Source organism: Lissotriton helveticus, chromosome 9, assembly GCF_964261635.1.
Source record: "Lissotriton helveticus chromosome 9, aLisHel1.1, whole genome shotgun sequence".
Lineage (NCBI taxonomy): Eukaryota > Metazoa > Chordata > Amphibia > Caudata > Salamandridae > Lissotriton > Lissotriton helveticus.
This window is the reverse complement of record NC_136070.1, coordinates 178843504-178987682: the sequence shown is the minus strand read 5'-3', so window position 1 is coordinate 178987682 and position 144179 is coordinate 178843504. Positions and strand designations below refer to the sequence as shown.

Sequence of the window (144179 nt, the reverse complement as noted above, 5' to 3'; positions counted from 1 at the left end):
AAAAAACTGAAATCCTCTTTTTCTCGGATTGAAGGGTTTAATGTTTGAATACTATGTGGTTTGTAGAATTATGGGGGACATGTTATCAAGGTGGGTGGATAGAGAAGTAGACAATTAAATTATAGAATGTTATATAGGCAGGTTGACCACGGGGAATCTAAAAATGGATGAATATTATTTTGATCAATATTTTTTTCATAGAATGATTTAATGTATTAAGATTCGATTTGTGATTGTATGTTATTTACTTTACAGCCCTGATGATGTCCCATGGAGGACGAAACGTGTAGGCTGTTCTTGAATTAAGGCTGTTTTTCTGTTGAACTAATGATCTGGATGAATAAACATTGCATGGATTTATGAATTGATGATCACTTTGTTGGAATTTGAACTTCACAAATTCCCTTGCATTGATTTGTGGAGAAATAATTCTGGCGAATAAAGAAACTGAAAAGAAAGAATAAGACACGGACTCCAATATTTGATTGTTTATTTTTTGTGAATTAGACGCTCCTCCCATCACTAAAATATCAAGATGAGTTTGATGGATATGTGTAAACATACAGTGTTGCCTCCGCACCAGGAGGCGCAGTTTAAGCAGCTCGGGACTTTGCAGGACGGGAGCCCATCATCGCAACCAAGGGGGAGCAGGAGTATGACCCTCAGCAGACCTTGTGGCTGCCACGCCACCAACGTTGCCTGTACATCAGGAGCTCGGGCTCCTGCAGCGCGGGTCGCGTGTAGTCGCACCCCCACCAAGGGCTGGTCCGTATGCGTCCGTCCACGGCCGACTGAGGCTGCGTTTGGCCAGGCCCCTTGATTCTGCTGTTCTGCAGTGAAGAAACTGTGTGTTCCCATATCTTGTTATTTTTTTAAAATCCTGGCAGTTTCTTTTATTTTCTATATGTAGGAGAGTAGGGTCTGCTTTCCTATGGTCACCCCATTTTTTTGCTTTTTGCTTCACTGGTTTTCGACTTAATGTGGCTGTGGGCCTGCTAATCAGACCCACAGCCCTGCTGTTCTCTCTCTAAATTCAACACCATGTACTATAGGTACATCACCAATTGGGATTTTGGTCACTCTTATGAGCCCCTGTACAAGTGTACCATAGGTACCCAGGGCATAGGTGCACCCAAGGCCTACCAGGGGCTGCAGCATGTATTATGCCACCCCTGGCTGGCCATCCAAACTTACACAACTGGCTGATCACTCAGCTGGGGCAAGGTGGTGTAATCACCCCTTGCTTAGATATAGTATTCCTATATCTACCTTTACATATAGACACATATACACCTATAAGTCACTCCTATGGCAGGCCTTAACAATCCTAAAGACAGAGTGCTTGGTTTTATGTGAGATGAGGCTCTAGCATGAGCTGAGCCTGTCTGCAGCTTTCGGAACCATGTCCTTATAGCTGTTCTATGATATTCCCATACCATATACTCTTAAGTGCATTATAATCCTCGCGGTTATTGCTAACTTTGGTTTGGCTTTATCGAAATATGTCGTGTAACGTGTCATACGCTTTGGAATAATACCCCCTCGCCAGTTCTGGCGACGGGGGTAGCATTCCACCCTTCTAGAGGGAGAAGACATGTTGTTCCTACTAATCCCGGTTAAAGTTAACCAGAGCCTCAGCATCACAAAATGGATGCTGCTGCCACAGACACAAGTCTGACATTCTGCTGCTGGGAGCACTTCCAGCGAGGGAGGCTTGGACAATAGGTTTCCTGTCTCAGGGAGGTGTTAGCACCACCCCAAAAAGGCCATAGTGTATTGGGGCAGGGAGGGCTGAATGGAATGAGACACTGCCTGGGGCACACAAGGTGCTCCATGCATAGGCCAGTTCAAACCGGTGCTGGGGCACTCCAGCCCCAGCTCTGGCGCGAAACTGGACAAAGGGAAAGGGGTGTAACCACCCCCTTCCTGGGTCCCACCCGTAGGAGGGACCTAGCAGGTAATCCAGCCCCTTGATTTGGAATAAAGGTAGGAGCTGAGACTGAAACTTTGAAACAGAACTCTGGACCTTCTACCATCTACTCTACAAGAAGATACTGAAGAATCTTCCTTGTGGCCAAGGAGTGGCCACCCTGTGCAAACAGGCACCATCAAGCGCTCAACAGTTTGCTTTGTTCGACGTTCCCGCCGGAGCCCCGAGCCCAGAGCCCGACAAGACCCAGACTTCCAGACTTCCTTCAGCCCGATCCACAGCCACAGCAAAGCTGAGACCAGTGGAGACGACGCGAGACGTGGGATCGGCCATCTTGGAAAGCCAGTGAAACGCTTTCCGTGCAGCTTTTGAGGCACCCTCGAAGTTGTGCATTGGGGTTTGAGAAGCCCCAACCCCGAGCATCAATTGCACCGAAGATCACCTCTCCACACTCACCGAGTGCTGCGTGGGGCCCTTTTGCATTTTCCCGCTCGACGCGTCTGTCCAGTCACTTGCCCGCTGGTTAGTGGCCTCTGTGATGATGAAACCTTCAACTTACACCACTGGTCTGGTTGCTCCAGACTGGCCCTCGCTCCCCTGAAAAGGAGCAGCCCATCAGACCTTGCTGGTCTGATTAAGAAGCCATCTTCGATTTCTGCGTGGGTTGCATTTGCCAAGGCCTGTTGACTCCGATTCGAGAACCGACACCGCCGACAGCGAGAGCCTTTGTAGAACAGTCCACAACCAGCTCCTGGTCATCGTCGATACCCCTGGTCCACGTGGCAGCAGAGACAAGCTTCACGACATTGCCTGATTGCTTCCCGACATCGCCTGGTTCCTTCCTGGTTCCACCCTGGTCACTGGCTAGTAACCCAGACTCTTTCCCCTCTGCTTTCAGGTACTCTTCATCCTTGATCCGCCCTTGTTTCCAACCGGACTCTTCTCTCCGTGTAGCCTGCAGCATCTTTTCTCCAAGGCTCCATAGAACTCCACGACGAAACCCGACACACTTTGGGACCTATGCACCCGCGTCCTGTGGGTGAGGTAACGTGGGTACTCCGGTACTCCTGTGTAGATTGACTCTCCTAGTGTCCTAGTTTCAAGTGGTTTAATTTTAGTCCAGTCGGAAGACTCATAACTCATTAACTTTCTAACTTTACGCACCCATTGACTTCTATTAAGTTATTTGTTATACGCTTGTGCTTCTGTCCCCATAAAGAGTACAGAGGGTTGTTTTAGAAATAAATACATATATATTTTGAATATATAACCTGTGTGGTGTCCTTTCATTTGGTATTAAAGGGATTGCATATGGTAAAACAGCTGGCTTCACATGCCCTCTTGAGTTTAGCCTAAGACTGCTTTTGTCCATGCTACCACTAGGATAGCTGGTCTATAAGGTTGACTTTACAACCATCACCATAAGGGTTGTTTGTACTGGTGCAAGGTGCTCACTAGAATAGTGAACATCATATACCAGGCCAACTTCTCACACTATAGCTGGCAGCTTTACTTCTTTTGTGTGATTTGTAAACTGTGCTAGTGCCTTATGCTCCAATTTCTCTGTTCCATGAGTTTTGTATAACCTGCAGAGGGTGGAAATCTAGCTATGACATCAATAGTCTCTGAGAGATCTGCCTAGCATTTATCGCATGCTCTGAATAATGGGTAAAAGCAAATCACCGGCTGTGGCAACAGGCGGAGCTAATGCTACCACTATACTTTTTTTAGTCAGGGCAGGCAATATTATCTCCAAGGAGATAGCCCTAAATAAGAGGAGGCTATCACTAGAAACAGATAAGATTAGCCAGGATCTGTTGTCACTGGACAATCACGATATTGACATTTACAGGAATGAAAAACCCGATACTGGCCCCAGATCCTTACCTATACTGGCACCTTATACAACGATCATTAATGGTGCTAATGGCAACGATGGACAGTCAACTGTTGAATAGGACTCCGTTCCGGTTGGGCCCCCAACTAAAAGGATAAAGACTGGGTGAAGGAAGTGACTCCGCCCCAAACACAGAACAAGCCTTTATTACACTCTAATACAGATAAGGACCAATTGAAAGACCTGTTACTACTCTAGTTGGAATTCCTACTAAAAACGTTGATAGCCCAATATGCATTCGGTTGGAAGGCATTGAGGATACGTTGGAGGCTCTCTCTGTAATACAACCTAGGACTGCAAACTGTGGCATAAACCCAGTGGCTGTGGTGGGGGGGGGGGGGGCGGGCAGTAGAGCGGATGAGTTAACACATGCGTCTATACACCTGGGCCTGATCACTGAGGCCACCCATTGAAATAAGTTTTGGAATCAGAGGGAGACTCAAGAAGATGGGTCTACCCGAGCCTTTAACAATAAAGTTGATACTATTATAAAGGAGATTGATGTGATGGGGCAGCATCCTTAAAGGGGACTATACGTGTTCAGCGGATTATTATCTCACCCTCAATGCCAGGTATAGTTTGCTTGACTCCCCTAGAGTTGCCTCCGGAGTCAGAGCCTTTAGTGGCTGTCCTACTAAGAGTTCCACCTATCACCCAAGGCTCAAAGGAAACCACAGTGGAGCTTATGCACAAGGTGACTCATTGGTGTGATAGCAATGTAGTAAATGGGCATAGTCTATCCCCCACATTATCATGGCTAGAAGGGTGGGCTTGGTGGGCCACAGGGTTAAGAAAAACATGGCAGGTGATTGTGTGATAATTAATGTAAGAAATCCGTCTCATGCTAAAGCACTCATTGAGAGTACTTTCATTCAGACCTCTAAAACTTCCATTAAGGTTGTTCCCCTGCAGTACTTCTATCTAATTAAACGTTTCCACCCCACTGACCCCAGACAGTTCACCTTAAGGCCAGCTAGAATGTTCCAGGCTGATACTGGTAGGTCTGCACTTCTTCTATCGAATAGATTTGATCCCCTACAAGAAGAGGATGGTCTAGACGGAAAGGATTGACTACCTTCTGCAAGGGTTGAGCTGCCGGGCCCAAATACAGTATCACAGATGGGTAATGTTTTTACTTCTCCATCCATTGTCTTGGAATATAGCTGGTCTTAGATCTAGAGGTGATGATGTTTTATGGCAGAGGCTGATAGTGTGTTGTCAAATAATTACACTACAGGAAACGTGGGATACTATTGAACATCTTCATTTGGATGGTTTTACTTACTAGTTTAAAAGTGAAGTTCCATCTATAGCAGGTAAACCAAAGGGTAGTCTGCTTTTATAGGTCTCACTAAAACTCACCTGCTCCATTAGAATCGTAGAGACGGATCAGCCCATCTGTTAGTAATTGAGGTGTTGTTTGCTAATCGCCCCCCCTTGTTAGTAGTACATTTTTACTACTCTTATTGCAGAAGCATGAAGCATGATTCATATTATGAGACCATAATTTTAGGTGATTTTAATAGCCATCTTTGTCACTTCAGCTGTATTTCGGGAAAGGGCATAGAAGACCTAACTCAAGCCGCCCATTTTGAAGACATGGAATCAGGCCACTTAATAGAGAGATTCCTGATCGCAAATAACCTGTTCCTTTCAGGACAGCTGGGTAGGGATGCACCAGTCCCTACCTTCGTAGGCAGGGTTATCTCCAGTACTATCACCTTTATAATGGTCTCCGCTCCTCAAGTTCCTGCAGTTTACAACCTGACAGTCTTTTTGACCACTTATAGTGACCAGAACTCTCTAATTCTTAAATTGGTGTATTGTATTGAAGCCCGAAGAGGGGAGGGTAGGAGTATCCCAAACTCTGACATCTGTACAAAAGCTCAAGCCCGTAGGTTACAATGGACAAAGGTGGTGCCAAAGACTTTTTCAGATAGTCTACATATAGAGTGTGCTGAGGAGAGTGTCTGCTTTGTATGGACACAAGTTCACAGGATAGAGTGGTTTTAGATGCATTTGATATAATGACAAAATGTATATCCAAGGGACTTATAATTAAAACCAGGCCTAAATTCCGCAAGGAGGTTAGGTGGTTTGATGGTACCGGCACTAGTGGCCATAGGAATTTAATCCATGCGCTTAAGCAATGTCTTAGGGATAGCCACTGTTTAGATCTGCTAGGAGGGCCTATAATTCTGCAATCCAAAACAGGAAGAATACTATTAGGGCCCAGGCATGGAAGGCACTAGAAGAAGCATGGGTGCTACCAGACAGTACAAAGTTCTGGGAAGTGGTCAATAGACCCTTCTCTTCAGATACAGCAAACGCTAAAACAAATTGCACCAAAGCTGCCGAAAGATGGGTCTTACATTTTGAAAGGATGTATAGTGGGGATGAGGTGGGGGGACCGATATACAGTGAGACCCTGGTATAGATAGTGCCCCATTGAATTTTAATATCGAAGAGGTGCAAAATGCAATCCTTGCTACTGCTGGAGGGAAAGCACCGGGCCCGGATGGAGAGCTGGTGGATTTGTATAAAGCAGACTTCTTAACTTCCAGGATCCTGACACTGGTGTATAATGCGGCTTGTTCCTGTGATCTTCCCTCTTCTTGGCCAATGGCCACTATTATACCCATTTTTAAAAAGGGCTCGAGGGATGATCCTGCATGTTATCGACCGATTTCCCTTCTGGACTCAGCTGCAAAAATCATGGGAAAAGTAGTTCTGCATCAATTAACCACCTGGCTGGACAAGTTTAATATTGTCTCAGACCTGTAGTATGGTTTCAGAAAGGGAAAGGGTCGTTAGACCAGTGTATTAACCTCCATTTGTTGATGGGGAAGTACACCCTAGCAAAAAAGGGAACTTTGCACATGGCTTTAATACATGTACTGTCAGCCTTTGACCGCGTTAATAGACCCAAGCTATGGTAAATCCCTCTGGTGCTGGGTCTTGAGGTGGACTTAGTGGCCTTCCTACGCTCTGCCCATAATAACACCAGGGCAGCGGTGAGGTATAATGAGGATGGCTGTGTATCAGTTTCATGGGCTGTCAAGAGAAGGGGCAGGCAGGGGTGTATCCTGCCCCCGTACTGTTTACACTATATATTAAAAAGTTGAGGGACATCCTCTCGGTCAGATTATGAGGTGATGTTTGCAAGGACTGGTGTAGGATTACAAAACCTTTTAGATGCTTTTATAGATTTGATGAATTTGCTTGATCCAGCCACTAACTATTCACAATCACATACCATGACAATTGGCTCTAAGATGGCCAGGAGGTACAAGTTCTTTTGCAGGGAGGCCAAACTTACTAAAGGCCAAATGTTCCCCTATCTGACCATGCTGTTTGATGATTATGGCACATAAATAGGATGTCTAGGCAAGGGTGGTGGGGCCTACCATAGACTTTGCAAAAAGGCTGGGTACAAAACCCACCCCTGCACTGTTAAAAGTGTATGGGGAAAAATGTATTCCGAGGGCTTCCTATGGCTGTGATGTGTGGGGATACAAGGGTGTGAAAGATCTACAAGTGTTGGAAAATAGATTTTTGTGTAGACTCCTTGCTGTCCCCCAGTGTATCCCTGCTTTTATATTGCATGAAGAGCTTGGCATGGGATACATTTCTGATTATAATGCAGTTGCACCGTTAGTACAATGGATGAGAATTTGGTCCTCCCCAGTCCCCACTATGAATCAACTTGTTATAGCGAACTGTACGGCACTGGAGGGGGCACTGCGTATTCCCTGTTTAGGGTAAATAGCGGAGCAGATGAGCGGTCTGGGTTGTCCCGATCTGTGTACATACCCCAAATTTCTACATTCTATTGACATTAGGAGGATCAAATCTCCGTTTCTGGTCAGGCGACCGGAGGACAGGGATGGTCTGGAAATTGTTGAGCCTACAGTGAGAGCTTATATTACAACCAGATTAAGACTAAATCTTTACAATTGGCTACTAGCCTTTTCAGCAGGCTACTTGAAGCCAGGGGATTCAAGGCCATGTCCATGTGACAATTTTTCTCATCAGGACACTTTGCACTTCACTCTTTTTTGTGAATTTTTTGTCCCTCTGCGTAAAAAATATATTCTCGCGCTTTTGAGCCTATGTCAATTTGTCCAAGCAAGGACAGTATTATTATACCCATAGATGCTTGCCTCGCCCATGGTGTGTTTTGGAGTTTTTAGCTATTTTTAGAGTGCTATAAGAATTCAGAAAAAGTTGCCTTCTGTCTAGATTAATTTGCACTCTCGTTGGTTAAATATATAGGACTCTTTTGTATTGACTAATTTTATATGTTGAATTTTTATAGTCTGTGAGTCACATACTTATTTGTATTCTCTATTTTTATATGAATGATTGGGATGACATGTTGTTGTATATAAACGGGAAAGAAGCGCCTTCAAGGGATTTATTTAGAATACTCTGTTCTATTGCTTTTAATATATATTTTTAACTGCAAGAATTATTGATGAACTCGCCAGAGAGATATTATTCAAATGTGTTTTATCTAAGAAATATTTTTGTACCTTGTGAGGACATAGGAACCAATGAACCAATCACAAAACAATAAATATTCAAAACATGGGTGTATATATAGAAAAAAGTTTTATCTTTTTAAATTTATCAATGGTACTACACAGTTATACAAACAATGTAACAGGAGGAAAATAAATACATTTGTATAATCCTTCAATGTCACTATTGTAAACACATCTTCTCATTGTGCATTATTTTTCAGAGAGTGTAAGTGTTGACGTTGGGTCTCTATGCATTTGTGCATGAGACCATCTTCAGGACTATCATAAATGTAACAGTTGACCCCTAGTGAAACATGAAATAAATAATAATTACCATGCACGAATTTAAACTATACATTCCATTATTTACAGAAAATATTTAATACACCCGTGCAAAAAAATTATCATTTCTCAATTGAAAAAATTTCATATCAATGAAGTTAAAAGTATCTCAAGATGCATATATTATGTAACATCCTTAGAACTCATAAATAGATTTCTATCCACAAGAGCACAGACATTGATTCTAATGAGTCTGATTTTCAAAAACCATGATTTTCATAGATCTTTTCTAATTAGGCACTGTAGTTTAATCTAGAACCAAACATTATGGTATTGCATACAAATTATTTTGAGATTGATTTTTACATGAAACAAGGAGAATCTATTATTAAAAGTCGTCTTATCTTATAATCCATCAACTACAAATTCAAACAGCCACATCGTATATTTCTGAAGTCTTTTATAAAAAAAAGTATTTTATTAAAAAAAGTTATGTTGTGGAGCCAGAGCAATGGTGAATACACATATCTCACTCCTATTTTAAAATGCCTTGCAATTATTTCAGTTTACTTAAAAAACCTATTTCTTGATTCTCCAAGAATATACTGATAGCAGTTTCATTCATTATAAGAGTGATATTTTACCCATTCTTACTGATCTGGTATTATAGACTGCCTAAATAGTTACATGAGAACCACTCATATTAACTATTAGTATTTTAACCTGTTTACACATGCCCCTGGTTGTGTTGTCCATTTTACTCATTAAAATATGGACCTAGGGGGGAGTGGCCGGGCAAAATGACCGATCGGAAGTAATCTGTCTCGGCTCCCGGTCCACGCCCTGTCCTGAGGGGAGATCTAGGCAATTTCGGCGTCTTCCTCCTGAACACGGTAGCGGATTCCGACGGGGGATCATGGGAGGCAGCAGCAGAGAGCGGTGCTTGGTGCAGATCGCCCCTTCCTCGCCGCATTTTACTGGATTGTCGGCCCGGAGACGGAAAGCCTCTCAAAATGGCGGCACACCCTCAGCCCGTCCTTCGCGGCGATTCCTACTCGTTTCTCTCTGGGACTAACTCAGCTCTATCTACTCCTGAGGCACATTGAGAGGCAAGTGGGAGCGAGTTTGGCGGTGTTTTGGTGGGCCCCCCACCTACTGCTGGCTTGGAGGATCCTCATCACCATCCAGAGCGCCTGACTTCAAGATGGTGGCCATGCCGGCTACCGTGACGGCAACATTTCACGAACACTGCCACTTTTGCAAGTACCATTAGCGAAAGGGGACCCCTTGCCAGTAATTACGACTGCCTCCATCCATCTGGCACTGAATGGGGAGCCCAACCTCCACCTTAGCAAGGATTTGTGTGACATTGCTGGGCCCCAGCACCTCTCCCATAAAGCAGTCCCGCGAAGCAGACACTGCGGACTGCCTTGCAATCTGGGCCTTTCCCTTTGGTGCGTAAGAGCTGCCTCACCCCGATTGCACCACTGCATTACCGGCGGGCCCCCCACCGCTCCATACAACGGGTCCCTTGGGGCTGTGACAGACGCGCCCCCGGACCCCCAGGACTGGCTGAATTAACGAGGATGCTCTCTGGTGGTTTCCAGTTTCGATCCGGCGCGGGGAGGTGTTTGACCAGCTAGACACCGCCACAGTTTAATTTTCGTCCGGATAAGGCTTCCTGTGCTACAGACAGCTGCATCAATCTGTGGTGACGCCCTATGCCGCCTAAGAAGACGACGTCCAGGACACCGGTCAAGGTCTCTGACTTCTTCACATCCACGGAAAAGCAAGCAGCGCTGCGGGGAGACGCAAACGCCGCGGCGATGGCCCTCACGAAAGCAGAGCTCCAGGCTATGCTTAAAGACTTTAAATCGGATTTACGTAAGGACATTGGCCAACATATCAAAACCTCTATTGATAAGCTGTGCTCCGACTTGACAGAGCATCTCTCCTCTCTACAACAAGATGTGGACTCGGTTGGAACTAGGGTCCTTGATTTTGAGTCTCACCATCAGGAGCAAGAACGATTCTCAACCGAACTTCGTGAAGAAGAGAGTACGCTTCAAGATCAGCTACACCAGACGCAACTGAAGGCGGAAGACCTTGAGAATAGGGCTCGAAGGGAGAACCTTTGCATACGGGACCTTGAAGAAGGCACGGAGGAGCCGGACCTAGAGGCGTTTGTGATTGGCCTCTTCTCGGAGATCGAGTCCCAGCAGACCGTCAAGATCAAACTGGACCGAGTCTACCGAGTGGGAGCCCTGCAACAAGGAGAGAAGATGAGACTGAGGGATGTCCTGGCCAAATTTCACTTTTATAAAACCAAAGTAGCGGTACTTCAGGCAGCCCGATCTCGAGACACCGTCATGTTCCAAAACTTTTCTTGCAACATTTTCCAAGATGTCGCGCCAGCAACTTTGGCAACTTTGGCACAAAGGCAACTGTTCAGGCCTATTACTAGTGCTATGGGCCCGTTGATCATTGGAACCTGGAATGTCAAAGGACTAAACTCCCCACAGAAGCGTCAGAAAGTCTGGAAATATATTGTAGACCACCATTAAGATGTAGTTGCACTGCAGGAGATGCATTTAGCCAGGGCTGATGACTCGCTCCTTAAGCATAAGCAGTTCCCACTAATTTATAGATCTTCAGCCTCCACAAAACACAGAGGGTTGGCTCTAGTGTTTTGTGCTGCTATCCAATTCCAACCTCTGGGGGTTCACAGTGACAGGGACGGCCGATGGATCACGGTTAAGGGTTGCCTGAGGGGGAAATTGTGTACTTTTACGGCGTTATATGCACCTAATGCAGGTCAGACGTTTTTTCTGCACACGTTTCTGGGGAAACTGGTGGATTTTGCAGAGGGGTCATTAGTCCTTCTGGGCGACTTTAACTTGGTTTGGCACAAGGACCTAGACAGTACGCACCGACAACGATCAGACACAGGCTAATTCTCTGGGGAAACACAGCAACATATTCATGATTTGGGACTCCTCGACTCTTGGCGCTTGCTCTTCCCACAGGCACGTGACTACACGTTCTATTCTCATGTACATCGTACCTACTCCCGATTGGATTACATCTTCCTCAGTCAGACACTGCAGGGTGAGCTCCAGGACGCTAAGATTTTCCACCTGCCGGTCTCTGATCACAGCTTGTACACGGTTTGTCTCCAATGAAGGGGGAATGCCCCATATACCCCTAAGTGGTACTTCCCCGCGTCCATTGCCCTTGATAAGGAATCTTGTACTAAATTACGCTCTGCTATCACTGAATTCTTCAAGACTAACCGCCCGGAGGATACCTCGGAGTTCACTACCTGGGATGCTCTGAAGGTGGTTCTTCGAGGGGAATGCATAGCTCTTAATGCCGCACTCAATAAGCAACGTGCTCGAGAGCGAGAGCTCTTGGAATCTGAACTTTCTTCCATTGAACAGGCCCATAAGGCTAAACCTACGAGACAAACGTTACGCCAACTCACAGCTCTCAGGGGTAAACTATGGTCCATTTATAATAATAGGGCGGAATTCACTCTCCTCGGGGAATCGAAATCTTTAGGGGGGCATACCTCGGTGGGCCAGACCAGCGCAGCTCCAACGCTCCCCTCCGCCGCCGCAATCCCAGACCAGGGCCGCAGTGCGAGGGGGGCGAAATCGGCCCTAAAACTACACTACCCAGAAGCCCTAGCGGCGGAACACTCCGCCACACCGATTTCCTGCGCCAGGAGGCGCTTCAAAAGGACTCCAGCGTCGGTGGAGCGGGGGAATCGAAATCTTTTGGGGGGCATACCTCGGTGGGCCAGACCAGCGCAGCTCCAACGCTCCCCTCCGCCGCCGCAATCCCAGACCAGCGGCCGCAGTGCGAGGGGGGCGAAATCGGCCCTAAAGCTACACTACCCAGAAACCCTAGCGGCGGAACACGCCGCCACATGGTTTTCCTGTGCCAGGAGGCGCTTCAAAAGGACTCCAGCACCCGCGTCGCGGGATCGCGCGCGGGTCGGCGCCGGGCTAAGCCCGGGCAAAGGGCGGGCCCTCTGTGGCCATCAGGGGCCGGAGGAGGCCGGGACGGGGCACCCCCCTTTCAATCCTGATCCACGGAGGGAAGTAAATTAAAGACATAAGGTATAGATACTCTTTGACATTGCCAAGTTTATTACAAGTCTCTCCAGAGCGTCAACATAGCTGAAAATTATCCCTGCGGGTGATTTTGCACCAAACTGTTAACTTATATAAGCCTTTCCATTATGACACGCGTGGAGGATACTAGAAAGACTCCCTCCCAGAGTTACTCGCGTAAGGGGATAATGGACTACTTCAGTAAGAAGGTAACTCTCCCCAATACACCTGTACTAGAGAGAATAGAACGATCCCCCGACATGGATTGCCCTTCCAGTATTTGCTCCCTTGTTCAGACCCCTGAAGCAGCATCAGATTTATCACTACTGGAGGAACTAAATAAATTATGCAAATCCTCCTACGCCCCTCTGGAATCAGGATATGTGCAAATTAGTGCCCCTATTTGCACCATAGCAACCATTAGTCCCCAGTCCTGTAGTCAACTTCATCTAACAGAAAGCCCCCAGGGTACTCCCCTTCTTGTATGCCCAAAGATAAATCCCAAATCAATAGCATCACCACAGGTCTCCTCTACCAAAAGGAAGAGAGTTGGGGTTAAACAAATGGGGAGCCTGGCAAAACAACAAAAACTAAACTCAAACCCCCCACTGCCCAACACTCCTAGTACTGTTAGCTCCGCCAGCATCGCACCTATTCAGGCCTCTTTACTGGCCTCAATTGAAAATATGCTGAAAACATTAATATCTCCCCTGATTGAAAAAATAAACAGCCTAGGTGATAGGCTCACGGGTGTCGAGGAAGCGATTAAGGCCAACTCGCTACTCATAAAAACCCTGACAGGACCCTCTGAGCTACAGTGCCTAGCCTCCACTGAAATGCCTAAATCCACCATACAAAGTAAGACTACCCACAAACAATTAGTAACCCTACAAAAGACAACTCTGAACTCCTCGAAAGCAGGCCCAACAGCACGGAGCCCGTACCCTAGAGCAGGGCCGATCAAAACATCGATAACACATAAAAGGTTAGCGGCAAACAGTGAGAACATCCTGTTTAAAACCAATCTCCTACACCTGCCCCCGGAGGCCGCTCCCTTTGTGTGTGTCCTCGCAGGAGTACCAGAACTCACTAAGGGGAACCACGAAAGACAACAGGACCTAAAAAATAAGGTCACGTTTTGGTTAACTAAGAACAGACCTCTGCCATCCAACATCGATGGTACCATACTAAGTGTAAGAAGGGTGGGCTGGTTAGGACCCCTACGAAAAAACATTGCAGGTGATTTGGTTCTTGTAAAATTCAGGAGCAAATATGTTGCCCCATACTTTCAATCATGGCAGCCACAAATAGGAGATGGTCCTATATCCACCTGGACCATAAGTGATTTCTACCCTAGAACATTATATGTCTCGCCCTCGTGTCAAAAAGTACAGAGCAATTATCTGACGGGCAGAAGTGGTTTTGTTGCGAGTGGCCACTTCACCCCCACTTTTAATCAACTTGAGCCACTCCTGGGTCTAACTCTGAAGGATTAAAATGTATGGACAGAGACATTATTTTAAAAAAGCAACGAATTAAATTCTATCTCTGTAGTAATAATTGTTTTTTAACACTTTGTTTTTCTCACAGTCTGTGACTATGGAATTACCCTTTTATCGAATTTCTGTTTATTTTACTGTGAATGTAATTCTACGTGTCATGCTTTTATGGTTATACTTCTAACCGAATAAAGTATTTTGAACTAGAACTAGAACACTCTCCTCAAGCTGCAGCATCTATCTTACACTCAGGGCAACTAAGTGGATAAGCATCTAGCAAGGCAGTTGAGGGATAAACCAGAGAAGGAGTATATAGGAGGCATCTTGGGCCCCTCGGGTGAATTGATGCACAGAGATGAAGATAAAGCTGCTCTCTTTGGGTCTCAGGGGACTCTTTAGCCGAGGAAGCCCAACAAGACTACTTCCAATCCCTACCTTTACACCAGGTCTCTGAGGCGTGGAATGACCTGCTTACTGTCCCTATCACCTTAGACGACGTCACAGCGGCCATCCAATCCTTGAAACCTAATAAAGCCCCTGGCCCTGATGGGTTTACAGCTCTCTTTTACAGAACATTTTCCCCCGATCTTGCTCCCTATCTTGTGACACTTTTTAATAAAATGGCAGAGGAGGGCGTTACTTCCGGCTCCATGGCGGAGGCTGTGATACCAGTCATCCCCAAACCGGGGAAAGACCCTCAAAGTTGCGCATCTTACACGCCAATAGCTCTGTTAAATCTTGATGCTAAACGGTACTCCTCCATACTTGCTAAAAGACTAAATTACCTCATGCCCGCTCTTATCCACCGGACCAGTCCGGTTTCATTAAGGGGCGCCAAACACATGACAATATCCGTAGAACCATGCACTTAATTGAGAAAGCCAACAAGCGTAAAATTCCGGCGATACTAGTTGGTTTGGACGCCGAGAAGGCCTTTGATAGGGTCGACTGGGCTTTCCTATTTAGCACACTCACGGCGTTGGGTTTTGCTCCCAAATTTCTTAACATGATACGGGCTAATTACCGTCTCCCAAATTCCCGAGTCGTGGTCAATGAAGCACAATCCCCTACCTTCCCACACTTGAGAGGCATGCTTCAGGGTTGCCCCCTCTCCCCTTTACTTTTTGCTCTCAGCATTGAACCACTAGCCCTCGCAATACGGAACAGGCCAGACATTCATGGGGGAATCCCATAAAATGTCTTTGTTTGCTGATGACGTGCTTTTATACCTATCAGAACCTGAAACTTCCCTTCCAGGCTTGCAGTTTGAATTCACACGATAGGAATTAGTATCAGGGTTTAAAATCAATCCAGGTAAATCATGTATTCTCAACCTCACCCTGTCATCTGAGGCAGCCCTCCACCTTCATAACCTTACACCATTGGCATGGGCTACCGCATCTATACAGTACGTGGGGGTTCAATTGACTCCGAACCTTGAGGGACTTTACGTTGCCAATTTCCCTCCTATTCTTGCCCGTATCCAGGCAGAGCTTGTTAAGTGGAAGCCCCTTTTTCTCTCTTGGCTCGGCCGTATACATGCCATAAAGATGACTCTCCTACCTAAGCTGCTTTATTTATTCCAAGCCTTAACTATCGAGCTGGAGCACGGCTTCTTTCGGAGAGTGAAATCGATGATTCTACGCTTTATCTGGCAAGGCGGGAGGGCCCGTTTCTCTTACTCTTTGCTGCACCGTACCCGCGCTGATGGGGGAGTTGGCTTGCCCGATTTTCTTTTATACTACAAAGCGGCCCAATTGAGAGTTTTGGTTGAATGGTCCCAATTAGAATCTGAAAAACACTGGCTACATATGGATCGTAGTGTGACTGGACGGACTATTTGGGATTTAATATGGCGCCCACGTAAGGACAGACCCCCAAACACATGCATTAGCACCCCTACACACACCACTTTCCGGCGATGACAGATGGACCTCCGTCCCTTCTCCGTTCACTCCGATCCATTTCAATCCAGCCTTTCCCCCAGCACAACACAAGGGACCCTTCGAGGCATGGAAGAAAGGGGGATGCCTTGCCTTGACTCACTTATTCCACAACTACTACCCCTTCACCGTTGACCACTGTAAAAGGAAGTATGCATTAGAGGATACAGAACGGTACCATTACACACAACTGATGCACTGGGCGCTTTCCCCCTCGGTTAGGGATGCGGCTACTTGACCCCTTACTAAATTTGAGACCTTCCTCACCAAATCCTCTTCTATGAAGGGGATGATTTCGTTCATTTATAGCTTTCTGCTTACAACACTTCTCTCCCCGCGCCCTAGATATATGTCTATGTGGGAAGACATGATCCAACGTCCGATCCTTGATGAGGAGTCGACTCATCTTTGGTCGGATATCACGTGCTTTAATCATTCTGTGGATCTGAGAGAGGCGCATCTCAAGACCATGATGGACTGGTATTTACATCCTTCCAAACTCAAATTGATCTTCCCAACTTCCTCAGATAGATGCTGGAGGGGATGTGGTCTACTAGGAGACTTCTGACACATGTGGTGGGACTGCCCGGCTTTCGGCCCATACTGGGAAGAAATTTTAGCACATATAAAAGACATGCTCGGGTATCCCATCCCTACCACTATAGAGGGAGTCCTTCTGGGTATTCGGGATCCTTCCCTTGATCACCAGACTCGAGCTGACAAAAAGATCATGTGGCTCTGCATCGGAGCAGCTAAGGTCACCCTGGCAGCTGCCTGGAAAAGGAAAGAGGCCCGGCTATTTCCCTCTGGCACTCACGGCTCTGGAGACTTCTCAGTCTTGAACGTATGGCCGATATCTTCAGAGATAACTTTAAGAATTTCGAGTACCAGTGGGGGCCCCTAGTTACCTTTCTCTCCCATGGGCTTCCATCTGCGGTCTGTCCCTCTACCGTCAGAGCCCTCCATCTTTTTCAAGTCTGATGAACATGTCAGTGACACTTAATCCCATTCTTGTAGCTGTACGGGTTGGGAGGGGGAGGGTAACAAGGGGGGAAGGGGTTCTGGGAGGGAGGGGGGTTTGTAAATTTGGGGTATGTGTTCCACGTTGGGACAAGTTTTGTTCTGCTCTGTTTACTTCGCCTAAGGCTTTCCAACTGGACTTCTTGAGAGACGGGCCGCAGATATCTGTGGCGCACGCTATCGCCCTGCTCAGAAGTAGAGTCAAGTTGCTTGGTCACAAACGGCCTTATAGGTTGATTGAACGGAGCAGCTCCGGTATGTTAAGCAGCTGTATCCCTCATTTCTTATTGTGCAGAGGAGCTGGTCTAGTTTGTCTTATGCAGTTTGGCTAAATGTCAAATCTCCTTGCTGGAACTCGTTGATCCCCTGCGTGGGACTACAGAGCTATTGTGTTTTCATTTGTGGAATGCATGGTACAAATTTCTAATAAAAATATCTTTGACAAAAAAAAATATAGAACTAATCACAAAGTTTAATCACTCTGCCGACCTCAGGGAGGCACACCTTAAAACGATGATGGATTGGTACCTTTACCCTTCCAAACTTCGCAAAATCTCTTCTGGGTCCTCAGATAGGTGCTGGAGGGGTTGTGGTTTTCTGGGAGATTTCCATCTTATATGGTGGGACTGCTATCACATCAGGCCGTTCTGGGAAGAGATCCTTGCTCATATCAAAGACATGCTGGGCTATCCTATACCAACTAACATGGCTGAGGTGCTGCTGGGACTCTGGGACCCCTCATTAGAACATCAGACACGGGCGGATAAAAAAATCATGTGGCTATGTATTGGGGCTGCTAAGATCATGCTAGTGGCGGCGTGGAAAAAGAGAGAAATTCTGTCTCTCTCCCTCTGGTACTCCAGATTATGGAGGCTTCATAGAGCGGATATCGGAAATTTTTAGGGATGACTTTAAAAACTTTGAATTCTCTTGGGGTCCCCTGGTCACCTTCCTCTCTTGAGGTCTCCCGTCCGCTGACTGCCCCGTCTCTGTTAGGGCGCTTCATCTTTTCCAGTTGTAAAGTGCAACCCACCAAACAATCTGTAGCTTGCACCTTTCATTTTTCCTTTTATTTTTCTACTTGCTTTTAGGCCGCCACCTTGGAGGGGGAGGGAGGGAAGGGTTGGTTGTTTCTTTTTTGGTTTAGTACTCAATGGTTGGGAGCCATTATCCATCGGCTCTGGTACGTCCTGTATAACCCCATCGACATAGATGGCCCTAAATTACAGCTGCCTCACAGCCTGATGGGAAATTCATAGCATTCTTTGCCATTTTAAACTAAGAGCCCTGCGCCCAATTCTTTTAGAAGCTGTTCCCTCTAAATGTGCACTCCAATTGGGGAAGCCGGGGTTTGTTTCCCGTGATGTTCATGACTCTTAATGCCGTCAAGTTCTGCTATCATTCATAGTCATTCATGTATGACGACTAAGATGGTGTTTTGATTTGTTGTACTTTGCAAAGAATTTCTAATAAAAAGAAGTTTGACAAAATATGGACCTATACTTTCTGTTACAGCGAATGTGATGTAATCAAAAAGGAAATAAATACCTGAATGGCGTTTCCAAAGATTCAAGAATTATAGAATACAATTGATACGTATTTTTCTTTGTCCATATGTGTATTAGTCATATATTTAATCTCCTTACCTACTTTGTTTAAAATGAATAATCGACAAAAGATGTTTTGAGTTGTTATTGTTTTGTGATTAGTTCATTGGTTCTTATGTCCTCACAAGGAACAAAAATATTTCCTAGATAAAAGACATTTGAATAATATCTCTCTGGCGAGTTTATCAATAATCCTTGCAGTTAAAAATATATATCAAAAGCAATAGAACAGAGTATTCTAAATAAATCCTTGAAGGCGCTTTTTACCCGTTTATTTGATTTGCCCAAGCCCTCAAGGGTAGATGGGGTTTCCCATTATATTCAATTGTTTATAGCGCAGACAGTTGCTATTGTGGGCTACTTTCTCAAGTAGTTGTTCTACGGATTTGTATGGCCTTAAAGTCTTTTTGTTGTCTGAACCGGAGACATTATCTTATATGGATGAATACATTTTAAAAATAGCAAGTGGGCCCTCATTACTTGGGAACAGGGGGCCTGTAACACAATTACTGTATGAATCAGACTTGAATGAATTAGAACGACTCAAAAAGAAACTAGTGTGCAAACAGCTTCACGCAAAATTTCTAACAGACTGTTTGAATGCCAATATTATTCCTACAGGCCTTCAAATACAAAACATCCTGATAATCTTTTTGTAGATGACGAAGAGTTAAAAATTGGTTTCAGTTTTTCAGCCAACAAATGCTGGCACACCTGGATGGTGCTGAGCATTGAAACAGCCCTAAGACAAATAAAATCATTGACTAAAGAGATTGAAAACTTAGAGAAAAAGATTCTGGGTGATAACATCATTACTAATAGTAAATATCTCCTTGATAAAGTTCAACAAACCATCAAAGAATTTGAGGAGTTTAATGCTCATAAAAAGACTAAAAAACTCCAAAGTAACATCAGGAGATATAAAAAAGAAAAAATGTAGCCTTATTTTAATAAAGATTTCTATTTGTCTCAAGGTTCCAACCAACCAATGAGAAAGAGGACCACCTTTTCTTACACCAATTCAGACACAGGAAGTGATTGTTCAGCTGACACTTCATACAGACAATACGATCAACAGCCCGCAATGTCCCATTAAGCTTTTTTAGGCCAGGAACGAAGAGGATCCGGTCCTCCTTGGAGACAGCGGGGAGGCAAGAGGGGTTGGTATCACAACCAACACACCCCTGGTTTCCGCCAAACTCGCAATCCGTATTATGAATGGTAGAACCAGATCAAACTATCCCCATATTCAACCTGTCCATGCCTGCCAAGCATCACGCATTGGGTGTGACACTCACGCATTTCAGTGTGGTGTTCCGCATCACCGCACTGAAAAGCATTGTCACGCATTAATGCCACACTACTCTAGCTACCCAGGGTGCCAGCGCACGCTGCAGGCACGTGTGCACCTGTGCCCCGGCTCTCAGTGCTTTCCTGAACGTGCTGCCATCAGCTGCTATATAGTTAATTGTTTGTCCGCTCTCAATTCGAGTTGCTGAGAGTGACTGCTACAATGTTGCGCTGTTCTCCTGGCTCCATATTTCCTGCGGCGCCGCGGCTTTGACACTAATAGCCGCCGGGGCCTTCTCTCATGGATTGCTACACCATGGGGGGGCCGGGATAGTATGTGACCGTAGTGCCGCCCTCCTCACGTCCGGGGGATGAGAAAGGTGGGCCAGAAACCAAAGCAGCGGGGATTCAAACTGAGTTGAGGCAATGCTGACTGCGATGTGATGCGCAGCCCCGCAGTAACCCCCCCCCCACTCCCCCCTGCGTTCACGTTGCCAGAAGACCGGCAGGGACTCTCACCGACAGGACTGTGGACTCTGAGGGCCGCCCTCGCCGCGCATCAGAGGCATCAATCATGATCGCAGGCGCAAATTAGAGCGGATGGACCAGGTTGACGACGCAGATACAGTGAGTAGACTCATCTCGTCATTAATTTAAGTGTTAATTGGGCACAGTCCGTCCATAGCTGCCAAGGTTTCAGATTGCCATGTGTGACATTTTCATAATTTCAGTGTTTTTATGAGTGACATTTCAACGAGTATGAGTGACACTTTCTGGGGAGCAAAACAAAGCAATGAAGACTAGAGAAACATATCAAAATGACAAATTACAACCATTTACTCAATGAGAAACCATATACTAGTTACTCAGTGCACCCCTGCTTCCTTTGTTGCAGGAGTGAAATGTCGGGCAGGCATTACTGCACTGTGTGAAATGTACATCAGTGAAGTTTAAATGGGAGCATCTGAAGGCTGTAAAAGGCCCCTATGCAGTGAGGTACTGTGCACACTCCAACTGAGACAAGGAGGCAGAAAGAGATGGATTAACTGACACTGGGGCAGGCTTGAGAGATTAAGACACAGGGGTATAAAGACATGGGCAGACTACAACTTAATGCAGAAACGGGGTAGAAAGGCAGAGGGGATTCGCCCATCAAAACATAGGGACACATAAATTGGGCGCTCCGTTAGCTGAACTGCTGCTGACTCTTGTGCCTCGCACCACCCGCCTGACTCTTGTGCCTCGCACCAGCCGGGCTGCTGCACAGTGGGGCCTATCTTATGGCCGTTGCTCGGGCGCCGCCAGGATAGACTTAGATTGACAGGCCGCAGCCTGGAGTAACGCGGACGCCGGCAGCAAACAAAATTGATTGCCGCGAGGGCTGCTCGAGTCCGCCTGAGCCGGCAGTCTGCTGCAGAGAGTCGCCGATGTCAGTAATGCAGCGCTGCCTGGCTGAAGATCCATCAAGAACAGTTGGTAAGTAGACTAGTAACCACTTGCCACCCACCGAATGTCTGTCAGTGTATGTTAATGATATAATTGCCAATAAGCGCGCTATCATAATCAGGCACATCAGTAGATCCACGCCACCTAACTGTTCATTATGTTGTTGGGACTCCAGCCTCTCACAGTGCAGTTGGGCCGGCCGGGTCACGCCAGTCACTGACACTTGCATTACAGAGAGGGGCCGGCCCGAGTCCTGAGATTGATGCCGGTAGCGTGGGTGGGGTGACATTGGCTTGCACACTGTATTTTCTTTTTCTATTGTCCGCTCGCAACACTAGGCACCAGTGTGTTGTTGCGGTTGTTGGGGCCTCACACCTCCTGTTGGGGCCGCGTCCCAAACGTGGGAGAGAGGCCTAGCCTGGAGTGATACTAAGCTGCCCAATTTATGTGTCCCTATGTTTTGATGGGCGAGTCCCCTCTGCCTTTCTACCCCGTTTCTGCATTAAGTTGTAGTCTGCCCATGTCTTTATACCCCTGTGTCTTAATCTCTCAAGCCTGCCCCAGTGTCAGTTAATCCATCTCTTTCTGCCTCCTTGTCTCAGTTGGAGTGTGCACAGTACCTCACTGCATAGGGGCCTTTTACAGCCTTCAGATGCTCCCATTTAAACTTCACTGATGTACATTGCACACAGTGCAGTAATACCTGCCCGGCATTTCACTCCTGCAACAAAGGAAGCAGGGGTTCACTGAGTAACTAGTATATGGTTTCTCATTGAGTAAATGGTTGTTATTTGTCATTTTGATATGTTTCTCTAGTCTTCATTGCTTTGTTTTGCTCCCCAGAAAGTGTCACTCATACTCGTTGAAATGTCACTGATAAAAACACTGAAATTATGAAAATGTCAAACATGGCAATCTGAAACCTTGGCAGCTATGCCTGTCCTCTCATATTCTCTCTGAACACGAAGTGGCAGTCCTCTCAGCAGGATTAAAGTTTGTACCCACCTACAAGAACGATTTGTTTCAGATCAAATTAGAAATGTACAGGTTTTTTAGATCAATTAGACAAAAAAATTACTTTGCTAATAACATTTCACCAGCAATAAATGGAGGTGCAGGCTTAAAAAAACCGTCCACTTTTTATCCTATGAACACGATGATAAGAAATGAAATAATAACATTTGAAAATGCAATATTGACAGAAATTGAGAATCTCTTCAAGGAAAAAATACATTTCAAATCCAATTTCTCGAAAGACCATAAATCTGCACTGTGGAATCTACAATCTCTCGCCAATGCGCTTATAAAACCAGCTGATAAGGGTGGGGGGATTGTTCTTTGGGAAAAGGAAAAATACAACCAGGAAATCTTGAATCAACTATCGGTGATTGCTCATTATAAAAGATTGACAACTAACCGTACAGCCAGACTTACCAAGGAAATCGCTGCTTTGAGCAAACTAGGTTTTGAAGGAGGCTGGCTTGATGAGAAAGAGGCAGCATACCTTATTAACAAGGCACCGACAGCACCGGAGATTTATATGCTACCAAAGGTACCTAAAGACACCATTGTGTCAGGTTGTAATTCTATAATTAAACCCCTGGCACAATATGCAGATCATTTTATATGAGCATTTGCGATTAACCAACCCACATACATTTAAGACACTATGGTGGTTATTAACCGGATAGAAGGTCAGGACTTTGATCCCACCATTGAATTTCTTCTCTCCATGGATATAGAAAGTTTGTACACTAATATTCCCCAATTAGAGGTTCTCTCTATTCTCAACACTCTGTTGGAATCGAGACCACACAGGGTACCAAGTGATGTTATTGTGGAATGTGTGCAAATCTCTCTATATGAGAATGTCTTTTTGTTTAAAAGCGATTTTTACCAGCAACAGAAAGGAGTCGCTATGGGGGCAGTTTAAACTCCAGACATTGCTAAAATTTATGTTTCAGCTTTTGAAAATAAATATATTCTCCAAGCGTCAAATCCCTACTCAGCCAATATCACACAATGGCTGAGATATATAGACAATGTTTTTCTTATGTGGCGAGGTTCTAAAGAACTATTACAGGCTTTCCATGTGTGGCTAAATGCAATAAGTCCACATCTGCAGTTCACGCTTGATATTAAAATCAAGAATGATGCAACTTACCATCTATATACCACGCTATATACCAAACCGACACCCAGAAATACGTTATTAAATGACAAAAGTCACCATCCACAGGCACCAAAAGACGGATTGCCATTTGGAAAGTTCTTACGTTTGCGAAGGAATTGTACCGTTAATGAGGACTATTTCTTTGAGGCGAAGAAATTAAAAGATTAACTCAAAGAACGGGGCTATCCATCTAAATTACTAAAAAGATCTATGAAACGAGCATGGTATAATGGTCGAGAAGCTCTGTTAACTGTCAAGGATCGCCCAAAGGACCTCCAATTGGTTTGTGTATCAACATTTGGCACCCATACAAATTCCATTAAAAAGATTGCCACTAAGCATTGGAGTCTACTAAAGGGTGTCTCGGGACTTGAGCAAAACCCCATGTTCTCTTTTAAAAGAGGTACAAACTGACACCTTTAATAGGTCATCACAGATGTAATATGTGTTTGGCCTGCAATACCACCCAAAGGGTTAAAACATGTGTGATTAATGATATTTTGATTACATTAAACATGTTCTCCAATTGTAACACATCTAATGTAATTTATTGTATTCAATGCCCGTGTGGGTTACATTATATTGGCAAAACAATGCAGGCCGTGAAAAAGCGCATCCTACAACATCAGTCATGTATCAGGTGTGGTGTAGATAATTCCCCACTGGTAGACCATTACCGAAGAACCGGACATTCAGAAAAAGATATGCGTTGGTGGGTAATTGAAGTAGTGAAACCCACAAGGAGACAAAATAATGTAGCGCAAACATTGTCAATAAAAGAAGGCAGATGTATCTGTCGCACGGATCTGGTTAATAGAGGCCTCAACTCCGCGTCAGAATGGCATGCGTTAGCATGTCTTAAGTGAAATGTGTGTCAGAAATTTCAACTGAGATCCTTACGTATGATTACAAGAGACAACATCAGTCTAAAATATATAAAACACCTTTGGTACAATGGGTACTTTATTTCCTTTTGGGGATAAATAACGATGAGAGATGAAACAAACTGATAATTCATTATGTACTATAAGTCAGTTTAGATAACAGCTATTCTTATAAGTATTATATGTTAATATATGTTGGTGTTAGCAAAGTTCATGAAAAGACATCAGACTGTTAAGAAAAGTCACAAAAATGTAATGATTTTTAGTCTGTTATAAGCTTTATGATATCTATCTGAATGTATAACATTGAGTACCTTTGTCTGATCTAATGATTGAAAAGCTGTACATTCTTAAAATCACAAGCTAAGTTTTGTGTAGAATAAAACTCATAATCATAGTTGTGATTGATATGAAACAATTTAGTAATTTTTAAATTGACGGATCATGCATATATAAATAATCGGTTGTACACACGATCTGATTGATGTAAATATATGAGTCATTTCTAAGATTATTTTCTTTAATAAAATGCATTTGTTTAAAAAATGTTGGGTATCCGTAGCGATATAAATGATATACATTGCATGGATCAATTTAAACATATAATGTATTCACAGTTAATTTTTAAATGTATTCAATTTGAAATGTAGATGTTAATACTATATGATTATTTTGAATGATTTCAGTACGTGTATATTTAATGTGTTTTTTAAATGGCTTTAATCATTGTATAACTCACGTTTGAATCCCATTATAAGATGAGAAAAATAATACATATTTGTACTATACACAAGTAACATATACTAAAAGTAGTTTAAAATGATTTCTATCGTCAAGTATAAAAGTGGAGAATATAATTCACGCTAAATTGCCCCATAACTTAACAAGAATAGACACTCTGTATATAAACAGTATTTTATCAATTGTAAAAAGGGTGTTCAAGATGGCCGCCACATTGAGATTCATTACTAAGGAGACGCATGAGGCTAGTCCCCTTTTGAGCTCCAAACAAAGTATAAATGCAAGCGCAAACCGGCAGTCGGGTTGATACTAATCCAACTGCTGAGTCCCGAATTTTCGCTGCGTTACAAAACTTAACAGGTATGACTTAGAAAAGATAGGGCCATTTATATTTAACGGCTGGTTCCATATTAACTTAAACTTAATATTGACTCAAATTACATGTAATTTTTTTAGAATACATTTCTTAAATTGAGAAGTTGCTGGGGACTGGAAATTCAATTACACCATCCAAAAAGCACCAGAGTTCACTTACCTGCATCTTTTAACGATTATTCATTTTAAACAAAGTAGGTAAGGAGATTAAATATATGACTAATACACATATGGACAAGGATAAATAAATTCAAACTGATGTATTGTCTTTTTATTAATAAAGTTACAGAACGACGATCGATTTAACATACACGTATCAATTGTATTCTATAATTCTTGATTCTTTGGAAACACCATTCAGGTATTTGTTTCCTTTTTGATTAAGTCACATTTGCTATAACAGAAAGAATCGGTCCATATTTAAATGAGAAAAATGGACAACAGAACCAGGGGCATGTGTAAACATGTTAATGAATGACACTTTTTGTGCATTGCTATCTGTATATTCTTGGAGAATCAAGAAATAGGTTTTCTAAGTAATCCGAAATAATGGTAAGGCATTTTAAGATGGGAGTGAGATATGTGTATTCACCATTGCTCTGACTCCACAACATAACTTTTTTTATAAAAGACCTTATTTATAAAAGACTTCAGAAATATAAGATGTGGCTGTTTGAATTTATAGTTGATGGATTATAAGATAAGACGATTTTTAATAATATATTCTCTTTGTTTCATGTACAAATCAGTCTCAAAATAATTTGTATGCAAACCATGATCTTTGGTTCTAGATTAAACTACAGTGCCTAATTAGAAAAGATCTATGAAAATCATGGTTTTGGTAAAATTAAACCCATTAGAATCAATGTCTGTGCTCTTGTGGATAGAAATCTATTTATGAGTTCTTTGGATGTTACATAATATATGCATCTTGAGATACTCTTAACTTCATTGATGTGAAATTTTGTCCCTTGAGGAATTATAATTTTTTTGCCCAGGTCTATTAATTATTTTCTGTAAATAATGGAATGTATAGTTTAAATTCACGCATGGTAATTATTATTTATTTCATGTTTCACTAAGGGTCACCTGTTAAATTTATGATAGTCCTGAAGAAGGTCTCATGGAGAAATGCATAGAGACTGAAACATCAACACTTACACTCTCTTCTGCAAAATAATGTACAATGAGAAGAAGTGTTTACAATAGAGACATTGAAGGATTAGGCACCTAGAAGTAAAAGAACCATGTATCAGTTTCCACGTTTTGCTATACTTTATATTGTTATTGTCACATGGGTTACAGAGAAACCAAATAAAATCCCAAAGGATTGGGGTACACCAACCCTCAACTGTAGCTGTGTCAGTGTTAGTTGCGTGGGAAAACTTCAGCAAACTTTGAACAAGTAGCTGAAATGAAACAAACTAAGTTTAGGTCATATATCAGTTTTACATAATTAGCTATGCATTGTGATGTTATTGCTCAAAAAGGGGTCACTCAGTGAAAAAATTAACAGAGGTTTGGGGTACAGGGACCCACAACTATAGATGTGTCAGTCTGAGTTGCAGGAGAACACCTCATCAAACTGTGGATAAGTTGCTATAATGAGACACTTTAGGTTGAAACTCTGTACACATGTCTGCCATTGCTTACTGGGTCCCAGTTAGCCCAAATGCACATACCCGAGGATTGGAGTACAAAGACCACAATCGTAGATGTGGCAGTCCTGGCTGGGTGGGAGAACCTCTGCAACCTTTGAGTAAAAAACTGCAATGAAACAAACTATGTTTAAATTTAGACTAAAGTACGATGAGTGTTTGGGTAAAAAAACAAGAAAAGTAAAACGTTTTCTGGGAAGAAGAAAGACTACCTTTCCTTCAGTGGCTTTGTGCTCGCAAAACAGAATCTGCTATTGTTATTTGTAGGTGGAAGTAGGATATAGTATTTGTTTTTTTCTGTCAGGGAACTTATTAGTGAGCTCAATTGTGACACAGTGGATATTTAAATTGTCAATTATGCAACAATGGCACATTTAGTTAACTTATGCACAATACAGGAAAGGAACCTCGTGTTCCACTTACAAATTAACACACCCACTGATTCAACAATTAACCGTGAAAGGGTATATAAATGATTTGTATGTAAGACACTTGCACCCATCACTTTAATGAAAATACATGTAACACACAACCAGAATACACTTGGAGCAAGACCATATATTATACAGTGTATTCACATGAAGAAGGCAAGTTGCAGTCAGGTCCATAGATTCTTAATGTTCGTATGTAGGCTGCCTGCCTCCGATAGTCGAGGGTGTTCAAGCCAGAGTGATCGTTCTGCACTTGTCCATCCAGAACAGAGTATTAGGTCAAATTGGGACCCAGTTAGCAATGACAGATATTTGTATGGAGTTTAAACCTAGTTTGTCCCATTTCAGCTACTTGCCCAGTATTGATCACTGAACTGATGTATCTTTGTATATCTCCTGCAGTACACTCCATTTACATGGCAGTACCGTGCAGAGGTCTGACAAAATAAATATTTTCTATCTACTGCAAAAGTAAAATGACACGCAGTGTACTAGTGGGTGCCAAACAACCCACATATTCCCACTTTTAGCATTTCTTTTGCAGAAGCAGGAGATAGTTAATCTCTGGATGAATTGGATGGACGCATAACTACTGAATCATTTTCAGTATGGAGCTCTTTTTGCTTTTTCTTGAATATATCTATTGGTTTATTCTGATAGAATGTTTCAAAACATATTTAAAAACTGAGCTATTATTTTGATAGAAGAAGTAATCGATACCCTAGCTGTGCCAGAAAGACATCACATCTGAGTCCCTTAGTAGGCTCACATTTTTTAAAGAAATTGCCCATTCACTCTTTGTGTTTCAGTCTAAAATTAAACCTAGTTTGTTTCATTTGAGTTTTGTACTCAAAGGTTGCAGAGGTTCTCCCAAGGAACTAGGACTGCCACATCTACGGGTGTGGTCTTTGTAATCCAATCCTCAGGTATGTGTATTTGGTTTACTTGGGACCCAGTTAGCAATCACAGAAATTAGCATAGCGTTTCAACCTAAATTGTCTCATTACAGCTACTTGATCAACGTTTGCTGAGGTATTTCCATGCAACTCAGACTGTCACATTTATAGTTGTGGGTCCCTGTACCCCAAACCTCTGGAATGTTTATTTTGTCTCCCAGTGACCACTTTTTAGCAGTGACATCACAATTCATAGCTAATTACGTAAAACTGATATATGACCTGAACCTAGTTTGCGTCATTGCAGCTGCTTGTTTACAGTTTGCTGAGTTGCAGTTTTCCCACTAAAAACACTGACACAGCCACGGTTGAGGGTCTGGGTACTCCAATGCTCCGATATGTTATTTTGGTTTCCCTGTGACAATAACAGTATATAGCAAACTGTGGAAACGGATATATCGTTCTTTTACTTCTAGGTTGTCTCCTGTTCTTATCTTTGTCCTGATGATGACCCTGGTGTTAGTAATTGTGCCAAGGGGTCGAAACAGCAACACCAACATAGGTGGCCTAATTTTTAATTATTATTGAGGTCTTTGACACTCATAGTGTGGATGCAATATATAACAACATATCATCCCAATCAGTCACATGTACATATATTTGTGTTTAGAACAAGGGCACTTCCTAGCACATTATTCTCTTTTCACTGTACCTTCGCCTTGTAGGAGCACCTTGTGTTTTTTGCCTAATGTAAATAATGTGTCATATTGTTATGAACTGTCTCTGTACTACTTGATGAGGCTGGCAAAAATAAATGTATTTATTGTATAACGAAATAAACTTGTAGGAAGGTTTTTTTAATGATATTATTGCAGAGGAAGTCAAACGCTACACTTCCCCCATAAGGACCACTGTTTTAAACATAATTGTCTGGCCCTGGTCTCTGGGTTACTGGGTTGTCCTATTGTTTGAATATATTAAATATGATATTGGAAACATACTGAGTGAAACAAAACACAACACATTATAATAATGCAGTTAGTTTTATTGGCATCAATTCATGTCCTTAATAATGCACATGTTTTATGTTCTCACCATTTTTGTGTTAAAATGAAAAAAATCCTTTTACTTTCAATATTTGTTTTAACCTCCCAGTGACCCCTGCTCCAACCTTTAGGATTTCATGGGGCTTGCTGCAACGTATTCGACGTGGACACCCCAAATTTCAATGGATTTTACTTTTTCCAAAGGTTTCATTGGACTTTGATACTGAAAGTAAAATTTGTCATCAACATACACTTTATAAGAATCTTGCAGGCACTCAATGTCAATCTGAAAACAGAAAAAGGAGAACAGTATATTACTCAGCTGGTACAACCAGCACAAATTTCTGTTATTTTCACTTGGATACTCAGCCGTATCTACTGGTAAATAATCCAGACATGACCCCCACGTCCACTTTACTTCAACCCAGTCCTCAATACTGAGAATGCAGAAAGCAGATAACAAAATCATGAGAAAACATACATACGAAGCCAGTAAAAGTGAATTGGATAGTCTAGCACAGTTCAGAGAACTTTATTCTAATTCAAGATACATGCAATGTATAATGTGAAACAAATATGGGCCTAAGTGGAAGTTGCTACCAAACATCCGTTAGAGATGGACACTCCCTTAACTTCCACTGAGGAGGTTTCAATGTCCCTCCTTGAACAGCCCTAACTAGAAATGGAAGAGTCTTCTCAGAAGTAGCACATGCTGAAACCATTTCTGAACAGATTCAACCAGTAATCTGTTTACTTTCTCTCTGGGAGAAGAGTGTCCTGGCCAGAGGAAAATATGTCTATCCACAAAACCCCCACTGTCTCTTGATCTCCAGAATGGCCTTCAGGCTAAGACAGAAGTCTATTTAGGATATATACACCTGCCTCAGGGTCTTCCATTTATGACCGTGAGAGATCGGATGTTTTCATCAAAAAGAAAGACTAGTCTAGTTAACAAGTAATGTACCAGAAGAAGCAAAGACAAAGGCTCGGTGCACTCATTCTGTTGATGTATGAATTTGTCATGTTGTTGTTCATCTGAACTAGAAGGATTGGTCCCATGATCTAAGGAATGCTTTTCTCTCCACAGTGCACATAGGACTTTGCTATAGGCAGAGAACTACAGACCTAGGACTGAGGCAGTCCCCATTGCTACACCTCATCCCTTGCTGCAGGCATCCATTGTCGTGACCACAAGAATCAGAGGCCAAGGTTTGACCCTCCACCGACATGGGCTTTTACCAACAACCAGCAGTGCAATTATCAAGGAGGGCGTTACTGAAATGAAAAGATTGTAGTTCTGAGATGTGAGTTCTTAATTCTCCTTCATAGACTGGACTAGAAGCTAGAGATTGAATCTGAGCCGGAGCACCACAAAAAGACAGGCTGCCATATCTCTCTGAGAATGTAGCCATTGATGGACCAGATCTCTCCCCTGCTGCTAAAGAGCCCTCAGATGAACTCACCCTAGCAAATTTTCAATGCCCTGTAAATGAGACACAAATGTGGAATTGGTATCAGAGGGGTTCCAATGAACTGTTGATAGTGAACTAACATCTACTAGAATCCCATCCCATTAACACCGATGCCAGAGGAAATGTGCCTCTTGGAAAAGTTGATGAACAGGCAGCTACCTCAGATTAGTACACCTGCAGACCTCTGGAGGTTTGAGCTAAAAGAACATTGATATTCATCCAAGACTGAGGTTTTGGTGTTTGAGAACAATCCCTCATTCTGGACAGATAGTTGGTGGCCTGTCCAACTTGGTCCTCTAGCTAAACCAAAGTATAACACCAAAAACGTAGGAGTCATCTTTGATATGAAGCTGTCTTTTGAAGCGCAAACCCACTCAGTCACCTCAGCTTGCTTTTTAATCTTCAAAATTTTGAGGAAGAGTCTTCCTTCAGTACCTATGAATTTAAGAAAAACTGAGGTATCTTTGCTGATATCATCTAGATTAGACTACTGCAATGCCATTTTTACCAGCGCCCCCAAGTTCAGCATTCAAAAGCTGCAGACTGCTCAAAACACAGCAGCAAGAGTACTCCTAGGAATCTCTAAATTCGACTCTGCCTCCACAGCTTTATTCCATCTGCACTGTTTGCCGGTAGCCAAACGGGATCCAGTTTAAATCACTCTGAATTGCCTTTAAATCACTTAACAAATTGGGGCCAACACAGCTGGCAAATTTTCTTAAGCCATATATTTCAGCATGATCCCTTAGGTCAGCCGAACTTGGAAACCCAATTGTTCCTAGAGTTAGCAGGGCTAGGTGGGGTGGCAGGAGCTTCACTACTACAACAACTAAACTGTGGAACTCTTTGCCAACCTCGCTTAAAAAAGAGCCTAGCCTGTTAAAATTTAGAAAGGGCTTAAAAACATGGCGTTTTAAGGCATAATTCTCATATTTAGTCCAGTCTGATCTGTATGTGCTAAGGGCAGCGCCTAGACACCCTAGGGTATTTGTTGTGCTTTATAAATTCTTCATCATCATCATAGCTTGGAATCTTCCACTGCTTGGTTCACCATTTTCCCTTATATCTGACCAAAAAGTTCTACCCAAATAAAAGAAGCTTGAGTAACTAAATCGTCTCAGAATCCCCCGTTCCATGCTTTCATCCGGTTATTTCAGCAGCAAGCCACAGCTTCTACTGCAGTGAGCATCACCTCATCATCTGATGGCACCTCAGATGCCAGTTGAAGTTACTTCTCCATTAATTCTAAAATAGGACCACAATTGTTATCCTAGTACACATAAATGATTAGAGACTGGGAGTGTCAAAGAATAGATTGAGTAGTATCAGCTGAACCCCAGCTCTAACAAAAACATGGCTAAAGACGACGGAATCCACTTCAAACAATTCACAACCTTTTGTATCAATTGGATCAGACTCAGTAACACCCTCCAATGCCACACTGGGGAAAAAGCAGTTCGTTTACAGAAAAGCACTCTGCGCAGCCCATCAGGGCAGATACCTCCAGTCAGCCCTTTTGAACTACAAACAATTGGCTCTGTTTATTTCTCTACAATCATAGAACAAAAAAGCTTGATCAGGAGAGGGAGACCAGAATAATAGATAGGCTAGTAACACCTAAGGCATAAGCGCCCTCCTTAAGACACAGGTTGTCTTAAATGTGCACCAGCAGCTCTCTCCACACATTTTCCAAAGCCAAGTTGACTTTCACATTCCCTTCAACTTTATTAGTCAGTGGATCAACATCTCCCGCCCCTCTGAGGCATTAAGGGGAGAGTGGGTAAATGAGGGAAAGGAGACAAAACTGGTTAGAGATAATCAAAATCTGCCTGTGATCATCTGAAGGTGCTTGGACTGCGTGTTCCATTAGGGACTGAAGCTGCACTGAAGTGATAGAGAACAAATCAAAAGCCCCAGAAAGAAACAAAGGCAGAAAGCCTTCAATAGAGGGAATTATCTGTAACACCATAAGGAATACACAATGGGAAGAGCAAGAGCTTCTGTTCGAAAGCGCCCTCTTAGAGTAGCTGTGTTTGGAATAATTTACTACAGAATCCTCAGATGAGCCAGTGAAATGTTTGGAATTTAACCTGGAATAATCCATCTGATGCAACAGTAGGATGGCCTCTTTGAAAAACACCTGTGTGTATGTAAGTGGAAATCTGGAAACGACAGACACTGAGAAATCAGTCACACAGCAGAAAAGTGGAGTACAGCAAACAACACCAGAAGGAGAATAGACCTACTAAATACAAATCTGTGGCTCCAAATAAATGTAAATGTAAATGTCGAGGTATTTGTCAAATGTCAAGCGCACTGCCACCAAGCAGTTTCCTGGAGCTATTACTCATTCCGCTGTGGAACCCTTCCTGGCTTTCCCTGTGAAGGGTCCTCTCCTGGGCACCCCCAGGCATCCTAGCGCTGTTGGGGCCGGTGTGGAGGTTAAGCAAGATATTGCCCATGATTAGAATAGGCACCAAGGCCGGAATTGTCAGGCCCAAGGAAATTGAGCCCAAGACCCGCCGAGGCAGGAATTGAACCCTGGTCCCGGGCCAGAACTCTGCATCAGGGTCTGCCGCTCTAACCATTGAGCAACACTCATCCACTGAAAATGTCTGCACCCTCATCCAAGTAGTTCTGCTGCAGCTGAGACTTACCACAACACTGTTAATGCCATCTGTATCTTTGTAAAGACCTTCTCACACAGAGGGCACAGACACAAAAACAGGAGGTATGATTAGAAGTTCCCTTTTATTGCTGTGCTCTCTGTGGAGTGGAGTTAAATATATCTTTCTGCTTATTAACACACATGTACAAGATGCAGTAAACATTATCATTGATGAATATGGCAAGAAGAGTGGTTAAGGGGCCAATGTAGCTATTTATGAACAATTAATTTATTTTTTGCCAATAAACCCACCAACACCAAAACAGCCATAGTTACACATTGAACTACACGTGCTTCTGTACAGTAAGCCAAAACATAATGCTGCTATTCCAACAAACATTGTAAATTGTTAGTACGTTTAAAACATTGCATCAACTAACAGAAAGCCATGAAGCTCTTTACAAGGATACAGCTTTTTTAGGTTTCACCAGACAGCATTAGCTGTCTGTAGTTGAATTGTTTGTGTTTTTTTAGTGCAACAATAAATAGAATGGGATTTAGGTCAGCCCTTTGTCTATGATTGGGAAGTGTTATTGTCTATCTCATAACGATGTTACGGATTAGTTAACTTTTCTGTCTATTCTTGTTTTTGCCTCAACCTGGAGCATCACTTCTTTATCATAGTTCAATTGAGTTGTGTGCTTCACTGCCAGCACTAGGAAACTATTCCTTCATTTGCCTTCTAGTACGAAAGAACAAGACTTTCCTTTCTCTCACGCACGTGTCAATTCACCATCCCCCGACCCTCAACTTGCCTGTTGTTTCACTGGCCAACTTCACTCAATTGTTTTTTAATAACTATTTTTTTTTTTTGATTGTGTGACAACTTGACAGCTGAAAAATGCTACCATGTTGCTCGCTTTTTCACTTCCTAATTATTTGTTTATAATATTTTTTAAAAATATTTCTGCAAAGGCCTTCCAGTTGCACACCGCCACCAGGCTACTAGCTTGCTTTTCTTTGTGAAGGGGTGCATTCATACCTTTTTTAAATATACTATTCTAAAATGGTGATCGGCCATCTTGGAATATAATCGCAGTTAGAAAATGCCAAAATGGCTTGACTGTTTCCAGATGCATGCATACACATAATTCAGGGGCCATCTTTTAAAAAAATTATTAGGAAAGCTACTAAAAACTGGCTGCTCACGCATGTGCTTGTATCATCACATTGCACCAGCAGTCATCTTGGAATTCTTTTTTTCGTACAATAAAATAGGAACAATTCCTTCCATTGGAATGCACTGGTGGCTATTTTGGAATTGTGGTTTCTTTTGTCAGTCCTAATGAAAACACATATTTGCATAGGCAGTAGTTCGGGAATCACCTTTTAAAGGTAAGACCTATTTGCAGTGCCAAACCTTTATGTACCTTCTAAACACATACAATGTTTTTGCTTAAAGGTGGTTTTCATCTATGAGACAAAAACACTGGTATTTTTAATGCTGTATTTCGACCCCAATCCTTCCTGATCGGGTGCAATAAAGGCCGCTGGCACACTCTGCGAAATTGAGTAGATTTTGGTTGACTGGGCTGTTAGTCATGGTCAAGCAAAAGCCATGAACCCAGGCAGAATGTACCTCAAAAGTCACTAAATTAAACTTTGTTTAACCCTGGTTAGCTTGGCACAAAAAGCAGTCAGACTAATCTTAGAGGCAATGTGTAAAGTATTAATGCTGCTCACACACAGTAACAAAGTGAAATCTCGCCACAAGAAAAATCTCACACCAATTTGGAAAAAAAGATTAAATATTAAAATATTATTTGACACCAAAAGCCCACTCAGTAGAACTGGAGTTATGAACTTTTAAAGTTTTGAGTAAATTTTAGCTCCTAAAAGATCAAAGCGGGAACTGCGGACATCAGATCGCACAAGACTGGGTAAATGTAAAAAATATGGGCGAATGTGATAGAGCTGAGGTCGGATAAAAAAAGTGGGTTCACCCGGTCAGTGCTTACCTTCGGACTTAAAAGAATTTTCAAGAAAAATGTGCTGCTCAGGTAAAGTTCAGCAGGTCAAGGCTGCAGGCGGTGTCAGACGGGGGGCTCTGGGGTTGTAGTCGGGATGCTGCTAGAGAAGTCATTGTGAAAATTTCTCTGTTTGAGTGTAGTCACTTTTATGGAAGTCAAAAATCTCCAATGGGACGCAGCAGGAGGCTGTAGCCAGTGCAGTTCCAGGAGGCCGGGTACCCATTTGGAGGAGGACTGCTGAACAGCATTTGCTGCTCCAGAGAAGAATCTACTGGAAGCAGCTGCAAAGTCAGGCTGACCGACGATGCACCTTTGGCAAATTGACAAGCAGGTTAATCCTGGTTTTCACACAACTCTCAGAGCAGTTTTAGCTGACGAGTGGGTCTGAGGGCTCCATTGTTATACCTGGTGCCTCCTCAATAAGTTTCTAGAGGTTTTTCTTTGAAGTGCTTAAAATTTACTGACTCACTTGCAATGGTTCCAGGATGGCTGCAGGAACAATGCAGTCGTGACACGCCCTTTGTGTGAGGGTAGAGCACAGCCAATTCAGTTCCAAGTGGGGCTGTGTCCAGCTCTGCCCCCCCCCCCCATCCTGCTACAGATGGCTCAATCCGGCACGCCTAATCCCTCTATTGTGTGACTGTCAGGGAGGAATTCATAAAGTCTAACTGCCAGTTACACCCAGTCATGTGACCCATGGGAGGCTGCGGGCACCAAATGGCTAAGGGCAGGAAAATGGCTACTTTCTAAAAGTGACGTTCTCAAAATTGAAATTTAAAATCCAATTTTTCCATTAAACAGGGTTTATAATTGAGCATCCTAGGTTCAAAACATTACTAGCTTTCTGCTCCCAATTAGGAATTACAGCTTAATCTATGTAATAAGAAATCCCCAATTATATCCTATGGGAAGTGTAGATCTCATAGTAGTGAAAAATAAATTTAGGAGTTTTTCACTACCAGGACATGTATAAGTGTCCAGTCTTTTAATCACACAGCACCCTGACCATTTGGATGCTAGGGTCTACCTTAGGGGTAACCTATATGTAATAAATAGGGAGCTTATGGCTTGGCAAGTGGATTTAAATGCCATGTCAACATGACAGTTTACAACTGCATTCAGGCTGAAACGTATTGTAAGGTAAACAGTCCAGGAGACCAGGTAGGATAAATTGTAGAAGGTTTATTGGAGAGCCAAAGTAAGCAGTAATGATCCTGCCTCAGCAACCACCCTTGCTACAATAAACCGAATCTGGAACCACATTGATTCTACTATGTGATTCCAGGTTCCAACTCATCCCCACACGAGACAGAAGCAACAGTGAATATAACAAAACGGCAGGCTGGGACATGTATTAAAGTGCTACTTAAGTAAGTGGCACAATAAGTGCAGCAGGCCCACTAGTAGCCTTTCATTTACAGGCCCTGTGTATATGTTATATCACTCTACAAGGGACTTACAAGTAAATTAAATATGCCAATTAGGTATAAGCCAATGTAACCATGTTTAAGGAGAGTGAGCATAACCACTTTAGCACTTGTTAGAAGTAGTTATGAGAAATAATCATGGATGAATGGAGAATTGGTCTTAAAAAGCTCTTCTGAGGATGGAAATATAAATGACAAAATAGAGTAAAGTGCATAGTCATCACAAGGGCATTTTGGCAAAGGTGTACGCCAATTGACTTCCTTGGGGAAGGCACCTAATAAGTAAAGAAGGTTAAAAAGCAGCTTGGTAAGCAAAAACTTACTATTTGTATCAGAAATTGACATCAAATAAAATTCACATTCCAGCTATGTTTTAATAGCGTTATAGTTGACTCTACTACTTAGTTTATCAAAGTTTGCCTGGTGGAGCCTGCGCTGTCTTTCCCTAAATGCTGCTTTCACCACAGCCATTGCAGTAGGCCTAATATCTTTTGGGTTGGAGTACCGATCTACAAGACCCAGATCCGAAAGCCCCACGTTGAGCGGTCAACCTAATCCTATGCTGGGGACATGGCTTGGACAGCCATCATGGCAGCTGCAATCTAATAGAGCTCCGACCTGAACCCTATTGAGTTGCCTATAATCCGGATCGGTAGCTGCCATATTGCTTCCTCCTTTCACTGAACCAGCACTGTGACCATTGGGGCACCGCCCATGCACCCGAGACCCTCAGAGAAATGCCCGATCCTAGCCGGAGTGGCGGGGCCTGCAGCACTGCTGAGATGCAGGGGGTAGTGGCACATTGTCAGCAATATCACCACCTCATTGGGCCCTTGAATGACAGACAACCGCCCACCTGGATCTCTGCACCTGCGGCGTAGGTGAGGGGTCCCGGTGGACACGGGACTGGTGTGTCGATCCTGGCGGCAGTTGTGCTGCAGAGGTGAGAATAGGGCCTGTGAACCAGTGAGGCCTCCAGTCTCCTTTACCTTCTGCACTGGGGCATGCTGCAGGGAGGTAGCAGCGGCCCTACACACTTGCCCACAGCGGCTTCACCCCTGGGGCTAGGGATGCTGCTTCTGTGGTGCCGCGGCTCCTGCTGCCTGGGCCGGCTTGACTCTGCATGAGGCCCTGCTGCCGCTCTCTTTGCGGCTTTGCAGCGCTTGACTGGTACCCCGCCCAGGAGGTGGATGGCAGATCAGACCCACTGCAGTTCGAATAAAGGTGCGCAGGATGCCCAGCGGAAGTGGCCTGGGAGGCTTCCCCCTGACCCCCCCATGGCATCTGTGGATGGCGACCTGTGGGAGGGGAGCTGGGCCTTGCCGCTAGCCCTTTGACTTGTTTTGCTTCATGCTGTGCCTGGAACTGGGAGATGGATACTTGCCCTGCCCTGCTTTCTTCAGTCTCGTGGCATGAGGTGTGGACAATTTGGTACTCCTGATTACTTCGGCGGGGTACTTACCCGAGCCCCTCCTGTGCTGACCATCTGGTGTATGCCACTACCAGCTGATGTTGCTCAAGGCTCCCTCACACCTCACCGAGCTTCCAGATCTCTGCCTTGTGGTTCCCATCCTCGGCTGGGATCTGCCCTACCATGACTTTGGGTGTGAGAGTGTCCAAGTGGCCCTTTCTCCACTGCACTTCTGTACCTACCCTGAAGATCTGTTGGCTGCACTATACCCACCTACCATACCCCAGATCATTGTTCTGCCATGTGGTGAGCTTCACTCTTGCACCATTGTTGTTTTCCTGGGCCCTAGTGTCCTGCTCTAAGGTGGTGACCCCTGGTTTGCCTGCGGGGGCCCTGTGGAGATGCTTGAGCCCTGATCACCTTCAGCATCATCTGCTGCAGAGGAGAGTGGGCTTTCCACCCAGCGGACTGGATGCTCATGCTGCTGCATTTTTGTGGTAAGCGGCTGGTCCTTCTTCAGTGCGGAGTTCCGGCAATCCCACAGCGATGAGAAAAGATAGAGCTACTCAATCCGCTACATCACAAACTTGAATGGGCCAATACACTATTGGCCCCGCCAATAGTGGACCAGCAGGACAGCCCAGAGAGCACAAATCCACTTTTTCACCCAATTGCATCTCCTCTATCCTTCAAGCTATCCAAACCTCACAGGCTGCGGTGGAGATGAAAATTGGAGAGGTGCATATGGGCGTGGTATTACTACGTCAGGATCTACAGAATGACACTGCACTCATAACAGAAACTGAATCGAGCACAGTTGAAGATGACGTCTCCACTCTCAAGGTCCAGGTCTCGACCCTGCTCTCTCGGACAGTGGAGCTCCATCAATACGCAGAAGATGCAGAAAAATGCTTCTGACAAAAAACATGCGCCTAATCGGTGTACCGGAGGGAATGGAGGGCAAGCTTTGCCCTAGCAGCCGCGCAAAGATGAAAATCGCCTCCACGGCTCTTCAAGACTGGATGACCCTATCAGAGAATAGGCTGTGCCAAGATACATTTTGGTGCAACGGACTTCCTAGAAATCTTGACCTTTTTCATTTCTGTGCCACCCAGGTAAAATGTTTGCGTTTTAAAATTTTTTGGACCAATACTCTTTGCGAAGGACTTGCTGAGATTGGTACGTACATCGGTCTCCCCCATAAAAACATAAAAGTGGTCTAAAAGGCATTGCAAACCATTTGCTGTTCTTGAAATAAGCACAGCATTATCAGCATATAATAAAACAGGCAGGGCCATTGACTTCACATTTGGGAGATCTTTCCCAGCTCTGCACAGGCTCCGTTCAAGGTCATTAATGTAAATGAGAAACAATAAGGGGGCCATCAAGAATCATTGTCTGATTTCCATTGTGGATTTAATTTCAGGAGAGAGTTCACCGTCCGTACCAAACATGACCCTAATTAGACGATCCCAGTGCTTTGTAGCAGGCCAAATATGGCTGGGTCGATTCCCATCCTTGCCACTATCCCTCAGAGCTTAGATCCATTGACTGTGTCAAAGGCTGAAGAGAGGGCCTTAAATGCTAGGTGAATGGATCTTTTCTTCGCATTAACGTACTTGCCAATGACCAACTGGAGATTCAAGCATTGCTTGACTGTCCCCAGAACTGGCCGAAACCCGTAGTGGACTCTGGGTAAGGAGGCAGATTCCTCCAGCCAACTCTCCAGTTTGCGTGCTAAAATCCTGCCAATGGGCCTTGAGGGAGCTTGAGGGAGCTATCTAGGGAGCTATCTAGGAGAGAAATGGGCCAGTAGCAGCAGGGATCATGTCGGTCCCCTTTCTTGAAGATGGAGATTACAACCGCTATCTTCCATGTCTGCATAACATGCCCACAGACAGAAGCTTTAAAGCTGTCTGTCAGAATTGGGGCCCACTGCGCAGTGTTATCTAGAGGGACACTATCTGGGCGCTTTCCCCACTGCACTTTGCCTGAGGGCAATGATTACATCCTTGACTTCTATAGAGTCGGCAAGTTTGGAATGTAGCTCTGAATTTCCATAGACTATCACTTCTTCCTCCAGGGTAGGGACTCTATTATCTGGATTGAAAATACCATTGTAGTGTGCAACCAATGGCTCCACTGGGATGACCGTATCTATAGAAGGTTTCTCTTACCCTGAAAAGAGAGGGTTGTTAATAACCTTCCATAATAAGGCTAAGACCTTCAGAGTAGAGGCTCCTCCCTAGTTTCTTCCCTCAGAACTGATATCCTGGCCTCCAGGGTAGACTCTTCTAGCATTCACTATATCACTTTCTGAGTGTGGTCTAGTAGAGGAGGCCAGTTTCAGATTATTATGAATCAATGTGCAAGCAGTTCAAAATCAGCCTACAGGTGGGGGATTATTTGAGACTTTAGACTGCCACAACACCCAGTGCCCCACAGAACAAACAGACCTAAATACAGTAGTGATGTTTTCTGCTGTCCCCATCTCCCTTTTGTGTAATGAGAATGCCTCACTGTTCTCACTTACAAGCATACTCAGAAAGGTGTCCCTATCTACCCTCTCCCATTTTATCTGAATTTGCCCCATTTCATGAGTTAGAGAGGGGCAGGTTCTCCTGCTGTCTCTTTCGCCCCATGGGTGTATGGTCCAATGCTAAGGTAGTAGAGTTGTGGTCCCTAACACAAGAAATCGAAACATAATGGTCAAGTTTTAGCTTATCTAGGTCCTTTGATGGTACAAATAAGTCAATATCACTACCCTTTTGGGGACCAGTAAAAGTAGTGAAAGGGGGTGACCAGATCCTTGAATTCTTTAGTAAAGACCAGGGTTCTGAAGGTCAGCAATCTATTCAAGGCATTCCTAAAAGATATGTGCTGGAAATGCAAATACTCCTCCCACGTTGACGTTTACAGGCCACATAAGGAGTGATCAGCAGTCCCTCAGAACCACGCATTAAACCCCCCCCGCCCAGACAATCAGAGCCTCTTTGTTACAATTATCCAGAAAAGACACATGGTCGCTCTCTAAATCTTCTACTATGGAGGTTGGTCAATACTAACTCAAAACAGTATGGGGTCAACATTACAGTCAGCAGATAATTGGCCCTAATACAGATTGTACTCTGTTAATTTTACAGAGCAAAGAACTGCTAACCCCCCTTAGCTCTGCTTGCACGAGGTGGTGCAGCGGAGTTACATACTGTATGAAAGCCATTTATAACAAAATGCTCAGTTGCCCATGCCTCCTGCAATAGGACAATGTATGGTTTTTTAATGGTAGAGAGTCAGTCTGGGTTCCTGAGATTGGAATGGACACCAGCAATGTTCTATGATATAACTCTCAGCCCTTTCCATCATCGCCTCCCTGACACTATAAAGAGACCCGACCCAGCAGGTGGTGAGTTCCCCTCTTTGGCGATCCATTCTGCGATCCATTCTTCTCCACCTGTTCCAATAGATCATTTGGCATGCACCATTCCTTGTGAATGTGATCATAGTAATGGGCCACTGAACAAATAGGGGTAAAGAGTCAATCCAGCTCTTCCAAGGAACTGAGCGTCTAAAAAGAGTTTGTTGCCTCTACATTATAAATTGGGTTCCCAGTCCCCTGGTGCTGTTCGTTTATTTTCCTGTGCCTTGCAGCAAGGACCTCTGGCCTGTAAAGCTAACCTAAAGTTAAAACATGGATAGAGTTTTTGGACTGCTTGCTAGAGAGCCTTAACATCGATCTAGCTGTGTGGGGTGACTTTAAGTTAACCCCTCAGCCACTTCTGTTGCACTCGGACCCACCCAAGGGGACCTCTTGACCATTGTGACCTCCCTTGAAAGATCACACATCCCCTTCATGCCTGCTCCAAGGCGTTGGGTTACTTTATTTTTATGGGCTAGGGGATATTCTCTTTGGGTGGGCTTTAGGATTTGCACATTCTTCAGAACTATCACATAAGGGGTACATGAAGACCTGAATGGGCGAGGGCATGGGCTGAGACCGGGAAGCCATGCACATGACTTCTGCCCCTCCCAAGATCCCTACTTTCCACATTTCCGTGCAGTAGGGGTGCATTTATGTCACGAGCCCCTGCTCCCTGAGCAGTATGGCACCTGTTCCTAGTTGGAATTAATGGGTTGGGTAGGGCAAAGGCTCAGACTGAGAGGAGAGGGAGCTGATCAGAACAGGCCCTGCAGATGGAACAGCAGGAGAAGCCCCCACCGGCACAGCCACTGACACTGCCTCTAGCAGTCAGGAAGACAAAACAGACCTAGCATAGCTTGATTAATTTACTCTCAACCCTCTCCAAATGAGGCAGAATGGGCACGCGCTTATTATTCAGGTGCTCTAGCACCGTGTTACAGATGGTGTCGGATAGTACCTTGGTTTTCACCCCTTCGTCTGTATTTTCCTCCAGAGAAGAGAGAGGTGCGAAAATCACAACCCCGACATCTTAGAAATGGCCCCATCATCCACTCTCTTTCTTGCGCCTGCTTTGCCCCTTGGTTTGGGCCCATGGGGAAGTTCCTGTGATGTCCCCAGCAGTGTGATATTTGACGAGGGTTGCAACAAGGACCCGGATGGGCAAGAATGGCAATTGGGAGAACCGTTAGCCCTACTTCCCCATTGTGGGTGTCCAATTGGTGCGCCAGAGCAGGATTTAAGCCTGAACGGACAGTTCCTGAGTTGCATGGTAGGGAAGCGGGCGCGGAGGAGAGCGAGAAGCGCCTCTCTGCCAACTCTGTTTCCACATTAACAACATTCCCTGCTCTATGCAAGAACCCATCCAGTGTGGTTCTGGAGGTTTTCAAGGGAGGGGCTTGCAGACTTGCTCTTCCCCACTGAAAGATGCTTCGAGAGAGGCTTGTATGTAGCAGGTGGGATAGGTAGAGGTAAGGTGGGAAGGGACACAATCCAACCTCCAACCAGTCACCATCAGTCAATTAGTAGCACTCAGAGACCCAATATGCCGATTAGGACACTTTCTGCCCCAATGCGACAATACAACCACAAGAGCTGGACAGGGGTGAAGGAGGAGGGCAGGACTGACAGACACTTCCTGATTGGTTCGATCCCACAGGCACCTTTCGGATCATCAATTCCAACAGCTCCAGGGAGCTCCGGACAGTTCAGGACAGCCCAAACAGCAACTCCAATCAGCCTTACTGATTACAGTCTTTTTGTCTTATGCACAACAATAAAATTAGCCACTTACCTCCTCCACTGGCTGAAGCTGATGGCCACCACCCCAAAGACACAAGCCTGCCAAATAAGGATGCAATGAGATACCTGCATGGATTTCCGAAGGCTTTCGCAATGATTGTTCTCCTGCTCACCGCGAATTTTCATCTCAAATTTCAGAGCACCAAAAACTGTCAATAGCTTGGGTGATAATGACGATTCTGGGCCAGCCTCTCGGCTCTGAGGGGCAGAGGTCGAAGCCTATATCCTTGCTTAGGGGTCCAATCAATATTCTGTGGGACTCAACCCTTCCGGGCAGACACAGCCCACCGGCACCCACCGGCCACCATCCTGCCATAGGCCTCTAACTCACTCAGCTCCCCGCATATGTTGAGCACAGTAATGGCGGTGTGAGCTGAGGCTGATTGGAGGGCAAGAAACACCAGGCGATTCAAGGCACATGGCGTGCAGCACTCAAGAAAGGGCAAGCCCCCACAGCTCACACCTCCAAAGGCTTCAGCCTCAGCTTCAGCATTTCCGGCAGGAAGACCGACATGTTGGTGGGCAATCGGCTGAATCACTGCTCAGTGGTCGGGCATGAGTACGGCAGCCTAGGGGAGGCACGAATCCTATCAGATTCTCTCCACCCCCTGAATGTTTTCATGTTGGTGTCAGTTTGGTTAGTCAAAGATTTCTCTGTTTTTCTGATTCGGTTTGGTATTTCTATTGCTTGGTGGTATGACTGTAGTACTGTTCTGGTACTGCATGAATACTTTACACATTTCCTTAAGTTAAGCCTTTCTGCTCTATGCCATATCTACCAGAGGTTGAACTTAATTTGGTGACTTTGAGGGTTCACCCTTACTTAGAGTGTTATAATTCCTTTCGGTGGTCAGCCACCCACCCCAAACTAAATGGCTTTACCCCAAAGTCTGATTCAAATTATTGAAGATCATTAAAATAATTTGTAGGGAGATTGCATTAAACAATATATGTCACACACTACAGCCTAACAGCACAGACAGTTGTACTGGGCAGAGCCACTTCTTGTCATATGAGCAAGATGCTACCACATGGTCCTTAACTGTCCTCGGAGGTTAAGAGTACAGTGACATCACATGTACTGAAACTATTAAAGGATTTATGTTTAATTCACACAACCTTACGCTGCCCAACATTGGCTCTAGATTCACTAAGGGTTGCCCAGGCACAGAAGCAATGCTGCACAATTTTGCGATCCACAAATGTTTTAATGTTAAGTAAATCGCTTCAGTAGTTTGCATTGCTTTGCGCCACCTGAGTGCTCACGTAAAATATTACTAAATAACCCCCACAGCTTTCTAACATGTAGTCTGTCTAGTTGCTATCATCAGCGATCCCTGTTCATAGCACCTGACAAGCTAGGATGGCAAGTAATTGCATACTTGGTTGCATATATTCGCACACTCTCCACTCCACCCTTGCTTAAACACTGTGTTGGTCTTCAGTCCACGTCTACCCTGGTTCCAAGCCTCATGCACCTCCCCTTTTTTCACATAGGTAAACTACGACACCCAAATGGGACCCAGGACGCTAATAAAAATCAGGGCACTCGGAAACATTCACAGGGTAAGAAAGCATTATATGAATGATACATATGGGGTAGTTAATTACTCAAATACCAAGTGTGTCACTTATACCTCTCAAAATGAATGGGACGCACTACATGAATACCAATACATTACAATACAATAGCTATTTCATGCAGGTCCATGTTAAAATCTATGGCCTAGGGCTGGGAGTTTTGTATGTCAGTTCCACTACACCGGGATTTGTTAAGGGACTTCACATATGTTGTAAAGGGTTGCATTCCAGGTTCTTTGCCCACATAGATTGTGACTTTGTTTGCCAGTCTCGGTTTCTTGGTGATTATACCACACTCTGGTTGAGTGATTTTGCCTTTCATCAATAAATACCCACGAGTAATACACATTCAGCACGCTCCTTAGAAAAATTATACTTTTTTGTCTAATTGTAAAAAAAGCAATGTCAAGTGCACCTGGCCAGCATAGATTAGATTCAATAATTGCATCTATGTTCTATCAAATAAACAAATGAAGAGTTGCACTTTTAATTTCCCTTACCTTATATTTCTTTCCAAGTTTAAATGGAAAATTATCTAACTTCTGTATCTCTTTTCCCCAAGCGTCATTTTTCTTGTAGTTGGCAGTTGTATACAGTTTCTTGTGATAGTTGAATCGTGGATCAAGGTGGAACGGGATGTTTTTCTTATCTTGCACAAAATCAATAGCAAACCTAAGAAAGAGGAATAAATCATACTTTTATGAAGTTAGCTAATTGAAAATACAATTGGTGATCAAATATTAGAATAAAACTTTTGCATTTAAATTATCCTGCAGAATCAAACATCAAATGCCAGGTCCATCCATTTGAATTTGTTATAGTTTAATGTTTTTTTTTAGAAAGCCCTTTATTTGTGGCATTTACACATTTAACACCCAGTGCAGTTTGGCAGTCAATAAATACTACATTCGTAGGCACATTGTGATGGACTGAGGCAAATGAGGAGTGGAGCGGTGTGGTGTGGTGCAGCGGCCAGAGCGGCTGACTCTGGAGCACACAGCTCACGTTTGGAGCGTCGGAACCAGCGGCAGCTCAGGTCAGCACCCTGTGACTCTGGGCAATAGCTCACTTAATCTACCCAACGTCCCCCAGCGCCTTGAGACCCCTAGGAGTGATTACTTTGTGCTTTACACATATCGGACACAGATACATGAGTCTGATGTAAATAAATATTGAGGCATCCAGGGTGCAGTGTGGCATGGTGTCCAAGCAGCTGTGATTGTAGTCAGCCATACCCATCCTTTTATCAAGCTCCATGCACACAATTTTACCCTCAAGTTTTTTTGTTTTTTTTTGTAGCGTTTTATATAGCGCGAACTAGACCCGAACCGAATCAGGTATCAGAGCGCTTTACATAGCACAAGTTATGTTTTACATGAGGACACACACTTTCATTTTTAGGCACGGGGAGATTAAGTGATTTGCCCAGAATCACAGGAGGTTTTGGCGTCGTTACCGAGACTCGAACCCAGATCCTCAGGTCCGAGGTCGAGCGCCTTAGCCTCTCAAGTAACTCCATTTGTGGGGTCATCTACTGTAGAAGCACAGCTTTGAAGGTTGTCCCTTATATATCTCTCGGTTGCAGGTGTGGGGTATCAGCTTCTGAAACCCTTCCATCGTGTCAACACCAGTGCTTTAAATGGGCCGGTACTGTCCGGTACGGAGTCTGCCACTTTTTTATTTTGAGAAGGAGAGTACCGGCACTTCTCAAGAGGAATGCAATACTTTTAATTGGAGAGTATCGGCACTTCTCAGAAACAAGCAGGTACTCTGGTACAGAGTACCTGCACTTCTATTTTTCCATTTCAAGCACTGGTCACCACAATATACTAAATCATTCAGTCAATCATTCACAGTTTGTAGTGGTTCCCCCTGTGTGAAGATTGGTATCTTCTCACATTTTTGGGCACAACATCTTCTGACATTGTGCTCACCTGGCGTATTTTTTATTAAAAGATGTCCTATAAAGTGCACTCTGGCGAGGCCCGCTAGACTTTGCAGCGCGTACCTGGCGAGGAGCATAGCCCAATGATGAAGCATGTCACCTTCGGATGAGTGAGGGCAACTGTTCCTAAAAGCATATGCTTCCATGGGTACCTGCTTTCAGTCAGATATAGTTTCTCTTAGACTGAGCTTCCGGAACAGTATACTTTGATTTAATTACAATTTAGATGAGGAGAGTGTATACTGGACTGCCATTCTCCTCATCCATCCTTTTTTGACATGTAACGTTTAGATGGCCTGAGCGAGAGGTGTAGGGATTCCCTGTCAAAACCTTGAGATGCAGCTCAGCCTTTAATTCAAAACCTAGATCCGTATAATCTTTAAAAGAAGAATTATTCTGACTTGTCAGTGTGTACTCATTTTTCGCAAAGTGTTCAAAGGTACTATCAAAAATTGTTTGAATTTAATTAGGTTGATCTTCAGCAACTCTAAGGCTTGCATTTGACAGGAAATCAATTGAGTCATGACAGGATATTGTTGACAGTCAAAGTTTTGTGCTAAGAATCAAGCCCAAGTTGATACATATTGTTGATTATTTCCGGATCAAGTTTCATTTTCTTCATCAGGGACTTTTATGATTTGATGCTAACAGTCTACCTACATAGGGCTGGTAGGCAACCACACATTCTCATATTTTTGTTTACAAGAAACAAACTCCTGCTTTGGAAATTTGTTTCTTGTATGCAAAAATCTTAATAAAGTGGTTGCAACAAACATGACATTGACTGAACAAATTTCAGTGCCTTCAGTGGATCCAAAATACCAGCAGCTCCCCTCAAGGCACAGAGATTTGATATCTAAATTTAAGGGTGTCTTCCTACAAGGTAGCTAAAACGCTTTCTTAGAGATGACAATCCAATGTAGATCATTAGGCCTAGAAATCACTTCAGCATGTAAATATGAAATCCCTTCATTTATGCGTCATGTTTATTGACACGAGTTTGAATGGAAATAGCATTAGTATCCATTTTCTCGTCAGAGTTTGCTTTAGCATGCAGCACGTGGATCGTTCTACTGTTGGAAAGTGGGTTATTAGTAGTGGTAAATATATATTTACCACTGGCAATAAGGCCACTAACACAGTCTAGGGGTCACAGTCTGAGGCTCAGAATAGGTCTCAGAAAATGATTTCCATGCTCAACCCTTGGTAGCTTGGCTGTGAGCAAGCAGGCTCATCTTCAAAGACAGCTATGTAAAGCATTAAAAAAAACAATTCAGTTAATAATTTAGACACAACACACAATATTTTAACTTTAAAATGACACCAAAATGAAAAGAAGTCCAATGTAGGGAACCAGAGATATGAATTTTCAAATATTTAGAACCATCTAGCACATAGAAACCTGTAGCACTTATTAGGACATCTGGTCACTCTAGACCTGAATAAAGTCAAGGTTTAAGGTTGTTCCTGATGGAGCCCTGCACGGCTACCCCTCGCGGTAAGCCGTGGTCAAAGCTTTTACCTTCTGCCTTAGAAACTTTCCTGGAGCTTCTTCTGCCGGGGTCCCTCGATGCTCCCCACCAGTCCAGGTTGGGTGAGGGTTCGCCAGCTTTGAAGTCAGACCTCAGGCACTTTCCAGAGGGATAACCAGAGATCCAAGCTGGCTCGCAGTTCAAGATGGGGTGCTTGACTCTCATGGTTGGAGACGATCAAGTCTTTTACCTTCGGACTTAGAAACTTTCATGGAGCTTTTACTCCCGGGGTCCCTCTATGCTCTTCACCAGGATGGGTTCGGTGAGGGTTCACTCGCTTGGCTTTTGACAAGCTCCTGGTCAAACTCTGGGAGTCAGACCTCCAGAGCTTTTCAGAGGGACAAACCTGGAGGGCAGTCCGTCTCACAGTTGAGGGTCGCGGGCTTGGCTGGCCAGGTCGAATCGGTCTACTTATAGAGTTTTTTTCAAAAGTTGCTTCAAACTTCTGGAACTTCTTTCAGAAGTTCCTTTTAGGGGTCCCAAAGTGTCCAACACACAATCCAAGGGTCTGGAATCTCCAAGATCGTCCTTGAACATTTGGGACTTCAGCTCCCACAATCCACTTGGACAAAACCCTCAAATCCTCTAGACGCACTCAAGGTTGGGCTTTATTGATGGTGATGGTCCAGGTGAGCTCTGTTACCTGTAGCTTGTAGGGAGTCCACACTTAAGTCCTCTTAAAGCAAGCTAGGTCCACAGGGCTGTAGTTCCAGATTGTGCAGCAGGCATAGTCAGTCAGAGTGCAGGGCCTGGTTGGTGCACATCAAACTTCCTGCGTGGACCCTTCTTCTTCTCTTGATTCAAGCAAAAGTTCTGAGAGGCTCTGCCCCTCTAAGATACTTATTCAGTGCTCTCTGGGGTCAAGCAGGAGGGCACTCTTATCCAATGAGGTACAGGTTAAGACAGCAGAGCTTGACCATTTCCTTCAAAGTGTGGCCGGGTCTGGTGGCTCAGTGGACTAAAGCAGCCACTGCAGGGGCCTGTGTTCGACCTCATGGACACAGGTTCAAATCCCAGAAGGTCCACTCAGCCTTTCATCCATTTGAGGTCGATACAATGAGTACCATTGAGTTGGGTAACAATAAACATCTGTTATTCAGCGCCAGGACACCTTTGGGTAATCGTGCGCTTTACAAATACACCTGTAATGTTAATGGTCTCCCAGAAAGCACTATTCTTCCAAAATTCTATATGGCTGAATTCTCAGTAGAGAAGCAAGAGCTACCTAAACCAACCTGCAGGATATCTCATTTCCATAGCTCCCCTCCCTCCAACATCTGCAAATTTCTTCCTGAAACCTACCATCTGGCTGGGTTCAAAGTGGAAGGCGGTAGATGGACCTAGCTGTCTCCTTCTACCTTTGAAGCTGATGCTTTACGACCTCTCCCCCTGTATAACTTCTTGTCTGTGCATTTTAGGATAAATTCAGCAACAGCATAGTGTTGGATTTATCAATAATATTCTCCTAAATCCTTGAGTGATATTTTTCAGGTGCCCCTTGCAGTAGTTATGAATTCATAAACTATTACAATGTTAACCTACGTGGCTCAGGATCGACAATGGGGAAAATGAGCAGGGCCTATAAAACTGCTTTTATAATGACCCTGCTTATAGCTACATGACCCCCACCCCCAGAACAAGTAGGGGAGACTTTTGGGGTCCTGAATATGCACAAATAATGTAGATTTTCACTCCACAATGCTCCTAGCACAAAAGTTGATTTTATCAAGCACTTTACTACAATGAAGGAAGTGAAATGTGTATTTTCTCTCACCAGGGCATATAAAGCCTCTTTTATAAAGGTCCTCCTTATAAGTGCATGACCCCCACCAATGGGACACCTAGGGGAGCCCCTGGGGGTACCTAACATGCCAAAATATTGTAGTTTATCAATTTGTAAGTGCTCCCAACATCAAAAGCCGAGTTTTGGAACAATTTGAATATAAAGGCAGTTCTGCAACACAGGGCTGCTCTTACAATGACCCCAGGCTCTCATCAGTGCACACATGCAAGTGCAGAAAGGGCTGCTGGCCTCTAAACTGTTATACCCTATTATATACTAGGGACTTAAATGTATTTTTAATCCACCTGTCCTATTATGTACTAGAGGAGGTCATGCCAATCATATAGGTACCCTATCCCATAGTGTACCCTAGTGTGTGTAGGTAGTTTCACTGTATTCTAAGTGTGTTCAGCATAGCACTGGCTCTGGGCCTGGTTAGGCAGAGGTCAGGGACAGTCAGAGTCAGTCACTACCAGTACCAGGCAGCAACAAATGTGGGTGCCAAGGGCATAGGATGACTGCGCAACATACCCCTGAAATGAAAGGTGAAGATGGGTTGCTAACCTACACCCTGATAGTTCTCATCAGCTAAGTGAAAAAAGCTGGAAAGTCCATCAGTATTGGCATGGGAAAGCTCAGGTCTGTGTTCCACTGCAACGTTCATTCCCTGTAGGGAAATGGACCACCTTAGCAGCTTAGGATTCTCACATCTTATCTGCATGAGCCCCTGAGAAGCCTGTGGTCAGTTTAAACACAAAAGTGAGTCCCAAACAAATATGGCCTCAGCTTTTTCAGGGACCAAACCACTGCAAAAGCCTCTCTCTCAATGGTACTCCACCTCTGCTCTCTGGGACGAAGTTGCCTGCTAATAAAGGCAACTGGTTGATCAAGGCCCTCTTCATTTAACTGTGACAATACTGCCCCAATCCCTTTTTCCTAAGCATCTGTCTGAACCACAAATTCCTTTGTGTAGTCAGGGGCCAGTAGCGCTGGTGCTGAACACATAGCAGCTTTCTGAGTGTTGAAAGCCTTCTGACATACTAGGGTCCAATCCACCTTATTGGGACTGTTCTTAGAAGTTAGTTCTCTTAAGGGCCCCACAATGGTCCCATAATTGTGAACAAACCTTCTATAGTACGCAGTCAGTCCAAGGAAGGTCCTGACCTGAGTCTGGGTAACAGGAGCTGTCCAATCCAAAATAGTTTGAATCTTGGCCTGAAGAGGCTGTACATGGCCTCCACCTACCAGGTGGTCCAGGTACCCCACAGAACTCCTCCCTATTTGGCACTTACTTGCCTTAATTCTCAGGCCGGCCTGCTGCATAGCCTGAAGCACTTCTCTCAGGTGGCTTAAGTGATCCCCCAGGTAGAATTATATACAGCTATATCATCCAGATAAGCTTCGCTGTATTGCTCCAACACAGACAAGACCCTGTTCATCAACCTTTGGAAGGTGGCAGCTGCATTTTTGAAGCTAAAGGCCATTACCATACCATGAACTAATAATGTCTCTCTGGAGTGGAGAATGCTGACCTCTCCTTTGCTCTATCTGTGAGGGCAATCTGCCAGTAGCCCGAAGTCATATAAAAAGTAATCAGGTACTTGGCAGCTGCTACCCTGTCAATGAGCTCATCAACTCTAGGTATAGGGTGAGCATCAGTCCTTGTAACTGCATTAAGTCCTCTCTAGTCCACCCAGAACCTTAACTCGTTTGGTCCCCCCTGGGGATTAGGTTTGGGAACCAGCAGCACTTGATTGGCCCATGGACTGTCAGAAGGCTGAATTAGCACCAACTCCAGTATCTTGTTTACCTCTGCCTTAATATTAGTTCTGACATGGTCGGACAACCTGTACAGTTTATTTTGACCGATGGGAAGTTACCAGTGACAATGTGGTGCACACACTACTCAGTGATGCCTGGAGTCCAGCGAACAGGCCAGCAAACTGCTCCAGCACCTGCTTGCAGTCTCTGTGCTGCTGGTCTGTCAATGTGGGAGAGAGTACCACTCCCTTCACTGACACATCTTGCACATTATTGGAGAGGAGGTCAGGCACTGGCTCAGTCTCTTCATCCACTCCCTCATCAGTGACCAATAACATGGCTATATCTGCCCTGTCATGGTGTGGTTTCAATCTAGTCACATGCAGAGCCCTATGAGGGTTCCTGCGGGTGCCAATGTCAACCAGGTAGGTAACCTCACCCTTCTTTTCTAAGATTGGATAGGCCCACTTCACTTGTCATGAAGGGCCCTGGGAGCCACAGGCTCCAACACCCACACCAACTGTTCTGGAGTATACTCAGGCATGGTAGCCTTCTGATCATACCAGTGCTTCATAAGCTCCTGGCTAGCCTCGAGTTTCCTTCTAGCCTTGGACATGTACTCTACCATTCTAGATCTCCGGCCTAGCACATAGCCCAGCACATTGTCCTTTGCTTATTTGAGAGGCTTCTCTAAAGGCTCTCGCAGAAGGCCAAATGGACCCCTCACTGGGTGCCCAAATAACAAGTCAAAGTGACTGAAACTAACCTGTTTCTGTGGGCATGGGACAAGAGTATCCCATCTCCTCCTAAGTTCCTCAGACAACCCATTGATCATACCCTTCAGGGTCTTGTTGGACCTCGCTTCCAGACCATTATTCTGGGGGTGATACGGGGAGGTGAACTTGTAGTTGACACCACATTCATCCCACATTGCAGTAAGATAGATGGACAGAAAGTTTGTGCCCCTATCTGGCACAGCCCCTTTCAGAAAACACACTCTAGTGAACTCACCAACCAGTGCCCTAGCCACTGCAGGAGCATCTATGGTTTTAAGGGGTATTGCCTCAGGGTACCCGGTGGCATGGCCCACTACCACAAAGATATACCTACTCCCTGGTGCAATAGAAAGTTTCTGGGGACCAATAATGTTCATCCCCACTTTTTCAAAGGGAACTGCAACCACTAGCAGTGGTGTCAGGGTATCCTTTGTTTTGCCCCCTGCCTTGCCACTGGGCTGACAGGTGACACAGGAGCTGCAAAACTCCTTTACCTTTTCAGATATATGGGGCCAGCATAAATGGTTCACCAACCGGTCCCATGGATTTGTCTGTCCCAAATGTCCTGCCAAGGGAATATCATGACCCAGATCAGGATAAACTCTGTATTTCTGGGGTACCACCAACCTCCTAGTTGCCCCCTCCCTGAGGTTTCTGGCCACAGTCTAAAGCAACCAATCGTCCCAGTAGGTTCTGTTAAATCCACTGTAATCTACCTCCTCTTGTTTAGAGGCAATCTACCTCAAGCACACAAACACGTGACAGTCTCTCTGTCCCTGACAGAACTCCTCTCTGGAGGGTCCACCGGCTCCTGTCAGTTCTGCCAAATCTGACAGCACTGGCAGGGAGGGAGTCCCTACCTCAGAAGTGAGATCCTCATGTCCTCTGGGGATCCCTGGGTTGGTTCACCAGACCCAGTGCCCTTGTCCTGGGATGCTTGGGCCTTTGTTCTAGATTCCAGGCACCCCAGCCTTTACCTTCAGGATAGTCTGCGACCTCGTCACAGCACATACCCATTCTGGCAGTTCCAATATTTTCAGATGGAGCCCTCTCTCCACCTTTGACCACTCAGATGTTTCGAGATCATTGCCCAGTAAACACTGTACTGGATGCACAGGATACATAGCTACTGTCATAGAGTCTGTCACACCTCCTAGTTCAAAATCCACCAAAGCCATAGGATGGAGTTTGGTACTGCTGTCTGCATAGGTTACCTGGTGAAATTCACCAGGTAGCAACCTCTCTTGATGCACCAGTTTGTTCAGGACCATAGTTACACTTGCCCCAGTGTCTCTGATAGCCGCCACCACCTCAGTCCCATTAAAGTTAGGCCTCTGCCCGTACTTATCCATGCTTGAAGCTAAGGCAACGAGGGTTGCACTTTTCACCTCACCCAGGGACATTAAGGGACTTCTTGATGCAGACAACATCTCATTTTTGTACCCTGGCTGATAACAGGTAAAGCACTTACCCACCTTGGAGGGATTAAAGAACCTACCATTCTTTCCCTGATAACCCCTCCCTTTCAATTAAGGTTGGCTTGCCCCTCTCCTTTTTTTTTTTTTTTTTTAAAAGACCTTCATTGCACATTACCATTATAACACAGCTTAAGGCCTACAACCTCTTGGGCCGGCCGCAACATTAACATTAGCAAATTATCATTATAAGGTTGCCACAGCCGTGTAGCCGTTAACCCTGGGGTCCGGCGGCAAATGGAGACAAATTGTACATAATGCAAACGATACAGGTATACGATATGACTTAGGTCTACGTTTTTTTAAAACCAAACTTTTCATTAAATTAAAGGCAGAATAAACACTTCGATCTTTGAAGGCGACATAACATATGCTCATAATTGTAGTATTGTTAGCATTAGCGGTGCAACCACTGATCCGTCCTTAGCATTACAGCACCCGTTAACAGCAGGGCGAGTTTCAAAACAGCAGGATATACAACCACTGACATCTAGATTTCAGGTCCAATCCTTAATCCGAAAGGCACTCATCCGAGTCCACCCGTGGCGGCTCACATATGTTTCCCCTGAACCTGCTCTACGCCCCCCAGATCTGTCCCCATTTTTAGGGCATCCCCGATGGACAAACACCGCCCTCTCAGCCACCATTGTTTCATCCATGTCACTGCACCAGTCTCTCAATGCGGGTGGTACATTGGAACCCCACAGTTTAGCAATATTGCGTTTCGCAACCATCATTCCCAGCATGATCCAGTCCTGTTGCCGATGGGTTAAGTCTACTGCATCCCATATGTTCAACAGACAGCAGCGAGGGTCGGGCATCAGGGAGACAGCCGTAGTTTGGGAAATGGTTCGCATTACTGCCGCCCAGTACCTCGCTAACCGACCACAGTCCCAAATGGTATGGTAGAACGTCCCCCTCTCCCCGCATCCACGGAGACAGTACTCGTGGGAAGCTCTCCCTATCCTGTGAAGGACCGTTCTGGTGTAATATGTGCGGTGTAGTATTTTCAACTGAACCAGTTTAAGTCTGGAAGGAATCTCAGATTCACGCGGCGAGGAGAGAGCCTCCTGCCACTCCGAGTCATCAAGGTCACCAATATCTGCCACCCAACTCGAACGTAATTTGGACAGCATGTCAGGGAGGTTGTTAACTAGTTTCCGGTATGTGTAGGAGGTCGCTTTGTGGGTCATATGTTCAGTCAGTAGCCTGTCCTCTAGAGGGGTGGATTCCTGCAGAGTCGTTCCCGTCGGGATGACTGCCTGAAGTGCATGTCTTATTTGCATGTACCTGTAATGTTCGGACTGGGCCAGATCGTATTTGGTTTGTAGGCAAGTGAAGTCTACCATTTTGTGTTTTTTCCAGAGGTCTCCCACAACGGAAATACCTATGGCGTCCCACGCCTGGAACCCTTTGCTGTTGCCCATGTAACCTAATCTGTATGAGTCCCACAGGGGTGTCATTTGTGTAATAATGTTCGCGCACTGAAGGGGTGTATGTGCCCTATACCAGAGTTGAACCGTGTGACGAGTCGGGCCCAGTAGATCGGACGGGACGCTACGACTATAGAGGTTTCTTAACAGCCCCCTGGATTCGATACTCTGCCTGTCCGCCAAGTAGGCGGGTTCCGTCTGTGGGGCGTGTAGCCAGTAATTGATTTGCTTAAGATGGGCAGCCCAGTAGTAAAGCTCAATATTAGGGAGTGCTATACCCCCATCATACCAGTCCTTCACCAGTTTGCATTGCGCAATTCGTGCCGGTTTCCCGTCCCAAAGCAAAGTAGAAACAGCCGCTGCGATGGCCTTAAAGTAGGAGGGGGGGACCTGAAATGGTGTGTTCTCAAGAGGTACAGAAAACGGGGCAGCGCCATCATCTTGAACAATGCAGCTTTACCCAGGAGGGTGAGAGGGAGGGAGCGCCACACCTTTACATCCCTATTGAACCGTTCCAGAGGGGGTTTCAAATTTAGGGCGTGGAATTCGTCCGGGTTAGAAGAGACGTAAACTCCCAGATACTTAAAAGGGGTGTCAGTGTAACTTAACGGACAGTCCACCGGAAGTGAGGGTGGGCAGCCAGCAAGAACGAATAAGACTGATTTAGTCCAGTTAATTCTATATCCCGAAACTCTCCCAAACTTCTCACAGACATTAAGTAGTTCTAGGATTGACTTTTAAGGGGAGGTGAGATAGAGAAGGATATCGTCCGCGTAGAGAGATATCCGATCCTCCCACGACGGCGACCACCGGATACCTTTGATGGATGGTTCCCACCTGACCCAAATCGCCAACGGCTCAAGGACTAGCGTGAACAGTAAGGGGGACAACGGGCAGCCCTGTCTCGTCCCATGACCGAGCGGGAAATCCCTGGAGATATGACCATTAGCTGCTATCTGGGCCAGGGGCCTGGTATAAAGCAGGCGGACCCATGCGCAGAACTTGGGGCCGAAGCCCATGTGACGAAGCACCGCGAATAGATAAGGCCATTCCACGGTGTCAAACGCCATAGTGGCATCAAGGGAGCGAAGGACCGCCGGTTCCTGTATGTACTCTCGGCGAGCTAGCACCGCCTGTAGATGGCAAAGATTATGTGAGGTATTACGATTTGGCATAAAGCCAGACTGATCTGGGTGTACCAGAGTGGCAAGATGGGGGGCCAACCGCTGTGCTAGTAATTTGGCAAGGATCTTTGGTTCCGCATTTAGTAAGGAGATGGGGCGGTAAGAAGTGCACGCCTCAGGTACTTTACCAGGTTTGTGGATCGGGATGATTGTGGCAAGACGTTGATCTCCAGGGAGTACTCCTACTTCTAGGCTGTCCACGAACATTCTGCGGAGATGAGGGGCTGTTGTCTGGGCTGTTTGCTTGTACAGTTCTACCGGGAGACCGTTGGGTCCCAGAGCCTTGCCAGACGCCAGTGCGTTGGTCGCTCCCCGCACTTCTTCCACGGTAATGTCAGCCTCTAGCAACAACGCCGCCTCAGGTGAGAGACAGGGGATCGTCAGATCCTTAATATAGTCATAAGCTTCTTCCGTCGAATACGTCGCCTGGGGGGCATATATCACCTCAAAATGGTCAGCCAGCAGTTCAACTATGGCACCGGGGTCAGAGGTCAAACGCCCCCCAGGCAGTGCCAGTTGTGCAATGACCCTGCCCGCTTTTTCTTTTTTATCGAGCCAAGCCAGCATCTTTCCTGCCTTGTCGCCCAACTCGTAAATCCTGTGACGGGAGGCCTGAATTGAGGTCTGAACCATCTCCTTTTGATATGCCATCCATTCAGTGTGGCGCAGTCAGACCGCCTGAGCGGCTCCCCGGGTCGGGTGAGACTCCTGTTCAGAGATTGATATTGTGAGGGCTTCCTCGAGGGCGCTAAGTTCTTGATGCTGTGTTCGCTTATGAGCAACAATGGATGCAATCGCCTGCCCACGCAGGACTGTTTTATATGCTTCCCATAAGGTACTCTGGGAGCCGACTGAGCCCGAGTTCTCCTGAAAGTAGTGTTCAGCAGTAGCGGAAAGGGTTTTCCTCAAAGGGGCGCTCTGCAGATAGCTCGCATGGACAGGAAACACACGGCTTCTATGGGAACGGTGGTGTGTGTATGTGAGTCTTAGCAGGGAGTGGTCGGAGATTCCCCTGGGACAGATGCTTACCTCCTCAACGCCATGTAGCCCCTCCCCAGACATTAAAATGTAATCAATCCGTGAGAGACAGTTATGTGTCGCTGAGTAATAAGTGTATTGTTTGTCGTAAGGATGTTTGTACTGCCAGCAGTCTGTTAGACCCAGGGCATCCAACAGTCCGGCGAGTCGCCTGCCTCCCCGTACCGTCGTGGTATGTGGGTGTCTATCGAGCTCATGATCTACAACGTCATTAAAGTCGCCCCCTATGACTAGCGTCGCCGTCGGTAGGGACAGTAGAAAGGCCGCAAGGGCGGCGTGCGCTGTGGCCTGCAGGCCAGGAGGGACATATACAGACACAAAGTTGAAAAGTTGCCCCTCCCACTGTACCGTCACAGCTGCGAAGCGGCCCTGATTATCTATGCTAGTCTGTTGACACACCATCGGAAAGCACTTTCGTATAAGTATCCCCGTCCCTCTAGAGCTGGAGGAGAAGTCCGCATGCGCAATGAATTTGTATCCCCATCTATCCATCGCTTTCGAGGCCGTGCCCACAAGATGGGTTTCCTGCAACAGGACTATCGCCGGTTTACAGCATTTCAGATATTGTAGAACTAGGCCCCGTTTCACCTTATCGCCCAATCCCCTGACATTCCATGTGAGGGCTGTTAAAGTCGGTGTGTGGGAAGGATGTGACGTATGATTCTCAGGTGTAGCTATCTCGTGTGCCGCCATTTACCAGTATATGTGGCCTCGTGCAAGTCAATAAGGAACGAATCTCGTGGTGCATTGTCACCAAATAACCTGTCTCCTTCGTGTTGTTTAGAACATGTCGTGTTGTGCCGCGGAATACAATAACTAAAACCAAAACATTCAAACATTCCCTCCCCTCCCCCCTCCCTGCCTCCCTGCTGCATGGGCCGAAAACCGCCCGCCTCCCCCAACTTAGCAGAGCGCGTAGTCCCAACCCAACCCATTGTACTTGCTTGCAGGGGGTAAGTAGCTTTGCGACTCCGATAGCAGCTCCATGTGACCTCTTCCGCCTAACACAGAGTGGAGTCCAAGGGTCTCGTAGTCAGTGTGCTGAAGTAGTGTTGACCATGGGCCTTGTCTTCTGGCGTTCACTCCTCCGGATGTTCTCCCTCCTCCAGACCTGATTCAGCGAATAGGTCCTGGCTATGTCCTTGCGATGCCTGTTGAGTCGACTGGTTAGCCGTCCTTTGGTCGCGTTGACTCTTGCCATTCTGCCTAGGAGCCTCAACACGTCTCCAACCATCCAGCCATTCCCTCGCCGCCTCCGGAGTGTCGAAGAACCACGCTTTGTGATTATCCACGATTCTCAATCTCGCCGGGAACAGCATGGAGTATGGTAGTTCTTTGGCCCGCAAGGCTTTTTTGATGTCGGTAAAAGTCTTCCGTCGCCGGGCCACCTCAGCCGTATAGTCCGGGAAGAAAGCGATGGTGGAATTCAGTATCTTGATAGGTGCAGAGATCCTGGCTGTTTGAAGTATGGCATCCCTATCACGGAAATTAAATCTAATTTAAGTCTAGCCAGCACTGGCCGCGGCGGTGCCCCCGGTTTCGGCGCCCCCCCGGGGACTCTATGCGCCCTTTCGACCGAGAAGAAATGGGAGAGGCCCTTCGGTTGCAATTTCGTCTTAATTAAGTCCTCCACATACAGATCCATCGTACGTTTGCCCTCCGACTCCGGAATGCCTAAGATTCGGACGTTGTTCCTCCGCGAGCGCCCTTCCTGATCGTCCAGTCGTTCCTGCAGCTTCCTGGTGACCGCTTCCATGCGTTTGGCAGCCAGCTGCAGTTCTGAAGTGTCTTCCACTAATGATTTGGTGACCACTTCCACCTGCGCCACGCGCTCCGTCATTTTGTGGAGATCCGCCCTCAGTAGGCCAACATCCATAGAGATAGATCCCACTGTTGCTTGGACGCTCGAAAGCATTTTCATCAGATCCTCCAATGTCACTCTTTTGGCGCCATCTCCCTCTGGACTTTTGCCCGTGGACGGGCGACCTTCCAGATGTTGTGTGGCAGCTTTTTCGAAGGCGTACTTCTCCAGTTTCGATTGTGCCACGGTATTCCTGGGTCCCCTTCCCGCCATTGCGTCCGGTTGTTATCTCGCTGTTGTACCTGTGATTCCGTTCCGCAGTACGGCTATGCGACCGCCGTTCCGGGCCGTGGGGCAGCGGTATCAAAATGGCATCGCCCACCAAGGCCCCTCACCGCCACATGGTGTATCAGAACAATGGCGTTGGTAATCAAGGAGCAGTAGACTAATGGCTCCACCGCCACTTCCCTGGTAAATCCACAGGCCCCCACACCTCTGGTCGCCAGCCAGTACTTACTGTCCTCTTGCCTGGCCGCACCGCTACTGAGTCACTTAGCGCACCCCAGGATACTCTCAGAATCTCGGCGACTTTATGGAGACTCCGCTGGGCATTGGAGTAGTGGACGTGTCATTGAGTTCTGTTGTGTGCCTCCCGTGCGTGGGGTATTACTGGCGCCTACAGTCCAGGATCAAGCGCGGCAGCGTCAGTCTCGGTAAACCACGCCCAGGGCTCTGTCTGTACAGCACCTGCACCTGTGCCCCAAACGTATCAATGTATTCGCCTCCAGGGGTGGGAGCGGGCGTCGCCTCCGCGCCCCGCCAGCACAACAGGCCAACAGCTCTCCCGGTCCCGGGGCGCGCCAAGCTGGACAGGCGCTCCGCGGCCGGAGACCGAATTGCGCCTTCTCGCGGGCGGTAGCACGCTGGGAGAATTTGCGACCGGAATGGCCCACCTCCGCTCCCACGCAGGCCGACCGCCGATGCGGTCCGCAGTCGGACAGCGGCACCTTCCGGTGAAGCCCGCCATCCACAGGGCACTTCCGGCCGGTCCGCAGCTCAGCGGCAGGACGGTGCTTGGATACGCGGCAGGGCCTGCCTCGTCTCCTCGGTCTCCCTGCGGCTGTCCTCACTCGATTTTGTCCGGGATAGCGTAGGACAGTGCCACTCAGCTCCCGCACTCCGGCCCAGCGTCAGAAGTTGCACTAGTGCCGGATGGACAGACGGATTAATGCAGGAAGAGCCGCTTCAGTCTCAGAGCTCACGTACTACGCCGCCATCTCGGTCGGCTCGTAGCCACGCCCCCGCCCCTCTCCTTTTTAGGTTTCTGTGGGTCTTTGGAGGACTCCTTCTGTTTTTGACCTTCTTTTCCCTGAGCTTTCCCCTGGGGAGGGACCTGTCTTCCTTTCTTCTTGTCACTCCCCTGGTGCTCATTAGAAACCTGGGTTCTCACCTACTCATTAGCTGCTTCCCCCAGGTCTCTAGGGGTCTGTCATCTTAGAGTCCACTAGATACTGGTGTAACTTCTCTTCAACACAATGAGTCAAAATATGTTCTTTCAACAACAAATTATACAATCCCTGATATTTGTCAATGTTGTTAGCCACAATCCTGCCTTCCAGTGCCTTCACTGACACGTCCACAAAGTCTACCCCAGACTTTGCACTCACTTCTAGGTGTCTCTGAACTTCACTCTGTACTGTTCTGGAGTCAGACCAATTCTCTTGACAAAGTATGCCTTCATCTGCTAGTATTATTCTGCATCCTCCCCCCTCAGGGTCAGGGACCTATTTCTCCCAGCTACTGGAATCAACTCCCTACAGGAGTGCACCCCCATACTTAGAGTGGACCCTACTCATCCTAATGGCCCTCGCAAAGGCTGCAAGCCACTTATCTATTTCATTCCCCTCTGTGTAGTTAGGTACTATATCCTTGGGAGGTTTGTGGTAAAATCCACCACAAACGAACATCTCAACCTCTTCATCAGTTTCACTGCCACCATTTATGTTTGTCGCCTCCTCCCTTTTCCACTTCTTCTCAGCTAGTTCCAGTTTCCTCTCCTCCAAAGCTATCAAAGCTAGTTGGGTTTCAAGCTATCTCTCTGAAAGGGACAGTGGTGGTTTCTGAGCAGAGGACCCTGCCCCCTCCAACCATCTGGAAATACAGAGCTACTTCTGGAACCAAAAGGAGGCCTCATCCTCACCCTCAACCTGGGGATTGTCGGGGATCAGCCTAGCTGAGGCCTTCAGGTACTTAAGCAACCCTGCCTTCCTCATCTTGTTGGATGGGGTCCCCGAGGCCGAAATCAGACCAAGGAGGTGTCCCTAATTAAAATGTGCCTGGCCTCTGGGGGATGGGGTCCCCAGGGCCGAAATTGACCCGGGAGGAGGGATGCGCCACCTCCATCCCTCCTTAAGTCATGGCCGTGCCCCATGGGATAGGGTCCAAACCTCATCAGGAAGCACTTACTGATAGAAACATAGCAGGTGCTCCAGCTTAAGCTTCACTTCTGTAAAGGACAAATGATTCTAAATCCGGGGTTGGAGAATGCAAAGCAAGTCTGTTTTCATAGCGATTCCATATTGAAAGATGATCAGAAATTGAACCATTCAGACATTCCTACAGCCACTCACATACCCACTCAGACACTCATGCACACATTCACAGCCCATTGAGAAACTCATGCACCCACTCACGGACCCACTCAGACACTCATGCACTCACTAACAGACTGTCTCATACACTCATGGTGGCACTGGCTAACCCACTCAGACACTCTGACACCCACTTACAGACCCACCCACTCAGACACTCACACACCCACTCAGACACAAATGCACCCACTCACAGATCCACTCAGACACTCACACACCCAGTGAGACACTTATGAAGCTACTTCCACATGCAGTCACATACTCACACATACTGACATCCCCACTCTGGCACTCTCAGACCAACTCACAGACCTACTGAGAGATTTATGCACTCCACACTCACCCTCAAAGGTTATAGGTTAAAGTTAGGAAATAAACATTTAAAAAAAAAACTTAGAAATTCACTGAAAAATCAAAGGATTCAGGAACATTATAGTTAGAAAATAGAATTAGAAAACCTTGGAAATTCACAGGAAAAAAATGAAGATTTTTTTTATTTAACAGAGTTCTATATAGTGCAAACTTGACTTGAATCAGGTATTCGCACGGGTGCTCAAACAACGACGGCGGCCACAACCAACGTGCATCGTGCAGATGGGGGAAACGAGGTTAAAGCTATCATCGACACCGGCGCCACTGTCAATGTAATGGGCCTGCAACAATTTAACAAACTACGCCCACGGCCCCAGGTACTGCCATCCAAGATGAGGATATTCGCCTACGGAGCGGACACACCACTACCCCTCAAGGGAAAGATCACAATACCCATTCAGGCTGATGAGTCAGAAGTGATGGCGACAGTTCACATAATCAACCGAGAGGCTGACACTCTAATAAGCAGTCACACAGAGGAGGACTTGAAACTAATAGCATTTGCCAATCGCATTAGAGCGCATCAAGTAGATGAACTGCTGGGACGATTCCCTGAACTATTCAGAGGCCTGGGCTGCATAAAATGTGAACCGATTAAACTACACATTGACAGATCTGTTACCCCCACCGCTTTGCGCCACCGCCGGAAACCGTTTCACCTTCGCCCGCTGGTGGAGAAGGAACTTGAAAAACTGGAGAACCTAGGCGTCATAGAAAAAGTCACGGGGCCCACCCCGTGGGTATCGCCCATGGTCATTGTAGAGAAGCCTAAGCAACCTGGCGAGATACGCCTATGCATCGACATGCGGCTACCAAATGCCGCTATCCGGAGGGAGAGACACCTGACCCCTACCATGGATGACATAGTGGCTGACGTGAACGGATCAAAGTGGTTTTCGAAAATAGACCTCAATGCTGGATACCATCAACTACCACTAGCGGAGGAAAGTCGATTCATTACCACGTTCAGCACCCATCTTGTCCTCCGGCGCTACAAGCGCTTAAACTTCGGCATATCATCGGCAGCAGAGGTGTTCCAGAACACCATTAGAGAACTCTTGTCTGGACTGCCGGGGGTAATAAATGTCAGTGACGACATCTTAATACACTCTGCCACCGCGTCAGAACACCATAAGCACCTCCGGGATGTCCTAAAGAGACTGAGCACCCATGGAGCGACACTCCACAGAGAAAAGTGTCAGTTCTTTCAGCCCTCTATTGAATTCTTTGGTTATGTCTTCAACCAGGAAGGGATCCAGATAGACCCAAGGAAGTCCAAGGCCATAAAGGATGCCCTAGCGCCGAAGTCCCCGACGGAAGTGAGAAGTTTTCTTGGTATGGCCACCTACTGTGGCCGGTTCATACCGGGCCTGGCCACTCGGAGCGAACCACTACGAGCCCTAACCAAGGCGGATGCCACGTGGAAGTGGGGCCCAAAGGAAGATGAAGCATTTTAGGGAATCAAGGACGCTCTCCTGGAGAAGGCCACCCTATCCTACTTCGACCCCACGAAACGTACGGAGGTGATCGTCGATGCCAGCCCGGTGGGCCTCGGCGCTGTTTTGACCCAAGAACATGAACCCGGCCAGTGGACAGCATTAGCTTTTGCCAGTAAGGCCCTAACCCCAACTGAAACCAGGTACGCACAGATCGAGAGGGAGACTCTCGCAATCAAATGGGCCTGTAGCCATTTCCATTTATATCTGCAAGGACATTCCTTTGTTATGGTCACTGATCATAAACCCCTAGTGTCCCTCTTCAAGGGAACTGCCCCGCACCCGCCACCTCGCATCGAACGATGGGTAATTCAATTGCAACCATACGAGATGGAGGTGGTATACCGGCCAGGGGCCAAAAACCCTGCCGATTATCTGTCGCGCCATCCCTCACAACAAGAGCTAGAAACAGTGGACGACGACTGCGAGGAATACGCTCAATGGGTGGCCCTCAACTCATGTCCACAGTGCATGACGATAGAAGATATCAAGGAAGCAGCGGCTGCTGACAACATCTACTTGAGGTCGCTTCAGGCAGTTCGAGAAGGCTCGTGGGCCGACTACCTACGCCCACCCAACTCCTGGACCGCGGAAGACAAAGAGGCACTTACAAAGTTCTGGCGTGTCCGGCATGAACTGAGTGCTATGGAAGAAGAAGTGCTACTAAGAGGGTCATGACTGGTGATACCACAGAGCCTAAGACACCGAGCAGTACAACTTGCCCACGGGGGTCATCAAGGCGTGACAAAAATGAAAGCACGGATGAGGGAGAAGATATGGTTCCCGGAGCTGGAAACCATGGTGGAGGAATACGTGAGAAACTGCATGTCCTGTCAACTGACGAGCGACCCTGAGAGACCAGCACCAGTAATCACGGAAGAAGCCTGTACATCTCCCTGGACCAAGGTCAGCATAGACTTTGGAAGCTTCCCGGGGGAAGGACACACGCTAGTGGCCATCGACTCTTATTCCAAATACCCGCTAGTGGAGAGGGTTGTCTCCACTGCATTCACGCATGTAGGGCCAGCGTTGGAAAAAATCTTCTCCATGTTTGGATACCCAGCTGAAATACGGAGCGACAATGGACCGCCATTTCAAGGAGCTGATTTTGCCACGTTTCTCAAAGCAAGGGGCATTCTACACCGTCGCATTACACCTCATTGGCCCCAGGCAAATGGGGATGTTGAGAGATTTATGCGGACCCTCAACAAGGTATTTCGGATAGCGGTGGTGGAACAAGCCGATCCCGAACAGAGACTACACGAATTCCTACGGGAGTACCGGGGCACCCCCCACTGCACTACGCAACGGAGCCCTTGGACCCTCATGTTCCAAGGACCACGAAGAGACCTCCTTCCCACCGCCCCAGGGTGGACACCGGACTCGGCCAACACCGAGGAAGCACAGAATCGGAGACGACAAGCGAATCAGCGGGCTAGCCGATGCAGGAGAGCCACTCCGAGACACTTAAGCCAGGGGACCCGAGTGATCATAAGGAATAGACGCCCCGGGGGAAAATTCCAAACTCGATACGAGCCAGGCACCTGGACAGTGACGTCCACAAATGGCACCATGGTCACTGCAAGGAAAGGTGAAGAGGAAGTGTCACGAAATACCTCCTGGTTCAAGGCAATACCACCAGAGTCCAGGCAACACTCGGGGCAGCGGAAGAAGACAATGAACAACGCATAGCCGCAACGCCTGGAGAAGAAGATAATTGCCCCCAGAGAGCCAGGCGGAAAGATCTGAGCCAGCATTGATGTCCCAAACACTGTCGGATACAAACAGAGATGCTCCTCAAGACACTGAAGGTGGCCGAGCCAACACCCGGAGATACAATCTGCGGCCCAATCCAGCACCGAGTCAGAAGTTGAAGGACTATGCCTGCCTGCTAAGGCCCTGAAGCCGTCATCAAGGGACATGCAAGTACGAAGGCATTTTGTTTGAACTGTTCTTCAAGATAAACTAAGTTTTCAGTCGTTGTGAAAAATTATATGGTTGGATAGGGATGTAATACTGGTAGCGGTCTAGTTGCCGCACGTACACGCATCCCTACATCCGCAGGCCAGGCGTGGGTGCGGGGTTGAATAAAAGGAGGACGGGCGCTCGTGCACGTCACTTCCGACCAAGACACTGGTGTCGGTCTGATTGCTGTCGCTGGTGCGCGACCTGCCCCTGCGCAAGCGAGTCAGCCCTACTGAGGCCTAAGGTGGCCCTGTACCCGGAACACCACAGCAGTGTGGGATTTTACGTTGTTATGCAGTACAGTAATACTGCGAGGGTGCAGTGATATTGCATTTTGTGACGGTATTCAGTCTGCTCACGAGGGTGCAGAGACAGTGTTTCTCGCAAGGGTTCATTATTAGGCAGCATGATTTAGAGAGCAGCTTGATACTGCATGGGGAAACATTAACCCTTTCACACATGTGTGAACATTTGCCCGTATGTACTTCACGGCAGGAGCCCAAACGTGTTCCTCCGAGAGTACAAACTGCATGCGGTGTAGTGGACAACAACAGTACAACACACACTGTAGATCAGTTCAGTGTACATGGATGCAGCTTTCGCCCACCATTTCAAAGCCACGGTCTGAATGTGAGATGTTCACAGCTTTAAATAGTGGACATTTGTACAGCAGATACTTCAGAAAATGCGTATGGTCGGACATGCTTTTTAAAAGCGTTAACATTAGTTACGCTTTAGGAAAGAGAGTAAGGACATAGAATGTTTTGAAAGAAGCACCGGAAGAGCTAATAGGATTCACTTTGTTTGTGTTGATGGGGAAGCTGCCAGGCTTTTATTTTTTATTTATTTATTTGAAAGGTTTTATATAGCGCTATAGCTACATCCGAGGGTATCAGAGCGCTTTACATCAACAATTAAAATAAACCGGAAAACAACAATAACAATAGATGAAGCAAATTAAACAAATGATCATACAAAAAAAAAGGAATAATTAAGATTACATATTGAGCAGAGTGCATATAGTGTACACAGAAAACAAATTGAGAGGACCAGTATGTAGTTATAAATAGTAATTTTACAGTATGCCTAGAAGGACTTAGTGTACATAGTGGAGGGGAGGGTGATGGGAGATCATGGGTCTAATTAACCCAAAATTTAGTGAGAAGGTGAATTTAAGGTTTCTCTTGAAGCTGTCATAGGAGGTGTTGCATCGAAGGTCTTTGGGGAGGGCATTCCAGATGGTTGGGACCTTGCCAGAGAAGGAGCGGGATTACGAGGTGTTTTTTTTTTTTAGAAGAGGGGGGATGGGAAGAAGAGTGTTTGTGCTTCTCAGCGTTCGGGCACCGCCAGCTTTTTTGAGTTTAGTCATGAGGTAGGTTGGAGTCATCTGATAGAGGGCTTTATGTGTAATACAAGAAATTTTGTAGGAGGATCTGCCTTTGATGGGGAGCCATTTGAAAGTCTTGAGGGAAGGGGAGACACGGTCAAAACATTTACAGTTAGTTGTTAGTCTAGCTGCGAGGTTGAGGATGGATTTGATGGGGGCAAGGTGGATTTTGGGAGTACCAGAGAGAAGGGCATTCCCGTAATCAATTTTGGATAGGACCAGAGATTGGATAAATAGTTTGAAGTTGTCAGCTGGAATAAAAGGTTTGATTTTTTTGAGATGCCGGAGTGTGAAGAGTGCACATTTTGCTGAGTTCTTTACATGGGGGTTGAGTGTGAATTTATTGGTGATGGTAATGCCGAGTGATTTAACCGATTCGGCGAGGGAGAGAGAGCAGTTTAGGGCATTAAGGTCAGCGATCCATGTTTGGATGGACAGAGGGTTGGTTTTGGGAGAGAAGAGGATGATCTCAGTTTTGTTAGGGTTGAGTTTAAGATGGTTGTTATGGAACCAGATTTGGATCTTGGTTAGTGTAGTGTTAAGGTGTAGGATATCGCATGGGGTTGTATTTTATAGTACAGTTAGGTGTCATCAGCGTATAGGTGATAGTTGATTTTTTTCTTGTTTAGGTATGAGGTTAAAGGGTTCCATAAAGAGGTTGAAAAGGGTGAGGGAAAGGATGGATCCTTAAGGGACACCTCGGGAGACAGAGGTTGGTCTAGAGAGGCTGTTTTGAATATTAATTTGTTGGGTTCTATGTTTTAAGTAGAATGTGAACCAGGTAAGGACAGTGCCATTAATGCTGAAGCGATCTGACAGTGCATTGAGTAGGGTTGGGTGGTAGACTGTGTCAAAAGCAGCGGTGAGGTCAATGAAGATGAGTAGGTAGATCTCGCCCTTTTCCAGGGCTAAGTGAATATCATCGACTATGTTAAGCAGTGCGGTTTCAGTGCTTTGCGGAAGCCAGATTGAAGAGAGTCTAAAAGGTTAAATGTCTCAATGTGTTTGTCCAGTTGGTTGATGGCGCATTTTTCGAGGGCCTTGGAGTGGAGGGGGAAGTTGGAGATAGGGCGGAGATTGGTAGGGTCATTGGGGTCGGCTTTGGGATTTTTGGGGATGGGGTGATTCGTCCGAGTTGAAGGGAGATGGGAACATTTCCTGTAGAGAGGGAGGCGTTAATGATGTTGGTCCAGTAGGGAACAATGATGTGTTTGAGATCTTGGACGAGTGCGGAAGCGAGAGGGTCCTTAGAGTGGGAGGATGGTTTGAGTTTAGCTAGGATGTTGTAGACTTCCTGTTCAGAAACAGGGTGGAAGTTATGCCATGAGGCGTTATTTTGAAGCGGTAGGATACTGGGGAGGGGTTCAGGAGGGATGTGCGATGGGAGGAGGAGTGAAGGTGTCAGTTGTGTGTTCAAAGGGAGAGGTGGATAGGGTGTATTATCCAGGGGGTGTGTAGGGGTGGGCGAGGGTTGGGTGTGGAGGAAAGTGCGGTCAATTTTTGCGATTTTTCACTGAAAAAGTTGGCGATTTCTTCACATTTGTTAGTAGAGGCCACCAAGTTTGGGAGTGCAGGTGAGGTGTGATTTCCAATAATGTTAAACAGTTCTCTAGGTCTGTTTTTGGCACGAGAGAGTTGATGACGAAAGAATGATGCTATTTCCAAAAAGATGTGTTTTTTGTAGGAGGATCTTGCATTTCTGAGGAGAGCAGGATGGGATGGGAAAGGGTATTGTCTCCATGTTCTTTCAGCCAGTCTCAGTGAGCGTCTTTCTTTATTAAGGACTAGGGTGAACCATGATTTAGAGGGGACTTTTTTTGCATTTTCATTTTCAGAGGGGCGAGTTGGTCTAAAACCTCAGAGACAGTTTTGTTAAAGTGCTCAGTGAGTGCGTTTGCATTAGAGGAGGGGGCGGTGAGACTGAGTTGGGATTGGAGTTTATGTTCCAAAGAGCGGGGGGGATTTGCCTAAGATTTCCGGTCACAGTTGTAGTCTTATTGTTTTGTTTAGGGGGGGTGGGGCAGGAGGGGAGATCGTGAACATAATAAGATGGTGGTCAGACCAATTGATGGGGATGATGTTGGATAAGGATGTCAGATCAGGGTTGGAGATGATGGCGTCTAGAGTAGCTCCTTTGGCGTGGGTGGGGGAGTTGCAAAGCTGCTTGAGGTCGCTAATCTCAAGAAGGCTGTTGAGAAGGTTGGTTGCAGGGTCATTGGGTTAATTCCAGTGGAGGTTAAGATCTCCTAGGATGAGATCTTTGGAGTTGGAAACTAGCGATTTAGTTAGAAGGTCGGATAGTTCTTCGGCAAATGGAAGGGGTTCACTGGGAGGGTGGTATATGTTATGGAGTCGTATTGGGGGCAAGCTTTTTATTTTAAGTTCGGCTCCTAAGTATTCAAACGTTGTGTAGTCAGTGTTATTAATTGGGGAGAGTTGTAGTTCTTCTTTATAAATAACTAGCAGCCCGCCCCGGCGTTGCCCGGGGCAGAAGGGGCTGGGGGCAGCACCGCAGCAGGAGAGGCGCAGCAGAGCGGCTGTTTTGTTGGTCCTGTCCGCTTCTGCCCACGCTTTGTTTTCCCCGACGTCCCGACTTTGTGGAAAAGGCTTTCTGAGCACTCAGTGTTCATGGCCCACGCCCGTCGTAGGTCCTGGCCGCTTCTGCCCACGCTTTGTTTCCCCTGACGTCCCGACTTTGAGGAAAATGCTTTTTGAGCACTCAGTGTTCATGGCCCACGCCCGTCGTAGGTCCTGGCCGCTTCTGCCCACGCTTTGTTTCCCCCGACGTCCCGACTTTGAGGAAAATGCTTTTTGAGCACTCAGTGTTCATGGCCCTCGCCCGTCCCTTGGTGCGCACCCGCGGCTGCTTCACTTACCTCACCTGCCGCTCCTCCCCGCGCTGCTGAGTTTACCGTTCCACTGCTCCTCCGCTTCTCGCCGCTCCTCACCGCTTGTCCGCTCGCCGCTCCTCCCCGCCTGTCCGCAGCTCCTCCCCGCGCTCATGTCGGCCGCTCTTCCTCTTGCTCCTGAACGCCGCTCCTCCCCGCGCTCCCGATGTCATCACGCACGTCGCGGCCGGCGCTACTTCCAAGGGACTACTTTTTTTTTTCTTCGTAAATTTTTTAAAGAACGTATATTTTTTATTTTTATATAGCCTATGTCTTTCTGCTTGCCGTGACGTTTTCAAAGATGTCTTGGGTGTTTGGATTGGTGGTGTACTTTTCGAGTTTACCTGGCTCAAAGGACACAGTTCTCTCTTTATAATAGTAGGATAGATTGCTAAACCTCCCCCTAGTTTTTCAGGTCTGTCTTTTATGAGAATAGAGTAGCAGGGGGGGCCAGAAGGTCAAGGATGGGTTTAGAGTGGGCTTTGAGCCAGGATTCAGTAAGGAACGCAATGTCAGCATCCTCGTTGAGGATGGTTTTAGAGATTTCGGTTGCATGTCGGACAGCTGAGCGGCAGTTAATGAGCATGCAGGTAAGGGATTTAGGGCTGGTTTTAGGGGCGGGGAGAAGTTAAATGCTGGTGAGTTGAGGTGGGTCTGGGGAGCTCGGATTCTGCTAGTCCCCAAGATAACAGGAATATTGAAGAGGGAGGGGTCTTTGGGAGGGGGATGGTTAGGGTAGACGTTGCAGAGGTCAGAGAGGTCAGGGGAGGAGTAGGTATTCTAGGTTCGTAGGGGTCTGTCGGAGCGGGTGAGGAGAGGCGTTGTTACCCAATGTTTGGGATATGGGTGTTTTCGGTGGCTAGTACTTGGAGTAGAGGGCCAAGAGGGGTGGGTTATGGGTTTGTAAGAATTGATCCGATTTACATCTTTTCTGAATAGGGTAAGTTCAGTAGCTAGGGTAGAGAGATTGTAGTCTAAGTTTCGAAGTGTCTGACAGATGTTGGGGAGGATGGAAGTGGAGGTGTCTGGGATGGAGGATGGAGGAGGGGTTAGGGACGGAGTGGCTAGGGAGGGAGGGTTGGCAGCTTGGAGTGGTAGCTTTGTTAGGGGGGATAATATGGGTGGTTCCGTGTAAGGAGGAGGATTGGGGAAGGCCAGGGGATGGGAGGGATGTATGTGCCGGTGTTGGGAGGGGGTCTGGGCGTGATGTGCGATGGTCTGGTGGGGGGAGGGAGAAAAGAGAGAGGTGCGAGGAGAGTATGCGGGACGAGAGGGGATTGGGCAACGGCAAAATGGGTGGACGTGTAGTTTATGAAGGAAGGGGTGGTGATATGAGGGGTTATGGTCATGAAGGGACTGGTAAGAGGGGGGAAGGGGTACTAGGGAGGTTGTAGGGTGTCGGAGTTGGTCAGTCATTAGGGGACATGGGGGTTTGGAGGAGTGTATTGTAGGGGTGGGGGGTTGGTTCCGGAGAGGTGGGTAGGATAGGAGTTAGCGAGAGGGATCTGTCATTACAGGTAGGAGTGACGTGGGGGTGTGGAGTTTGTCTCTGGGGCGGAGGAAAGTTGGGAGGGTTTCTGGGAGGGGGCTGTTGAGATGAGGGGGGATTGGATTGCGACGGGGGATAGTTCACGTGAGGGTGACAGAGTAGGAGTTGTTGTACGGGGACTATCATTAGGGAGAGGGTTGGGAGTAGGGGTGGCCATAGGGGGTCCAGAGGGGTATTGGGACTGAGAGATTGTTGGGGGGGAGTAGATAGTGACAGCTGGCTGGAAAGAAATTTGAAGAGGAGTTCAATTATTGTGAGGTGCTGCTCGGAGGTTTGAATCGGGATGTTTCCAGTTTTGTAGAGGGAAATGGTTAATTCACCAGGGAAAAGAGAGGTAGGAGAAGTGGCTAGTGGGGGATTTTAATCGAGCTAGATACTGAGAGGTGTTGTAAAAATGTGCTCTTCCATTTGGAGGGGCGTTTGGTGTAGAAAATATAGTTAGTTTTAATGGGGGACATAAGGCTGTGATAGTTGTCTTCAATAGGGGTTTCGGGATGTTGGATTAGGAATTTATGTTTGAAGTTCTTTTTGGCATTTTTTAAAAGGTTGGGAGGGTATGTAATTGTCCAAGAGTTGGGGCCATGTTTGGCGAGTGTGGGGTGCTTGTCAGTTAGAGCCTGAGAGGGGCGTGGTGTATGGGTGGGGTTGAGGTGGGACATGGTGGAGAGGTTTGGCTGGGGGAGACTAGGGCGGCGGGCAAAGAGAGGAGGGCAAAGAGAGGAGAGGAGTTTAGGGGAAGGAGATTTGGGTAAGAGCGATGAGGGGGAGGGTGTGGGAGGGGCGGGAGTGGGTTAGTTTTTTGGAGTCCCAGCAGCAAATCCGGAGGGGGAGAAGGATGACACCGATTGGTGGGGTTGAAGGGGGGAATAAGGAAAATTGGGCAGGGAGGCCTAAGAGGCAGCCGCCATCCATTTATTTACTTATAATCAGGGCTTCTTGAGTTCCACAATTGTAACCTCGTCGCTTTTTTCACATACTTGTGGAATGCCACATTTACCACATAACCCACCACCTGCTGTGTAATGTGCAGGTGTCAGCAAAGGCACGTTTCAAGTTGAGAGGAATCCGAACCTGATAAGCACTACACGTTGCATTTCAGCTCATGCAGCTTATGAGAGATTATGGCCCCCTTTCTTCTGTTGATCCCAGTTTTCACTAATTAAAGATGTGAGAATTCTCAGTTAATGTTAGTGTGACAGACTGGGCAGGGCCTTCGGCTATAGAGTCTAAAGGAAAATGTAAACATTAAAATGAAGTTCGAACAAGGTGAAAAGAATGATTTATGCTCTGTCATGAAACTTCCTACCTTTAACGTTTCCTTCTGTGTTCTCAGAGCAGCAGGAATTGTCGCACAATAAAGGTTTAGCAGAATTGGATATATTCTAACAATGAAACGGATTGCGCAAAATTTGATTTGAATAGCTGGAGAGTCCAGAGACCCAGCACAACATGGGGGCGTTGTGAGAAACATTTGACCATATTGGAGTGTTTCATATCATTGCATACACTCACTTCTCCCAGTTGAATATCGACAGAAATTATAACAGAAATACGGTGTTAAAATTTTGAGATCTACATTGTGTCTATTTTACTTTCCCCCCTCTGTTTCATTGTTTAATGTACTGGATACCTTCATCAATAAGTCTACACCTTTGTTCATCCACTTCGGAAAACCAGTACTATTACAGTGAGTTTGAGTATTTGCCCTGAGGAAGCCCAAAACGGGCGAAGCGCGTTGGCTGTCTTTCAGATCATCCTATACCAAGAACTGGCTGTTTGTTTTAACATCTTGTACCAAGAGGATACATTAAAAAGGACTTTTTTCACACCATGGAAGATCATTTGCTTCGTTTTGGTGTATTGAAGCACCGTACAATTATTTCTATTGCTGCCTCTCTATTTGCTTGTCGTTTATAATGTACTTGTGACAGTATAATATTCTGAATAATGTGCTGTCTCTTTAAGCATAGTGAAGCCAGTCCTAGAGCCTACCCATCCTTCGTTACATCAGTGTAGGGTGTCTTTAGAACCACCGCACAGACACTGCTTACTGTATAAGGGAAATGTCCCATCATACACCTGTTATCTTGTAACCATCTAACATTCAGCTCTGGCAAGATGGGATGGCACCTTGAGCCTAGCAACATATATCTACAGTGCAGCGACGTGTCAAACATCCTATGAGACCCCGCCCACACAGGTAACACTTATAATCACTGCGTGTCTAGCATCATCAAAGAGAATCCCATTAACCAGCACAGCGGCATGTCTAACATCACATGAGACCGCCCCATGCTGGAAACACTTATAGTCACTGCATGCCTAGCATCATTAGAGACATGCCTATTAATGTCTAACCAGCACTGTAATATGTCTAACATCCTTTATTCATCCATCATGATTTATATAGTGCATGGCTATCCAACGGGCCACCCAGCACTGGTAATACAACTCTGCTACAGTACTTTTTTGCATGTCTAATGATTAAAATAGGTAGGTTTTCAACTTTTTTCTGAAGCTAATTTCTGATTTGTCCAGTCTGATGTGTGTTGGGAGAGGAATTCCAGAGTGTGGGTGCCATAAATGTAAAGTGACCAGGCGTCCCAGATTTGCCAGGACGGTTACGGTCCCTGTTTTTTACCAGCTGCCAGGGCAGATTTCGAGAAATTTAGCTCATGTCCCCGTTTTTGGAGAGGGTTGACTAAAAACGGGGGGGGGTGTTTTTTATGTTTTACAAAGCGGGGATAGTTAGCAGTTGTTCCAAGAAAGCAATTTAATTCATAATAATAATAATAATCCACATTTGTAAAGCGCACAATCACCCGTAAGGGTCTCTAGGCGCTGGGGGCCGTCGGGAAGATTAAGCGAGCTATTGCCCAGAGTCACATGGTGCTGGGCTAACCTGCCGCCGGAGCCTGGGATCGAACCCTGATCCCCAGATTCCAGCGTCAGTCGCCCTGGCCGCGGCGCCACACCTCTCCCAAGCTACTGGGTTGAAAAATTGCATCTTATGCGTGTTCTCACTGCCTGTTTTGTAATTCTCTGCTGAGGAGGGCTGCCATTCTGTGCGCTCCCTTGACGTAAAATTATAGTCCTTCTTCTATTTTTCTGAAAAGTCCCGTTTTTTTGCTTTAAAATTCAGGTCACCCTACATAAATGCAAAGGAGCTACCTCCGCATCTTGATCCTTGGGCCCACTAAGAGTTAGTAACCCTCAGATCTCAGTGTTCTTTTCGACGTGTAAGGAGTCAAAAGGCCTTGCATGAGCTGGGAGTCTTTTTAGGTAGAGCCTGAGCAGCACATCCGTTGCTCAGACATGCATGCTATGTTCAGGTATGGACGTGAAGCTCCGCCCACTCTCCACTCCTATTTTTGATTGGCTTGTGTCATTGTCCATTTTAAACTGTGGCTTTTCAATGTTTAATAGGCTTAGTAGTCCCTTCTTGAATTTTGTAACCTCCCATGAGGACACACTCTGTTATGTGTGTTGTTGCTCTGTAAGCTTTATCTACACCCTCCAAGCACTATTTTCTCAAATAGCTTTGAGACAGGACACGCTCTCTCCTAATGTCAAACGCATTTGCAATGCAACAGGTCTTGCATTTGTGAGAGTTTAAGCTATTGGCATTGTAAATGCCAATGCGTTTTATTTATCTGCTTTAAAAACACATAAATAAAACGCATTGTTATTTGCAATGTCAATAGCTCAAACTCTCGTAAATGCGTGACCTATTGCATTGGAAATTCTTGTTAAATATCAGTTTGCTGTCTTTCGCTGCCACCTGGTGGTCAATAGAAAATTTGCAGCAGAATTGTGGACGATACAATAACATTGATCTTGAAAGACATTAAAGACTATAACAACATTGATCTTGGCAGACGTTGAAGGCTGTCTTAAACAAGCACTGGTAATACTAATTGGTCACGCTTACATGTAAAGGCAAACATAGCTCACTGGCTTAGCTAATGGTTGCTTAGACTGCATCCTATTTTTTTAAACTCAAGTGGACTTTAATTATGTGTTCATGTCACACACGGTTCATGACGAACATGTCTGTGTCAGTCTTGTACAAGTCATCTCTCTTTGCAAATGAAATAGAAGAAGTATTTGGGGGAGGAGGATTACACTAATATCCTATTCAGGGGGAGCACATTCGAGGGACAGGTCAGGTCTCATTCTCCCATATTTAGAATCTTTGAGTCTTTGAGGCCTGATGTGTATGCGAGAGAGAGAGAGAGCGAGAGAGAGAGAGTCCTATTTACCTTATGTTAGTGTGGCATTCATAAATGCTCATTGCCAAAAAATTGGCCTGTTGTCACTGCTAGCCTTACAAACTGCAGAACCGGTTGTTATGTGTCTATTCTACAAGTGGGAAAAAGTAAATCCCAATTTTATATTGATAATTTAATGTCCTCTCTTGCTCCTAGTAGTAATCAAACTGTTTTTTCTAAATCCAAGAGAGAAGGCAATTTTTGAGATGTCGAGGGCAGTGCTCTTGAAGGTATGCCATTATATATATTAGTCATAAAAGTATTTCCGGAGATCTGAATTCGATGTGAATGGCTGGCTGGTTTCCAGAGCAGAGAACAGCCGAGGCAAGGAAATGCAAGAACTAAATCCAAGAGAGAAGGCAATTTTTGAGATGTTGAGGGCAGTGCTCTTGAAGGTATGCCATTATATATATTATTCATAAAACTATTTCCGGAGATCTGAATTCGATGTGAATGGCTGGTTGGTTTCCAGAGCAGAGAACAGCCGAGGCAAGGAAATGCAAGAACATGCTCCTTTAATCCTGCGATAAAATATAACCTCCTCCCAAAATACACATTTCAGATATATATTTGCATACCTTGGTGTGCTTTGTGGTACCTCGATGTAGGCAGTCACTAGTGTATTCGGTTTCAATCCTCCATTGAAGGGCATGCTCTGTGAATGAAAAAATATAATGAATACACGTGTGCTCGCAAACAGCCAAAACGACCAAAATTATTTCCTAAAGGATATAGCATTATCTTTTTTGTGAGTGATGCTTTCTTTATAAAGTGTTCCTTAACAGATGACCCCAGAACTGACCCCAACGGAAACTTATGCGAACTCCAACATACGTGTGCACAACCAAACAGACAATCTGGGAGGCACAACCACAGAGTATTGTGCAAGAACTCATACTGTCCTGCAACACTATCTGACCCCATTCACTCTACAAGCTACTCAACCCACCACTTACTAGAATGATCCTCCTGTAACCACCAGCGCCCACCACTCATTGTTTCATGAATACATTGGCTTAATGTATATATTAAACCTTGTAACCTGTACATATCATGGTATGTAACCACCGATTTATGGTGCAAAATGTTTTGTATATCATACAGTGCTTTGATACCCTTGGGTCAGGTATGAGCAATATGAGACTCGCAATTAAATAAAATAAAAACATTTTGTTATGGGCCCTGTCTTTTGGTGGTACATTGTAATTGCACTGGTGTAAGTTTTGGAATGGGGGACAAAAGCCATGGGAATTACCTATGACCTATTCCAGTCAGCCACGTCTTACGATGTGTGTGATGTGGACATTTCTACAATGTCGACTACTATGTCCTATTGCACTGCATGCAGGGCCGGGTGCCACCGGTGCTCAGCACCGGCTGTTCTAACAAGCATTTGTAATACAACCGGTCTCGCCTTTGGGACCTGATATGTATTTAGCTATGCAGCACATTAGCCTGGGTGCTGACACATCTACTGTTCTTTAAAATGGATGGAAAGTACGCACCAACTGCGTGACACGCCAGGTATGTGGACACATGGAGAGAAATATTGCCTTTCGGCGGGAAATGATATAGTCCAAAGCTCTGTTTTAATATAAAATCAGAGCCTTCGGTGGGCATATCACTGAAAATACAAGATTCGAAAAAAATATTATTGTCTATGGTGCTCGTGGAAGATAATTTCTATGGACTGGAATCTAGAGAATGCTAAAGTGATTCTGGTATTTTACTGACCTCTGCTAGTCGTTTTCTACCAAGAAAGTTAAATACAGGCAGTTGCCAGAACAATAAGAAAGAAAGTCTCCAGAGCCCACAAAATACATACACATATAAGTATATACTAAATTATATATGTTACAGTCAAAGTGTGAAATCCCGGTATTGTATAGAATGCATAGGTAAGGTATAGAATGCCTGATGGTTTTCTGCAAACTATGAAATATAAGTTTTTTGTGAAAATGTTACATACTTTTCCTAGGCCTTCTATACAATTCCTAGGCATTATACAGAATGACCAGCACCATTTACGCAAAGTGTTAAAAGGACACAAAATGAGAAGCCTTTATTAATTAATACGCATTTGAAACTGAAAGAGCAAAACTACGAAATAAAGCACAGGATATTCTTACCGGAAAACAATGAAAGCAGAACTGAGATTGAAGTACTTGTTACACTAAGAATGGCCGGAGTAACACGTGGAATTGTACTCACTTTTATTCTTCACACAAAAACACCTTCTATTTTGGCACTTTGATCTTGAACATACATTTCACGACTTAAAGAAGAATGCAAAAAAAATATTCTTACCGGTGATACACAAAGCAGAACTGGCATGACCTACTTGTTGCAGCAGGGAAGGCTAGAGTGACATTTTGAATTGCACTTAATTTTCTTTTTCACACAAAGGCACCTCATATTTTGGCATTTCGTCTTGCACATACACCTGACGAATCCTTGGCCGCTTCCTGTGGACTGAGAAGTAGCTGCAGATCGGAGAGGTATTTCATGGTCAGGAACGTCTTCAATTCTCATTAAGTTCTTTGGACATACGGTGAATTGTGATATGGCGTAGAGTTGCTTCAAGATTCCTTGTGCAGTTCCAAATCGGTAAAAGCCATCTTCCGTCACGTTCATAACAACTGCCAAGAGATTGCGTGAGTCACCCCGCCCTTTGTCGACGTCGGGAATCGGAACTCGCACAGTGACACCCTAAGGCACAGGAGAATTTTTTTTGTCAGAATCCCTTTTCATTTTTTTGGCCTGAATCTCAAGGTTCGATTTCGATTCCATTTTACTTTGGATAGCTTTCTCAATATTGAAGCAAACATTGCACAAAATGCTAACCCCATAACCTTCTACTTTGTCGCTGTCATCGTCTTTAGGAGAATGTCCACAGATGGCATGAACGTTTCGGCCACACTTTCGACATGTATGAGCACCGCTGGTTTCTTTTAAGCAGATGCAACAGACAGCGGAAGAAGAAGGATTTTCGGTAACCACGGAAATGGAAGGCTCTTCGATAACCATTGCTTCATCACTGTTTTGGTTTCCTCCATCATGGATTGCATTCTCAGCTATGTCTTCTACAGGGAGCTGTGCCTCTTGCATTGATTCATCTCGTCTTTCTTCCTGCTGTTGTGTTGTTTGTACGCTCTCTATTATTTTCTCAAGCTCTTCCTCAGTCTCTACGTTTTGTAAAACGTCGTCAGGCAGGTACGACGTCGAGAGACCTCCTCTAGCTTTGCAGCCGAACAGAGCTTCGTATGGTGACCTCTTAATCCCAGAATGAAAAGCTCTGTTCTTCATAAATTGGACGAACCGCAATCCCTCACTCCAGCAGCTAGTTTTTTCATCTTGCATCCAAACACACAGCATATTTTCAATGTCCTGATTAGCTCTTCCGACGCTTCCCTGACTTTGTGAGTGGCGCGGCTTACCATGGACGATCTTCAAGGTGGGCCAATACTCCTTTAGGCTGCTTACCACATTGTTTGCAAATTCCCTGCCGTTATCGGACTGTAGAATCGTTGGAGCACCAAGCAACGTAAATATGTTGACCAGCTTGTAGGCTACTTCTTCCGCTCTCTTTGATTTCAGAGCTCTGACAACTACAAACTTAGTGAGATGATCTTGGTACACCATTATAAACTTGTACTCTCTGTCAGGATGGGACTGAAAATCGATGAGATCGACCTGACAACGGGAGTTGAATTCAGAAAAAACCATTGGCTTGACCACAACACCTTTTTGAACACCTTTTTGCTTTTTCTGGCAAGGCTCACAAACTTTGAATGTACAGCTCAATATCATGACGGGTAATGTTCTTATACTTGGGTGAAAGTTCTTTCAACATCCTGTCCCGTCCTCCATGACCAATAGCCAAAAGGGCCTTATGAAGTACGTCAAATACCTCGGAGTCAGCGACGTAAAACTGAATAGCACTCGTACCTTCTTTAACAGGATAGATCAACTTAGTTGTATTCTCGACCATCATTACGTCATAGTGGTTCACCAGCCAATAGTCCTGTGGTTCCTTCTTAATGGTCGTCTTAACCTTTTTCACATCGTCCACTAACTTTTGGTAACTGGTTTCAGTTAGGAAAACACAGTTTTTAGCAGCATTTGCTCTTACTTGAGATAATTAATCGCAGAACCGTTGTTGCATGTCAGCATGGCGTGATTCCTGTCTTGGCACTACACTCCCTTCTGACATGGTGATACAAGAACCACGGGAAAGGATGATGGCAGAGCGTCTGTGGAACCTCAGCCGGATGCAATACACGACCTCTGTCCCTGCTTGCAGGCAGGTTGCTCCCCACACCACCTCACAGCTGCCACCTGCTCTTTGCCTGGTTACTTGTGCTGTCTCTGCCCCTCACTTGCTGGCAATTTGTGCTGTCTCTGCCCCTCGCTTGCTGATAACCTGTGCTGTCTCTGCCCCTCGCTTGCTGATAACTTGTGCTGTCTCTGGGATTAGGTGTATTATATACTTTGCCGGCAGACAATCCGGCAAAGTATACAATGCCTAGGCAATGTATAAAATATCAATCATTTCATACTTTGACGTTCGATTTTCAGGCATTCTATGCATTACCTAGCCATTCTATAGAATGCCGGATTTCGCACATTGCCGGGCGGGAATAAAATGGCGGGATTAGGTGTATCATATACTTTGCCGGCAGACAATCCAGCGAAGTATACAATGCCTAGGCAATGTATAAAATATCAATCATTTCATACTTTGACGTTCGATTTTCAGGCATTTTCAGGCATTCTATACATTACCTAGGCATTCTATAGAATGCGGGATTTCACACTTTGACTGTAACATATACAAGAGGTCTCAAATGCTCGACCTAAAAAGCAAGTGCTGAAAAGGGGCTCTATCAGGCTCTCTGGTTTTGCCCTCACTGTCAGTATGAAAACAATTCTTAACTCTGGAGAACACCACTCATCACTGGCTTTGATGTAACTTCGAAGAGACTCATTGTAGGTCTTTTGTAGTCTCATTTCAGAACTGAACCGTTTTCAATATTATATACAATGAAGCATTAGTTGTTGCTTATTTGCCTCATCCAACTAACAGCCATTGACAAAGCCAATAGTCCTGGCTTCTAGGTATAATGATACTTGCTGTACTATATATCTGGATGCAATGACAGAACCAGTAAAATGCCTGTCAGCCGGCAAACTATGCTAAGGATAGGTTTTTAGCTTAGGTATTGTAAGCCACACCCTTAGTTATATATCGGCTACGCCCATTTGAGAGAACCCCTCAGTTTTTTTCATCCCACTTAAAGCCCTGACTGCATGACAATTAGTCTTCACTGCAGGTCGACTTGCATCTGGGCCCTCGACCCAGTAGTGAACAGAAGCATGACCTGAAAGGTCACTGGAAAGTTCTATTATCTCGGTGTGAGGTGCAGTACTAGAGCAGGGCTTGGTTCAGAGTCAGCCAAACGGACGATGTGCTGTGCTACAAGCACAGGCTGCGACAGGGAATTGGATTATGAGCAGGTGCCTAGGTCCAGACACCCCTTATCTATCTATGACTGGTCCTCCGAACAGTCAAGGCCCTTTCCGACCTGCCCCTCCCTCAACGAGGCACCCGTCTCGCTCCGGCGACTCCACCCTCTCGGCTCTCGATCTGTCTCTCGTTATCTCTCACACATCTTTTGCACTCATTGCACTTTTCTTCTGATTCTTGTTTTTGCCGTTTGCGTCTGTTTCTCTAAGGCTTAATTCTGTTTTTCACCCCACTTTCTGTCTCTTGTTAACATCTCTTTTGTATCTTTCTGTGTTTTTTACCCCACTTTTTGGCTCTTGTTAACATCCCCTTTGCATATTTATCTGTTCTTGTACCTTACTTTCTGCCTCTTGTTAGCATCTTCTTCTAGTTTTCACATTTGCTTTCTGCCACCTTTAGCACCATTTGAGCCTCTTTCCCCAGTTTTCTCCCCGCTTTTTGCCTCATTCCTTGCAATCCTCTCAGCCCCCACCCTCTCCCCTTCCATCTCTTAACTCCCCCAAGCTCTCTCCTGCTTCCCATGTCTTCTTCATGCGTCTTCCTCCTGCATAGTCTTCTGGCGATTGGGTAGCCCCGCCCAACACCCCAGTGCTCCTCCCCTCGCCCAGGGCCTACCTAATGGCACCAGGTGTGTGTAGGGTGACCAACCATCCGTAAATTTCACGGACCGTCCGTAATTGGGACCTCACGTCCGTTGTCCGTGAGGATCCCTTTTACGGACGCCTTTTGTCCGTAATTTTGGCCATCACAGGGAGCAGCACAGCTCCACTGTGAGAGGCCTCACCCCACCCCCCCTTCCCCCCTTTGATGGGGCCGACTCCCACTCCTCCTGGAGCACAAGAGCAGCCTCACCCGCCCATTGAAATTCTGTATGCGGTTGATTGCCACATACAGAATGACAATGTGGCAGTCTGGGGGTGTTAAAGCATGTGGCGGCCTCCTCCTACCTTAGTGTACAGCAGGGCAATCTGTTAAAAAAAAAAAAGGTAAAACGCCCATGCTGCAAGTGCAACGTGAAAAAAATAGTTGATTTAAAGAAGCCTGAAAAACAAGTTAAAAAGAAGGGGTTATCGTTCTTTTACTGTCCCATCATGTGAGTGAGGTATTTTCAATATTATATTCAACAAAGCCCTGGTTACTGCTTTTTCATTGACACCCATTGACAAAGCCAATAGTCCTGGCTTCTTGTTGGTGTAATGACACTTGCTGTATTATACATCTGGATGCAATGACAGAAACGACATAATGGCAGAAGGGCGGAAGACTATGCTAAGCGCAGATTTTTTGCCTAGGTGTTTTAAACCACTCACTTAATTACATCGAACACACACTTTGAAGAGACCCCCAAGATTTTTTACACCACTTAAAGCCGTGGAAACAACACCATGTCACAGTCACCTCACATCCTGGCACTGTGCATCATGCATGACTCATGACTTCTACGTTTTCAGATTGCCTATGTGCAGGGGCATAGTGAGCCCTGCCCCACCCCTTGCTTTAGGAACTACAGCAAGGTGAAGTTCTTGATAGGCCTCTTCTGTCTGCGACTCTGCAGACAAAGGCTCAGCTCATAATGTGAAAAGGTGAGAAAGTAAATAAGTAAAGGAATGTGTGAATGGCTGGATGGATTACTGAAAGGAAAGGATGAATGGATGAATAAAAGGGTGAATGGATAGATAATGAAAGAAAGGCTGGATGGACGAGTGAGTGGAAGTATGGATGAGCAAAAAATAAATAGATGGATGTATGGGTTGAAGGGTAAATGATGGGCAAGAGAATGGGTTTATGGATGAGTAAGTGAATGGATGGGTGAAAGGGTAAATGGCTAGATGGGTGAGTGAATAGATGGATGGGTGGAAGAGGGGATGGATGACTGTATGGATGTATGGGATGAAAGGGTGGGTAGATGAATGATGGATGAGTGAAAGGGTGGATGAAGGGATGGATGAGTGAAATGATGGATGGAAGGATATATGGTGGATAGGTTTGCAAATGGTTGAATATGTTTGATATAGATGGGCACACAGATGGAAGGACAGAATGAATGGTGAAAGACTGAATGATGGATGAAAGAATGATTACACCTTGTAGCACCCATTATCTTAAGTAACATTTCCAATACAATGACTTTCACGTTAATATGAGTCATTGTCTCTATATAATGTGTGTGTGATGTAAGGTACTCTGACACCCTGCCCTACATACTTGGGATGAGTAACACTAAAAAAGAAATTAAATACACATGAGAGACGGTCTAAGTGAAGATGAGGGGCACCATTGGAGGGTGGTAGCGAGGCCGGACCGGGCATTGGGTGTTTCAGTGGGAGGCGGAAAGGGGGGAAGAGCGGTTTTGTTACTGGGGGCTGGCACTGCAAAGCTCCTTGTATATCCAGTAGTTTTCAATCAACAATAAAAGCGGCCTCACTTATATTCAGGTGTGGTTCACCATTGTCTGGTGACTAATGTACCTGCTGGAGCAAGATGCAAATTTTGAATCGTCTAAGGTAGCAAGCTGCGGCCATACTGAAAAACTGTGAAGCGCACGATTGTCTCAACCAAATATAAACTTATTTTGATTTGTACTTAGTTGGTTGTCTATTTACTTACTTATATACTACTGCGCGACCACCTCTGATGTGTCTGTAAAACGTCCCGAAGTTTTGTCTTGAATTTTGACCCTTTGTTCTGAATTTTTGTCCTGAATTTTTTCCCTTTGTCTTGAATTTTAACATTCACCGTCCTGAATTTGCACCAATGCCAGTTGGTCACCCTAGGTGTGTGATGCCACTGAGCAGCTGCATAGGCCCAGATTCCACTTACCCCTGACTGGTCCTCCAACCAACCAAGACCCTTTCGGACCCAGCTGAGCTCTCTCACCATGAGGCTCCGGGTTCGCTCCTGCAACTCCACTGTTTCAGTTCTCTCCCTCTCTCTCTCTCTCTCTCTCTCTCACACACACACACCCCTCTTTCGCACACATTTTACTTTTTTTCTGCTTCATGCTTTTGATTTTTGTGTCTGCTTATCTCAGGTTTCTCTCTCGCCTCTTGTTAATGCCTCTTTTGCATCTTACTCTATTTTTTGCACCCTGCTTTCTGCCTCCTGTTAACATCTATTTTGCATCTTTTTCTGGTTTTCTTATCCCACTTTCTGCCCCTATTGACACCTTTTTAGCTTCTTCTATTGGTTTCCTCCCTGCTTTTTGCCTCTTTTGCAATCCCCTCATCCCCCGCCCATTCCATCTCCTGGCTCCCGCTCCTTACCTGAGTCTCCCCACTCCATCCCTTCACACTGGTGATTGGGTAGCCCTTTCTACAACCTCTCCACGCTCCTCCTAGGACTTAGATAATAGTACCAGCTGTGCGGCCCCAGTGGGGATGCGCACAGCCAGTCGGCCGCTTTTACAGACCAAGGCAAGACCACCTGTGCCCATCCACATCTGGACCGCGAACCTTGCCTGATCCAGCAGCAATACTCTACAGCTCTACTGTTATTGCTCGACCTGGGAACCTCTCCTCCTGCTGCTTTGCCATACATCACTGTAGTTGCCTTCACCTGCACCCACTGCCTGTTCACCTGCAGCAGCACACCCACACTCCCCCCACAAGCACCAGCAACACCATCCCCACACAACTCAACACGCCACAGCAAGCTCACACCCCAAATCTCACTGCTCCTAAACAAACGATTCCTCAAACACATGTCCGAATTGTGGGACCTGCTGAGCAGCAATGCATCGGACCTCCTTTTTATTTTTCACTGTGACCTTCCTCACCTCCAGATCGGCACCCGACATTGCCATGGAAATCCCAATTGGCTACAAAGTCTCACAATAGGACCAACTCCACAAGCTAGGAGGAGGACTCACAGTCATCTACAGAGACTCCATCAAGTGCTCAATGTCCACATAAAGCTTCACCCTATTCATGGAGCATCTGCACTTCCAACTGCAACTTTCTGGAAACTTCACCCTTAGATAAACCCTTGTCTACCTCCTACCCAGACTGTGAGCTTCATTCTCCACCCACATCACCAACCTCATTGCCTCTCTCACCATAGACTCCAGAGCTTTCATACTCCTCGACAACACCAACTTTCGCTTAGAAAACAGAACCAATCAATGCTTCACGACGTTCCTCGAAAAACTGAACAACATAAAACTAATCCAGCTGGTCAAAGACCCTACTTACATCTCCTCTTCATGACTCACATGCGCCAACCACTCTACCATCCACTTCATCATTAACACACCGAAAGCCAATGCACCCACCAGCATCAGGCTACCAAGCCACAGCTGGAGCAAAATCCCAGATGCAGACTGGCTCATCGTCCTCATCACACACCTAAACTCACCTAGGCACACCAACGACATCAACAAGACATCCTCTACTTGAAAAACTAGATGAAGAATTGCGCAGACTCCCTTTCTCCCATCAAACCCACGAAGCAAAGTAGAACCAACAAACAGGACCTCCAAGATTTCAAACAACACTGCAATCAGCTTCAGGGGAAATGAAGGGCCAGCCACAATTCTACTAATAAAACCACCTACAAGGCCACACTCAGATGCTATAGATGCTATCATCAGCAACTGAGAGACACCAAGAAAAAAGCACTAGCTGAAAGCATTGGAAGGAGCTCTAACAGCCGCAAGGGGATCTTCTTGAACATTAAGGAATTTATCACATCCTCAGCTACTGTCAACATCACCACCTCCTACCAAAACCTCTGCTGCAAACTATCAAACTTCTTCGGCAGCAAAATCATGAACATCTCCAACTTCACACGCCAACCAGACTCACATCTACAGCAACTTCGCACACAAACCAGACTCTAAGGATCACATCCCCAACCTGCCCATCACCTTCCAAAATGGCTACCTGAACTAATGGAAAACTCTCACCAGAGAGGATATTGTGACGATCATGCAAACCATCCACTTGGTGGTCCATACAGATCCATGACCAAACCGCATCTATAAGTTCGGAGCACCGACAATCACCACTGCCCTCACCCACATCATTAACACCTCTATCATATCCGCCATATTTTGGGAAGACTGGAAGAATGCAGGAGTCAATGCCCACCTCAAGAAGCTATCGACCCACCTGAATCAACTGAACAGCCCTCATCGTAGCCACCAATGACATTTGGACCATTGGGGACTGAGAAGAACAGCTGACCTCATCCTCCCAACCTCCCTGCAGTATTCAACAGTCTCCCAAGCACATTTATTAGAAGACTTCATGAGATCGGCATCCAAGGACCAGCACTCAGCAGGATCTGCTTCTTCCTCACGGAGAACCCAAAAAGTCAGACTCCCTTCCTTTACATCGGGGAACAGGTTCCTGATCAGCAAAGTTCCCAATGGTTCATCTCTCAGCACAACTCTGTTCAACATCTACATGTCACCACTCACTAACATCATCCGATCCCAAGGCATCACCATCATCTCCTATGCCAACGACACCTAAATCCTCCTTTCCCTGATGGAGAAGGCAACCACCACCAGAACCAACTTCACAAACTGAATGACCTTCGGAGCTGAATGGAAGAGAACCAACTGCCTGCAGCTCAACTTCGACAAGACGGAAGTACGAGTCTTCGGAAACAAGGAGGCCAACAGCGCCTAGGACCAGCCCCACCTCTCACCAACCAGGCCAGAAAACTGGTGATCATCCTGAATAAAAACTCAACATAATGGCAGAAGTCAGTTTAGTGAGTATTGCCTGCTTCCACATACTGTGTAGGCTACAAAATATCATTGAGGGGCTTTCAAAAAATCATCAGACTAACCATCACAGAAGCACTCATCACAATCAGATTTTACGATGATAACACGCCCCAATGCCGGAATCGACAAGAAACTCCTACACAGACTTCAGACCATACAGAATACCACCACTATACTCATACTCAACCTCCTTCACCGCATTCACACCTCACCCCACCTCAGAGAGTTCCATTGACTACCCATTCACAAACACAGCCAAATCAAACTCCTCACGAACACCTACAAAGCTCTGCACAACAGCGGACCAGCATACCTGAACAACCTCATTCACTTTCACCAGCCTATCAGATGCCTACGCTCAGCCTCACTCGCACACAACCCCCCTTATCCACAAAAGCAGACCTGGAGGTAGCTTGTTCTCTTACATTGCACTCAAAACATGCAACAACCTGACCAGTCTGGGTTTGTCCCTGGCAGAGCCACTTCCCATAATCTGAGAACTCTTTTTACGTTAATGAATAATTTGCCACTGAATTACCTTTATCTAACAAAACAACAATGCCAATCCTGATATGGATAATTCAAATACACAAATATCTATCCAAATCAAGAAAACAAATTCAAGAATGGGGATTGCTACTCAATAGCATTTTATTCAAATTTTACAAAGAATATATTTCAACATTTAATACATAGTACAATTTTTTTTTATATGACAAACAACTGGGACATTTAGGCATTAACCAAACACTCAATCTTTCATACAAGATTTCAAGCATATCACAAGCAACCATATCACATTCATACACTCGGAGGGGAGAATAATGTGACACAATTAAGAAACAATTAAGGAAAACCCAAGGCGGGGGGAGGAAGAGAAGGGTAAAAAGCAAAAAGCAACCAAGGTCTGCGAGTGGTTTCAAAGAACAATAGAACAATCTATTTTTTAATAGTACATTCCTGTATCTCCAGCATATTGGTTGAGACTAATTTCAAATTAGTACTGCAAGGTAATGTACATAATCGAGCTCCGGGTTCAGCTATTCAGATGCCCAGATGCTCAAGCAGACCGGTTAGGGCAGGGCCTACGCGTTTCGAATCCCACTATAGTCGTTGGGGATTCTCTTCAGGGCCTCTATACATATCTATGACAAATGAAACAGAAAAAATAGAAAAAATGAGTAGGGAGTATTGTACGATTTTTAAAAAAACAACCATGGGATTAAACATTGGACAACATCAAGAGCACTGCTTTACGATACTACTGCCAGTCCTGCAAATGGCTTACCCAGTGGAGGGGGTCCTAAACGTGTACTAAGGAAAGGGCCTCTTGTGGCTGGTCTTCTCCTGTGGAATAAAGGAATTTGAAATAAGGGCTTGACTGGAATGTTTGTATTCGCCTATTCAGGTGGGGTCACACTTCTAGGGTGGGCTTGGGCATGGACTGATCAGGATGTTGCTCTACATGTGTCTTGATACTCACCTTTTCACATCAAAAGATGTGCGTTCTTCCAGATGTCCCGTTAATGTAATGAAAGAGTTCTTTCAAGCACAGGATGCATGGAAGCCTAGGGGTGGAAAGAACCTCGTTAGAGTATCTAGCCCAAGGCAGGCTGGCTTAGTCAGATCAAAGAAACGGATTTCTATCTTACCCCTAACACTAGTTTGCTTCGTTTCGGGGCTGGTGAGGAGGAGAACGACAAGGCTAGTTCGGTGAACGGTCTCAGCTGCAATGTAAAAGAGAACCGGTTACACCTGCATGTTACAACAACTCTTTGGCGTACTCTCTAAGTGACAGGTTAAATAAGTCTTACCGGTCTTGAAAACTTCAAAACCCGAGCTGGTTAAGTTGGTGAGTTCTTCTAATCCTATACAGTGGAAGAGCAATCGGCACTGTAATAGAGTAGGAAAAATGGCATGTAACAGTTCACTGTTCACGAGGGTCGTTATTACGGGAGTGTTTCGATGAACGAAAAAATCTTACCGCTCCTATTCAATAGGCGTGCTTCGGAGTATGGTGAGACAACTATTATTATTAATATTATTATTTATGACGCTTGTAAAGCGCTCGGCTACCCCCAAAGGGGGTGTCCCGGTGCTGTAGACTGCATACTTAGAGAAAGAAACGCTTCAAGAGATGGAGAACAGCCAGGTTTTCAATTTACTGCGAAAGAGAGATTCGGAGGGCATAAACCTAAGGTCCAGTGGGAGGCTGTTCCAAAGTTTAGCAGTCATTACAACGAACGCTCTGCCGCCCATTCTGGAATGGCGAAAGCGAGGGACAGTCAAGAGACGCAGGTGGTTCGACCGCAAAGATCTAACCGATTGAGATAGTACAAGTCTCTTTCTCAAGTATCCCGGGCCCGAACCATTTAGGACCCGAAAAGCAAGGGTCAGCACCTTGAACTGAATACGACGGGCAATGGGAAGTCAGTGTAGCTTCTTACGGTAAGATGCGACCGATTGATGATAGGGGATATTGCCAATCAGTCTCGCTGCCGCATTTTGGACGATCTGTAGACGTTCTATTTGGTACAAGGAGGCACCGGCATAGAGACTGTTGGCATAGTCCAAATGTGAGGTGATCAGGGCGTGGATGATGGTTCTACGGGCATCCAAAGGGAGGTACGGAAAGATCTTTCTAATCATACGTAATTTCCCGAAGCAAGCTGCCGTAACCTTGTTAATTTGAGCTTTACAGGAAAGAGACTTCAGAAGCGTTCAAACACGGCAGTGTCGGGCCTCAATGAGTTGAGTGAAATCTATAAATTATAAGGGCGCCACTGACAATGTCTGAGTATCCCCGCTCTTACTTCCGGTAGATCACCCTTCGGTTCACTGCAAAGGTTTAGCATTTCTGTTGAAACGTGAACCGTCCACCGTTGCCCCATACATAACTATGGACAATTAATGCTATTTGTACAGCCTGTCTCTCAGACCCCAGGCTCCCATGGAATCTGGTTGATAAGTCATCTATAAACGCCTCTTGTGGGCGTTCCATGTGAAGTGTCCCTTTAAAAAGGAACTCCGTCTCGGCTGCGCTTTTCTACGCATGCGCGAGAGAGAAGTGCTGACCTAAACGCTAGCCTTCCATGGTGGCGCTCGGGCTAAAAGTAAGTGTTCTTGCTCCATAAGGCCAGATAACTTCTCTGCCCCCACAGTCAATAACGGCTGGTTTTCCCCTTTGTTGTAGATTACTTTATTACCCTAGGCGCTTTTGATTTACGGGTCAAGTTGGAATACAGAATACATCTGGTAAGATCTGGTGAATTATGCTTCATATCACCGACATGTATACAGAACCAATTGTTTTACAGGTTCTTTTTCGTACCCCTCTAGTGCTTGTGCTTGAACGCTTCTGAAGTCAAGTTGGAATACAGAATACATCCGGTAAGATCTGGTGAATTATGCTTCATATCACCGACATGTATACAGAACCAATTATTTTACAGGTTCTTTTTCGTACCCCTCTAGTGCTCGTGTTTGAACGCTTCTGAAGTCTTTTTGCTAGTCGTCTCACCATACTCCGAAGCACGCCTATTGAATAGGAGCGGTAACATTTTTTCGTTCATTGAAACACTCCCGTAATAACGACCCTCGTGAACAGTGAACTGTTACATGCCATTTTTCCTACTCTATTACAGTGCCGATTGCTCTTCCACTGTGTAGGATTAGAAGAACTCACCGACTTAACCAGCTCGGGTTTTGAAGTTTTCAAGACCGGTAAGACTTATTTAACCTGTCACTTAGAGAGTACGCCAAAGAGTTGTTGTAACATGCAGGTGTAACCGGTTCTCTTTTACATTGCAGCTGAGACCGTTCACCGAACTAGCCTTGTCGTTCTCCTCCTCACCAGCCAAGAAACGAAGCAAACTAGTGTTAGGTGTCAGGCGCCCCACAAGTCTTACCTTTGCTTGTGACGCGATTCCGCAGAAACGACAAGAGCACCCGTCCCTGTACCCACCTGACCCTCGTGGAAGACAATACCCAGTAGGGATGAGATGGACGCAAGGATGGGAGCCAGGGTGTAGGGTTAAAGGAAGGCGTGGAGCTGGTGGGGCGTCCCGGTGTCAGCTGGAAACCAAGGAAGAGAGATCAGAGATTTACGTAGACCCGAACAACAACCACCCCCTACATACACACACAGGACTTATCACCCCTTGAGGACTCACCAATGTTCCCGGGAAGAAGGGCCTCCGAATGAGAACAGCCCCGGAAGTGAATAGCGAAGATAATGTGCTCCTGCGCGTTACCAATAAGTACCAACTAAAGAAAGCGCTCCTGCGCGTTTTACCCAAGCTAAAACAAAAGAAAGCGCTCCTGCGCGTGTAGTAGGATGCTGGACGTAGTCATGCAACCTGTGGCATCCCTGGTAAGGAAACCAGGTGCATTGGTTTAGTTGTTTCCCTTAGCGCTCCTGCGCGCGGGGGGGGGGGAAACCGAAACACAAAACCCCAAAAACACAATCCTAGTTCTTTAAACACCCTCAAGGCGCTCCTGCGCATCAAGGGTTAACACAACAAAAACGGGCACAGTCCTGGAACCCCCAGGTGAAGTAACAAACAAGCGCTCCTGAATGGCGCAGTCATGGAGGCAAGGAAGCGCTCCAGCGCGTTTTGCCTCCTTGGTATCTGCCGAGGATCAGGAGGTTTTCCTACGGGCGGCTGTCGTGAGGGCTGAGCAGCGCTTCAGCGCGGCTCGTCAGACAGCTGAGCAGCGCTCCAGCGCGGCTCGTCAGGCAGGACTCGGCAAGCGAAACTGGAATCCAAAGCACCAAGCCGGCGGGAAAAGCGAAGGTTAAGCGCTTCCCCCGAAGTGCCTTGGTGCTCTGTTGCCCGGGACTAGACCGGGTACTCGACTTCCGGCCGGAAGTGAGTATTCGGCCTCCCGTGTGTGCATGCGGGAATGGCCGGCCGCGGCAACGCCGCGAACCGTGACATTAGGGGTAAGATAGAAATCCGTTTCTTTGATCTGACTAAGCCAGCCTGCCTTGGGCTAGATACTCTAAAGAGGTTCTTTCCACCCCTAGGCTTCCATGCATCCTGTACTTGAAAGAACTCTTTCATTACATTAACGGGACATCTGGAATAAGAACGCACATCTTTTGATGTGAAAAGGTGAGTATCAAGATACATGTAGAGCAACATCCTGATCAGTCCATGCCCAAGCCCACCCTAGAAGTGTGACCCCACCTGAATAGGCGAATACAAACATTCCAGTCAAGCCCTTATTTCAAATTCCTTTATTCCACAGGTGAAGACCAGACACAAGAGGCCCTTTCCTTAGTACACGTTTAGGACCCCCTCCACTGGGTAAGCCATTTGCAGGACTGGCAGTAGTATCGTAAAGCAGTGCTCTTGATGTTGTCCAATGTTTAATCCCATGGTTGTTTTTTTAAAAATCGTACAATACTCCATACTCATTTTTTCTATTTTTTCTGTTTCATTTGTCATAGATATGTATAGAGGCCCTGAAGAGAATCCCCAACGACTATAGTGGGATTCGAAACGCGTAGGCCCTGCCCTAACCGGTCTGCTTGAGCATCTGGGCATCCAAATAGCTGAACCCGGAGCTCGATTATGTACATTACCTTGCAGTACTAATTTGAAATGAGTCTCAACCAATATGCTAGAGATACAGGAATGTACTATTAAAAAATAGTTTGTTCTATTGTTCTTTGAAACCACTCGCAGACCTTGGTTGCTTTTTGCTTTTTACCCTTCTCTTCCTCCCCCCGCCTTGGGTTTTCCTTAATTGTTTCCTAATTGTGTCACATTATTCTCCCCTCCGAGTGTATGAATGTGATATGGTTGCTTGTGATATGCTTGAAATCTTGTATGAAAGATTGAGTGTTTGGTTAATGCCTAAATGTCCCAGTTGTTTGACATATAAAAAAAATGTTTGTACTATGTATTAAATGTTGAAATAAATTCTTTGTAAAATTTGAATAAAATGCTATTGAGTAGCAATCCCCATTCTTGAATTTGTTTTCTTGATTTGGATAGATATTTGTGTATTTGAATTATCCATATCAGTATTGGCATTGTTGTTTTGTTAGATAATTATCCGGCTCAGCCTTACTGATTAGAGCCAGCCCCCAGTTGGTTACTGAATTACCTTTGGCAGCGATATTCCTAGACGCCACTAAGGCCTTTGACTCTATCGAATGGCATTACATATTTACGATAATGCGCCGAATGGGGTTTCCACTGCTTTTTCTGTCTTGGATCCGCCTCCTGTATTATCAACCGGGAGCCAAAGTGCTTATCAACGGCCAGCAGTCCCCGAGGTTCTCTATTACTAGAGGTACGCGGCAGGGGTGCCCTTTATCCCCACTCCTATTTGCTCTGCCTACGGAACCCCTGGCGGCGCGATTAAGGCAGCGCCACAATGCCATGGCCCTACAGTGCAATATGAGACAAATACTGATCTCTATGTGTGCTGATGACATCACCCTATATGTGCGAGACCTGCAAAATAATCTGAATACACTTTTGCGAGAATTCATCGTCTTTGGTCGCCTGTCTGGGGTCCAAATCAACTGGGGGAAATCTTGCCTCTTCCCCTTGACTGACTCAGTTGTGCGCTTTCCTCTAGACTACCCTTTGGAGTGGTGTGAGGGTGAGCTCCGATATCTGGGGATTGGCATCACTAGGAATAAGGAAGAGCTTATGAGGCTCAACTATGGGGTGGCCCTCACCCGCATAACTGATAAGGTGAATCGATGGATAAAGCTCCCGCTCTCTATGGCAGGCAGGGCATCACTGATCAAGATGGTGATCTTACCCCAGCTGCTATATTTATTCTTGAATATTCCCTTCTTTCCGGGACAGCATTATTTTAAGGCCCTCAGATCTGAGATGATTCGATTAGTGTGGGGAGGCAAACAGGCTAGACTGAAATGGGATGTATTAACAAGACCTTATAGGACAGGTGGGTTTGACATACCAGTTTTTGAACACTATTACATCAGCGCTCAGGCACACTATTTATACTTTTGGATTCACCAGCCTAAATAAATGCCGCAGCTGGCAGCGGAACATTGGCTCGTACATCCAATACCGATAGAGGGCGCCTTATATATGACTTTGAATACCCGAGAGTGCACACAGACCACTGTCAATGCCACGATTACGGCATGGCAGCGGATTGCGCGCCATTTTGAGATCCCCATACCTTATTCGCCGCTGCTTCCACTTGTGTATCATCCAGACATGCCCCTTTTGCAGGAAACACTCTTTCATAAATTACAGGACCCCACGTCCATCAAAACCTGGGGGGACCTATATGAGAATGGAAAATTCCGTACTTCTGAAAGCATGTTTCAGGGAACGCAATGTACTCCACTGGATTTATTCTTAAACATCCGTCTCAAACAGGGAGTTAGATCCTTACATGTAGCTTTTTTGGATGAACCTCCGCTGCTTGCGCCGCTACAGACACTCTTACAGCAGCCTTCGCCAAGATGGCTAGTGTCCCTGATTTATCGCACCATACGCACTCAGCACAGTGCCGGGGCTACACCATCTCACTCTAAGTGGGAGGAAGAGCTAGGAGATGACATAACGGAAGAGCAATGGGAATACTGCTGCTCGCAAACTGAGAGAATATCGGCCAGCAGCAGGCTGAGGATCATACACTACAAATATCTCCATAGACTGTACCACACTCCGGTTAGTATGCACAGACACCATCTTCGAGACACAGACAGGTGTGATAGGTGTCAAGAGCCACAGGCTGATTTTTTGCACTTGTCCTGGAACTGCCCGGCAATACACGATTACTGGGGACATGTCTTCACAGCACTGGGCCAAATGATCAATACATGCATAGAAGCCACGCCACTGATTGCTTTATTAAGCTATGTCAAACATGTTCCATTAGCAAACCGCCGATACAAGGCCCTTGCATTACTAATGGCTAAGAGACGTGTGGCCTGCAGATGGAGCAGGGGAAGGGCGCCTAAGTTTAAGGATTGGCTTAATGATATGATATACGGCCAAAAACATTCTGCCCTTTATGCTGACCTATTACCTGTTACATCCAGGCCCAGAGACATATGGATGCCACTGACATCCTACTTACAGTTGAGGACCCAGGGTAAGGATCATTAGCAAGTCAATAGGTAAATTACTGAGTATAAGCTATTACCTATCAACGCCTACAGGACTATGGTACTGGTGACCCCGATTACATGATATTGTCCTCAGAGAATGTGTAACTGTCAGCATAGCTGAGAGTCCCAAAGTGCCTTTCCACCTTCCTTTATTGCTGCCAGGTATACACGAGGTGAAGTCTGCAATGCTGTGCTTCTGGCATGGGAAGCACTGCTGCACAATGAGCGAGAACAGCGTATGCCTAGTTTATGACGTCCCACATACTTGATTGACTTTACTTGTTGAATATGTCCTGTCCCCCACTACAGATAATTGATATGTAGATGATCACTATAACGCGGTAGGCCCAAAGTGGTTGTAGGCGACTTGCTGTGTTCCCATGCCTGAGGATAGTGATTATGATTTGAATGTTTGATGGAATTGCTGCGGCGCTGCCGGCCAGATATTGGTTGTAGGCACAGAGCTGTGTTAACCTGTTTACCTACTAATAAAGGTTTTTGAAATGTTAAAAAAAAAAAAACATGCAACAACCTCCACAGCACATCAGAGCCTCCTCCATACATTTTGAGTTGCGTAAGAAGCTGAAAACCTGGCTCTTCAAAAACTCTGTAGGGACCACACACGTACACACTTACCTGGATACCCTACCAGGTGATTAATGCTTCAGCTTCTTACCTGTGTCTTCCAGCGTCTTCTTCTTGCATCTTCCCTGTGTCTTCCATTGATCGCGTTACTTCACCCAAGTCCGGCTCCACCCTTCCCAGGACCAACAAAATGATGGGCATTGTGCAGTGCCGCAGCAGGCGTGCTCCTGGTGCACCAAAGGCAAGTCAGTCTGCAACCATCCATGCCTGGGCCACAAACCTTGGCTCAATCATCCCTGCAGCAATTCTCTGCAGCGCTATTGCGATACTTCATCCCAAGACGCCTCTACTCCTACTGCACCACATACCATGGTAGGACCCACTGCCAGTCCACTTGCTGCAGCCCACCTACACACTCCACACCAGCATTATCAACATCCTCACATAACCCAGCACTCAGGAATGCTGTCCCAAAACATTTGCTCTTTACCACAAACTGAAAACTGGTAGTAACCTATTCACCTTTGAGAATATTTTCAAAAAAAGTTTTTAAAAGCTGGCAGTGGTCCCACGGACCACTGCCTACTCTTTTAAAAAGAAAACGTTGCACTTTTTTTTTAAACGCATCCTGTTTCCTTTAAGTAACATGGCCTGGATTTAAAAAAGAAATGAGTGCTTTATTTAAAAGCAATCACAGACATGGTGGTCTGCTGACCACTGTTGGCCACCATCCCTGTGATGGCAGCATATCCTAGTGGATCACAATTTTCAACCTACTTCATTAATATTCATGGGGTATGCCAATTTATGAGCCACTATGAATCACTAATGGGCCAGATATTACTTTTTAACATTGGTATTAGCAATTAGCAATTAGCGATTCGCAAAAAATCACTACTTGGTAATTGCTGTCACTAATCTCTGTACATCTAGCCCATAGAGGGGAAGCATTGATGGCCTAGTATATCTTGGATTATGTAAATCGAGGGAAAGTTGGTTTGACCATATTATAGCTTCCAGTCTTGCCCTTTGGAGGGATTCTGAAAACCAAAAAAGTGACTAATGCCTGATTAAGAGTTTGGTGGAGGGCGTAATCAGGTGATCTTTAATACTTCCCACTCAGCCCTGTGTAGGCATGCTTGCTGAGTGCAGTATAAAGAGTTAAGTCATGACTATCTAATAGATGTAATAAAAGGGAGAAGGGGATGGGGTCGTCCAACCAATTGAAGAATAGCAGATGTGAAAAACTTTGTGTGCGGTGAGGGAGTGTTGGTGAATCTGTGGACCCTTTACCGGCGGAGCACTCCTCTTTGTAATTCATTCCACTTCTCGCGGCCCCCGCTTCGCGGGCGCCGCTCGTGCAGCCATCAACGAGGGAGTGCTGTTTCTACTTGTTACACCTGAGGCAGTGCCGAACCTCACCTTGAGACCGACTCACAGACGGCCAGCGGGACTGCGAGGACCAGCGTGCAGTGCGGCTTGGATCTGCCGCAGCTGGTCCTCTTCCCACCCCACCCTGCTGATAAAACCTTTGGCTGGACTTGCAATTTTAGGCGCATTCCGCTTTGTGTGCGGTGAGGGAGTGTTGGTGAATCTCTGGACCCTTTACCAGCGGAGCATTCCTCTTTGTAATTCATTCCACTTCTCGCGGCCCCCGCTTCGCGGGCGCCGCTCGTGCAGCCCTCAACGAGGGAGTGCTGTTTCTACTTGTTACACCTGAAGCAGTGCCGAACCTCACCTTGAGACCGACCCACAGACCGCCAGCGGGACTGCGAGGACCAGCGTGCAGTGCGGCTTGGATCTGCCGCAGCTGGTCCTCTTCCCGCCCCTCCCTGCTGATAAAACCTTTGGCTGGACTTGCAACTTTGGGCGCATTCCGCTTCGTGTGCGGTGAGGGAGTGTTGGTGAATCTCTGGACCCTTTACCGGCGGAGCATTCCTCTTTTTAATTCATTCCACTTCTCGCGGCCCCCGCTTCGCGGGCGCCGCTCGTGCAGCCATCAACGAGGGAGTGCTGTTTCTACTTGTTACACCTGAGGGAGTGCCGAACCTCACCTCGAGACCGACCCACAGACGGCCAGCAGGACTGCGAGGACCAGCATGCAGTGCGACTTGGATCTGCCGCAGCTGGTCCTCTTCACGTCTCCTCCTATTTAGTCCCTGACTTACCCGTGCATGCGGGACGCGCGCGGGTGTGCGCCGGGCGAAGCCCGGGCCAAGGGCGGGCCCGTTCTAGCCCGTTCCAGACCGATCAAGACCGGACCAGGCCACCCCTCTGGCGCTAAAATTCATGTGGGACTAAAAACTGTATGTACTTTACACTAAACTATTAATTATGAGTGCCTGTGTACTATTATAGACTAAGCGGTTTACAGGATGGCCAGTCGTGAAAGTAGGAGCAAGGTTGTAAAGGGGGGGACAGCTAACAGGCACCCTTGACAATTTTATTACCAGAGCTAACTCGGTAATAGATCAGGGCATAAGTTTAATGGAGCAAAGAGTGTCACTGGATCTAGCAGTGGCCAGAAGAATGTCACAGGACCCTGTAATGGCCAAAAGATCGTCCTTGGGTCACATAGTATCTACCAGAACTCCAGAACACATTGACCGTTCTACTCTTATTGTGTCATAAGTAGACGTGCACCACAGTCCTAGTTCACACCCTCAGGCACCCACCCTCACACAAATGTCAACGCATTTGATTAATGATCCCATAGCCCTTATAGGGCCAGTTGTATTGGACGATATTGCAAACAGAACAACAGAGTTAGAGGCTGAGGAAGACGAGGCTAATACAAGACAACTACGTGGGAGGCGGGAGGGTGCCATATTGAAACGGAAACGCCCAACCGCTCCTGCTCACGCTAGGAAAAAAGTAAAAAGTACAAAAGCACAGGGGAATAGGGACATAGCGAACAAAGAGGGGGAGGAAATAGGAGTTGTCCCGCAGGCAGTACAGAGTGGGCAGGATGAGGATGATACTCAAATCGTTGTTAATCTAGATATACCAGAGGAATCACAGGATTCTTTAGTTAGAGACAAGATGGGAGATAATAGACCAGGGATGGCTGATGAGGGGACTGCAATCCTGCTAAAGAACATGGGGGAATTTAAAAAAAACTTCTAAGCCCACTGGAAACCAGATTGACTCGCATAGTAAATCAGTTACTAAAGGTTGAAAAAAGCATCATAACACTGGCAAGCCTCAGTATAGTTGGATCACCATCTAAACCAACCAGGGATGCTGCATTAATAGCACCAGTACCAGCACTAGATACGAACACACCCCAGCCTTGGACCCAGGGAATGAGTAAGAACAATAAAAATGCAACTATGGTGAACTCAGTAAGTTCTGTTGTACCAGTTAAAAAAAAAACCAGCACAGGGCACTAATGTCACTAAGCCCAACCAGCAGGATCAGAAAGGGTATCAAACAGAAAGAAAACCGAGGGGAGGTTATATCAATCTACCACCAGATGTTAGTCCCTATGTAATTGTCCTGACAGGGGTCCCTGAGCTAGGCAACCAACATGAAGAATTCTTTTGGACACTTAAAAACAAAGTATCTTACTGGCTAAATGAAAATAGGCCCGTACCTACCCACATAAAGAGTAAAATGTTAATGGTTCGAAGGGCCCCTTGGATAGGCCCCTCAAGAAAATCAACCACTGGCGATTGTGTGGTAGTTAACTTTGAAGACCCACGAACTGTGCACCATATATGTTCATGGAACTCTCAAAGTGGGAACTCTGCAATTGAAACCAGACCACTTTCGTTTTTTTACCCACCCAGGCTGCATCCTGAAGGTGGCGGATGTTGGACCAGGGTCAATTATTATGCTTGGAGTGGGATCCGTGATAGGGGCATGGGCAATCCAAACCAATGGGTAGGGGCACCAACTTTCAACAGATTTATCTGCTTAGAAGCAGTAGATTGACTGAAGCCAATTGTGGCTTGTACAACCAGCACCAAAGGCAGACCAAGTATGTTGAATCCTATGCTCAATCACAACCGTAGGATAGGACTTACAGAAGTCCCTAGTATTACTAGCAGTGAAGGAGTAGCCGTGGCGGCTTGTGCCCAGGGGGATGGACCACAGGATCCATCATCACATAAATCAGGGTATTTAAATAGTGTCACCATACAGGGAGAGCGAACTGAACCATTGGAAGGACAGAACTTTATAGGAGAGCTATCTATGGGAGCTATTATTCTAAATATCAGGTCTCCACACTTGGCGCCACCACCCACGAGTAGCAGTAATGATAATATCTTGAAATTAATATCATGGAATATAGCTGGTGTAATAAAGAACCTGAGGGATCCCGATTGGGCAAAATACATTGATTCTGGCGATTTTTGCCTTTTTCAAGAATCATGGGCACTCGATACGCCTCATAGTGTAGGCTATAAGTCTTTTGGAATTGCTGCCATCCCCTCTGTAATGGTAAGCCCATCAGGCGGTTTAATCACCTGGGTCAAATTCACTTTGAGGATCCAGGTAGAAGTTATAGACACAAGCTCGTTGGACATACTGGCATTAAAGATTACAACCAGTGAAGGGAAAATACTCTATTTAATTAATGTATATAATAGACCCGTTTCAGGATCCAAGGAATCATTAACTTTGGTAAAACTGGATTCCTTTTTAAGTAGAATAGTTGACAAAGAAGCTGTGATTATAGCTGGTGATCTAAATTGCAACTATGAACCAATCCTAGGGCTAAGCGATATTTTTGATGAAGAAGATCAGGCAAATAACATTCCCTTGCTGGACAATAATGATCCTGTACATTGTGTGAAGTTGTCCGCGGAACATGGTCTTAGGGCTTGTAATGGACGTCTACCGTCGGATGCTTCCAAAAAGCCAACATTCCTCAGAAACAATTGCAAAAGTAATTTGGATTTTGTAATCGTTTCCTTGACTATCTGGCAGTACATGATCGACTTAGAGGTGAAGGATAGGATAGAGAGCGATCATTGTCCTTTGGACTTACAGCTAGAAGCATGCTTGGTCAAGGGGGTTGGGAGTGTAAAGATAACTGATGCACATAGCGATTCACGTGATGAGATTTTCGTTAGCAACAACAGACGAGTCCTAAAGCGGTCTCATATACTGGAGCATGGCGATATCCTTGCAGAAATTTATTGGCAATTTGCAAGTCCATTCTCGGCCTTCATAGGTTCTCCACCTGAGGCCGATAATCCTGGACGCTTCATTGCACTTCACAATGAGTTTTTTAAAACCCTGAAACTCCTAGTCACAAAAAAGCCAAAAAAGAACCATCAGAAATTGCAAAATCTGTCCCATAGCAAGCCATGGTATGGCAAGATATGCAGGCAGTGTAAGGAAAGCCTTTTGTTGGCGATTAAAACTAAATCTCCGGACGATGTTAGGTTGGCTAGAAAAATTTATAAACAGGTGCAGGTTGTCTCAAGGAAAGCTTGGGAGGAAGATAATTGGGCAGATATGCTGGCAGCTGCAAATGCTAAGGACAATATAGGCTTCTGGAGGCTAGTTGCAATGGGAACCACGAAGGGAGAGTTGCCAAGGATGTTTACCTTGACGAACTCACGTGGGTAAACCATTTTACTACCTTATATAAAAAATACAATGAAGCCACTAATGCTACTAGTGAGGAGGCTCCATGGCTCACACCCTCCAATGTCAACCTGGAATTTACAATAGAGGAAACCGAAGCAGCCATTAACGCAGTGAAAAATGGTAAAGCACCTGGCTTAGACAAAATTCCTGGGGACCTCTACAAGCATGATCTAAAGGTATGGGCACCCTGTATAAATTATTTGTGCAATATGCTGTCTTGTAGTGTAGATTTCCCAGAAAGTTGGTGGGGAGCTGAGATTGTTTTAATTTTTAAAAAGGGCGATCGGTCGAAACCCTCAAATTATCGACCAATTAGCCTGATGGATATTCTTCAGAAAATCTATTCAAGGCATATTTTAACACGTGTAAACTTGTGGTTGGAAGATAACTCGGTCCTCACGAAGTTTCAAGCTGGGTTTAGGAACAAAGTGAGCACCATCGACCAAGTTTTAAGATTTTGTTGCCTTTATTGGAAATATGTTCACATTAAAAAGGGACACATATACGTTGCTTTTGTAGATCTTAGAGCAGCTTTCGATCTAGTGCCACGAGATCTTTTATGGAGGTCCCTCCATATGGCAGGGCTACCCAGCAGCCTGTTGGTACAGATAATTGGGCTGCATGCCAAGAATGTTGCCCAAGTAAGATGGGGCCCAAATGGGGAACTAACCCAGAATATACCTATTGAGCGTGGCTTTCGCCAAGGCTGCGTCTTGGCCCCTACTTTATTTTCCCATTTTTGTGAACGATATTCCTGCACACTTAGAGGGCTGTAAAAACGACTCCCCAAAATTAAATGGGGAAAAGGTACCCGCGTATTTTTTCGCGGATGATACCATTTTAATTTCTCAAACTAAGAAAGGCCTATAGGCACTACTCCATTCATTTAGTGACTATTGTAATAGGAAAGGTTTAGCAATGAATGCCAAAAAAACTAAATGTATGGCCCTAAACCCTATCAAACCACAAAAAGGTTACCTAACATTAAACGGCCAAAAATTGGAATCGGTCCAAAACTTTTCCTATCTGGGGGTTACCCTTGACTCTAATTTCACGTGGAGGCCCCAAATTGAGAAAAGCAAGCTAATATTTACACAGAACACTATACCCATCTTAAAAAAGCAGGGTGCAAGCATTAGCAAAGCTGTGTCACCAGCATTGGAGCTATTTAAATTTAAAGTCCAATCGGCAGCCCTTTATGGTGCTGAGATTTGGGGGCCAATGTCAAAGAATGTTTTTACAATCATGGAGAACAAATTCATGAGAAGCCTTGTAAGGGCCCCAAAAGGCACTCCTTTAGTGCCACTACAGTTGGACCTAAATGTTAAAAGAACCAACCATCACACGATTGTTCGGCCACTAATGTTCTGGGTGAGACTTTGGCAAACACCAGAATTGCTTGACTATAGGAATGGGATGAAAGAGGTAATGGGTATGGATGTATCTAATTCCAATGTTTGATTGTGGTTAACTAAGATAGGTTTATCTCAATTTTGGGAGAATCCGGAAAGGTTACCGTATAACTCTAAATAAATGGTGAAAATGGCCTTTTGGGGTTTTAATATTAACCAAATGACCAATGGAAATAGTGGTGGGACCTTAGTAAACAACTTCCTAAGCTTTAAGGATGAGCCTCTTTTTGAGAATTTCCTAGATGAAGTTGAGCCCCCGCTAGCTAAAACCCTTTTTTATGAAATTAAGATATGGTAACCTTTTGACCAATTCAACTCTGGCACGCTGGTCTAGAAGGGGCAATGTTGTTGATGATTCAACAATCAGCGAAACATGTGCTATGTGCGAGGGTAATCTCAAGGAGGATGACCAGCACATCCTTTTCTTCTGCCCAGCCTATGTGTCGGCCAGAAGAAAGTGGATCAAACCTTTATGCAATTTTTTGGGAATAAGGTCATGCAAGATGGCACTAAGAATGATCAAATCTGATACAACCCGAACAATAGCATTTAGTGTCAGCAGATTTTTGCTTTCCACCCACTTTGTACGCAGGAAAAAAGGCTTAAAGCTATAAAGACAAAGTCGTATACCACTTGTTCACTTGGTTTTATTTTGTTCAGTGGTTTGATTGTGTGTATTTTTATGGTAACTTTTTCAGCTCCTTGTCAAAATGTTTCACTAGCTAGGTATGCTACAATGTTTTACACTTGTCTGTTTAAAAACAAAAAAAAACTGTTTTGATTTTATCAGCCATAATTGTTAGTTGTTTTAAAAATGGGGTTGACATGTATTTTATAAAGGAAATGTGTTTGCTGTGCAAATCTTTTATGGCCATGTAGTGCTGAAATAAAGATCAATTGAATTGAATTGGATTGAGTAGTACTATCTAGATTAGGCTGGTCTAGTGTTCAGGTTTTGGAAGAATACAATTCAGCTATAGTATGTAGATGCCCAAATCCATTTAAGTGTGGGGGGAGTTGGTAACGCACACTGGAAGATGGCGGCTGTGCCTTGAGCTTTCTTACATGTCTGCCAGACGACGATAATTTCAATGAGGCTGAGGAGAATTTTCACATTTCTCTAATTTATGTAAGATGGTGGTGCGAATCAAACTGTGAGATTTTACATTGCTTTGGCGCTTACTTGCTGCAGTGAGGCTCATTTCAAGAGTTCCTTCGACCTCCTCACACAGAGACCTACCTTTTCATGAAGAGAGTGAGTAACAGCCTCTGACTTTTTCAGTTATGCCCATCTCTGCCTTTTTAAAGGGATTGCCTCTTACCCTATTTAAAGGGACTTTCTTTGATAGTCAGTGTGTTTGAAGACTGGTTTTGGCAAACTTGGTTTCATCCCAAATATTTTCCTCTCAGACTGCCTGCTGACAAATGCAACTTCATTATAAAAATACATACCACTACTTTCACTATATTTAAAACCTGTTCACTTGTCTAATCATATTAACACTCTGGACATTGCAAGCACTTACTATTTGTCCAGTTCATCCTGATTGTTCTAACTGGTGTTACTTACCTATATTTTCTCTTATCAACGCTACCAACTATTGTATTCACAATTTATATTTTGCGATCAATACAATGGAAGTGAAAGCATTATCAGCTCATACTAATTATAGAAAACAAACTGCTTCGCCTCCACCAGCCAAAGCTAAAGTTGTTGAATCGTAAGAAGTATATTTGACAAAAATCTTCCAAGTGATTCACCTTAATACAGGCGCTATTTGCTTGGATATTAAACATATCCCCAGAGACATTGCATCTCTTTCCATGAAAATCTCAGACACCGAGATAAAAATAGGGGATAACTTAAAAGCAATTTCTGTAATAACTCCTCTAGTCCACAAGATTTCTCCATTATAGATTTGGGACAGAAATCGCCAGTAAAACCTATGCATTTTTAATGTCCATAAGAATGTTGAAGGTCAAAGCTGTAGGGTCGATCTGGAATCCACTCCCCCTCAACTTTATTATTAAATTAATATTGTAAAATTTCCACAACAACTTGAAATTGATAAGGCGCACTGTATCCCTTCTCACAGTAAACCACATCAAACCAAACCAAAACAAATTATATTTAAAGTTCTTCGGCATTACCATCTCCTCCTTAGCAAAGAGGTCGTGAGAGAAATCACAGCACTCTATTGAAGGCAGAAAGAGACTGTGAAAATATATCACCACTTCTCGTAACTTAGACCTCGACTAAACGATGAAAGCTATAAATATAGTCTTTTTGATCCATCTGCAATACATATTCGGAAAAATTGATGTCTCTAAAACCTTTTCTTTCCCTGGAGAACTGACCACATAACTTAATCAACACAATCCCACTGCTATGGAGTCGCAGCTCTCAGACTCTGCTGGTTACTGTATTGTATTTCTTTGTTCATTATACCAGGTATATGCAGTATATTTTGTCTTGTTTCGCGCCTTCGTCTCAACTACTCAATTAATAATATGTGGTCTTCTTGTTTGACCTTTCTTTGTTTTGTTTGTCTTGTGTTTTATGGGCTGTTTGTTCTTCTACTTATTTCTTTTCTTTCCTGTCTCTTTATTTACATCTATTGCTCACCAACAAAAGCTAAATATTATTTCTCTAAATGTTAAAGGTCTTCAACATCCAGTCGAGAGGTGTAAAATAATAAAATATCTTTAAAAGTTTGATGCTGATAAAAGTTTTCTGCAAGAAACACACATAAGTGATAACATTTTACAATATATGTCTAAGGGATGGATTGGTAATATTGTTAAATCACCAGCTGAGGTGTGGAAAAATGGTGTGGCAATTCTTTTTTTATTCATATCGCAAGTACAATTGTTACAGACTCAGATGGTAGATTTGTATATGCACAATTTAAAGTTGTTAACTATGTTCTTAACTTGAAAAATATTTATTCTCCCACATTGATGATCCTTCCTTCTGAAAAAATTTCACTACAGATACTGTTAAACTTGACAATGCTCCTTTGATAATGGAAGGAGACTTTAATCTGATTTGTGAGACCATATTAGACCATTCATCTGTTTCCAAACTTAGGCCCAATAAATCTTTTCACATGTTGAAATCCTTTTTCACTACCACTAAACTTTTCTAGGATTGACTATCTTTTGGCCTCTAGACACTTAGGTAATAAAATAACCAACTCATCCAAAAAATGTATTACGATTACTGATCACACCTTAATCTCCTTCTCCCTACTATTGTTTCAAGTTTAATCAATTAATTATCTTGCTAGGTTTATTAAAACCATTGCAACATCATACAATAAAACCATAAGAACCATACCATAAAAATTAATTTAAAAAAAAGCAGAGCTGCAGACAGTAAGAATCAATCAAGTTAAAACACACAAACCAGGCTGTAAAATGAAATTTGCTAAAATCATATCAGCCGTAAATGTCCATGAGCCTTCAACTAGAGTGGTTAATCTAGTCCTGCAGACCCAACAGAATTTGTTTCCCACCATCAACAGTTATAATCATCGCCTTTAAATATTTTTCTAAACAATCGTCATTACTGTGGAGCTACAGTTTCAGCATGAAAAACAAGTAAAGAGAGAATGAAAAGACATTATATATTAAAACAAGTATGGAGTAGGCTGAATAATATGAACACCAGCCCATCAATATTGCGTGAGGCCCAAACCAATATTAAAGTGACTGTGTGCAACCTGTATTAAAATGTATGACATATAATTCCATAAATAAAGCTAAGAGCAAATAACATCACGTACAAAATTCCATAATCTCACAAATTTGGCCTTTTGGTCCAGGCTAAACTAAAGTGCTTCAATTTGCACCCCTAAATTTTATGCCTCCTTCCCTTGAGCTTTTTGTTTCTTTTCCACTAGCTTCAAACACTTTACCAGCCCACAATTAAGTTCCAAGGCCTCTGCCACAAAGCCTGCCATGACCGCCTATCTGCAGCTACGTATACCTCCAGCATTAAAGAGCGGGTGCTCTTCGGGTCAGACAAGAGATCTTCGCAAATGCAGCAGGTCTTCCCTGCCCTGACCAAACAGCCTGCACGATGTTACCACTGGACTTCTTTCCCAGGGAGGAAGATGTAACAAGCAATGGAAGGACCCCTATGCGGTTGTGTAAGTATCTCTTGTTCACCAACTTGGTGAATTCCGTCTTCAGATAAGGTTGCAGTGCAGCCCTGGTGAAGCTGTGTAGTACAATCTATCCGTGAGATCTGCCTGCCAATGTTGCCTTGACTTTTGTCAGGGAGGCTTGTTTCATTGTTTTATTTATTAGCCGTTTATAACATTGATGAGAGGCTGCAGTCTCCCACAGATTCTGTTGAGACCAATTTGGCCTGAATGACCTGAAGAAGTGGGGTGAAGTTTGAAGTAGTTATAGTCTTCTTTATGTTTTTGACAACTTGTGTTAATGCAGTCCCTCTCTTGCTTAATGCTTCCTTTTGTTGTGCGAAGGAGCCTTTACCATCCAATATCACTCCCAGATATTTGTAGTCATTAACTCTCTCCAGTGGCAACTTAGCTAGATATCAGTTGTGCACCCTCCTGCTGCTAGTTTGAATTTAAGGTCAAGATCTTAGATTTGTCCAAATTAATGGTCATGCCATTTTCAGCAGAATATAATTGAGAGGCGTCTAATAGATGTTGTAGACCCACTTGCGTTTGACTTATGAGCACCAGATCATCTGCGTATAGTAAATATTGGATGATTCAATCCCATTACCCAGTGGGTAGGGATGTAGGACAACTGTGATTGTACCCGGAAACAGATTTTTATTTATGGAAAAAGGTATCCTTGCCTTGGCTGAAATTGTGATCAGGCTGCCATTGTGTGTATTCTACAGATCGCTTTGTCACCATATGGGCATAAATAACAAATACATTTTCATAATGTACGTGCAGGCCTTGTACATAATGCCATGGCAATATGATATTGATCCTGCAAAGATGATTTGTGTATGCAAAGTCAGTGCTTCCAGAAAACAAACCCAAAGTGTCACAAATGCAAATGTGTGTCAAAAGATGATGTGGAAAATCTCATGGAAAATGAAGGCAACTTTGGGAAGGAGCCGTATATATGTAAAAATGGGAAAAAATCACCCACTCCTAGGACATAAGTCGACAAAGAAGCTATCTAAAGCAACAGATTCCATTACTAAAAATGCAGCCGCATATCTAAAAGAAATTGCTAAAAATGAAACATAAAAATAAGCATAAAAAGCACTTAAAAACAGGTATTCATGCTATTTGCAGAGAGCATAAATAAAGCAAACAAATCTAAAAGTCATAAAATGCATGGCAATTGAATAAAAATGTGGTAGTTAAAAAGCAGGCCAAATAAAAAGTTCCCACTACACAGAAGAGTCCGATGTTTGTGTCCCGAGTGATAGACTAAACATTTCTGTTCCCAGTGTCTGCAGACGATGACCCCAGAGGCACACCTTGGAGGAAATTGACAAAGCAAGTATGTTCCAATTCACCCCGCAGGAACCGCTGCAGGAACGAAACAACCAATTAGTGTTCTGGCTAGACAGAGCCAAGATTCAAACTGCTAGGTGCAGAAGCAATCCAGGGAGGCTCATAGAACATGGCCAGGACCAACGGAATGCTCAAGGAACAGCTATACAAATGGGTCTTCAGTAACCAATTGCGACCCCAAGCACAGGTCCAGGGCATACTTGTAAGTGTGCAGAAGACAGCAGAACATGAGGTTCATGCAATTAAGCCATACAGGCCATAATGACAGGAACCAACGCTCATCCAGTTCCCAAAGCAAAGGTGCACCAAAGCAATGCACCATGCGTTCAGGGCACAACAGGACGCGGGGCAGTGCCAGCTCCATTCAATCTTGAAATAGGAGATCCATTGCAGAGCAAAAATTTTAAAAGCAATATCCCTGCAATTAGGAGCAGATCCAGAGGAAGACCTCCAAAGATGCCCCCAAAGACGGACTGGATAAAAGATGGAATAACTCCAAACCCCATCTGTAAGGTGCTAACCAACCCAGAGCCTATGCATCTGAAAAACTCAGCTATTCCAGTCGTACTAGACATGTAGGTGATCCAGAATGTGGCAGCCAGAGCCATTCTTTTGGCTGGGCCGAGAACACTTACTCTTCTGTCTTCCTTACACTGGCTTCCGGTGCGGAAGAGCATTCATTTTAAAGCGTTAGTGCTGGTTTTTAAAGCCTTCCATAAAATAGGTGCCCCATATCTTGGGGAAAGACTCCAGCACTATACTCCACGCCGAACCCTGAGGTCTTCTGCCCAGTTTCTGACCATTACCCCTAGGATACGGCTCTCCCGGATAGGGGGTAGCTCTTTTCAAGTGGTGGCTTCACGCCTTTGGAATAGCCTGCCCCTCTTTCTCAGACAGGTCCAGGATCTCTTCACTTTCAGGAGACAATTAAAAAATTTGGCTTTTTAAACAGTAGCTCCCATGTTGGTGTACTTTGTTCTGTGTTGCAAGGTTTTTTCATAGCGCTAGGACACTCCCTGGAGTAGCTGTGCATGCTATAAATACCTACTAACATGACAAACATAACATGTTAAAAATACAATGTACCAGTTTCCCAAAATGTCGTGGGAAGTTGGTATGAAGTCAAACGTTTCCTTGGCCGAAGTTAAGGCACCTCTTTTTCAAATAATAAGGCTTTCACTGCAACAAAACTCACATTGGTAAGATTAATTGAAGGCCACAGAGAATCCTTCCTAACTGTACGGGCAGGCGAAAACAGGACTTGTGTACAACAAGTAATAAAAAGTAACAATGGAAGACACAGTCACCACATAGGCAACCTCTGGTTTTATCCCATAGCAACCTTGATTGTTCAACATCAGGTAACTCCCATTCAAGAGTAATCTGGAAGTCAGACGTATCATGGCTGCAGGAGATCCTTACAAGTAGCAAGACTAGTTTGCCATGGACGCCTTACATGCTCCATGCAATGAAACATCTTTGCATACTAGTGACCCACTCAAGGTTTTATCACAGTCGGAACTACTGAGAAAAACGCCAGGATCCTTATCCTGACACTGAAATTTGACAGGAAACTCCCAATGTCCATGTATAAACCTTTCACCTAACGCTTCACATCTGGCCACTTGATGGTGATGTAGACAGTATTGAAAGTGGAAAGTCGAGCTTGGTAGTTGAAGGAAAGTAGGACCTGCTTCTATGGTTACCCCCACTTTTTGATTGATATAATGCTGTTTCTGACTAGTCTTACTGGGATCCAGCTAATCAGGACCCCAGTCTCTCTGCTTTCTTCCCTAAATTGTTATGGTAACTAAGGACATAAGGGCCAAAACTGAGACCTTGATTCATGCTTTTAAATGTTTGAAAAAATCACTGAATCGTCAATCATATGACTTTATTCTTAAAGTAATCACAGCTAAATTACAACAAACCCTCATATTTGGCTCACCCATTACTAGAGGGAAAGATGCAAAGGTCCTGGATCTAATGGTAATCAAGGTCTTTTAAGCAACTTTTGGGATTGCGAATTCAGTATGACGGGCGGGAATAAGATTAGAGTTTGGTCTCAAGAGACAGTGCCTGGTATCAAAAGGAGCTTTTCTGAAATGGTTTCTTTGTCTTTATCAGCCCCTGCATCCTTAGGGAACATTTGTTGGTTAGAAATAGATAAGTCTGCCTATGCTGCTAAATGGAGATCTTATATTTTAACATCCCTAAGGGATATTGGTCTGCAAATTGCACTGAAAGACCCGAAAATGCACAATTATAAGTTAATTTAAAAATAAAACTTATTAAAGCTGAATCACTCAAGCTGGCCAAAAATGCATTAGTAGGGAAAAATTATGCATGGTATGTGATTAATTCATACCAATCCCTACGCATTCAGCAATATTTGACTGCTTATTTTTCAGCAAAGTTTCAAAATATTTTTTAAGGTTACGTATGGGAAAAAATCCAACAAAAGAAGGCACGCAATCATGGATCAAGCAGTGGCCAGACTCTAATTGTAGACTATGTGGCTTTGGGAGAATCGACTATGTGGCTTCGGGAGAATCGATTCAGTTAATATGTCAATTGGTAAAAGTTTTAAGTAGGGTTGAAAAATGTCTGATATAATAAGGTTGAGCTTCATTATTTTAATGGCTCTGGAACCTAATAGTTTATATACTGCTTGTATCCTGTATATCTTAGTGATTATGCTGCTAGGTTGATAACTAGAAATGTAACAATAGAAGTTTCACAGTTAAAGTAACTTCTGACGCACTTTATCATTGTTTTAATATGATGGACGTTGCAATTACTGCACGTTAGCACTTTAAAATGCCACATGTGTAATAATCTGCTGTAGAAACTAGTGACGTATTTTTTTTATGTACTTGATTCTTGTTGCTAGATACAGAGAATTAGTATGTTGTGCACACTGTCAAATGTGCAATACTATGTTGTTGTAATTATTGATGTACGGTGATTTGATTTGTGTGTTTTTGTGTGGATATTATTATGATTGTATTGGCACATTTTTAAATAGTATATGTGGTACTGTTTGTAAATAGGATTTGATATGAAGATGCTTTGATTGCAATTATTTGTATTAATCAAGCAATAATTATATATATATATATATATATATATATATATATATATATATATATATACATTTATAAATATATATATATATATATATATATATATATATATATATATATATATATATATATATATATATATATATATATATACATACATACATACTTATCCTTAGATACACCCCAGAATGGATACTGGGGTACCCTTATAAGTCCCTACTATGTGGTACTAAGGTACACAGGGCATAGGCACCCCAGAGGTCCCCCATAGGCTGAAGCATCTAATATGCCACCTATGGGAGACCATTCAAACTATCACAACAGGCCTGCCATTGCAGCCTGTGTAAGCTGTTGCTAATACCACTTATGAAATATATAGGTTTTCCTATATTAAGGGTCACTGCACTTAAAACCTATAAGTCACCCCTACAGCAGGCCTTTTCAATCCTAAAGGTAGGGTGCTTGGTTCTAAGTGTGAGGGTGCCCTTGCATGAGCAGGACACCCATACAGCCTACGGAGTCCATTCTCCCGGGTAGTAAGTGAGACAGACATATAACATATAGGGGCGCCACGTCATTACACAATGGCCATCTTGAAACTAGCTGTAACAAACCCTGTCATGTTTGGTATCAAACATGTTGGAATCATACCCCCACAGGAATTGGGAGGTATTATTTCAAGCACTGTAAAGACCCTCCGTGCTCCTGGTACCAGTCTTCTAGATGCGGACAACACAACATGGCTGCTGCAGACCAGAGACATGATTCTGCCCTCCTGCTGCTGAGCCAAGCTCGAGCAGGGGAAGGTAGAACAATAGGCATCCTGTCACAGGGAGGTAACCACCTCCCAGACAGGGTTTAGTGTATTGTGACAGGGTGTGAGCACCACATAGTCTGCATACAGGGCACATTCGGTGCCCTCTATGCATAGTCCAGTTCAAACCAGTTCATGAAGCCGTTGTCTCCCGCTCTGGCATGAAACTGGACAAATGACAGGGGAGTATCTTCCCCCTTGTCCAGCCCTCCTTTGGGAGGGATACCTGGATTGTCCCAACCCTTTCCTTAGGGTATTTAAGGATTTACCTGCGGGTGGGTCCCTAGATTCATCTTGGGACACAATGCAATCAGACACCACTTCAACTTCGACCATCTGGGCACTCTGGACTTCACTGGACTTTTCTCTGGGCATCAAGGCTGCAACCGGGAAGACTCCTGCTGCTCCTGATCTCTTTTCCCTGCTTGTGTGCTGCAACATTCATGCCTGTGCTCCATAGAGGAAAACTTCCAAAGTCTGTGAGCATCCAAGACACCTGAGGTTATCTCTCTTGAAGTGAAGGAGTCACTTCCCTGCATCTGTAGGCACCGCAACTAAGCTGACCAGTCTGCTGCTTCTGGGCTCCCATGGGTTACGAAAGACCCAGCACCACAGGTGGTGGTTCTTCACATCCCTCGAGGCCTACCCTGTCCTCTCACCAAGTTTGAGGTCAGTATCACTTGTCATAGCCACAGGAGCCAAACCCATGTGTACCATGTTGACTTACTGTTGCAAAGGCTTGTTGGCTTGCTTCCATCAAGATCATCAGGCTCTAAGTAGCCCCTACCTCAAGCATCTCCAGTGACCAGAATCTTCGACCACACCACATTGCTTGTACCATGGACCTGCTTCTTTGGTAGCTGCTTGAGCTCCTCTTGCGACTCCATTGCTTCTGGCCTGGGGGTCCTCACGAGGGTCACATTTGAATTATTTTGGGCTTCCCTGATTGCTCGAGGCCTGCCCTAACTCCCCTGATGGTGGTGAGTCTCCTGGACCTTGCTGGTCCCGACATTGCACCTTTCTCCACTTCCACGTTGGTTGCAGTTGCCAAGGATTGTTGGTGCTCCCATTGGACACCAACCCCTCAACTCCCGACATGGGACAGCTCATGTACAGCTCCTAGTCTTCCACAGCATCACCTGGTCCACACAGCTGCAGTTCCAAGGTCACCGTCTGCTCTCCTGCAACCCCTGACATCTGTGGGCATTCGTCTTCCGTGCCTCCTGGTCGCTCCTCAGTGGCATAGACTCTGATTGCAGTTTCTTCCCATCTTGAATCCACCTTTGGGTTCCACTGGACACTTTCACCTTCTCGAGTAGCGGCATCATTCTGAAGTCACCCATTGAGTTCGACAACGATTTCCGATGCCACTTCACACCTATGTACCCAGCTTCCCTGGTGCAGGTATCCTTGTTCCAAAGGTATCCTCAGGTGGGATGGCTCTCCAACTTCTTGTATTGCATGGGGTTTCTTCAGGGTCCACTGGGAAGGGTCCTGTTTCTTTAAAATTGCAACTGTGACTTACAAGTTGATTTGTAAGGAGAACACTGTCTTGTCCCTACACTGCACACAACCTCTGTGGGGCTCGTAGATACTCACCTTGGGTTGTTCCTTGGGTCCCCGGCACTTCTACGACCTCTTGACTCGAGCCGTGGTTGACAGACCACTATTTTAGTATATGGTCTGGTCACCCCCTGGGGACCGCTGTGTATTCTGTGGTACTTACCTGTTTCTATTGAAAAGTGTTGTGTGCATTGTGTATATCTCCGGCTAAGAGATATCTGTATGTGTTAGTGAGTGTCTTGTAATAAATACATATTTTTATACACTCAATCTATACCTATATGATTATGTTCTGGTAAAACAAGCTGCTTTACGCTCCCTCTGGACTAAGCCTGAACACTGCTTTCCACAGCTCCCACTTAGAGTGCTGTCTAAGGGTGTCTAAGACCACTAAAATCACCATAAGTGTTGTCTGGATCAGTGCAAGGTGTTCACTTACATCAGTGTACATCATATACTGAGCCAGCCTCTCACATTGGTGTGCAGCGGTTGGGATTCAAGCCTGCATTATTTTACCGGATAATCTTGGTGTGGATTAATTGAAAACCCATCACTAATACAAGGCACATATAATACAAGCTTAGAATAAGTATGTTCTTCTGAACTTACAGTTGGGTAGTTATGGATCCGCACAACCCTTTCTCTGACCTCAGAGCGTTGTTTCCACTAGGTTAGGTAGGTGAAACACCTCACTACACCTAGTATGTCTTCTAAAGGAGTTTCTGGTGTCTCGCTGCCTTCTAGATACAGTGACCTTACATGCCAGGAACTGAGGACCCTGTGTTCCTCTAGGACGCTAAAGACAGGGAAAGGCCCTAATACTCAATGCCTCCTAGATGTGATACTGTTGGATGACCTACAGTAAGCTAGTGGGTCAGATGACCAGGACAGAGTGGGTGGGCCAGGGACAGAAGATGGGTCTGGAGGGGACCCTCTTGTTGACCTTAATTCTGACCTGACCAGGAGGAGTCTCATGACTCCCACCTGGAAAACACAGATCCCCCAAAGGATAATGTAGATGGAACACAGGTGCCCCCAGAAATGGGTCTCCCTCTGCCCTTCCTTGGAGGGTCCAGAGTAGACCAAGGAGGTCTAGATTCTCCTCTAGAGAATCCAATGCTTCAGGACATTCTATAGGGACCTCCATATCTAGTACGAGGGACAACTCTTTTGACAGGGAGTACCAACTGCTTGAACTTAAGAAAGCACGACTTAGGGTCAGACAAGATCAGTGGGCCCTTGACAAAGAGTCCCTAGAAGTCCAGAGAGCTGGGAATAAATTGGGACTAGAGTCCCATGGTGGCAGCAAGTGTCCCTAGGGTTAGGGAAACTTCTTTTGACCACAGGAACCTGAACAAGACGTTCCCTCCTTACCAGGAGGGAGATTATATCCATAAATGGAACACTGGTTTGGAGAGGGCCCGTAAATTTCATAGGGTCCCTCAAGATCAGTGGACAGCTATCTTGTGGCTCTCCTTTGCTAACAAAGGTAGAGCTAAACTCCTCATGGTTAGATAAGAGGATGCTGACAATTACTCAGCACTGAAGAGAGCTTTCATACATGGGTTTGGCTTAACCACTGAACAGTACAGGATTAAGTTCAGAGACACCCAGAAGGCACACACCCAGGACTGGGTAGATTTTGTAGACAGTGCTATTAAGGCACTGGAAGGCTGGCTTCATGGAAGCAAGGTACAGGACTACCATGGATTGTACAATTCGATTATGAGGAAGCAGATCCTTAATATTTGTCAGAACCAGCTTTTGCACCAGTACCTCGTGGACTCGGATCTGACCTCTTCTCAAGAAATCAAATGGGTTCACACCAGGGTTAAGCAGAAATACCATGGTAATGGAGGTGACCAGAAGAAGCAAGATTCTTCTGAATCTTAGCATAAGGGTGGGGACAAAGCCAAAGATAAGAAAGAGTCTTCTCAATGGCCTCAAAAACCTGCATCTGGGGGTGAATCCTAACATTCCAAAAAAGGCAAAAGGAAACCTTGGTGTTACTTCTGTAAGGTGAAGACCCATTGGACAAAAGATCCTGATTGTCCAAAGGACAAGGATACTACTTCTACTACCACTGCTCCTAGGGCACCTGCTCCCCCTAGCACAAGTTAAAGGGGTAGTTCAGCAAACAAGGGATTAGTGGGGTTAACCTTGGGTACTCAGATGGGTTCTGACTTAATCATAACACCAGCTCAGGCTGTGTTAGTCTGTGATAGTGGATGGATCTTGTCACCTTACTAGTCAGTCCCACTACCTTGGGCAAGTTCAGACAACATCCTTTAATCAATGGAAAGGAAGTAATGGCTTATAGGGATACCGTGGCCAGTGTTACCATGGTGACAGGGAAACTTGTGGCCCCTGACAGGTCATACTTGGACAAGTGTACCAAGTCACCAACGCTAGCAATGTCAGGACTGACCATTCCTTGGCAGTTGTGAATCTCAGCTAGAGAGGGGTAACTGGACCTATAAGGGTTGTGGTATCTCCAGACCTACCTGTAGATTGTTTGATGGGCAATGATTTAGAAACTTCAGGCTGGTTTGAAGTGGAGTTCAGGACTCAAGCAGAGATGATGGGCATCTCTGCCAGTGTGTTTTTGTCACCAGGACTTAGGCCAAACAGCTCACCACTGAAAAAGCACTGGATCCTGAAAAAATGGACCAAGTGCTTCCCAAAACAAGGAGCAGGAAGGGTAAAGAATTTCCCTCCTCACAAACTCTCAGTGAAGACCAGTCTTCCGAGGGAGATGGTCTTAGATCCTGTGAAAAAACTGCCCAAGAGGAGCTTGGGCCTTACCAGGCAGAGTTCTTGGAGGCAGGGGGCCCTTCCATGACAGATGTGAGTTTGGAGCAGCAGTCCTGCCCTCTCTTGAACCCCTTAGACAGCAAGCTGCTGCTGAGGAAGCAGGGAATATCAGTGGGTCCCATAGGATCTATTGGTAAGATGGACTCTTGTATTCTGAGGGCAGAGACCCCATGCCTCAGGCTGCCAGGAGGTTGGTAATACCCCAGAGGTTTCCTCCTCTCCATAGCACATGATATTCCTCTTGCAGGACACTTAGGGCAAAGCAAGACTTGGGACAGGCTTGTCCCTCACTTTCATTGGCCCCATGTGTCTGAAGACACAAAGGAGTTTTCTCGCTCCTGTGCCACTTGCCAAGCCAGTAGTAAGTCAGGTGGCACCACAAAGGCCCCCTTAATTCCACTTCCAGTGGTTGGGGGCCCCTCTGAGAGGGTAGTGATTGACATTGTTGGTCCCCTGAGCCCTCCAACTGCCTTTTGGGCACAGCTACATTCTAGTGGTGGTGAACAAAGCTACTAGGTACCCAGAAGCTATACCCCTTAGTTCTACCACAGCTCGCGTGGTCATGGGAATCGTTCACACAGTGGGCTTCCGGAAGGAGGTCTTAACAGACAGCGGTACAAACTTCACATCGAGTTACATTACTACCATGTGGAAAGAGTGTGGAGTAAACTCCACACTCCATCCACAATGCAATGGGCTTGTTGAAAGGTTCAGCAAGATCCTCAAGGGTATGATCATGAGACTCCCAGAAAAGCTTAGGCGAAAATAGGATGTCTTACTACCCTGCATTCTCTTTGCATACAGAGAGGTTCCTCAGAATGGGGTTGGCTACAGCCCATTTCAGCTTATGTTTGGACATCCAGTTAGGGGTCCCTAGTGTCTAGTGAAGGAAGGTTGAGAGCAACCTCTCAAACCTTCTAATAAAGACATTATGGACTATGTGCTTGGCCTGCGTTCACGCATGGCTGAGTACATGAAGAAGGCCAGCAAAAATCTGGAGGTCAGCCTAGAACTTCAAAAAGTTTGGCATGACCAAAAGGCTGTCTTGACTGTTTAGCAGTCAGGCTAGAAAGTGTGGCTGTTGGAGCCTGTGGCCCCAGCAGCTCTCTAAGACAAGTGGATTGGCCCTCACACCATCCATGAACATAAAGGTGATGTCACCTACCTGGTGGACCTCGGTACTCTAAAGAAGTTCCTATAGGGTACTTCATGTGAACCGCCTGAAAACTTCTGTTGACGGGGATGACATTGGCTTGCTCATGACAACTGATGAGGGGCTGGAGGAAGAGAGTGACCCTCTCCCTGATCTCCTCTCTCAGCACCCTGATGATGAATCAGTAAATGGAGTAGCCTTGACAGGAAGCCTCACTGATCTACAACAGACTGATTGCAGGCAAGTACTCAATCACTACAGACATATGGCCTCCCTGACATCCAGTCAAACCACCTGGTGTACCCATGAAGTGGGCACAGGTGACAGTCTGCCTGTGAATAATAACATCTACAGACAGCCTGACCATGTCAGGGACTGCATCAGGACAGAGGTCCAAAAGATGCTGGAATTGGGGGTCATTGAGCCTTCTGAGCACATCAGCCGCTGCGAAGTCTGCTGGGGATAGACAGAGGAAACCCGCCTGAAATAACCTCCCTGACATATTTGCTCCAGACGACCTCCCCGAAACGCGGGACTTCAACACTATATAAACTTATGCGACATAGTAATGATTCACCAAATAGAAAGGAATGGCAGAAGGACCTGGGTGGAATAATAACGGACAAACAATGGGCATACAGTTGCTCAATCATTAAGAGCATATCGCAAAATGTCAGGCATTACCTGGTGGACTTTGAATACCTTAACAGTTATATTATACCCCAGCCAACTTATTTCGATATGGCCTGCAAGATGAGGATAAGTGTGTAAGACGTGGCACTGAGAGTGCTGGGTTCGGCCATCTTGCTTGGTTCTGTCCTGAGATACATGCATTCTGGTTAAAAGTGACACAGGAGCTTCAGGGGATGGTGGGACTGTTTGTGCTAGACTCCCCAATGCTAGACTTACTGGGCTTAGACTGTGATGGACCATAACAATATAGAAGACTGGTGGCAATGGGCATGCTACGGGCAAAGAGATGAGTTCCAATGCGCTGGATGAAAGGCCTGGTGCCGATGATCTCGGAGTGGTACGCCGACATGACCTATTGTAATACCAATGAAAGACACATTTAACGCCTTGAAGCCGATTCGCAGCAGACCACGTGACATATGGGGACCATTTAAGGTTTACCTACACAGCAGGGCAGAAACCGAAAGTGATACAAATGGGCAACAACCAGAAGAACAGGAATGTGATTGGAGAGGCACGGACAATAGATAGACAGGATATGGGGGCATGCATGCTGCGATAGTTGGGCTACAGCGTTACTAAGGCCGGACGTTTTGTCCCAATTAAGAGTTTCTTTAAGAGACTTAGACATGTGTTAATGATGTATAACTACGAGATTTATACGTGGTGATTGAAGTTGTAACCCTACTAAGGATTTCTCATAGATGTCTGCTTACTTCCCCATTGAGGAGCAAGCCGCCCCTACACCACATGTAAATGCTTGCTTTATGTTTATACTGTAAATGCTGCTAACAGCAACGGAATGCACATTATTTGAAAAAGATAAATAAAGTTTAATAAACAAAAAATTAAGAACTCCCCATCATTGTGCACCTATTAACAGGTAATAGTGTGTATTTGTCATCGAGACTGCAATGGGGAAACATCGGCAAAACAAGGGAGTTGCCATTTGGTTTCAGCGTATGTGAACTAGACAGTAATGGCCGCAATGGACATTGGTTCATAGATTTGGATAATAACAGTCCTCTGTCTCTTACAACGGTTGACCATCCAATGAGAATACACCACCCACATTTCAAATGTAATCGTTTGTGTGCTGCTTTGTCTGGAAGTAAGTTTTGAGAAAGGCAAACCCTGAAAGGCGTCAACTTGCTATTAAACTATCCAGCGAGTGCTTCTCATCTCCTTGGGACTTTATGGTAATATATATGAAGAAACTACTTGAATTGCTAATATTGAATGTTAAAATACAAGTACCATTTATGCATGAAAATATTGGATGGATTGACCCTAAACAGCTTCTGAGTGTTAGGGGTTATACTTGGATAAATATCCACAGTCAAATAGGATGATGTAAGAGTGTTAAGTGACATGATCCTCTACCCAAGCACCCAGATATAACTTAATGATACACATTTAAAATGAGGAAAAATGTACATGTAAAATCAGGGTGTACTGCCAGTAGTCGATAGGACCCATCTGGTATTGGATGTTTTCCATAAGATGTATGCAAAGAAAAGCATGAATACCTTGAAAATAGCAACACCACCTATATTTTTTACATTAGTAACATTAGAACAATGGGGGCATATTTACAAGCCACTTGCAACAACTTTATGCCGCTGTTGCATCACTTCTGAGACGCAGCAGCATCGTAAACAATATCCCACATTGCAACATATTTACAACGTGACGCATCTAGGGAGATGAGTCACGTTGTAAAGCCCTACGCTAATTATACCTGCGGCAGGTATAATGTATGCAGGGTGGGCGTTTCGACGTAAGAAAGCCTCGTAAAAGTGACACCGGGAAATCTACAAGATTTAATCTCATCACTTCTATGATGCCACTCCGTCAAAACCTTGCACCTGCTTGAAGCAGGCGTAAGGAGTGATGCAGCATGATAGAAAAGGCATTCCAGACCATTGCTGGTGTTGCGTTGTTCTTGCGACATGACTCCAACAATGCGCTGCCTTTACACCAAATGATGCTTCATGCATCTGCCTATCCTTGCGCCATGGTGCGCCGCATTGTAAATGCAATGCATCCATGATAGCACAAGTGTTATTTTACGTGATGCAAATTCACTGAAGCATCTCTGATAATATGCAGAGGTGTGCCCGTTCTTGTAAACCTGCCCCAATGTTTTAGACGTATATCCACTCGAAACCAGGGGTGTTACCAGTGGCAGCTCGCAGAGGGAGAGCTGCGGGTGGTGAGGCAGGGAGGGGCAGGGTGGGGGGTAGTGGACTCGGATATACGACGGACAGGAGTAAATTAAGTAATGAAATAAATAGTTGCAGGTGCAGCGAGCGCAAGGTAAATAGCTTTATTTATTTATTTAATTACTTACTTTACTTCTGTCCATCGTATGTCCGAGTCCACTACCCTCCACCATAACCCTCCCCTGCCTCACCACCTGCAGCACTCCCTCTGTGAGCCGCCACTGGGCGTTCCAAAAGTCACTGCAGATCGCGGGGCCCGAGCTCTAGGGGGCCCCTATCCGGCACTGTGCACAGGCGGCTGGCACCTGGCATGAGATCTTTTAACAGGGTCTGAAGCATGGCGGGCCTCCCTCAAGTAATTTGCAAGGAGCCCCCTCAAGATTTGGTATGCCACTGCTCGAAACTGTTCCTGAAACATCAGCTCTAAGCAAGTCCTCTTGTGCTAAAACACATGCGTATTCATAAAAAAAAAAACTTTAAATATACATAAATAGCCATAGGATATTTTTACAAGTTAGAAAGTCATATGGGGTGGAACTTGCAATAGATATTAGATATTATACTTACAAAGATTGCTGCAGTCGTTCCCGTAAAACTAAAAACAAATTAAGAAGTTACCAATATATGCTTTCTTAGTAATATTGCAAAATATCATCTTCCAAAGAACACATGTTAAAAAAAAATTATGAAGCACTTTTAGTGGCCACAGTATACGTTAGTATCTGGATAGCATGCCACAGAACTCAAAGTGCTAGGGCCACATGCAAAATACTGAAAATGTAGTTAATGCATAGGTATTTCTTTCACAGTTGTCGATTCAATATGAAAAACATGAGCATGGATGACATGGTTGTGATGTAGTATAAATATGTGAAATCTGGTTTCTTTTAGTGCAGTAGATTATAGGATGATATGTTCTCTATTGTTGCAAGTGTTTGCGTGCAAGAATTAGTATTTATAGACTACAAAGTCAAACATAGTGCTCGATTTAGAGTGTAGCAATGGATTATCCTGTCGGCAAACTCTCGTCTGCCTGCCCAATTTTCAGTCGGGTGGACTACCCGGTGTAGGCAGCCAGATTAAAATGAACTCTGTTAGCGTAAACTTTCCACAGACAGACTGAGGGATTATGGGCAGTATAAACCATTCAACTGTCTGCCAAATTTAGAATAAGGTCAGATTTCTTTTTTTATTTTACTTTCTGCCACTGCCGGGAATTTCCTGGCAGTGAAGGACTGTAAAAATAAAAACAAATGCTCCCACACCATGGGAGAAAACTCAGATGGTGCTGATACCATTAGGTTTTACTTTCCCAAAAACTCCTGCTTTGGGGAATTTGTTTTTGGAAAAGTAAAACCTTTTAAAGGCTTTGTGTAAGCGTTTATCACTAATGTCAGATGCACACCTAACTGTAATGCTTTGTACAAACCACCATGAAGGTGATTCATGCAAACCAAAAGAATTCACCACAGGACTAGGGGTCAACTCTAAACTTGGTTGGTGGTGGACAAAAGGGTGGGTAAAGGCAGGGTGGTGGACAAAAGTCCTCCACCCCCCCTGACTGCCTTTACCCTGTCCACCAAAGTCTAAATGAGGCCCTTGGTTGGGAAGTCACAAGTTACTTTAGAGTATTAGGAAACGATGCAATATCACACACATGAGATATTAGTAATGTCTTTTATCAATGAATTTTGAGTGACATCAAATAGATAAAAAAATTCTCTATTTTGTCACTCAGAAACCCAGATGTGAAAACATGCCCATTATTCACTTTTTACCCACCTATATCTTTATGTTATGGAGGCCTGTTAGAACAGCCTGGATTTCCTTTATGATATTACAACAGTGGGTAATAGCTTTTGTTAAGCACAGCTACATCATAGCTGTGAATTACCAGATGTAAGGGTGTATTTATCAGTGTTCGCACAACACAGGGCAGCAAGACAAGTTGCTGTGCTGCATTTTGTGAATTGAAGAGAGTTGAAAAGTATCTATTTCTCAGAATATCTCTTCCTAGCGCCAACACAGGCACTCTTGCACCAAGGTGCATGGGGCCAGTGTTACCAGCGGATTTGTTTTTTGAACAGGAAGGGGTACGCATGATGCAGAACATTACACACAGAAAGAGGAAGCAACAAGGAGGAATAAACACATGTATCCTCATACCGCCTCTCTGTGGTAGGTGTACTGATTTCACTGAATTCCAAACCTTCGTGAATCTGGAATTGCTTGAAATAAATGGGTGGATGCACTGTAATGCCCATGCTCCACCCATTGAACGCCTACCACTAAGATATATAATGTAATGCAATGCAAGCTGCTGCATTCTTTTACATTTCTTTCCATAGCCACAGAAGGCCACACAAATCAAGCCTTTCATGGTGTTGAATTCTTACTTGTATTCATTTCATGCACCATGTTTACCTGTGGGCAGCATTCTGTGTTCCATATGAATGTTGTTTGTGGAAGACTGGATGCTCTGCAGTTGAAGTTGCAGTCACCACCCGGTGGGTGCATTGCTGTGCCACTCTTAAGAAAGCCTACTTAAACTACTACTGAATATGGACTTTTGGAGTTTCTAACATTGTTGACGAGCTGAGGAGGCATCCTGTCAAGTTAGGAAAGGAATGGAATGGATTGTTTCTCAAATCCACTGTGTGCTTACTAATTTTGCGGATATTTGTTTTTCAAATATTCATGAGTCGTTGGACCTGCATGGTATTTCTCCTGGGACCTAGGAGAAGTAGTCAATACGCCTATATGCCGATTCCACATGGAAAGGAACATTTCCTAAAAGGACTGACTGTTTTCATGGATTTAAAGAAGAAATTTTACTGAGCATGGTGACTCACCGTCATCTGAAGTAGCACCTGGCTGTGTTTACTGTGTGCTAAGGAGTGACGCAGGGAAATGGAACTTCTACTGTGCTTATGAAGAGCCGACCCTACGTAGTGGCACCTGGGAAGCTTTGTCCTACGCTCTTCTGGGAATGTTTTTTGCCTCGTTACATTGCGTGGCGACCATGTTGGGTCAGTGGATGGTATTGAATGTAGTATTTGCTCTTTCTGAGATTTCATGGGGAAGCACTGGTAGTTGACAGTAGCAGGGCCTGATTAACACATAGATTCATCAATGTCCCAATCTGCGATTCCTTAATTACGAGAAAAAGCGAATCGCAATTAAGAAATCACAGATTGGCATTCATGAAAAATTGCGTGAAAAAAAGCGAATTGCAATCGGCCGCAATCGCCGATTGCGATTTGCCAAAAATCGCTAAATATTCGCATAACCGGCCGAAATCCGTTTAGAAATTGCGATTTCACAAATAGCGAGATCGCAAAAACGGGGAGTCGCATCTTGAGCCCAGTGATGACATCACAACCAGGAAGTAGGCAGGTTCCACCCTCATTCAGCAGTGAGAGCCTGAACAGGAAGCATCACCATCAGAGGTCCCCTCCAGTGTGCCTACAGGAGTTGTGCAGGAGACACCCCAGTGGCAAGCATGCCTGAGGAAGCTGCAGCTGGATCTGCTAGTGGTAGAAAACGAAAAATTAAATTTTTGGAGCAAGAGCTAGAATACTTAATAGAAGGAGTCTGCAAGGACTACAATCGCCTGTTTGGCAAAGATTCAAGGAGGGTGGCCGAGGCAGACAAAAGGCGGCTATGGTTAACTCTGTGGGGGTGGCCCAGCGCTCCGTGGACGAACTTAGAAAACGGTGGTATGACCTCAGAGGGAGGTCAAAGGAGAGGATAGCGGAGAGGCTGGGGGAGCGTGCGGCGACAGGTGGAGGGGAGCCCACTGTCCCACCGAATACACCACTGGAGGACCGAGTGGAGGACACAATTAAACCACAGGCATGCGTGGGTGTGACACAGCTTGACTCCTCCCGACCCACACAGGACACACCAGGTAAGTGCCATGCGACTGCGACCCCCTGTCCCCTAACAATGTCCAATACTCCAGAGCCTCCCATATCAAAGCCCAGTCTTGCAGCCAAAGCACACCACTAAAGCCCTAATGCATTGTGGGACATGTAGTCTAACCACATTTACCATCTTGCCCCATTAAGCCACACATGTTTAGTGAGAGTCAATCCTGCAGCCAGTCAGGGAATGGTAGTCTGCATGCATGTAGGAAGTATAAATGGGTAAGAAACATGTCACTAATCAACGTCCACTTTACATCACAGGTGGCGCAGAAGTCCCAAGCACTGACAGCGATGGCCTGGTCATGGACATCACGGAGGACACAGAGGGAGACGCGATTCTCTCCCTACAGCCCGGACCATCTGTGCAAGCTCCCGCACCAGCGCTCATCACACCACCTGCCCCTGTGGCCTGTGCCACCCCTGTGCCAGCACGCGCTGCAGTAGCACTGCCTGTCACACAGTCCCCAGTGGGACAAGCTACACCAGCTCCAGTTCGCCAACCAACCCGCCGCCCTGCGGCTGTGAGGAGCCAGTCCAGCAGACTGGTGAGGGGTCAGCGCTCCAACATTTCCCGTGCTGATAGGGGGCTAAATCTGCAAGCAGGTGGGCTATCCATCGAGCGCAGGATGCTGCATGTGCATCAGACACAGGCACGTCATCTTGGGGCCATCCACCTGCAACTGGACAAGACTGCCCGAAATGTTGCATTGATGTCTGAGCGGATGACAGCTGCCATGGAGGCCAACACACAGGCCATTAACAGGCACCGGGAACTCAATCGCCGCAGACACCGCCAACTGCTGACCTGCCTGTCGGCGTACACGTGCTCGAACTACATAATCGATAACGCTACCTCGCAGCTCTCGCGACGCTCCTTGGCAATGCAGGTCCAAATGGTCCAGTGCTGCCATGACGTCGCGACAGCTCTAGTGCATGTGGCTACTGCAGTCCAGGCCATGCAGGCTGCCAACCATGGCCGGGGGGGGTGCGGGGGGGACGACACAAGTGAGGCTACATCCAGCCATAGCAGCCAGTCCATCCCTCCGGTGGTAGCACCCCGCCGCAGCAGCAGGCCCTCTGCTGCCTCACGTCCTAATCAGGAGGACGATGGGGAAAGGAGGTTGGGAGCATCTGCCCGGAGGCGGCATTGAACATTGACATTGACTTGAGGGGCCATGCTGCTGGTACAAGCATGCCCTCCTGAAGGACAGGCATATGATGCAATATGCCAGTGATGTACAAGTTAGCTGAATGCCAAGTTTATTGTGCTTTAACAAATACAATTGGTTTGACTACCTTAATCTGACTCATGTCATTCTTAATGTCCTCATGCATGAGTCAAGTAATGGGTGTGGGGAGTGGGTGCATTAGAAATGGTTCATGCAGATTTCGTTACGGCACCTGTGTCCGTCTGCTGGATTTTCCCCGCGTGCGTGACGCATATGAGCAGGTGGGTGGTTGCCCCCTTCCGACTCACTGCCAGAGATGTCAACAGGGAGCCTGTGCTTGGTAGCAATGTTGTGAAGGATCGCACACACGGCCACGATGCGGCAGCAGACCTCAGGATCGTATTTCATGGCCCCACCTGTCTTGTGCAGTACGCGGAACCTGCTTTTCAACAGGGCAAATGTCCTCTCAATACAGTTCCTTGTGCGAATGTGTGATGCATTAAATCGCCGTTGCTGTGGTGTTGCAGGTTTGAGGTATGGGGTGAGGAGGTACTCACGGAGAGCATAGCCGCTGTCACCTGTATGTAAGGAGCAGAGGGTGAGTGCCTGTTCTGCGCAGCTACATGATCACAATGTACACATTTGGGGCATGCGTACTTACCTAGTAGATGTCCTTCCTCAAAGTCTCCCCTGGCCAGTCATGTGTGGATGCCACTGTGCCTGAAGATGAAGGAGTCATGTGTGCTCCCCGGGTACTGTGCCCCAATGTCCGTGATTATTGTTTTAGAATTGCACACCATCTGGATGTTGAGGGAGTGGTAGCTTTTCCGGTTGCGGTACATGTACTCCGTCTCAGCAGGTGGGCAAATATGGACGTGCGTACAGTCAATACATCCAATGACGTGTGGGAATTGAACTACATTGTAAAATTGCAGCTTTGTATCATTGAGGTCCTGTTGGCTGGTGGGGAATGATATATAGTGGTGTAGCCGGGTCAGCATTGCCTCCAGGAAACTCCTTAGGCAGCGGGACATGGTGGGCTGGGATATCCCCCCTGCAACTGCGACCATCCCCTGGAAGCTTCCGGAGGCCAGGAGGTGCAGGCAGCACAATACCTGCACATGTGTGGGCACAGCATTGGTCCTCCTTGTAGGGTGCTACATCAGGGGGTCTAGGTCCCGGATGAGCTTGATTATCATAGCCCCACTCAGGCGGTACTTGGCATAGATTTGCTCCCTGGTTTGGCCCAGAAGGGTGACCCGCTGGCGGAATATCCGCTCCTGTATCCTCCATCTGTTGCGTGCAGCTCGCTGCAGCCTACGCCGCCTCACCAGCATGTAAAGTCCAGGCATTGTGGGAATCCCCATGCTCCAGCTGCATGTACTTAAATGTGTTTGGTCAGCCCTGCACCTGTTGGGAGTGACCTTACTGTTTTTTGAAAAATATTTTTTTTCAGTACTGGTTACCACCTGATTGAGTTCTTCTTAATTTGCGCGTCGCAAATAGCGATTTTCTAATTTTTCGCTTTTAGCGATTTTTCATGAATGGCAATTGCGACTTTTTTGCGACTTCGCAATTGAATTTGCAGAATCCATGGTTACTCGCTATTTCCGATTCGCAAATGCCCATCCTTCAGGATTCTGCGAATTTAATAGCGATTTCGCTAATTTTTATTTGCGATTTCGCAATTTTGGTTGTTTGGGTTTCTAGAATTCCTTCCCGTCAAATTGCGAGCGCAATAGCGAATTCGCAGCTATTGCGAGCGCAATTTGGCTTCATGAATCTAGCTGTAAATTTCTTGGTGTATGGTGATTTGTGGTTCACCTTACTTAACATTTTCTAAGTAACTTTTCATCTCCTTAAAGTTGATTTTCTGGTATTTTTATGCCATGAATGATGATCAGCAATTATTAAACCTATTGTTTGGGAACATTGTGCTCAGACTATTCTATATTTAGTCAACATCAATGTAATATGGTTACTAGACAAGGAGGACATTTTGTGCTGCTAGGAATTGTTTCAAGGTATATGTCTGAGTACTGGACAGATACACCATGCAGTTTGACCCTCCAGCTAAGATTCAACAAAGCAAGGGAGAGCCTCCCACTCCGGGGATAAGATGGAAGGAGGAGTGTATAACTTTTATAAGGGCCATAGATGAACGTAAAGGAGTAGAGCGCAAGAAGAGTATATTTTTTGCATTGTTTGGGATCAGGAAGCCAAGTAGTTTTGAGGACGCTACCTCACGCTACACCTCCCATTGGTCAAAGTGAAATGGATGTGTACAAAGAAGCACTGCTGATAATGGAATTGAGGTTTAAATCTGTCACAAGTGTTGTGCCTAACAGATTTAAATTGTACAACAGGGCGCAAAAAGAAGACCAATCTTTTGACGATTTTTTAACACTGCTTTAAGGATTATCCATGCATTGCAACTTTGGTCCTATGTCTGATGAAATGATTAGAGACCAGATATTTGTGCACGTAAAGAACATAAAAATGCAAGAGCTTATCATCAGATCGAACTGGCTAAGGAGTCTAGACATCTGTTAGCATTCATTACTGATCAAGTGTTGTTTCAGTTCACCAGGATGCCATTTGGTCTAGCTCCAGTGGCCTCCATCTTCCAAACGGCGATGCTTCACATATGCAGAGACATTGATCAGAAAGTTAAATACTTTCAAGATGCCATTTTAATATTTGCTAGAAACGAAGAGGAACATCGATGTCACTTGATTGAAGTATGTAACAGGTTGGAAAAACATGGTCCAACCCCCAAAGGGCAAAAGTGTAAAATGTTTAAAAATTCTCTGGAGTACCTAGGCCATACTCCATCAGGTGTCAGTGTGGTGCCCAAAAACAATCTAATGTAGAAGCTATTGTTAATGTCCCTGATCCCACTACCAGAGAGCAGTTACAATCCTTTGCTGGCATGTGTAAATACTTTTGCACCCAAAATGGAGCCTTTAAGAGCCCTGTTGAGATGTAATGTGGCTTACGAATGGTCAAATATCCAACAGGTGGTATTTAGTAACAAAAAAAAGGATATGGTGAAAGAGCCCACATTGAAACCGTTCTGCATGAAGGAGTGTGTGATTACTGTTGATGCAAGTGTATATGGGGTCAGTGGTGCATTATTCCAGATATGTGACAGATATGAGTTGAATGTTTTGTTTGCTTCTCACACGCTGAATCAGAAAGAGAGCATATATGATGTCATTGAGAGGGAATTTATGGCATAAGTGTGTGCAGCTGAGCATTTCAGGAACTATGTTTTGGGCAGTAAATTTGTGTTGAAAACTGACCACAAGCCGTTAGTGAACATTTTATCTCGTGGGGGTGTTTGGAATTCCATGGCACAGTTTTACAGCCATGCCTCCAGACTTAAAAAATACACTTTCAGTACTGTATATGTCCCCGGGAAGGGGAACGTGACAGGCGATTTCTTGTCACGTCTTCCTTGTCAACAAAGTGATGTGGGGATTGGAGGAGAAAATTAAATGATTGCCTCTACATAATTTTTGTAGACCTGAGGTCTGCGTTTGATCTGGTCCCAAGAGAGAGGTTGTGGGCAGTTCTCCATGAGATGGGGGTCCCACCCTACTTATGTCAAGCCATAAAGCGGCTACATGAAAGAAATTATGCCCAAACCAGATTTGGAAAGGAGGGCAATCTTACATCTCCCATTCCAGTAAATAAGAGGCGTCCGTCAGGGATGTGTACTTGCCCGGACCCTTTTCAGTCTTTACTTAAATGGGCTAGTAGACTTTTTGCTTAGGGAGCAAGACTTGGATGTCCCCAAGTTGGCTTCACAAAGTAATTCCTGCCATGATGTTCGCCGACGATACCCTCTTGTAATCCAAATCACCCATGGGGATACAGAGGATATTGAACAGGTTTGACGCATTCTGTAAGGAAAGAGGGTTGGAAATCAACCTCCAAAAAACCAAGTTCATAGTGTTTAATTGCCCCAAAACTATGCAACCTAATCCATCTCTCAATGGCAAACCCCTTGAAAGAGTACCCTCATTTGTTTATCTAGGTATTACTATTACAGACTCAATGGATTGGGGGCTCAAATAAAAAAAAAAACTCACTTAGATTAGCTCAAACATCGGGGGGATTGATGAAGGTTTATCGAAAATCAAGCTACAAGCCAGTGAGCCCTGCCATAGAAATCTACAAGGTCCAAGCTAGGGGAGGGGCGTTATACGGGGCAGAACTATGGGGACATCGTAGCTCCGAGAGTCTCATGCAAATAGAAAATACCAATTGTTTAGCCTCCCACAGAGTACCCCACTAACGCCGCTAAGACTGGATTTGGGGATAAGGTCCATTATGGATGAATCCAATCTTAGACCCCTCCTATTCTGGCGTTGTCTCTGTGCCACCCCGGAACTTGTTGACTTTAGGGAGGAACTTAGAGAGGTGATGTCCCTGCCAGGGGCTGGCAAATTACCCTGGCTTGCTCATGTTTGCCATATGTTAGTCACCTTAGGTAGTGGCAACCTCTGGTATGACCCAGAGGTTGCATGCACCACAATCTCTAGGAAAGCGCTGAGGGATTGCTATGGGGAATTTAAATTGGCCCAACTCCAGAGCAACCCTTCTGTGGGTAAGCTAACTAAACTGTTCCTAGAGGCAAAAGACCGGTACAGGTTAGAGCTTGTCTTGAATGAGATCAAGCCAGCGCTTGCAAGAAAGCTCTTTCTCCAATTTAGATACGGGGTCTTGCCACTCTGTTACTTTACAACCAATTGGGATGGCTCGCAAAACCTAGGGTGCCAGGCATGCAATTGCCCAATGGAATCAGAACTACATGTTTTTTTTAGTTGTCCAGGCTACAACAAAGTGAGAAAACGGTGGTTGGCACAGATTTGTAGAAATTTAGGGACCAGACGCTGCTGTGAGGCTTTTAGGATTTTTTGTTTATTCGGTAGCAGGTTTCTTATTCTCTATGTGGTGCACTGGCACAGCTTTTTAAAAATAGACAAACCAAAGCCTTGGCAATAAATAAGGGCTATTGCCAAGCACAAACGAAAGGAGGAATATGATTGGGTTACCTCCCGTTCCAATTTTTTTGAAAATCCCTTATATTTCTTTGTGCCCACAATTGTACTTAAGGCCAAGTCTAAGCTCTGATTCCTATTCCTGCCCATGTCTATGGTATTATATCCTGCTTCGCTGTATTTGCACTTTGCCTCAAGAAACTGTTTTTATCTAAGAATCAATTAACCCTTTTATAAGGCACAATTTTTACATTTGCCTATGATATTATATCTTGCATTATTGTATATCCACTCTGTTTTTTAGAATTGCTTTTACCTAAAAATTATTTAAATAGTTTTATATGATTACATTTTTACATGTGGAATTGGTCGAATAGATTATATTATATAATGGTGCTAGGTTATATTTTCTATATTTTATACAAGTGTTCTCCACTCTATGTATTTGGACCTGTTCTGCTTTCTTCCCTGGACAAAACTGTAAATGCTTTTTTAGAAAGGAAATGTATATAATCTCTGCTGAACCTTTAAGGTCAAACTGACCAAAATAATGTTTTCTATTGATTGATTGAATGATTGCCAACATTTAAGACATCATAACTGGGGAATTTGAAGGAATTCCTGAGGAATGTTGGAAAGAATGTGTTAGACCTGGCACCATTGGCAGAGGTTTCTCCTGTATTTTTACCTTTGCCTCCTGTGTTTTTGCTGTGTGTTGGACACCGCTTTGGGAACTTTGCCACTGCTGTTCTGTGCCAAAGTGCAAATGCTCCCTTTGTCAATTGCTGTTATGGATTGGTTATCCCATGATTGACATATTTGATTAACCAATTTACCAGTCAGTTCCTAGTAGAGTGCACTGTGTGTGCCCAGGGCCTGTAAATCAAATGCAGCTAGTAGGCCTGCAGCGCTAATTGTGTCACCCATATAAGAAGCCTGTATATGTAACTCAGGCCTGCCGTTGCAGAGCCTGTGTGCAGGCTGGTACTGCCATGTCAACTTGGCAAGTGCACCCACTTTCCAGGCCCTAGCCTTCCCTTTTCGTACATGACAGTCACATCTAAGGTATGCCCAAGTTACCCCTGTGGACAGGGTGCAGTGTATGTGAAAGGCAGGACATGGCCTGTTGTGTGCGGCATGTCCTGATAGTGAAATACTGCCAATTTCCTTTTTCACTATTGCAAGGCTACCTGTTCCCATAGGATAGAATTGGGAGTTTGCTTATAACATCTTATAAACATAATTACCCCTGGGAACAATGTAGGAAGATAAAGTTTAGTATGCCTGAACTCAGAATGTATCTTTTAGTGAGTGTGATTTTTACATTCTGTGTTTGAAAATACCACGTTTAGAAAGTAGGTATTTTCTTGCTTAGCCATCCAGTGTGTCTCTGCTAAGATGTGTATTGACTGTCTGGCTTTGGATTGACAGGGTCTGGGGATGAGCAGTGGCTCCATAGAGTCTGGATGAGTTGGGCTGGACTGCATAGACCTGGGCTGCATTTATAGAAGGGGAGGAGATTTCCTTTCACCTTTAATGGGCCTGGTCTGCTTTCAACTATGCTCTCTCCACCTACTGACAGGAAGCTGCACCAGAGAGGACAGAACTGGTTTTGACTGAGCACAGGGTTTCTCTGCCACCAGAAAACAAAGGGGTTTACTATATAAAAAGAGGGGCCCAGACCCCAGACTTTTAGATCACTTTTGGACTTCAAGAGGAACCTCTGCCAAGGGGAAGAGCTGGAGAAACTGGAAGACGAGTACTGCCCCTTTGCTGTATGCTGTCTTGGGTTGGCCTGCAGTGGCTGTTTCTGCCAAGGAGAAGTCTGGGTGTGTATCCTGCTTGAAAAAGTATCTCCAAGTGCTTGACGTGAAGCTTGCCCCCTATTCAAGAGGTCTCAGGAACAGCAAAGACCTCACCATCCTTCTGGGCATCATCTCTGGTTCCGCTGGCCCCAGTCGCCACAGAAGAAAAGGGAAACCAATTCTGTCATTGAGTCCGTCGCAGGATTCGTGTCCTGAAGGCACCACAGAGAGCACTGATTCCCTTCGCGATGCAACCCTGGTCTCACCAACTCCGTCAATGAGCCACTGCTTGCTACATGCTGCACAGATGTCACCGACTCCATTGCTGCCCTGCTCAACCATCAACTGGTTCCGTCACGGCACCATGACCTGCCAGCACCACATCGAGAACCTCCACACCCTGCAATGTAAGCCTTGGTCTTACCAACTCCGTCAACGAGCCACTGCCTGCACCGAGCCGTGAGGACACCAAAATCTGCAACGCTTCCATCTCACATCACAACTGTAACGGTTGCCTCTGACCAGCACGTACCATTACCTTACAGGAAAATACCTGCATGCAATGCCAAATTGCCCGCTACCAGTGCACATCCGCCTTCGCAAATAAATTCAATTCCCTATAGGGAAATGTTGCAAATTAAAAAGACCTGTAGTGATGAGACCGAATTGGACAAAGAACCGGAAATCGTAGAACAACGTTTCCAAATGAGAGGTTATTCTAAAACCGTAATCAAACAAGCAAGACTAAAGGTGAATAAGGTAAAAAGAAGTCACTTGTTGTCCAACACAAAGAAGAAAAAGCATTCCAGAATGAGCAAGCACACTTTCATTACTCCATACACAACCATAAGTACTGATGTATATAAGATTCTCAAAAAACATTGGCACTTACTAACTCATGACATTACACTAAAAGATGCTATTGGAACGAAACCGACAATGGTTCATGCAAGAGGACGCACACTGAGACAAAATTTGTGTCCTAGTTTCATCCCACCATCCAAGAATACCACCTGGCTACCTACTGCCCCAAATGGATAATACAGATGCGGAACATGCAGTATTTGTTGTTTTGGAATGCATAAAACCAACAGATTCCAATACAACTCGGAGAGAACTTACACCATCAGGAATTTTATCAACTGCAATACCAAATTTGTAGTGTATTTCATTAAATGTATATGCGGAAAAATCTATGTTGGGAGCATGATAAAATCCTTGAAAGAGAGGATTCAGGAACACATTTGTGCCATTAGACAAAACAACACACAATATCCCCTAGCAATACACTTTAACACTACACACAAATCAAGTGAGCTATTGAAACTAGGCTTCCATGGCATTGATGCAATTGACTCTGGAATGAGGGGTGGTAACAGGCTGCCTTGATTACGGAAATTGTAAGGCACTTGGATCAATAAATTAAGGGCGGTGGAATGTGGGTTGAACATTGATAAGGAAATGTGTGAATTTCTGTAATTTGTTTCACAACTATGTTTATTAAATGTTTAGGCAGATCATATGTACAGTTCTCCATAGTCAGGAGGACACTGTCAGTGGTCAACATACAACAGAATGCATGAACAGCCTAAACGTTCAACTGGCACCCCTCCCACACCCCTGCCCCCCGCCAACAACCCCAAAAGCCCCCACTACCCACCCCTTATCCCACCCTAACCCGGTGCACGTGATCACTATCAGCTGCAGTATACAGTGTAAAGCAAAATAGGCGTCCTGGAGCCACCTAGGCCCCGAGGTCACTGCCGGTAGGCAGTCCATCATCCAGGTCAATGGGAGGCTCCAAGGTCAACTCCCTGTAATCCGCCCACCGCTTCCAGATCTTATAATGTTTCCGGGGGCAGCCCCTGGCCTCAAACACCGGCAATTCCAATCCCATAAGAAAATCCAAGCCCGCCCTCCAGGCGCTGAGTGGGGGGGCGCGGTCGCTCTTCCACGCCCTTGCCAAATCCCGTTTGGCCACAACTAGACCCAGCAGAAGGAGGTGACGCTTATAAATGTTACCCCCCACTTGATCCAGGATATGCAGAAGACCCAGTCTGGGCGTACGAGGAAGATCCCACCCCAGCACTTCTGACAAGCAACTCCACACACCATTCCAGAACCGGGTCAGACCCACACACTACCACACAGTATGCAACAGTGTACCTCTCTCAGTCCCACAACGCAGACATTCTGGGGTAGCGATGAGGCCAGCCTTCCACAGTCTCTCTCTGGTATAATAGGCCCTATGCAGGTATTTGAACTGTATAAACCGGAGTCTCACAGCTATTGCTGCCCCACGGGGGGACTCCAGGGCCTCCCTCCAGTCATCTTCATCCAAAGGGCCAATATCCGTCTCCCATGAGGCCTTCAACGACAGGAGGGAAGAGGAGCAATGAGTGACTAATGTTTGGTAAATTTTGGAAACTTTTTTATCCCCCAGGTCTCCCATGAAAAGCTTAGCCTCCACGGGGCTGAACTCAGGAGAATTTCTGTAATTTGACAAAAACGTATCAATGTTTACAGTCTTTTCAGATTCGTGTTTATTCATGACTGTTGTGCCTGTAACGGTTCCATCCATTCACTTAGTCAGATAGCGGTCTAACTAACCACACATGTAAGGGTAATCCTTATTCACGTGCACAATATTTGCAAGGAAACATTTAATTGGAAATTCTTTCTGCAAAACACAATGCTTCGGTACTAATGGCTTAAGGTTGCGATATGCTATGTTTTACACCAAAATAATAGACACAACCACATTTGATGGAGTCCACCCCAGATGTGATTCCATCATACCATACTCTTAATTGCAACTAACAACTTTGCAAAGTTTGTTTTAATAACAGGTACCAATTGTCACTAGACTATGACTCAGATCTGAACTTCATGATGTAGTCCTCTTTTAATGAGGTTCCATCAAGCTACATTATGCATTGGAACTAACAAGTTACTGTTATCGGATCGTCAGTATGATCCTATTAAGCTGTACCAAACAAACTCACGGGTCCCCAATTCTTCATCTTGCACCTAAAATCAACAAGAATAATTTATCTTCATCTTGCACTTAAAATCGACAAGAATAATTTATTCCTGTTTTTCATACTTGGGAGCTTGGTCCCGATCTGTTAAGGATATACGGTACAAATCAACCCTTGTGTCCCCCATACTCTTTCTCAAGTTGTTGAATGACAAGAGATGGATACTTTGATGAATCAGCTACATGAGTTTGGCCCTAAATTTAGAATTCGTTAAGAAATGGAACTGATAATTAGTCAATTCCTTTGAGATATGTATTCAACACTTCCTTTTACAAATGGCGCCACACTAAGGTATTGCAACAGTGTATGAAACCATGGAGTAGTCTGTTTTTTATCTTTATAAGGATAAATGTAAATAATGGCTATGAACCGGCACACAACATGCATTGCATTTTAATTTAAAACTAAGGTTATGGATACCATCCAATTCTTTAAGAGTATTGTACTAAAAAATCTGTCTTTTTAAACTTTTATAAATAACACTTTAAAAGTATATCAAAATTTGTATTCAGCGGGATATATATGTTGTTACTATATAGAGCAACTCATAATATGGTATATTATAGTGAATGCCTAAGCGGCAATTTATGGTTTCGTCTTTTTTACACAAATGTGGTTTGAATAGGACAGAATTCAAATGCAGTCCCGCTGTCTACGTCGATGCTTGGTCAGGATCCAAATAAGACTCAGTTAGTGAAACTCAGTCACAAAGATCCCATGAAGCCAGGGTCTCCCAAATCAATAATATGCCGGAGACACCAAAATTCACCACAGAAACCCGTTCAGTTATATGTCGTTATCTTCAAGGGCCCATCACCTCAGCAGAAATCAGAACTGATATTTTTTGTAGGTTCCATTACACCAACAAGGAGGTAACGCAAATGTGATTTTGCAGGCAAAGTGCTTAATACGTGGGTTCTTTGATGTGGGAAACAGACACCATAGCACTTAAAGTTAAGAAAATTAGCTCAGGTCAATGAACCTCATTGCAGTGAGAAAGTGAGACTACTCTCCTGTTTATCATGTCTTTTACCATCCAAATATGTTCACAGTGCATTCTGACATATTGGAAACCTGGACCTAAGAGAGAAGTGTTTAGCACTAAGGGCCCGATGTAGGTCGCCAAATACCGGTCGGTAACGGCCGATTTTGGCCGTTACCGACCAGTATTTGAAGATGGAGATGTAGGGGCATGTTAAAATACAGAATCGGTAATTTTACCGATTCTGTAAAATAACGAATCGGTAAAATTCCTGATTCTGTATTTTGACATGTACATGCTACAGGGGTCTAAGAATTCGAACTAGAAGTTGGTGGTAAATAATGAAAACCCTTTAAAAAGCATTTTTTTTGCTATTTAAACAGTGCCATGTTGCAGACACATGCCCTTAGGGCATGTATGTCTGCAACATGTGCACCCATGCACAATTGAGGGGTGCAACAGGTTGTCAAAGTGACACCCCGCCACCCTTCAATGTGTCCCCCATTTACCAAATCGGTATTTACCGATTCGGTAATTGACATTCCTATTGATTCCTATGGGCCTCCAGGCCCATAGGAATCAATGGCAATTACCGAATCGGTAAATACCGATTCGGTAATTACCGAAACTTACCGATTCGGTAATTTTTTAAGAACAATTACCTACATCCCGATTGCCAGTTCTTAAATACCGAATTGGTATGATTCGGTATTTAAGAACCGGTAATCTGGGATTACCTACATCTGGCCCTAAGACACTTAGGGCCAGATGTAGGAAGCGTAATTCCGGTCGGTTACGGCCGAAATTACCGAATTTCGGCCGTTACCGACCGGAATTAGGCTTTTCATATGTAGGTGGCTTCATTTCAGATTCGGTAATTTACCGATTTTTAAATATACCGAATCGGTAAATTACCAAATCTGAAATGTAGGGAGCACTCAAATGAGTGCTTTTCCCATGTTAGGATTCGTTATTTACCACCAACTAGAAGTTGGTGGTAAATAATGAAAACCTTAGAAAAAGCATTTTGTTTGCTTTTCCTACAGTGCCATGTTGCAGACATACATGCCTTTAGGGCATGTATGTCTGCAACATGTGCATCCATACACATTTGAGGGGTGCAACAGGGTGTCAAAGTGACACCCTGCCACCCTTCAATGTTTCCCCCATTAACCGAATTGGTATTTACCGATTCGGTAATTGACATTCATTCCTATGGGCCACCAGGCCCATAGGAATGAATGGCAATTACCGAATCGGTAAATACCGATTCGGTAATTACCGAAACTTACAGATTCGGTAATTATTTAAGAAAAATTACCTACATCCCATTTGCCTGTTCTTAAATACCGAATCGGTATGATTCAGTATTTAAGAATCGGTAATCTGCGATTACCTACATCGGGCCCTTGGTTTTTTAGGTCTCGCAGACACAGCGCTCATGCGCTGTTTAGGAGGAGAACTTTAGGAATTGATTCAGTTTTTGGCCCAAAAACGTGCACTTGTTGCATTGCTTTCAATGGCAATGCGTGCACGTTTGGCGATTCCCTTGCGGGAGCGAGCTTTGAAACCATGTGTTTGTAATTAAGAGATGGTTCCTGCTCACTCCCACAAGGGAAACAGTTGCAGGCCCCCTCCTCTATGCCCTCCCCTGCTGCCTCCTCCTCTCCTCTCCTGGTCAGACTTGTTTTTTTTTTTTACTTTCAGAGCGAGGTGCGCACGCTTGTTGCACTTCTCTCTGATTTTACATGCTCGTAAGTGATGTTGGTTCCGGTAAAATTTTATGGTGAACAGCCTTTACAACGAAACTTTTACAACGCACTACCTTTACAACGCAACTTTTACAACGCAAACTATTACAACGCATTGCTCTGGGGGGCGCTCTAGGATAGGGAATAGGTTAATTTACTATCCAATAACCTTCCCTAATGTCCACGGGGACTGGAGTTGGAATAGTAAATTAAACTATTCACTATCCAGCACCCCAAAGCACTATGCGTTGTAATGGACTGCGTTGTAATACTTACGTTGTAAAGGCATGCGATGTAAATGCATGCGTTGTAATGTCATACATCCAAATTTTGCAGATAAGGAATCAACATCCAGATTTCACTTGCACAGTTGCCCTTTTGTTCTATGTAAATTAATCTCATGTGCTGCAAACATTTAGTAAACAACCCCAGTGTGCTCTTGAGGAGCGCCACAACACCCCTTGTGCTTTTGATTTTGTGGGCATTTAAAAATGGCAGCCTCTCGTGACCACCTTGCGCCGGTGATGTCACCGTCTGGCCACATCCCAGCGATTTATATTCAGTTACAGCCTCCCACTCAGTTAATTCATCCCCCCCCAGGGCCGCACATGATCTCACTCCTTCAAGTGCCTCACGTGGTAAAGTAGCACTATCCTGACGGACTGGCAGAACTCCCCAAATGTCGACTGGGAACTCGCTGCAGTCACGTGTCCGGTGAGCTTGACTCCACCCCAGACTTCTCGAACTCTCCGAGACTGGCTGCCGAGTATACGCTCTGTGGGGGAGGATTCCTGTCAGCGTGCAGAATATCTGTGATTGTCGAACATTGTTGAGAGAAACTAAGAGAGAAACTCATGTTGATAAGTTACGCCAAGCTCAACCAATGTCCATTCAGAACACACATATGAACACAATCTCGTGCTTTACAAGAGGCCTGCTTATTGCTTAATTAGAGCCTGTGGTTTGCAGTGCTCTGCATCTGCGCTTAATTGTTAACCCTGGCGCTTGTGGTGGTCTTGCCACAATGTGGCGCTATCTTGCTAATTTAGAGAGGACCACAACAACAGGTAATTGTAAATTCAATACACATAAAAATTTACTATTACCTGCCGTCCAAACCATTCTTGTAGCTTTGGGGCCTGAAATGATGCAAATTATAACACAGGAGTGTGATGGTTAGTAGCTGCGTTGCTAATATCATTGGCGGAATGGCAGGGGCAATGTGTGGTGCAAGCTGCAGTGGTCTACTGGGAGCCCTGGCATTTATGCTTTTTTGTTTTTTTACAAATTAAGCATTTCCGCCTGCTGTTAAAATGCAATACAGGGGTGACTGACAGGAGCATTTATGAGTAAACAAAGGAATGGGGGGGAGTGGCGTAACTGCCAGAGCTGCCGACCTTGGAACTGGGGAACCAGGTCTGCTCAGCATCCTGTGATTCTGCGCAAATCACTTAATCGCCTACCAAAACAAGCATTGGCATAGCCAATAGGCCTCGCCTTTGGGACCTTGTAAGTAAAAAAAAAATGAAGTATAAGACTTCACGTTTATATTTACTTCGTATTTGGGATGCAGTAAATGTAAATGTGAAGTCTTACACTTCAGTTTTTTTTTTACTTTCAAGGTCCCCAAGGCAAGACCTATTAGCTATGCCAATGCTTGTTTAAGGTTATTGACAGAACCAATCCACCCATGTGTGATTAAGTTTGATTGGCAAACTTTGCATTGGCCTGAACTTATGCTGTATCCCAAAGCAGAGGAAATGAAATATGATAAATATATCGTATTGTTTCTTGGATTAAACCAAGTCTAAATATATGATTAGAATATTTCCAGAAATATTCAATCCAGAGGTAACCAATCCATATGTTCTCTAATCCGAAGTATGTTATGATTATCAAATACGCTTTCATCAACATTGTTAAGTAGTTGAAACCTTCTACAAAGGATATACCCACAGAATTAACAGCTAGGCCCCACTCTGCTGCCTAGACTTAGCAGGTCCAAATGACCCACTCTGCTGCCTAGATTTAGCAGGTTCAAATGACCCACTCTGCTGCTTAGACTTAGCAGGCCCAAATGACCCACTCTGCTGCCTAGACTTAGTAGGTCAAAATGACCCACTCTGCTGCCTAGACTTAGCAAGTCCAAATGACTCACTCTGCTGCCTAGACTTAGCAGGTCCAAATGACCCACTCTGCTGCCTAGACTTAGCAGGTATAAACAACCCACTCTGCTGCCTAGACTTAGCAGGTCCAAATGACTCACTCTGCTGCCTAGACTTAGCAGGTCCAAATGACCCACTCTGCTGCCTAGACTTAGCAGGTACAAACAACCCACCCTGCTGCCTAGACTTAGCAGGTCCAAATGACCGACTCTGCTGCCTAGACTTAGCAGGTCCAAATTACCCACTCTGCTGCCTAGACTTAGCAAGTCCAAATGACCCACAGGTACAACTGACCCACTCTGCTGCCTAGAATTAGCAGGTCCAAATGACCCACTCTGCTACCTGGACGAAGCAGGTCCAAATGACCCACTCTGCTGCCTAGGCTTAGCAGGTTCAAATGACCCACTCTGCTGCCTAGACTTAAAGGTCCTAATGTGCCACTCTGCTGCCTAGACTTAGCAGGTCCAAATGACCCACTCTGCTGCCTAGACTTAGCAAGTCCAAATGAACCACTCTGCTACCTAGATGAAGTAGACCCCAATGTATGGAGGCTCAATTGAGTAAACTTTGACTTGTCTGTTTTGCTCCTAATCTCCTGTCAGATTCCTTGTACTTAATCAAAAGTAGGGGTCATTCAGGATCACAAGTGACATGCCCAAGAGACAGCGCAAACAGGCTCCCAACACAATGGTTCCTTTGCTCTAACTACCAATTAATACCCCGTTAACTAACAGATCGTTGCTATCTGCACTGAAGGAAGCAGTAGTGATTCCGTTCCTAAAAATATCATCTTAATCAAAGCAATCTTTCCAATTTCTGCTCAATCTCTAACTTGCCTTCCCCATTGAAGCTTAGAGGCTGGTCTTTGACCAAAAATCCCCAAGGGTTTCATGACCACAACTTTTTTGTGTTACATACCCACCTGGCCGCGACATGACATTTGTCAGTTTTTCTGCTCAGATGACCTTCTTGGTCATTCACAAACGGGTGTGTTGAACGACATGATGAACTTAATATTGAGACATACATCAGAATAATGGCTAAAACCTGCACTATTAACTTAATATTCGGAAGAAAATCCTTCCACTTTTACCTGAGTATGAGAAGATCTTTTTTGTCACATTGTTAATGTTCTGTCAAGAAAGCACTTTATTGTAAATGTCTATATTTGGAACCAACACAATATTTGTTGACACAGCTGCAGCAACTACATACTTCAGTGCCTGTCTGGTGCCAGGAACGAACTTGCACTCTCGTGTTCCACCTATTCTTTAACAGTTTCACTGGCTCTATATAAGGCAAAGGACTTTGTGGCACTCTAGGGCAGGGGTATAGCTACCATTGGGGCAGCAGGTGCAGTGGCACTGGGCTCTAGAGCCCTCTGGGACCCATTGAACACTGCCAGTGCTGTAGTTTACTCTCCGAACATCAATTAAGGAGGTAATTTCCCTTGCTTGCACCAGGGTTTATGGCATCCTTGATATGTTTTTACCCAGGGGACACAGTAGTGATGGTTCAGTCTTCTTTGTAAGTCACTTTGTGCATTGATGCCCCCTTGCACACTGTGCCTTCACTATCTTGCAAAAATAAGCTTCTACAGCCTTCTTCAGTACCTTCATGGAGGAGAATCGGGTACTAGCCCCCGTCAGGCTGGCTTCCGCCCCGCACACTCCACAGAGTCCGTAGTGTTATCAGTCCGTGACAACCTCAAAGAGGGCATGGACACCAACCATCCCCAGGCCCTGGTCCTCCTCGATCTCTCCGCCGCCTTCGACACGGTTGATCATGCCATCTTACTTTCCCGTGTCCGAGCGGCGGGAATCGGAGGATCGGCCTTGGTCTGGCTGTCCTCCTTCTTGAGACACCGCACCCAGGCAGTGCGCCTGGGTGACTTTTCGGCGGACTTCTGTGCGGTCCAATGCGGGGTTCCCCAGGGCTCCTCCCTTTCCCCTCTGTTATTTAATTTGTATATTGCCCCCCTCATATTTGCCCTCCAACAGCTGGAGGTCTCCGTTTATAATTACGCGGATGATCTCCAGCTTATTTTTTCCTTATCCTCTTCCCCCGAGTCCATGTCCAATTTCCAGTCTGTTATGATTTTCATCTGGGACTGGATGAACTACAACCACCTGAAGTTAAATCTCGACAAAACGGAGTTGGTACTGACAGGTGGTTGCTCCAGTCCCTGGTCCTCTCTTTTTTGGCCCCCTTCCTTAGGCTCCCCCCCGACTCCGTCTTCTTCTGTAAAAACTCTCGGTTTCAAATTGGATGACCAACTCTCCCTTCATTCCCAAGTCAGCTCTGTTGTGTCCTCGTCCTTTCTCTCCCTCCGTACTATCCGCAAAGTCTCCCTGTTTTTCTCTCTTTCTGCTCTCAAACTCATAGTCCTGGCGATGTCTCCCGCCTGGATTACGGCAATGCCCTGTATTGCGGCATGCCCGCTTACAGTGTGCGTCGTCTCCAGCTGGTCCAGAACCAGGCGGCCCGCCTGGTTTTCAACTTGTCCAAATCTCACCATGTTACTCCCCTCCTTAAGTCCTTACATTGGCTCCCCATCCGAGAACGAGCTCAGTTTAAGCTGGGCTGTATCATCTTCAACGCCCGGTCCGGCTCAGCCCCTGCTTTTATCACGTCTGAAATTCAACCTTATGTTCCTAGGGAGCTACGTTC

General features: G+C 45.2%; 1 protein-coding gene across 1 annotated transcript; it reads right to left on the bottom strand.

The window, feature by feature from the left end:
* Window positions 1-29740: 29740 nt before the first annotated feature.
* On the bottom strand, window positions 29741-122247 carry LOC144782681 (galectin-3-like). The gene is made up of 4 exons (XM_078662020.1): window positions 122226-122247; window positions 77395-77471; window positions 46010-46181; window positions 29741-30048 (listed from the first exon to the last, which is right to left on the bottom strand). Exons 2-4 carry the CDS (start codon window positions 77466-77468, stop codon window positions 29890-29892), a joined length of 405 nt encoding a protein of 134 aa, XP_078518146.1. The 5' UTR covers window positions 77469-77471; window positions 122226-122247; the 3' UTR covers window positions 29741-29889.
* Between the last annotated feature and the right edge of the window lie 21932 nt (window positions 122248-144179).

Coding starts and splice junctions, on each gene's coding strand:
- LOC144782681 (XM_078662020.1), bottom strand. CDS start 77,468: ATGCCCTTCAATGGAGGATTGAAACCGAATACACTAGTGACTGCCTAC. Junction 46,182..77,394: donor GTACCACAAAGCACACCAAG/GTATGCAAATAT, acceptor CCTCTTTCTTAG/GTTTGCTATTGATTTTGTGC. Junction 30,049..46,009: donor AACTTGGAAAGAAATATAAG/GTAAGGGAAATT, acceptor TTCTGTTTTCAG/ATTGACATTGAGTGCCTGCA.